This window comes from Eulemur rufifrons, chromosome 27, assembly GCF_041146395.1.
Source record: "Eulemur rufifrons isolate Redbay chromosome 27, OSU_ERuf_1, whole genome shotgun sequence".
Classification (NCBI taxonomy): Eukaryota; Metazoa; Chordata; class Mammalia; order Primates; family Lemuridae; genus Eulemur; species Eulemur rufifrons.
This window is the reverse complement of record NC_091009.1, coordinates 34128345-34250240: the sequence shown is the minus strand read 5'-3', so window position 1 is coordinate 34250240 and position 121896 is coordinate 34128345. Positions and strand designations below refer to the sequence as shown.

The window sequence follows — 121896 nt, the reverse complement described above, 5'->3', positions numbered from 1 at the left end:
GGTGGCAAACCCCGCCGTCCCGACCGCGGCGGCCCCCCAGCCGCCGCCAAAACCCGGAGTAACGGACTTGGGGCGTAGCTACGGTCTCCCAGGGAGCACGCAGAGCTCACAGAGCATGCGTGAAGAAGGTGCGCGCGCATGCGCACTGGTCCACACAGGGCCGCGCGCCGGTCGCGCCGGGCAGCTCGGAGGCTGCGCGCGCGGTTGACGTGTTCCGCGGCTGCGGAGGCGGCGGGGCTCCGGCAGGGGAAGGCGCGGAGGGGAGGGGGTGAGGTGGGGGGCCGAACCCGGAAGTGGGTAGGCGCTGAGGCGAGCGCGCCCGGAGCGGAGCTCGGCGGCTGCGAGCCAGCGGGGGAGCCCTGGGTTCGCGGTAATGGATGCGGGGGGCGTTTGCCCGGGGAGACTGTGTGGGAAGGGTGGCGGGTGCGCGGTTGGCAAGCGCGTTACCGCCTGGCCGGGGCCTGGGGCAGCCCCGCCGCTGCCTTCAGTCGTCCCTCTGGTTGACCCCGCTCGTGCTCCGCGCCCCTCCCGGGGCGTCTCTCCCGGGGCGGTTTTGGCCACGGGTCGCCCGGTCCCGCAGAGCTGTGCCGTGCCCGCCCTGGGAAGGCACGTTGACGGGGACACTCGGATTTCGCGGCCCGACGGCCTTATTGTCACCATCCCGGCGCCCCTAAACCACGACTGCAGCCCCCTCGGCCCGCACCATCCGCGGTCTTGGAGGAGTCTCCCCCTTTCTGCCCGATGATTTCCACCCCGTTCGTGAATCAGGCCCGGAAGGTGTGCTCTGGCTTCCTCCAAAATTATTCTTTTGTTGGCTGTCTTTTCTAACCCGGCCCTCCCTGCTCTCCGCCCTAAAATCTTAGCCGTGAGTGTAATCTACGAGTTTATCATAATTTAGTTGTCATTTAGAAAGAATTAGCGGACGAATGCCGTTACCTAATTTAGGGTCACTTTGCCGTGGAGTTATTTTACGTGGTTCTCACTCTTTTCGCAGACCATGAAACCCTGGGGCACGCCCCTCCGGAAGCTGTTATTCAGGACAATCTAGTTTTCCTTTGCAAATCTCTGAAGACACTTATGAAGTTTCTTGTTCTGAAATCGCTGTACTGCAATGAAGAAAAGGAGAAAGGTTACTTCAAATCTTGATGAGAAGATCCATCTAGGCTACCATAAAGATTCTTCAGGAGGAAATGTTGCAGTGGAGTGTGACCAAGTGACCTACACTCATGCTACAGAAAGGCCAACTCCTGAGGCTCTTCGCTGTTATCAGGAACTTCCTCCCTCTGCAGATCAGAGAAAGCTTTTGAGTTCTTTGCAGTATAATAAGAATTTGCTAAAATATTTAAACGATGACAGGCAGAAGCAACCATCTTTCTGTGATTTACTTATCATAGTAGAGGGGAAAGAATTTAGTGCACATAAGGTCGTCGTTGCTGTTGGCAGTAGTTATTTTCATGCATGTTTGAGCAAAAATCCAAGCACTGATGTTGTCACCCTGGATCACGTAACACATTCAGTTTTTCAGCATTTGCTTGAATTTCTTTACACATCAGAATTTTTTGTGTACAAATATGAAATACCTCTTGTTTTAGAGGCTGCAAAATTTTTGGACATTATAGATGCAGTGAAGCTGCTAAATAACGAAAATGTTGCCACTTTTCAGTCAGAGCTAACTGAAAAGTCATCACCAGAAGAAACACTGAATGAATTAACTGAAAGACTGTCACATAATCATCAGTGCAAATTCTGTAGTAGACATTTTTGTTATAAAAAGTCCTTAGAGAATCATTTGGCTAAAACTCATAGGTCCCTTTTGTTAGGGAAAAAACATGGGTTAAAAATGCTGGAGCGAAGTTTTTCCACAAGAAGATCAAAAAGGAATCGGAAGTGCCCTGTTAAGTTTGATGACACTAGCGATGATGAACAGGAAAGTGGTGATGGGTCAGACAATTTGAATCAAGAAAATTTTGATAAGGAAAAGTCAGATAGAAATGATTCTGAGGATCCTGGAAGTGAATATAATGCCGAAGAAGATGAGCTAGAGGAGGAAATGTCAGATGAATACTCTGACACTGAAGAGCAAAGTGAAAAAGATCATGACGCAGAAGAAGAACCTGAGGCTGGTGATTCTGTAGGAAATATTCATGAGGGGTTGACCCCAGTGGTCATTCAGAACAGTAACAAAAAAATATTGCAATGTCCTAAATGTGATAAAACATTTGACCGAATAGGTAAGAAAAGAAAGCTTTTCTCTCTTTGATGACTTACTTTTCATGGATATTTTAAAGTTGATAACTAAAAACTAAACTTTGAAAGTAACTTTTAAAAAGAGTGCTTAAGTAGGGAAGATACTTTGGTTTTCGATACATAGTTTTATCATGTTATTTTAAATTTTCTGTGATTCAAGAACTAATTTAAGTATTTGTATTGGCTTTTATTTTTTTGTTCATATCCCAACAGTGACAAATCATTAGATCATGTATTTGGCATGAAAGACTCCATAGTATCAATAATTATAGAGCTTAGGCTTATATGAAAATTTAATTTTTCAGAGATAAGTGCTATTTTTGAGTCATTAAAGAAAATTAGATTATATTGGATTTAATGATTTATATACTGTTTCCCCTTGTGTATGGCAATATACTCTTTGGTTATTATAATAATGATAAGTCAACTTTTTTCCTATTAGAAAAGAGTTTGTAGGAAATGTGTTCTCTAACCTTAAGTTTTATGTCCGTACATACTTAATTTCAAGATGTCTAATATTTGCTAGTAAAATAATTATACCAACTTATACGAACTGTTCTAAGTGAATTTTTAAATTTAAAAAATTAAGCTGTTTCCATGTAAATTGAAGTTATGAAATTGTAAAATGTATTCTACCACATGTGATAAAACAATACATAATTAGTGCATTCTGACCTGGTGAAATTACTTATACCATTTAATATATCCCTATATGTCTTGCAGTGTTGAGTTACTTATTTGTATAGGTGGAAATTGGTTTTAAAGGCACTGGTAATCATTTGCAATCAAAATATGTTACAGTATACACTGGCATAACAGTGATAACTTCTTTTTGCTTTTTATGATGACTTTCGAAATATTTTTCGCTTTGAATCAGAATACTTTTGACAATCCCCTTTAATAATAATTACTATTTTAACGATGAGGCTCTGTGCAAACATGAATAAAATAACTTTTCTTGTGTTAATAAATTGGAAGACCATGTGTATACAAGTAATTTGTTAAAGACGGGCTGGATAAATGCCGTTGTAGAGACACAAACAAATACTATAAGGGTATGTTTAGAGAGGAGAACAGCTTTTTTGGGTTGAGGTACGTACCTGAGAACATTCATGTTTCCAATAAACTTCTTAGGCTTTGTACTCTTAGCACATGCTTCCTGTATTCTGCCTTAATTGACCTAATTTGACTTGGAGATGAGTAAGCAGGGGTCGGTTCACAAATGGCATTGCAGGTCTAGCATGTAGGTCCCAAACTGTCCCACTGAACACTATGCCTGTGTAAGAGATGCTGTATAAAGAGAGGGAGGGGTTCTGTGTTCAGGTAAGATTGGATATAATTCACAATCTGTATTAACTCTACCAAATTCTCTAGTAAAGAAACCTGTTAATTTTGTTTAACTTAGCATTCCATCAAATCATTTTACCACGAGACACTTTGGGGGTACTTTTTTTTAATGTCCCAGGAAGCTAGAGTTTTCTGCCTGTAATTTGAGAAAACACTGCTCAGGATTAAGGAGCTGATTGGTATATCGAGAGGAAGACAAGGCATTTTGCAACTTTTTTTTTTTTTAACCAAGTTCAGACCAGATAATTGTGGGAGTCAATAGGTCACATTGTAGGCTTATTTTCCGCCCACCTTTCTGAATGTACTTTACATTACACCCTCTTTTGTTTAGCTGCATTAGGGCTGCTTACTTTTTACCTGCAGTTTCCTATCTCCGTTACATTAGCATATCTATGTCTATATCTTATTCTTACACCATGCCTGTTGAAAAGTATAAGTTATGGTGGTATCAAATTGCCTGGGTTTTTTGAATCCAGGGCTTGAATGAGTCACTTAAACTGTTTTTGTTTCCTCATAAGTAAAATGAGATGATGCTAATAGTACCTTCTCAAAGGGGAGGGAGTTATTATGAGAATTAAATGGGGTAGTTCTAGTGATCACTTAAAATGTTGCACAAAGTCTAGGTGTTCAAGGAATGCTAGTTACTTGTTATCTTTAATATATTTATTGTAATCTGTCAAACTCTGCTAAACAAATATGAAATGATGTGTTCTGTGTCCTCAAGAATCTTAGCGTTTAATGAGTATATGCAAAAACACAATCATATTACATTAAATATAATCTCATCAATGTAAGTACAAAGGACTAAGGGAGTCAGGTTAGGTTTCAGAGCAGGTAGTATTTGAGCTGAGACTTAAAGAATAGGGAAGAATTTACAAGGCAGAAGGACCAACATGTGCAAAGGCATTGAGGTGTATTGTGTTCTGGACATTGCTACGGTGTGGTGGTTTCAAGGTGGGCAAGGAGGCATGATGAAAATGACAGGAGATAAAGATGGGCAGGTTGTGAAGGTCAGATTTTGAATGGCTTGTCTGCTATACAGAGGAGTTGAGACTTTATCCAGTAGGTGATGGAAACTGTTGAAAAAAATGTGACAAAGGAAACAGCTGTGTAAGAGTTTTAGAAAGATCGTGCTGGCTTCAGTGTGGAGAAGGATATTGGAAAAGGGAAAGGAAGGGGTAAGAGCCAGAGAGATAGGAAGGATCACATAGCAAAGGACTAGGAAGAGAATGCAGCTTAGACTAGAGAGATGGGTGACATTGGGAATGGGATGTAGGATGAGGGTAGAGCAGAGAGTTACACGAATGTAGGCTAAGTGGGCTGGTGATTGGTGGAATGAAAAGGGTATGTAGAAGAAGATTCATGTAACTTAAATGTCCTCTCGTATCATCTCTATCAGAAGTCCTATTTATTAAAAAAAAAAATAGTTCAAGGTCCACCTTTTTCAATTATCTTCATATCATCCACATTCCTTTAATGGGATTTAAAGTTGGCAACCCAGATTTTTGGTTGTTTTTTATGTCTTATTAGATCATGAGCCTGAAGGTTATGTATTTTACTCTGGTTAGTATCTTTAGTATCTCAAGTCATTTCAAATAAGTTTTCAGTTAGCACTTGTTTGCTTGAACTAAGTTGGAAGGTTGGTGTCTGACTTGACTTTGGGCTTGTCAGAAGCCAGTTAGGCAGGCACCCTTTCCAAGCTTCTGACTTGGCTGCCTCAGAGTGTGTTTATGAGAGGTGGATAAGCTCTGAGACCTTCTGCTGGAACCATTAGCTCCACAATATGTAATCTACCAATTTGATTCCATTACTTTGGATCTTTTATCCTTTCTGATGTACTTAATAGTTGCTTGGAGTAAGACTCCTGATCCAGTTATATTTTTCCTTAGGCTACCAGCTGTCCTCTCCTCAGCGAATTGTGATGCAAATAAGTCCTTTGACCTTTCTCCTTACACCAAAAACCTAGTGGGTAAAAAGGCAAAAATAAGGAGTTGACAGATGGGGTGAGACAGAAAACTTGGATATTGTCTTTACAGAGAACTAAAATCTGTCCTTGGATTAAATTCACAATCTCTCCTAGAGGTAGAAAATGTTCTATACCTGTTTTTAAAAAATGTGACTCCCTTCCATCCTGACAGAAATTCCACTTGGCTCTTAGTAGAGAAGGGTTATAACTTAATTGCATATTCTTTAGGGTATGCCATATGATTATTTCAAGCTACATTTAAGATTTAGCAGTATAAGATATCTAATGAACTAATTTGGTGATGTTTCTCTTCATAAAAACTGCATACAAAAATCTGACTGGTAATTTTGCATGACCCTTATGAGGGAATAAATTCTTCACAGGGTCAAATTTGTTTATATGAAAATAGCTTTAGTTTATGACTCCTGATTTGAGACACAGTTCCTGTTGGGATTCAGTTCAGAAAAATACTGTGGATGAAATTTCTTAATGTTATGTATTTTCTGTTGGCAATCAAAAATGCTTGGGTGTAGTTTAATATTCTGTGAAGGAATACTGTTTTTTTATGGAAACTTTTATAAGTTTGAACATTTTGATTTATACATCATTATTGAATCCCCTGCCCCATAAAAGTGAAGAAACAGGTGTAGATGTTGACTTTCTTCTGAGGAATACCCTCCCTACACCACTACCAATTATTTAAACGTGAAATTTATTTGAAGATGAAAATTTATTTTCCCACTGGTCCCTGAAGATCTACCTAGCTCTTCTGGGTCCGGCATTTCCTCAGAAGTTACCTCTCCTGTTCTTGTTCAGAAATTCAAATCCATGGAGAGGACAATTCAAATCTTGCAATGCCTATGTACATAAAATTTGAATTAGTAACTTAAAAAATTCTTTAATTTATTTAACTTTCTATATTTTCATTGGTCTCTTTGCTGAATTTATTTAAAATGATTTTTAAAAAATCGTTAGGTTTACTGGGGGGGGTGGCAAGGGCAATATACGTAACCTAAACTTTTGTACCCCCATAATATGCTGAAATAAAAAAAATCATTAGGTTTACCTAATTTTGGCTATTTCAGTTTAAATTTCCAAACTTTCTTATTTCTGTTCACTTGGGAATAAAAACGAAGAGATTTAAGCATTTAGAAATTGATAAGTTACCTTTCAATCTTAAGAGTCTGTGCTAAACATGTATAGTTAATCCCTAGTTAAGAATGGACCTGTTCCAAAGATCACTTATAAGGTTAGTTATTTAAAAATCAGACTCTGTAGTCTTGATTTGTTTACTTTTTTTTTTTTTTTTTACCATGAGTGTGTATTACTTACATAATTTTAAAAGTGAGTTTTAAAAAAATGAAATGTGAAAACTTTCACAATCAAGGAAAACTTTTTTTTTTAAATTCCGTGTAGTGACCTTTATCTTTTCCTAGTATTATTAATAGATCTGATATCTTGAACCCAGCAGGGAAAGTGGTAGTGGTAGGCTATGTACGTGCATGTGTAAATAAGTGGTTGGCTATGCCTTAGCAGTGGCAGCGAGGAAACAGAGATAGTAGGCAATTTTAGCAGGGGCAAGGGGGAAAAAAGCAAAGTCCTTCCAATGTTCTCAGGAGGCTAAAATCACTGTTTGATCTGTTACAGTGGATATTGATAAATCAGACTTCCCCTTATGTATATTTGAGGTATACCTACATGTGCATATTGTGACTAATAACCTGTGTGATAATAATGGCTTATATTTTTTAGTGCTTACTATGTGCTGGGGTGTTTTAACTGTTCTATATATTCTGTTAACTCATTTACTTCTCATAACTCCATGAAATATTACTAACTCTGGTACGGAGAGGTTAAATTATTAGCTTAATTAAGATCACACAGTTAATTTAGAAGGTGCCCAAACACTGACTGAGTTTTCTGATATGTAAAATATACATAGACTATTAGTATGGTCTGTACCTAAATACCTGATAGATTTTTCATTCATACTTTTATTTTTCTTTGCCTGTGATTGATGTCCTTCCCCTTACCTTAAGGAAAATACTTTGGTTTCCTTTGTTCAGCTTTTTTAATGTGAGAAGTGTAATGTAATTAATTTTTAGATAATACAGTACGTATTACATATAATCATATAGATATGTCTAATAAATAGGTGAATCTATTTTATTTTATTAAGTAGATGAACAATTATTATCTCTTTTCCTCAATGGCCTTGGAATAGTTGAGATGTTTTTCTAATTTGCATGATATATATAGGATGTATCCTTTTTTTAAATGCCTGACTGAAATGCTATATTTTCACATTAGCTTCAGCCTGAAGAAAAATTATTTATACATTTATTGTGTAGGAGAGAGCAAAGCTAAGCTTTTAATTGAAAATTATTCTTCATATTGATGTTTTTTTCTTTTTATTGCCTTTTGCTTAGAAGTAGCCTCCACTGAAATTTCTACTTTAAGATACTATATGTGCACATTGACAGTACACAGATTACACAGTAATAATGGACATCATTAAGTCATAACTTGTATGTCAGATACTGTTCTCAGTGCTTTATGTGTATGTATTTGTTTGTTCTTACAACAGTCCTATAAAGTAAATAATATTATCCCAATTTTTCAGATGAGGAAAATTTAAAGACTAGAGAGGTTACTTGTCCAACGTCATATAGCCTGCTATTTCAAGAGCCAGGATTCAGGTCCAGGTGCATGCATCTAGGGATATACATAATGAAAGTAAAGTATGAAAATAATCTTACATGAAGAATAGATCTTTTGCTAAAGGTTAATTTTAAATTAAAAAAACACATTTAAAATTTTAAGTTCAGAGAATTTGCTAACAGTTTTCGGAAAATTTCCTAAACCTCATAGTTTCCAATATTTGTGAAAATGAATAATTGTTTTTTTAAATGACCCAAGTTTTTGAGGAAAAGCATACTTTGAGCAGCAAGTCCAAAGCAGTTTTTAAGGTTTATCAGTGGTAGAAATTTAGATAAACTTTTTGCTTGTTTTGTATGTGGATTTGGGTGTGCGTTTCAAATTTGCTAAGTCATAAGATTTTATTCCACTGTCAAATTTCAATCATAGTGTAGCGAATGTACTGAATTGAATTTCTCTTTTTTTACAGGGAAATATGAGAGCCACACCCGTGTTCACACAGGTGAGAAGCCCTTTGAGTGTGATATTTGTCACCAGCGATATTCGACAAAGTCTAACCTAACTGTCCACAGAAAGAAGCACAGTAATGAAACAGAATTTCATAAGAAGGAGCACAAGTGCCCTTACTGTAATAAACTTCATGCAAGCAAGAAGACTCTAGCCAAGCATGTTAAGAGGCAAGTATTATCTTGCTTCCATATTGTGCCTTCTAATTTAAAGACGGAGGAAGCTAAAAACATCTAGGAGTGCTTGTCTCCAATTCGTCCATTGCTTAACCTTTTGCAGAGACTACAAATTAATAAGAAAAGAGCAGGAAGTGTTAATTTGTTTATATTTTTTATACATGCTATCGAGGTGAAGTTTTTGATTGTTAAAACAAAAATATAGTCTATAAATAGTAGTTTAAGGTACAGCATTTTGATTATCCTGTTTTCGGGCTTGGGAATCGGCAAGGGTGTCTTCAGCGGTGAATGGTTTTAGAACTCTAGGAAATTTATTTCTCATGCTCAACGTGTCTTTAACGTGTAAAGGTTTGTGAGATAATGAATATTTAGTACAAGATTGTATATTTGACTCCAAAAAATTAAATTTATTGAAATCTGGACTTAAAGAAATCAGGTGAATTACCTTGTAGATTATCTGTAAATAGCTAGGTTCCCGAATGTATTTAAAAGATAATTAGACTTTTCTTTGACAATTTCTGCATAAATTCGGGTAGCCATATAAATTTATTAAAATCTTAATAATAATGATATCTTTATTCTTAAAGAGCTTACATATGCCTGTCTCCTTATGAAAGGAATCAGTACCTGATTCTTGTAATTACTATCAACAGATTCATATGGAATATTTATTTAAGTAATACAATCTTTTTCTAATAATCTTTTTATTTTTCTCTGATAGGTTTCATCCAGAAAATGCACAAGAATTTATTTCCATTAAGAAGACTAAGAGTGAAAGTTGGAAATGTGATGTAAGAGTTTTTAATTTGTATTAGAAAACCAAAGTAAATGGAATGTTGCCTTTTGGGAAAGTAAGATAATTAGGTTTTAAAGTAATGTAATTTAGTGTACCTCACTTTTAGAATCTTTCTTTTCGACAAAGCTATTCTAATATTTTTTGTAAATTAAGCATGGTAGTTTAGCTTTTAGATGATGGACCTAAGAAGTGGAAATCCTAGTTTTTACTGTAATCACTATGCCATGTATTTGTAGTTGTGAATATAAACTGTGACATTACTGTTGTAGAGAGTATAAAATATTAGAATTTCCCACTCCTTTCTGGGTATCTGTTGCTGCATAATAAACCACCTCAAAACTTAATGGCTTTAAACAATCATTTTGATGTCTCACCCTTTTGGGTGTCAGGAATCCAAATTTGGGGCAGTGATTTGCTAGGTCATTCTTCTGTTCCATATGGTGCCATCTGAAGTCACTCAGTTGTTTTCAGCTAGTAGATGGTCCGGTCTTGTCTGGGGTACTTCCGAAGTGGCTCCCTCGCACGCACGGCTGGTGGCGGGTTTTGGTTGATGGCTCAGGTCTCAGCAAGGACTGTGGACCAGGAACTTCAATTCTTCTGCACTGTGGTGTTTTCGTGAGGCTACTTGAGCTTCTTTTTAGCACAGCAGCTAGTTTGCAAGAGCGAGCGTGTGCTCCAAGAAGCCTAGGTAAAAACTACAAGACTTTTTATGGCCTGACCTCAGAAGTCCTGGAATATCATTTCCACCACATTTTCTTGGTCAAGGAAATCACTACAACCTGGGTAGATTTAAGGGAGAGGAATTAGACTCTGGTTTTCAGTGGGAGCAGTAGTAAAGAATTTGTGGACATCTTTATCCACTATACCTCTAAAATATTTTTTCAGTCTTTCAGGGAATATTGTTTAAAGGAGTCACCGGCTGTCATTTTTGCCTTCTTTACTCCAAGGATTCGATTTATATATACAGCAAAATTCTTGCCGTTTCTCTGATTTCAGCTTCTAGAAATGGTAGTTAGTTATTATTAACTACAGTGTTTGAATCTGTATAAGATGATGTCTTCTCCTTACTAAGTTTCATCATCCTCAGCTGTAAAATGATAATGATAATTTTATCTACCTCACAGGATTATTGTGAGAAATAAGGAAAATAATCTGTGAGTTCCTTAGCATCGTGCCTGGGATACGTGGTATTTGCTGTGGTGGTGTTAGTGTTGCAGTCTACCCCGCCTTTTTAAAAACATGATATATGTCAAATTTCTTTAAAAGTTGTATCTTCTGACCACTTCAGAGATAATTTTGAAATGATTTCTTGTGGTTTCTTATTCATATTCTTAAGTATATGGCAACGATAAAAAAGCCTTTTATTCCTGACATATAAGAGACTTAAGTATACACTTTATGGATTTGGAAATCCTGACTAGAATTACGGTAGTAAGATTATTCTGTAGCCTATTAGAAATGTAAAGAGTTGAAACTCAGCTAACTTTCTTACTAATTTAAAATATTTCCTCCAGGGCATTTTTTTCTGCACAATTAGAATTTAATTGTACTTTTTGTAAGTTTTCTATTGGGAGAAATTTCCCTTTACTTGAACTTATATATATTTTTTTCTCATTATGAGGTTTGTATTTTAAGTTTTAATTTAGGTTCTCTTACATTTTATCTGCATTTTTATTTAGATTTGTAAGAAATCTTTTACCCGAAGACCACACTTGGAGGAACATATGATTCTACATTCTCAAGATAAGCCCTTCAAGTGTACCTATTGTGAGGAGCATTTCAAATCACGGTTTGCACGGTTAAAACATCAAGAAAAGTTCCATCTGGGTAAGTAAGTTACTTTTTCTGAGAGCAGTCATAGCAGTTATTGATTATCACATCATGCTGGTGGAGCCTGCTACTGTTGAACCACGCTTTTTCTTTTAAAAGCCTTGTTTAGAGCAGTTTTATGTTCACAGCAACATTGGAAGAAGGTACAGATAGTTCCTGTGTGCTCCCTGCCTCTGCACATGCACAGCCTCCCCCCCATGCACAGCCTCCCCCCATGCACAGCCTCCCCCCATGCATAGCCTCCCCCCCATGCTCAGCCTCCCCCCATGCACAGCCTCCCCCCCATGCAGAGCCTCCCCCCCATGCAGAGCCTCCCCCCATGCATAGCCTCCCCCCCATGCACAGCCTCCCCCCCATGCACAGCCTCCCCCCATGCATAGCCTCCCCCACATGCACAGCCTCCCCCCATGCACAGCCTCCCCCCCATGCACAGCCTCCCCCCATGCACAGCCTCCCCCCCATGCACAGCCTCCCCCCATGCACAGCCTCCCCCCATGCATAGCCTCCCCCACATGCACAGCCTCCCCCCATGCACAGCCTCCCCCCATGCACAGCCTCCCCCCCATGCACAGCCTCCCCCCATGCACAGCCTCCCCCCATGCACAGCCTCCCCCCATGCATAGCCTCCCCCATATGCACAGCCTCCGCACATGCACAGCCTCCCCCCCATGCTCAGCCTCCCCCCCATGCACAGCCTCCACACATGCACAGCCTCCCCCCCATGCACAGCCTCCCCCCATGCACAGCCTCCCCCATATGCACAGCCTCCGCACATGCACAGCCTCCCCCCCATGCTCAGCCTCCCCCCCATGCACAGCCTCCACACAAGCACAGCCTCCCCCCCATGCACAGCCTCCGCACATGCACAGCCTCCCCCCATGCACAGCCTCCCCCCATGCACAGCCTCCCCCCATGCATAGCCTCCCCCCCATGCACAGCCTCCCCCCATGCACAGCCTCCCCCCATGCACAGCCTCCCCCCCATGCACAGCCTCCCCCCATGCACAGCCTCCCCCCATGCACAGCCTCCCCCCATGCATAGCCTCCCCCCCATGCACAGCCTCCCCCCATGCACAGCCTCCCCCCCATGCACAGCCTCCCCCATATGCACAGCCTCCCCCACATGCACAGCCTCCCCCACATGCACAGCCTCCCCCACATGCACAGCCTCCGCACATGCACAGCCTCCCCCCCATGCACAGCCTCCCCCACATGCACAGCCTCCCCCCCATGCACAGCCTCCCCCCCATGCACAGCCTCCCCCACATGCACAGCCTCCGCACATGCACAGCCTCCCCCCCATGCACAGCCTCCCCCCATGCACAGCCTCCCCCCATGCACAGCCTCCCCCCCATGCACAGCCTCCGCACATGCACAGCCTCCCCCCATGCACAGCCTCCCCCCATGCACAGCCTCCCCCCATGCACAGCCTCCCCCCATGCACAGCCTCCCCCCCATGCACAGCCTCCCCCCATGCACAGCCTCCCCCCCATGCACAGCCTCCCCCCATGCACAGCCTCCCCCCATGCACAGCCTCCCCCATATGCACAGCCTCCCCCACATGCACAGCCTCCCCCCACCATCAGCCTCCCCCACATGCACAGCCTCCCCCACATGCACAGCCTCCGCACATGCACAGCCTCCCCCCACCATCAGCCTCCCCCACATGCACAGCCTCCCCCCCATGCACAGCCTCCGCACATGCACAGCCTCCCCCACATGCACAGCCTCCCCCACATGCACAACCTCCCCCCCATGCACAGCCTCCGCACATGCACAGCCTCCCCCCACCATCAGCCTCCCCCACATGCACAGCCTCCCCCACATGCACAACCTCCCCCCCATGCACAGCCTCCCCCACATGCACAGCCTCCCCCACATGCACAGCCTCCCCCCCATGCACAGCCTCCGCACATGCACAACCTCCCCCCCATGCACAGCCTCCCCCACATGCACAGCCTCCCCCACATGCACAACCTCCCCCCCATGCACAGCCTCCGCACATGCACAGCCTCCCCCCACCATCAGCCTCCCCCACATGCACAGCCTCCCCCACATGCACAGCCTCCCCCACATGCACAACCTCCCCCCCATGCACAGCCTCCCCCACATGCACAGCCTCCCCCACATGCACAGCCTCCCCCCCATGCACAACCTCCCCCCCATGCACAGCCTCCCCCACATGCACAGCCTCCCCCACATGCACAACCTCCCCCCCATGCACAGCCTCCCCCACATGCACAGCCTCCCCCACATGCACAGCCTCCCCCCCACCATCAGCCTCCCCCCCATGCACAGCCTCCCCCCATGCACAGCCTCCCCCACCATCAGCCTCCCCCCCATGCACAGCCTCCCCCACATGCACAGCCTCCCCCACATGCACAGCCTCCGCACATGCACAACCTCCCCCCCATGCACAGCCTCCGCACATGCACAGCCTCCCCCCCACCATCAGCCTCCCCCACCATCAGCTCCCCCACCAGAGTGTGCGTTTGTTGCAGCTGGGGAACCTGCACTGACACATCATTGTCACCCAAAGTCCGTGGTTTACAGTAGGGTTCACTCTTAAGTCTTGGTGGTTGTAGACAAATCTATAGTGACATGTATCCATCATTATAGTATCATGCACAGTAGTGTCACTGCCCTAAAAGTTCTCTTTGCTCCCCCCATTCTCTCTCCTGGCACCAGCCCCTAGCAACCACTCACCTTTTTACTGTCTCCATAGTTTTGCTTTGTCCAGAATGCCATATAGTTGGAATCATACTCTATGTAGTTTTTTCAGATTGACTTCTTTCCCCTAGTATATTGCTGACTAATACAGCTGGCCCTCGGAATCCATGGGTTCTGCACTCATGGATTCCGCCAACTACGGATCAAAAATGTTTATAAAAAAAATACAACAATGAAAAATACAAATTAAAAATTTAGTATAAGAACTATTTATGTGGCGTTTATATTGTATCAGGTATTGTAAGTAATCTAGAGATGACTTAAAGTATATGGGAAGATAATGCACAGTTTGTATGCAAATACTACATCATCTTATCTAAAGGACTTGAGCATCTGAGAATTTGGGCATTTGTGGGGGAGTCCTGGAACCAGTCCCCTGTGGATACCTAGGGATGACTGTATTCTGTTGTCGGGCTACTCCACAGTGTATCCATTCACCTACTGAAGGATATCTTGGTTGCTTCCTAGTTTTGGCAATTATGAATAAAATTGCTATAAACATCTCTGTGGGGGTTTTTGTGTGGACAGAAATTTTCAACTTCTTTGGGTAAATACCTAAGAGCATGAAGGCTGGATCAGATGGTAAGTGTATATTTAGTTTGTAAGAAACTGCCGAACTGTCTTCCAAAAGGGCGGTACCATTTTGCATTCCCACTAGGAATGAATGAGAGTTTCTGTTGCTTCATGTTTTCACCAGCATTTGATGGTGTCAGTGAATTTTTGCTCCATTAATCCATTTGTCTATTTTTTCACTAATGCCATACTGTCTTGATTACTATAGTTTTATAAGCAAGTCTCGAAGTTGCATAGTGTCAGTCTTCCTACCTTATTCTTGAATGTTGTGTTGGCTATTCTGGATCTTTTGCCTTTCCATATAAATTTTAGAATTAGTTTTTCAATATCCATAAACTTGCGGGATTTTGATTGGGATTCCAGGGACTGTGTAGATGAAGTTGGGAAGAACTAGCATCTTGACAGTATTGAGTCTTTATGTCCATGAACATGGACTATCTCTCTTTTTATTTAGTTCTTCTTTGATTTCTTTCATCCAGGTTTTGTAGAGCTTGTGCATATTTTGTCAGCTTTATATCTAAGTATTTCATTTTTGCAGGTTGTTGAACCACTCTTGGAGAACTTTGAGTACTGGCTTAGGCAAAGGAAGTCATATAAATTGGGACGAGTACTGTATATGTTGCAGTTTCTGGAGATGAGTCAATATAATTTCCTTTTTTTTTTTTTTTTTTTGTTGGCAGATGTGTCAGGTCACTAGACATAAACTGTGCATTTATTTACAGTTGATTGTTGGATAGGTTTTTTTTAGTGCTTGGGATAAGGCATTTTTGTTTTGGAAATGACCCATTTTTCAAGGACTGGAATAAACTTAGTATATTTTGAATTCAATATTGTATTTGATGAATTCTCTTCCTAATGCTTATTACCATCTAGACATGTGGTCTAGAATTTCAGCGGTCCCCAACCTTTTTGGCTCCAGGGACCGATTTCATGGAAGACAATTTTTCCATGGATCAGGATGGGGATGGGGGATGGTTTTGGGATGATTCAAGTGCATAACATTTTGTCAGAACTTTCTGCTAATGATAATCTGTATTTGCAGCCGCTCCCCAGCACTAGCATCACCGCCTCAGCTCCACCTCAGATCATCAGGGATTAGATTCTCATAAGGAGCCACAACCTAGATCCCTCCCATGTGCAGTTTACAGTAGAGGTCGTGCTTCTGTGAGACTCCATTAATGATGCCACCACTGATCTGACAGGAGGCGGAGCTTATGGAGTGATGCAAGTCATGGCGAGTGGCTGCATGTACAGATGAAGCTTCACTTGTTTACCGGCCGCTCATCTCCTGTTGTAGCCCAGTTCCTAGCAGGCCACGGACTGGGGGTTGGGGGTCGCAGGTCTAGATGATAGTATCGTTTGGTAAATTTATGACAGTTAACCCCAATAATGAATGATTGTCATCCCAGGTAGACACTTTTTCCCTGTTCTATTCATTGCTTTTGTAACAACTTAGATAAAAACGTGTACTTCATGCTTATGAAATTTTTAGATGACATAAAGCTGTCAGGGGCATTTAATATACCAGAAAATGAAAATCTGAAAAAAAAATCTGTATGCTATACAGTAGGTCAAAACAAATTATGTTAAAATTTTTTTTTTTTTTTTTTTTTTTTGAGACAGAGTCTCACTCTGTTGCCCAGGCTAGAGTGAGTGCCGTGGTGTCAGCCTAGCTCACAGCAATTTCAAACTCCTGAGCTCAAGCGATCCTCCTGTCTCAGCCTCCCGAGTAGCTGGGACTACAGGCATGCGCCACCATGCCCGGCTAATTTTTTCTATATATATTTTTAGCTGTCGATATAATTTCTTTCTATTTTTAGTAGAGGTGGGGTCTCGCTCTTGCTCAGGCTGGTCTCGAACTCCTGAGCTCCAGCGATCCGCCCACCTCGGCCTCCCAGAGTGCTAGGATTACAGGCGTGAGCCACCACGCCCGGCCAAATTATGTTAAAATTAAGAATAAATACAAAGTTGTAAACTTACAGGAATGATCTGACTTTCAGTCATTGGGTCTTAAAGAACTATTAATATAAAATGGTACGTAATCCAAACTCCTCATTTTACAAATAGGCTTAATATTAGAGGCTTTTTAGATATAATATGAACCAATAATGTGATATGATTGACAAAAATCAATGTAGTTTTAAACTATATTAATAAAAGTGCATGTTTCAGAATTAGGGAAGTAATAGGCTTATTTTGAACTGATCTAGAAAATTGTGTAGAAATTTTCTGGATACCACATTTAAGATGGATATTGACAAATATATAGTTTAGAGGTGGGTAATTATGGTGATACAGAGTCTTAAAATCGTGTCATGTGAAAAATTTTGAAGGATCTTGAAATACTCTGTCTGGAAAAGGGAGATAGATCAGCTGTCTTTAAATACTTTCAGAGTTCTATTGTGCAACAAGGGATACTTAATCCTTATGATTCTAGTATATAAGACTAGTATAAGCTGGAAGATGATTATTTATCTTTTTAGCTTAACCCTCTCGGAATTGCCTTTACTAAGTTGTTCTTTTAGCGGGGCGCAGTGGCTCACGCCTGTAGTCCTAGCACTCTGGGAGGCTGAGGGGGGAGGATCGCTTGAGCTCAGGAGTTGGAGACCAGCCTGAGCAAGGGCGAGACCTGGTCTCTATAAAAAATGGAAAACTTAGCCATTGTGGTGGCCACGCCTGTAGTTGCAGCTACTCAGGAGGCTGAGGCACCTGAACCCAGGAGTTTGAAGTTGCAGTGAGCTGTGATGACACCACTGCACTCTAGCCAGGGTGACAGAGCGAGACTTTGTCTCACACACACACACACACACACACACACACACACAGTTGTTCTTTCATAGGATTCCACCTCAGCATTTCTAAGACACAGTCATATAAAAGAAGTTTTTACAAGTTACCAAAACTGTAGTTGGAGACAGGTTCATGATTGCATGTTTCATGTGAGAAATTTTTAGAGATTAGTTTCAGGAAAAAGAAGTTTTTATTGGTGAATTGATGGCCGCCTTTCTTTCTAAAATTAAAACTTTAGGTAATCATCTTTTTTTTTTTTTTTTTTTTGAGACAGAGTCTCGCTCTGTTGCCCGGGCTAGAGTGAGTGCCGTGGCATCAGCCTAGCTCACAGCAACCTCAAACTCCTGGGCTTAAGCGATGCTCCTGCCTCAGCCTCCCGAGTAGCTGGGACTACAGGCATGCACCACCATGCCCGGCTAATTTTTTTGTATATATATTTTAGTTGGCCAGATAATTTCTTTCTATTTTTAGTAGAGATGGGGTCTCGCTCTTGCTCAGGCTGGTCTCGAACTCCTGAGCTCCAGCGATCCGCCCGCCTCGGCCTCCCAGGGTGCTAGGATTACAGGCGTGAGCCACCACGCCCGGCCCGGTAATCATCTTGATCTTACCTTATAGAAATATCTTAACAAATTATAGTAATTTTTATGACTAACAAATTTGCTTCTACCTTTTTTTTCTGTTCCTGATTTTCTATTTCAACTTTTATTAAATATATCATTTAGTAAATAAATAAAGATTCTAATAAGATTGGGTAGAAATTCTAAGGTGTAAGTTTAGTTTCAATATAAATTTTTTTAAATGTTAAAACTTACAAATTAAAGTAAGTTGCCTTGCACAATGGTTACTTTCCCATTAGTGAAAGTATACAAACATACAACCACATGCCAAACTGATCAGCTGTTAAAGTTGGTGGAGAGGGCATTACTGAAAAGTGGTTGAACTGCAAGATTTTTCAGCGTATCAGTAATAAGAAGTGTTCCCGAAATGCTAGGCATTAAGGTTCAGCTAACCTGCTATTTCATGTTCCCTGAGGAAAATTTACCCAAGGGAAGTACATACTACATTCAAAGTAGTAAATATTTGTTGAACAACTGCTAACTATATGATTAGCTCTGGGTTAAGGTCTGGGGATACGGCTCCCGCCAAGTTAAATTGCAGTGCAGTGGGTAATCAAGCCAGTAAATAAATCATTACATTATAGTGCTGTGCATACACAGATATTTTGAAAATGACTACGTAATTCATATAATTTTTAATAAGAGTTGACATTTACTAGGTTAGATTGACATTTACTAGACGAAGAAGTTTAGTAGTTCTGGCACGATACAGAATTGTAAGTTGAACACTTCATAGCCAGGCTTGTTTTTTGAGTCTGACTTAGGTACTTAACATACAATCTGGAACACCCTCACAGATTTCCAGGTCCTCATTTGTGAAATGACGTTAATAATACCTACTTCATAGACATTGTTGTGAAGATTAAATGTAGTAATAATGTATAAAAAGTGCCAGATGGAGAGCCAGGCACAGTTTGCATTCTCTTTCTCTGAATGTTATCTTTTCTAGTATTATAATTATTAATATTTTCAGGACTTTTGAGAAATATGGCTTATGAAATAGTAGCTTTGCATTTGGGGCCATCATTATTTAAGGAAAAAAACCCAATAGAATATCGCTTTGAATATTTTATATCTCTGTGTATACATATGTATACACACGTATTTTTATATATATGTATGTATATATCTATACATATGTACACACACGTATAAAATACTCAAAGTAATATGCTACTTGTTTTTTCCTTAATGCTGTTCAAGAATATTTAATGATATATATGCATCCTTTTTTAAGCTTCTTTTGCATCACAACTCTATGCTGCTTTTCCTTTGAATTACTTTATGCTTCTGATAAATAGTTCATGAAGTTGGGTATGTATCATGATCAACTGGAGGGTTTATTAAAACACAGATTGCCCAGAGTATCTGATTCAAGGGGTGGGGAACCTGTGGCCTTCTGATTTCCAGATTGTTCTTTTATAAGCACCAAAGGAGGCAAGAAAAGTTTCGTTTTTCTCTGCTGCACCCCTTTTAATAAAAGGATTTGTTCTGTAAAATTTCAGTCAAAAGGCTGCACTTAAAGACTTGGAAGGCCACAAGTGGCCCATCCATGGCCTCAAAACACGCTTTGCTAGCAAGTTCCCGGGTGATGCTGGCACAGGTGACCCAGGTCTGCAATGAGAAACGGCTGCTTCCGAGTCCTCAAAGCCGTGCTCGTACTGTCTGTATTAAGATTATATATTCTGTTAAATCAGAGGGCAAGATATCTAAGTACTGTGATCTGGACAGGTAAGGGAGAATTTTTAATATATCTGTATTTATAAGTATAAAAGTTATAGTTTGGCTTTACAAAGTCAGATCTTATAATTCTATCCTACCTGAAGAATTGGCATGAAGATCTGCTTTAGTTTAAGTTCCCAGCTTGGCTCCATAAGTAAAAGTTCAAAGAAGTTCAGCTGCATGCAAAACTGGGTATCCAGCGTAGGGAAAAAAGGAGTTGTTATTTTCTTTGAAGAACCCTGGTAAGTAACTGAACATGAAAGGGAATGTTTCCTTTTTCTCTTTCCCAGCTGGAGCCTTCAGCCGCACATACAGTTATTACTTTAGAAGAAATTTTGCTAGTAGATATTTCACTTCACCCAACACACATTTCCCATAATGAGCACATCTTGGCTCTTTTATTTACTTTATCTATTTATTTCTGACTATACAAATACTGAGTCTCCTTTTCCCAGCTTCTTGGAGCCTTTTTTTTTTTTTTTTTTTGGTTGCAGGGTGGTGGAGAGGTTTTTTTAATAGTACTTAACACAGTGCATAACATGAATTAATAATCAATAAACACTTGTTGAGTGAGTTAATACATGACTAAAAATTCAGATCTCATGAAAAATGAAATATTAGAGATTTTAAATGAGAATATGTTAAAAGACACTAACACGATATACAGAGGTCATCTCTAATTTCTAATGTGCAAAATATGTTGAAATTTACCCAACGCTGTTGTGGCTACCAAGCAATTTTGCTTATCGATACATTTCTTAGTCCCGGTGTCCTAACTCCGTTTTTTCCCAGTGTACTATTATGTTTGATTTGTTAGAACTGTGGTCCCCAACCGCGGCCCGTTAGGGACCGGGCTGCAGAGCCCTGCTGCAAGTCCCCCTCACCATCCATGGAAAGATTGTCTTCCACAAAACCGGTCCCTGGTGCCAAAAAGGTTGGAAAAGATTGGGGACCGCTGCATTAGAATTTCTTCTTCATTTTGTCTTTCCAAATTCTGAGACATCTTTGAAATGTACAGCTTCCTTGAACTGTGTTTACTTCTTGTTCACACATCCTTTGTCTTTCTTTTAGTTTGTCATTCAGTAGGACACTGTTCTTTTCTCCAGTTGTTTATTTGGTGAAATCATGGTGAAATTTAGAATCCAACAAATGTCAATATTACTGTGAGAATTCTGGGCTTCATGTGGTAAGACTAAACAGAAATGTGCCACAGTATTTTCAGTCTACTCAACATTACTAAAAGCTTACTAGAAATTGTAGTGTATTTCCAAACCATGAACTCTCTTAGCTCTGGTTTTCATTCTTCCAAAGTTTATTATTACCTCCTTTTCCCAGAAATTTAGTATGTAGCATTTTCTACTTTGTTCCATTCTGATTTCACTAAGAGATGGAAATTTCCATTTATTGGTTTATTCATCATTTCTTATATGTCTGTCAGATGCCAAGCCCTACACTTGGCTCTAGGGATATAGAAATAATTGTAGCTTGTCTTCTAGGAATAAACAATGTAGAAGAGAGTACTATAAACAAATAATTGTAGTGTATTATGGCCTATGCAATAATAGTGGTAGGCATAAATTTATAGTGTACCTATTAAATTTAAATTAGTATCTACTCTTTAAACTTTAAATGCACACTATTTTTTCCTTTTTAGGTCCTTTTCCATGTGATATATGTGGTCGCCAGTTTAATGACACTGGAAATTTGAAACGCCATATAGAATGTACTCATGGTGGAAAGAGAAAATGGACTTGCTTTATCTGTGGAAAATCAGTCCGAGAAAGGTGAAGAAATATCCTCACACCCAAAAAACCGAGTACTCTGATGTAGAAAAAATCAATGACTATGGTTTATAAGGGTTAGAGTAGCATAAGGCACAAAATACCTGAATTATGCTTTAATTTGAAATATGAGGGAAAAATTATATGAAGTATCGTAGGTGAGACGGAGTCCAGATTTGCAGGTTTAGATGGTTGACTTATCATACATATGTTACCTTTTTCTGAAACCCCACTAAAAATACTTTGAAAGTTTTTGTTTATTTTTTAAAGACAGTAAGCTAAAAGACACGGAGAACAGAAAAGTGCCAAGAATGACACAGACTTGGAAGCTACAAAGCAAATGGATCAGTGGTAATGGACTTAATGGATCTGAGAAAGATATTAGTAATTCCAGAGTGGCAGTAGACAAGTATGAGAACCTAGTTTACGCGACAGAACCCACAGGAGGTACAGGGACTGGCAGTGTCAGGCACCCTGGGAGGGGGGTGAAGGAGAGGCAGAACAAGGAGCACGAGAGGAGGAACCTTGGAAGCTTTAGAAGTTAGATCATTGGCTTTTGATTGCATTGTACCACCCACACACGCGTTGCTACTGGGCACCTGTCCCTCCCCGGACAGTGTTGCCCAACTGGAACACGCCGTGTTACGCGAGTGGACACATTCGGGGTGCTGAAAGCTGTGAGTCCCAGGACCTATCCCTGCCGGTGTCTTGGCTTCTAGACTTTCCCCCCAGACAGCAGATTAGAAGACTGTTCCCTGAAAATCTGAGCAACATAAGGGCAAATATATTTCCTAACAAGTGTTATACCCAGATCACCTTCAGTGAAGGCAAAGTCATCAAGACCCGCCATGTTCTTTTTCCTTCTTACCTACTTTTTAGCCTTTCGCACTTAATTGTGAGCAGATAGTCAAGGATTATAAGATACAAGGAGGGGAACTTTACCATGGATGATAGAGTCCAACACAAATGGGAAAAAAAATGAACTTTAAGGGAACAGATTAGGAAGGAAGAAGAAAACTTTAAAAAAAGAAGTAAACCATTATTATTTTTTCCCCAGTTGAGGATACAGAATCCATTGGAGTGGATTTTATATAAGAGGATCACGCAAATAGTAATTCAGAACTGCCAGAAATTCAAAGCATGATGGGCAAAGTACAGACATGGGTGGGAGGGTTGCAGGACAAAGAGTAGAGCAAAACACAGAAATATAAAATAAGAAGTAGAACATGAGGACCAGGCAAGTGCAAAATCTGAATATTAAGAATTCTAGAAAGAGAGAACAGAGAAAATGGAGGGGGGGAAAATCATCATTGAAATAATCCAAGATGATTTCCAGAACTGAAAGGCATGAGTTGCCAGGTAGAAATGTTCCATCAAATGCTCACGTCATTGATGAGAGTAGACCTACACCAAGGCACATCACTGTGACATTTCAGAATATGAAAGGGAAAGGGAAATTTTTATATGCTTCTAGGGAGGGGAAAAAAGTCCCATGTATTGATTAGAATACTTGTACTTTTCTTAACAGCACCACTAAAAGTAGGACCATGTAGTAGTACCTTCAAAATTCTGAAAGAAAATAATCCCCAACCTAAAATTCTTTTTTTTTTTTTTTTTTTATGAGACAGGGTCTCACTCTGTCACCCTGGGTAGAGTGCAGTGGTGTCATCATTGCTCACAGCAGCCTCAAACCCTGGGGCTCAGGCCATCTTCCTGCCTCGGCCTCCTGGTAGCTGGGACTACAGGCGCCACCACACTCGGTTAATTTTTTCTATTTTTGGTAAAGGTGATCTTGCTTTTGCTCAGGCTGGTCTCAAACTCCTGAGCTCAAGCAATCCTCCTGCCTCGGCCTCCTAGAGTGCTAGGATTACAGGTGTGAGCCACCGCACCCGGCCCCCCCAACCTAGAATTCTAGCCTCAGTCAAATTAATCAAGTCTAAGGATAGAATAAAGACATTTTTATGGGTGTCAATTTGCCTTTAATGTACTTTTTCTCATAAAGCTACCAAAAGGTTTGCTCCCCCAAAATGAGAGAGTAAACCCATAAAAAGGAAGACAAGGGCCACAGGAAATAGGAATTCTAACACGGAGAGAAGTGAAGGAAGTTCACAGGGGGTGGTGAATGAAGATCCCAGTATGTCGGTTGTGCATCGTGTGTAATGGGTGGTCTGCGCTGCTGGTGGTGGGACTGGAGGCGTGACAAGGGTTGTCAAGGCCAGACCCTGCGTGCTTCCTCCTGTAACTAGGGAGCAGAATGTCAGAGTGGGTCCTACTTCCTGTCCGTACTCTGCCTTTGTCTGGGACCTCCCCGTGCTGAGGCTCCTACTCTTTGTTACCTTTTGCTTGATTTAACTGAGCTTACTCGTTTCATTTCACAGAAATGTTCTTTTTTGAGCTATCCATGAGCATTAGAGGCAGGTCATGGTGAGCTTAGAGGCATAACCTACAGAGCAGCCTACTCACTCTGACTGTATTTCTGCCGGGCTTTCGGTGCCTGATCTACTCTAGCTCTGTCAGATGCTCCAACTATGGTGAACCCTGTGTTTTCCAGTGTTTACTCATGATTTTTCCCACTGATGTTCCAGAAAGGACTCTGATTAACTCTTGGGGAGGATACACGTAAACTCCAATCCAGGGATCCTGTTCATACTAACTTCTGGGCCCTTTAATGGTGGCAATGTTGTTAGGTTTGTGCTTGCTACCCAGTTTTCGAAAAGCATATGATGTATTGTTTAATTATCTGTCTACCTATAGTTAAACAAAAAAAGGAAATGATTATTTCTGAGCGGGGGAGGGGGGTGAGGAGGATAAGATCAGGAAGGAGCATGTGGACGCATTCCGAGGTCCCAGTAATGTTCCAGTCATGTTCTGTAGCTTAACCTGCGTGTAGGTGCTCAGCACTATTCTTTAAATAGTATACATAAATTTTATGTATTCTTCAGTATATAAAAATTTCACAATTAAAAACATTAGAAATGCCATTTTCTTAAAATAACAGATATTATGGTTGAATAGGAAAATCAGTACGCTATATTTATATGAAAACATTTACAGATTGATAAATTATAAAATGTATTATATATTATAAATTCATTTTATAGCTTAAAGATCTTTCTATAAAAACAAAAGTCAAACAAGCCAAAAAAAAAAAAAAAAAAGAAAGAAACCAAAAGATAACCTTTCCATCCTTTTACTATGATACTTAATAGGTGAGGAATATTTGTAAGGTTATTTTTCACAAAGCTGGGCGTGTGGTGTTAGGGGGCCTGGTAGAAGGCACCATCTGCTGGCAAAGCTCTGCCTTTATTTCATACTCAGCTTTTAAACTCACTGGGGATGGGGTTGAAAGAAAAACCAAGCACAGTCACGCGTCGCGTCTCTTAGTGACTGGTGTATGTTCTGAGAAGTGTGTTGTTAGGTGACTTTGTCACTGTGTGAACATGGAGTGTATTACACAAACCCAGGCTATGTAGTGTATAGCCTGTTGCTTCTGGACTACAAACCTGTACAGCATATTGTACCGTAACACAATGGTGCGTATTTGTGTACCAAAACATATTTAAAGATAGAAAAGGCACAGTAAAAATGTGGTATAAAAGATTTAAAAACGGTACGCTTGCATAGGGCATTTATGATGAATGGAGCTTGCAGGACTGTGAGTTGTTCTGGGTGAGTCAGTGAGTGGTGAGTGAATGTGAGGGCCCCGGACTAACACTGCACACGTAGGCTACACTAAATTTATAAGAAATCTTTTTTCATCACTAGTAAATGAACCTTAGCTTACTATAACTTTTTTACTTAAATTTTAATTTTTTTTAATCTTAAATTTTTTTAACTTTTTTTGACTTTTTTACAGTGATACTTAGGTTAAAAAACAAACGCATTGTACAGTTATGTAAAAATAGTTTCTGTATGTTGTGTAAGTTTTTTTCTATTTAATTTTTTTTTTTACTTTTTAAACTTTTTTACTAAAAGCTGAGACACAAACACACCTTAGCCTGGGCCTGCACAGGGTCAGGATCGTCAGTGTCACCGTCTTCCTCCTCCACGTCTTGTCCCACTGAAGGTCTCCAGGGGCAACAAGATGCATGGAGCTGTCACCTCCTATGGTAACAATGCCTTCTTCTGGGCACCTCCTAAGGACCTGCCTGTGACTGTTTTGCAGTTAACTTTTTCTATAACTACAGGGAGTGTGCTCTGAGTGATAAGAAAATACTGTGTAGTAAATACAGACACTGGTAACATAGTCACTCACCACTGACGGTTATGTACTGTGTGTAATTGTATGTGCTGTGCTTACATAGGACTGGCAGTGCCATAGGTCGTTCACACCAGCATCCTCACAAGCACGTGAGTAGCGTGTTGTGCTGTGGTTTCCAGGCAACAGGAGCTTTTCAGCTTCGTTATGATCTTACGGGACCACCATCGTATGCACGGTCTGTCACTGAGCAAAACATCGTTAGCGGCGTGTGACTATAGTAGTGACAGGTAAAAGCCCGCAAAGTCAGTCACATTTGCCTTTCACTTTCTTTCCCCCCCAGAATGACTTTGCCCGTCTTTACTGAGCACTGCAGATCCGTGGGGAAGCTCTGAGTGTTGGAACTACGGGAATTGCTAGCGGTGTGCTCAGAGGAGCAGGGGTTTCACTGCAGCCCGTCCTCGGTCGGTGGGTGGCTGGAAGATTGAGGAACAGCAGTAATTACATCCTTTATATAAACTCCTTTTTTACATCAGCACCTGGAAGCTAGAAATACCTGTAGCATTTTCTTTGCCTTAAAACATTTTTTCAACAATTACAGAGCACGTGTTTGGAAGGAATAGTACTGATAAACTGGATTCCTTAAATATTATTAAACCTTCTCCATCAAAATTTACATCAGTTTAATTCAGTGGACAATTAACATTTTTTATTTATACTTCTTGTAAGTTTGTATAAGCTGTATAATTCTGAGCAAACCAATGACAAAAGAGGCCAGATTTTTTTTTTTTTTTTTTTTAAAGGAGAGAGACATACCAAGCATGTTTGTATACTGGTAAGAATTCAATCCAGTAAAGAACAAAAATATTGTAGGAGAAAGAGGGGAAAGTTGCCATAATATCTATTAGCTTAAATACCTTTCTAGCACGTTTTCTGGATATCTGTGTTTACTATATATATAAGCATTAAAAAGTCTTTAAATATATATTTTTAATACAGAACTACTTTGAAAGAACATTTGAGAATCCATAGTGGAGAAAAGCCTCATCTTTGTAGTATCTGTGGACAAAGTTTTCGTCATGGAAGCTCATACAGGTAAGTAATGCCATTTTTCCCTATATTAAGTAAGGTAAAATTACATATCCACTTTAATTCTATTTTCTTATCACTGCTTTAATAAGTTTGTTGAAGTAAATGTTTTTTAGTCCTTATGATATGCAAAGTTGTGCAAAAACTTTACTGAATAAATTTGTTTCTATAGCTTTTATTATCATTATTATTAAATATTTCGTCATCACCAGGTTTACTGAAAGCTTTCCTAAGTTATTTGAATACTTATTTCATTACTTTTCTTTGAAAATTCATTAAGATTCTGGTGTTCTAAACTTAGTGTATTTGTTTACTCTTCATTATGAAAGAATATTTTAGTATGAAAATATGGCAAAATTTAAAACTCTGGGATTCTCAATATTAGAAAGTCTTCTGTGCATTAATTGTGACTGTAACTCATTTAATTTTATTTACGGCTGAATCCCTGACCACATTTGCAGTTTATGAGAAGTTGGTTTTTTTCTAAATAAATATGCAACTACTGATGAAATGTGTTTACAGGCCAGGTGCGGTGGCTCACACCTGTAATTTTAGCACTCTGGGAGGCTGAGGTGGGAGAATCACTTGAGGCCAGGAGTTTGAGAACAGCCTGAGCAAGATTGAAACCCTGTCTTTACAAAAAAAAACCAAAAAACAAAAACAAAACCCGAAAATTATATGGGCATGATATGTCATCTATTGCCTAGGCAAGAGAGCTGCGAGACCCTGGCTGGGGAGGGGAAAAAAAATGGAAGAAGAAATATATGTATATGTACAGTTTTAATTTTTGTTAATATTCTTAAGAATTTTAATTGTAAAAAAAAAATTAGCCGGGCATGGTGGCGCATGCTTGTAGTCCCAGCTACTCGGGAGGCTGAGGCAGGAGTATCGCTTAAGCCCAGGAGTTTGAGGTTGCTGTGAGCTAGGCTGATGCCACGGCACTCACTCTAGCCCGGGCAACAAAGCAAGACTCTGTCTCAAAAAAAAAAAAAAAAAAAGGAATTTTAATTGTAAGACTTTAATATGTACACTTTCATTTTTAAAGCTTAAACAGAATGTTTCCCCTTTAGATATAGTCTGGTCAGTTTACCAATTTTAGTTTTGGTAGAATAAAGACCTGTTTTGGCAATTTGAGTAGGAAAGCTATTCCTTTCACTAGGGTATATATAGAGATAGACGATGGTGGGGATAAAATAATTCAAGTTAAATTAATCTTAATAGTATACACCTTTTGTTATCTGTCTTTGGGTAACTACAAAATGAGCCACATTTTGTTCCATTATTAGTGTGAAGAAAAGTAGTAAAATATAATTTTCATAAAATTGAGTTCTTATAAAGTATAGAAAATTCTCAACTATCCATTTGTAATTGGTAACAATTTTCCAGAATAGGATTAGTCCTCAGTTATTTGCTGTGTCACTTGCTGTCATCATCATAGGCCTCGTCACTTGTATATTTACCCACTTACCTGATTCTAATTCCTTCCTGATTTACTTCTACTTTTGATATCTCTGAGACTTGGTCAGTCAGATAACAGTCCTAGACATCTGGCAGATTCAGTGATGTGGATTAAGATCTAATGAGTCAGGAAGGAATATCGTTAGATACTGTGCAGTGTTGGAAGAGGTGAGCGGGGTCCCTGGGTCTGGTGCTCAGAGACCAGGAAGGACTGCGAACGTCTCAGACACAGAGCAAACAATACGTACAAGTGGTCGAGGAGACGGCTCAGTTTTCATTATTTAGTCAGCATTTATTCATTACCAAGCTTTTTCCTTCTGTGTCACCAGTTTCAATGGTCTTCAATCTTTTTTTTTCTTTATAGACTTCACTTACGAGTCCATCACGATGACAAAAGATACGAGTGTGATGAATGTGGAAAAACATTTATTCGTCATGACCACCTTACGAAGCACAAAAAGATACACTCAGGTAAGCTGTATTTTGTGATGCTATTTCCAAAATCCTTTTAAAAAGCACCTGAAAAGAACATTGTAGGCCATCATGTTTATGTTGGCTATAATTTTAATAATTTAGTTTATGTTGGTCACCTCTTTGTAATGCTGGTTCTAAAACTGTTTTTGAAAAAGCATCTGAAAAGGACATGATTTTATGACGTGTTCACTATAATTTTAATCATTTGGTCGCCCTTTGTGACTATAAAGTATATTTTGAAGTTTAATTGTAAATAAATTCTCAAACTTTGTGTTTTGCATATTACATGGATATATGTGCGGTAATTGCTATTGGCACCTCCCTAAAGGGAGAAGCCGTGATAATATTTCTCATTTTCATTGGATTTGGGAAGAAGTGGTGAAACTTAGATGTTTAAAGGAAAATGATTATAATTGGATGGTAAAAGTTCATGTTATATTGAAATTTGAAACCCTGTTTTTGAAAAAGGGTACCTAAATTATCCTGACCAATTTCAGATCTTTATACTGTATTTACGATTTTTATATTCTGGGGGTTTCTTTCATATTTTCCTCTCAGATTGATGTTCAGGAAGTGCTAAGAGAGCCACTCTGTGAGCACATAATGGGAAAGAGCCATCTCTGAGCACAGTAGAACAGGTGATTATTATCATTATTATTGTAATTTAAGTATAAAGTATGCAACAGATGGTCATTCTTTTAAAATGATCCCAGTGAAGTAGGTTGCAGTTGTTATCACCACTTATAAGAGATGCTAAAGGGCTGGTGACTTTTTTTATTGGAATTATGCATTTTCATTTTTTAGGAGGAGAATTCTAAATTCCTAATTCTAGAGGTCACATGCTTCAATTGCCCACTGGTGTTGAGAGAGTGATTTTTTAAAAACTAAGGCTTTGTAACTGAGTGTAAGAATAGGGATGAAAAATTGGATTCATATAGAATTTCTCATTATATTTGTATTTTGGCTCATGGCAAATGTAAGAAATCCCCACAGATGAGAAATCTTTTAAAAGTGAAGTACAAAGATCTGAAAATGTTCAGGTCCTTTTTGTAAACAGTAAAATAGCCTCATCTGGATGTAATGTATGTCCATGTGAGGTGTTGCTATCCAGACATACATATTCCTAAAAATAATTCATGAGTTTTGAAGTAATTTCATTTATCTTGCTCCGTTACATTGAAAGGTGGGATTTGAAGTCTACAGCAGAAGGCTACTGATAACTTTTCCAAGTGGAGAAAGGATTCACTTTAAAGTTTAAAGTTGCCTGGTGTATTTCCCATGATGTGATCTTACCATTTGGTATTTGTTTCTGGAGGGGAAAAACCTGAAATGCATATTATAATCAAAATATTTGGGTCTTTATTTTAAGGTGAAAAAGCTCATCAGTGTGAAGAATGTGGGAAATGTTTTGGTCGTAGGGATCATCTCACTGTTCATTACAAAAGTGTACACCTTGGAGAGAAAGTGTGGCAAAAGTAAGTGAAAAAGCAAAATTTCTCATAAGTACTACATTGGTTAAACTTGTTTGGCAGAAAGTTACAAGTTTTTTCATTCATTTTAAGTGGGGGGACAGGTTAACCAGCTGTGTTTCTCTAGCTTCTGCAGCATCTTTGCAGACCTGAAAGAATTGAGCAAAGCATATTTTTTCCTACTTGTTTTCAGTTAATTCAAAGGCAGGGAGGTGGTAGGCATGCCTGGATTTGTGGTGGATAAGTCTGAGACAAGTGTGTCAACCAGTTAGCTGTTTTGAGCTAGGAAAAGATGACAGGAGACTAAACTAGGGAGCAGCATCAGTGATGAACAGTGGAAGGTAGGTATTTGAAACTGTTTAGGCCCGTATTGGCAGTGTGTCATGGTTGGCTGTGGAGAGTGAGAGGCTGGAGCAGTCCTGGGTGATGGCGCTTGCGAGCCTGGGTGGAGGATTCCAGCCTGAGGTAAGAGACTGGAGCAGACAGAGTTAACTTACAGCAGGAGATGATTAATTGTTTGGTGTTTATTGACTCTGAGATGCTCAGTGCAAACTATCAACATAAAATTTGATAGATTAGAGTCTCAACCTCAGGAGTGAAGGCTGTGGGTACAGATGTAGGGTTGTGAGCGCATTAAAGCAGGTTATCCGGGGGACAGTGTGGAGAGCAGTGAAGATCAGCCCCCCTCTAACCCTATTTTCTAATCCTCCCTTCTAAGCTTTTTAAAATGTTGACTGCCTCAGTATCCCCTTCACTTGCTGTTCACTGTTGCAGCCTGACCTCTGATCTCACTGCTCCTCTCAAACTGTTGTCCGTGTGGCTTCCCTGTTGCCACATCCACTAGACATTTTAAGTCCTATCGTGTGCTTCATTTGGAATTGTTTCTCTGTCCTTCTTTGAAAATCCGTACTGTTTAGGAGTCCGTGTGAGAGTGAAGAGGTCTGTCCGTAAGAGCCTTACCCAGGCAGGGCCTCACGTCTTTATCCTAAGTCCACTGTGAGGCAGTTGAAGTGTTTTGTGCGTGTTTTGTTTAAAACATCCCTCTGTTCATGCTGCAGAGCAAGACTTCTCAGCCCCCAAACGTGCTGACATTTTGCGGTGGTTCTTGTCCTGGGCGTTGCGGACTGTTCTCGGCACCCCTGGCCGCTGCCCACTAGGTGTCAGCACCTGCTCTCCCACCGCCGGTTGTGGAACCAAAGCTGCCTTCAGGCATGGCCACATGTTCCTCGGGGAACAAAACTGCCCCCGCGGAGGACAGTGCCTCTTCCCCGTGTGTCTTTGTGACCCTGTATCTCTGTTTATATTTACCGTGGATATGAATGAATAAGACAAACCAAGCAAACCGGTTGGGAATCTTTTGCCAAGGTCATCATTGGCACACCTGAGTCACTAAATCCAAATAATCTTTTTAAATGTCTGTTTCATCAAGTAGAAGTAAGTTCCCAAGGACAGGGATTTGCATGGTGTCTTGTAAATGTTGGGTTGGGTGAATTGAAAAGTGTGAATGGCATTTGAAGCTCTAGTTGCACTATGATGCTATTTAATATTGGTAACGAACGTTCCAATAAAATTCAATGGATATGTTAGCAGACTGTCTTATAAAACTTTAAGTAGCAGAGGTTTGATTTAATTATTTTGCCTTGTATTCATTAGATATGAATTGCTTCGAAGGTGAGATGATACGGCTTTCCCAGTAACTGCCCCTTAAATACTAACCGTTTTACAAATGTCTTAATTCTCACAATTAAATTTTCAGTTTAGGATTAACTCAGAAACACTTACTAGTGACTATACTGTGCTGCTTACTATGTTAATTTTTGGTTAATTTACTATCTTTATTTTTGTCTATTTATCATAAAAATAAAGAACCAGCATTTCAGTCTTTTTTATTTAGGTGTAAAATTTATTTTTTTTATTTATAAGTTCAAATTTAATAATATTTATTTGTTAGGAAGTGAACCAGTGAGAATAGTGTGACCCTTTTGATAAATGCAGATTCTGAGACTTCTGCAGCTTCTTTTTAATCAGACTCAGCATCTATTTTTTAAGTTTAATTAAGGTATAATTTGCATAAGGTGAAATTTACTCTTTTTAGGGTAGAGTTCTGCAAGTCATGTAATTATCATCACATGTAAGATATAGAATAGTTTCATCATCACAAATTTCCCCCTTCTTTTTCCTCTTAGCCCACCATTGATCTGTTTCTGTTCCTACAGTTTTTTCAACTGCTTTAAAACTGAAAAAGCAGTTGAAAATCTAAAGGCCTCTTTTCATATTTATTTGTTGAATATAACTAAACTAGGGAGGATGAACCAGAGGCAAGCTCAATATTTAAGAAGTATTTCCTTATTTTTTTGGAGTTCTATGCTTTATTAATGTGAGAATTATATAAGTAGTTATAAATGTAACTTATTTTCATTATGTTATTTTTAAAAATTATATTAAAAACTGAAATCTTTTTATTTTCTTAGATATAAAGCAACATTTCATCAATGTGATGTTTGCAAGAAAATTTTTAAAGGCAAATCAAGTCTGGAAATGCATTTTCGGACGCATTCAGGTAAAACTTAATGGGTGGTTTATATCTTTTTGTGTGCATAATTGTTCATGAGTAAAATACAAACATTTAAACTTTGTTGTTTTTGGTTAAGTTTGGGGGATTTTCCCCATTTAGGTTTCCATTCATTTTATTGAAGTTCATATCATAAATGCACATATTCTGGTCTTCTATTCTCTATGATATAAGCTTCAATACTTTTAAATATCCTTTGTTAGAATTTGAGAAAAACATTTTTTATGAGAAATTCATTCTTCTTTTAGCTCTCATTTATAACCATTTATCATATAGTATGCTTTTTTATCTGGTTCTTTTCCCTCAGTATGATTGTGGATTCTTCTATGGCAGTAGTTTGTTTGTTTGTTTTCTTTTTTCATTTTCATTTCATTTCATTTTCATATCACTATTTATCCATTCTACTTTGATAGACACTTGCTTTATATTTACTTGGTTCTGTTGTGAATAAAGCTGCTGTGAACGTTCTTGTCCATATCTTTTCATACACCCATGCGCTCATTTCTCTGTATATGCCTGGTCCTAGGCTTTGTGGCTTGTAGGATATGCATATAGATACTACGAAACAGTGTTTCAGGGTAATTGTGTCTGTTTAGACTGCCCTCCGTGGTGTATGGGAATTCCAGTTGCTCTACGTTTTCACCAACATTTGACATTGTCTTGTCTTTGTGATCTATCGGATAGATATTTAGCACTATCTGAAAGGGGCTTTCATTTGCATTTCTGTGATGAGTAATGATGTGGAGCACCTTTCCTTAAGCTTATATTGGCCATTTGGATATCTACTTTTATGGAACACCACATTAATTGTTCTGATCATTTTCTTAAATTAGATTGTTTTTTCCTAATTGATTTGTAGATATTCTTTCTATATTCTGGGTATGAGTCCATTATTGGATATACATATATTACAGGTATCTTCTACTCTGTGACTAATCTTTTCACTCTAGTAATGGTATCTTTTAATAAACAAAGGTTTTGAATTTTAAAGAAGTCATGTATCATTGTTTTCTTTATAGTTCTTTTGTGTCTTCTTTAAGAAACTTTTCCCTATCCCAAAGTCATTAATATTTTTTTGCTGTTACCTTCTAGAAGATTTATTTTAACTTTCATTTTTGGATCCATGAAACTTCTGTAATGTATTTTTGTGTTTGTTAGTAGGTAAGGGTGAAAGGTTTGTCTGTTTTATTAACATGTGATCGTCTAGTTACTCTAGCACTATTTATCTGAAACACTGCCAGTTTTGTGCAGAATTGCTGTGTTGGTTTTTATCCTCATTGGGTGGGAGGAAATCGAATGTTTTGGCTTAACAAAACTTTCAGGCAGCTGTAGTGGAAATGAAAGTGAGCAATAATGAGAGCTCGTGTCTGTCAAGCTCTCACCTTGTGGCAGGTCAGTGCGAAGCTCTGTTACTGCAGTTCCCTACTCAGTCCGCTCTCCAGCTCTGTGAGCTCCGTACAGCTGTCGGTCCACACGACAGGTCAGGAAACGAGGCTCAGAAACCGGGTGGCTGGCTCAAGGTTTGACTAGTAAGTGGTGTAGCCGGAGTTCAAACCGAGATCTTTTCGATGTTTAAGCTCATTGTTTTTACCCATTTACTGTTTCCATTTTGTGGTAGCATGTAATATAAATGCTGCTATGAAGTTCTTGCAGTTATTCACTTGGAAAATTTGCTACTTAAAACCATTGTCTTATCAAGTGAGTGCATTTTACACGTCATTTCTTCTTGTTCATGCAGGTGAAAAACCATACAAATGTCAGATTTGCAGTCAGTCTTTTCGAATTAAGAAAACGTTAACAAAACACCTGGTTATTCATTCTGATGCCCGACCTTTCAACTGTCATCACTGCAACGCGACGTTTAAGCGGAAGGACAAGCTGAAATACCACATTGACCACGTGCATGAGATAAAGTCTCCTGACGACCCTCTCGGTGCTTCTGAGGAAAAGCTCGTGTCTTTGCCAGTGGAGTGCTCACCCGATGATAAACTCTTCCAGACAGACACAAAACAGTACATGGACCAGCCCAAAGTTTACCACTCGGAAGCCAAGGCCACGCTCCAGAACGTGTCTGCTGACGTCTGCGTCCCGGTGACGCTGGTCCCAGTGCCGATGCCTGACGCTCCCGGTGACCTGGTGCGTCACACGACCACACTCCCGCCGGCCTCCCACGAGCTCTTGTCACCACAGCCCCAGGCCACCGACTATCCCCGGGCAGCCGATTTGGCTTTTCTGGAAAAATACACTCTCACTCCTCAGCCTGCAAATATAATTCATCCAGTCCGACCTGAACAGATGCTGGACCCCAGAGAGCAGTCGTACCTCGGAACGCTGCTGGGCCTTGATGGCACTACTGGTGTGCAGAGCATCTCTGCCAGCGAGCATCATCCATGAGTGAATCTGAACATTCCGCAGACGGCTTCACGGTTGTGTGCTAACGGTAGCCAAGAGCTGACGGCTTTTTAATTAGTAGGGCTGCTATTTTTTCATTTTCTCTAGTTTCTCAAGTCCTTAGAACAATTTTAAATCAAGAAAACTATGTGTCTCTGTTTACTGAACATATGAATATTTGGACACACTGTCTGGCATAATATTTGAAGTGAACACTTTTGTGATTTTAAAAATTATTTAGTGCTAATTTTTAATGGATTATCAAACTTTTCAGAATTATTAGCTGCTGACATCATGGATTTTTTTTTTTTTTTTTTAAATCATCAGTGGACATGTTTGTTCTTCTTTAGTCTCATTCCTCTCTTTTCCCTTCCCCATCTTACAAACAAGGTTAAGGCCCGTGTAGCCTTTAAAAAGGAATTGCAAGAATGTACTGATGATTGCACCTGTCCTTATTCTACCTTTAGATTGTTATTTCGTCCAGGTTTTTAAATCAAAATTAGGAATCTGAATTTATAAGAAAGTCTTAGATATTTCTATGTTGTCTTTCCATCTGTCCGTAATCTTGGATCTCATTATCCTTTGGATTTTTGACAAACTCAAAGCCAGAAAGCTAACTAATGTAAGATTAGCTTGTTAAGTGTAGACTGATCTAGATCATTGGTTTTGGCCTATACTTCAATTTATATGAATAAGAAAGGCAAAAGGTCTAGACATTAAATCATAGAACTTGAAATGTGTTAAAAGAAAAATATGACAATTTTAACTAGATGTCTTTCAAGGTAAGTTTACCTTTTCTGCTTTGCTATTTCTTTCAGAAACAGTAACACTATTTCACAGCATATATCTTCATCTCACTAAGGAAGGGGCAATTAAAACTAATTAATGAAATTTAACTAAACATGCTACTTTTGGTTTCATTTACTTTGGATGATAGAAACTCTGGGAAACAGAGCCTAGATATTTCATGTATAATTGTTAGAAAAGGTGCCAAACAAATTATAAAATTTGTGTCTAATTTAACTCAATGCTGTTTAATCAGATGGAACCACTACTTGTACACAGATTTACATGTACTCTAGATCTTTATTTTTGCTTTCACATAAGACTAATGTGAGTAATTATCGATTTTTATTTTTGTACAGCAGTTGAGGACTTGGTGAAAGGAAATAGCAGTAACAGCAAAACCTCACTGATTACAATTAATTGAGGAAAAAGTCAGAATTATAAGATACCTTTGAAGACATGCACTTTCCATATTTTCAAGTCAATTTTAACTTAAACTAATATAATGTTTCCTAGTAGAGTTGCTTGAGGGTTAGATTAGGCAGGGTTCGTTTATTACTAGCATGTCATTTGTATATAGACTACTAGAAAACAGCAGTTTTAAAAGTTTTCCTTTTCAGTTTTGTTTACACTCCTAATTGCTTTAAGCACTTTTTTTGTGTAAACTGTAAAGTCTGGCCCATCCCTTGTGAAAAAAAAAAAAATCACAAATAAAATAATGAAGTTTTAATGAATAAAATTTAACCAGTTAGTAATGGGGGAAACCGTTTGCTGAAGCACTTAAGAAATGAAGGTACTTTACAGGAACGTTTGCAATACTAGCGAAGATAACACAAAGTGGAAAAATGCTGAGAATTGAGGCAGTAAACCAAAGTAGGTCATCTAAATAATAAAACCAACCTGAGTTTTGCCTCATCTATCAAGGTTTGGTTGTAATTATCTTAAAACCAGGAGACAGAATTGCTGTATTCTTCTTAAGGCATTCTTATTTACTGTGTGTGGAAGTGTTATACCTGGGTACTTACATGGTTGAGCTTGACCATATGAGGTACTGTTAGTCTGTTAGTCTTTCAGATTGACTTTTAAAAATGCATATCTTTATGATTTTTATCATATACTGACAAGATTATAACTAAAAATCTTAGTATAATGAAAAGAAATCATACCTAAAAATGTACCTTGCCTTATATATAAGCTAATGTAGAAAAGTCTGGACTTGTGAGAGGGCAAAGGGTAGATATATACATGTATGTATATGGTATATTATACATTTGGTGGCAGAAAAAGAGGATATTGCATTTTCACATTGAAAAGAATACTTTGCTTTTTGAAGGTATTTACTCTAAGGTTCTCTTAATAATAATGTCCTAACGCTTTAGATATATGATTTAATTGTAGGAGTTGGTTTACATAGAACTTTTCTGGAATACATCTCTTACGTAAAGTGAAGTATGATTATATAATTGTTTTTAGTTACTATTGTAGACAACTTAAACTCGAGTAGTGATTTACTGTTTTATAAAATGCTTTCACGTATGTTATCTCATTCAGACCTCATAACCAGCTCTGACATAGAAAGGACATGCTTATTGCCGTTTGAGAGAGAAAGAGTCTGAGGTTCAGGTACCAGGACTCGCTGGAGCTCATGTGGTCGACAGGCGGCAGAGCTGTTCGTGGGGAAGGAAGAAGCTGCATTAAGGAACGTTTGTTCTGTGCCGGGCCGGCACTCTCTCATTTCATCTTACCCCCGTCTGAGAAGTAGGTGATGTGATTCTTATGAAGAAATAGTCTCAGTGGGTGAACAAAAAAAGCAAAAACAAAACAAAACTAACCTGCTGCCTCTAATTCCCAAAAATAGAAGAAATTTTAAAATTGTGAAAACCTCGTGGATTTGGGCAAACTGAATGTATATAAGCTTTTGAAGTTGGCACAAAAAGTATCAAATGAGGCCTACTCTTTTCAGTTGATTTTTTATAATATTAATATTTGATTTAGAGTATTTTGGACAAATGCTCTGTAACTCTGAAATCCATTTATTTTGTGACTGTACTTAAAATTTTGAGTCTTGCAACTAAGTGTAGCCTCATTCAGAATTTTTTATTTTATGAGCATAATTTATTGTTTTAAATTAATTTTTTAGCAGATAGCAGTTAGCACTTAATCTATAAATTGAATAATTTATCAAGTGCAGAAATTTGTTGATCTAATCAGTTTTGACTTAAATGCACCAAAGATTTTTAGTAGGTATTAAATAGTTTAAAAGAATTTAAATTCTTTGTTGTATGAATAAATATTTGTCCAAAGAAGCACAGTTGAAGTCCTAGAATAATGGATTTTTTAAAAAAAATTGTTAGTTTGAATACTGAGATTAAGTATTAAGTGTTTGTGTTTATATGTATAAAAATAAGAGCAGAATACTCTGGGAATAGTCATTAAAAACCAGTTACAAGTAAGAATACTCAGTTTTCCTCAGTTTAGTTAATTAACATGTTTTTAGTGAACACTATTAAATGCTGAATAATAAGCTTATTTTTTACACTACACTGTCAAAATAATTTTTGCCTTAGATATTTTTTAAGTCAAGTTGAGATTATTTTTGTAAGAAACCCCACCTATTTTTTGCAGCCTAAAATGCCATTTAGGGTTTGGTCCTTATGCCAGCAAGATTTAACCAACAGCTGTAAGGGTAGTGGTCTTTGCATACATTTAAATAATTTCGACATTTATTGCTGGAAGAAGAAGAGTAGCAAAAATAGCGTTTTTAATTGGTGCTTTTATATTAAGTGACTTCTTTTTAAGTGACAGTAGGTCATGAGACAGGTACACTAATAATCTTCTATCAGTCTTAAAAAGCGTCAGAACATCTTTGTAGGATAACTATAAATTGTTAAGGGCTAATAAGTAATTATCATTTATTGCCTTTCACTCTATAATTGCAAACAAATTAAAAATACAGTTAAACTGGTACGCTTACAGGTTTGAGTTTTCTTCCAACCACATCACTCTAACATATCACTGATGAAAAGTCAGATTTGTCAGATTTTGAGCATTAGCTCTTTGACAGTGTCCTTTCATAGACACTCTGCTCTGAATCAAATGCTTTGTGCCTTTTCAGTGATTTTGCTGGCTAGATTATATTGGTTAATAATTTTTTTTTTTTTTTTTGGTTATGGGTCTTATGTTTGTGTGCCTGCTGGTTGGGCAACTTTTTTTTTAGTTTGCTTTATGTTTATATAGAGGCAAATTGGTGTACTAAGTACTAGTGTGAACATTTGTTTTTATTTATAATTTTTAAAATCTCTATTGTGGCCTTTATAGTTACTGTGAAGCCACTCCTGGGCCTGTCTCTAGATGATTAGAGGAATCTGACAAAATGAAATAAGAGTAGTGTATTTGCATCTCTGTCTCTGTCTGTCCCTCTCTCTCTCTCTCTTAAATAACCAGTTGTGTAACCGTAACCACACGGTTCTGCACTGAATGACTTCTTATTTCAGTTTGCCTAAAACTGAACAAGAGGTGATGGTTTGAGATGAGTTTCTCTTTAGGAGCAGCAACATCCCAACCAATGTATAACTTGAGTTGATGAACTCAGGAAAAATTAGGACTTTCAAACAAAGTTGTATTAGAATATTCTAAGATTCAGTGCCAAATTTAAAATAACTATGTATTCTTTAATAAGGAACAAGTAGCATTTCTAAAACTTTAAAGTAGTGTTATGGTAAATGTTACTTGCTGTTAGAGTGAATAATGGATAATGTAAGAATAATTTTCTTAACAATCTCTAGGAACTAGACAACACTTCCTTAGATCCTACCCTTTTGCACATTTCTCTCATGGTATAGTCTGTAGTGTTTTTTTTGGGGGGGGGTCCCCTCCTTATTTCATCTAAAATTATTTGACTTCAGATACTTTCTCCCTATGATATTAACATGTTTTCTACTCTTTCTCTTTGGAAGTAGCATTAGTATGATAGAAGTGATAGGATGCAGTTATGTGGAAGATGAGAGAAAGGTTTTGGTAGAGAGAGTGCTTATGTTTTGCTTACTCTTCATGCTCCAACTTGCTGTGTATGATTCTTGAAAAATCCCAAAACAACTTAAATTTACCCTGTGAAGCCAATTATATAAAGAGAAATTAAGGATTATATTCAGAGCTAGAGGTTATACAAAGAATATAACTTTTTTTTTTTCAAATTCTTAGGTAAAGAAAAGTAATATCAGTGCTTGCATTACTGTTGGAAATTATAAAACATTGCTTGAATAAAGAGCATGTACACAACTCATTGTTATTGCACCTCTTTGCTTGGTATTTCTGCTTGCATTAAAGTTGGACAATGTACTGTGGTATAATTATAACATTTTATTCCTTCCAACAATCAGACTCTTCTTATCCCTTTAGATAAACCTGTATTACAGTTGATGAGGGCGGCTGCCAAAAAATGGTACAAAGCTGGGCATTTAGCTCCTCCATGCTGTGTAGTAAATGTTCTGATTAAGGGGATTTATGAACTATGTTAGAGTAGAAATGCTTTTGAACTTGTTTTCAGTCTCAAATCATAATTTTGGTTTTTAATTAAGGATACTTTTTAAAACAGTTACAAAGAAAAATCTAAAATATCAAAATTCATTATTGTCAACTGTGTGTAAAGTATCTTGTGAGTTTTATAGATATTTTGGTTGTCTCATGTTTCTTAAATACAAATGTCTTTATAGAAAAATTCAGTTCTCTGTGAAGAATAGGAAGTGTATTGTATATTGAACTAGTTCTTTGTGTTATTTTGATATTTAAAATAAATATAAAGTTCTTTGGTCCTACTAGAGCCTGTCTAGGTTTTATTGAGTTACATTTTCACAGGATGGGAACATAGTCTGCGTTCCTCCATAAAAATCGAGTGCAAAGACGCTGAACAAATGGAAAACCAAGTAACTTGGGGCACATTTTTAAAAAATTCTTTGTATAAATATTGTTAAGGTAACAGCGTTCAGCTTTAGGACAAATTGGGTGTCATTGAATATAATATTTCTCATCTGTAAAATACAAATAGTGGTACCTCTGCCCTATGAGATACCTCATGGTGTTGAAGTGAAGGTAGAGATAAATACGTAGAGGGCTTAAAACATCCCTGTCATGTAATAATATGTAAGCTATAATCGTTATCATTAGGCACCTGCAATGAAAATAAAAGCCAAGATGTTATTTATCGCACGCATTGCCTGTCAGAACGATCAGTTATGAATTATTGGGAATTGCAGGTTGGTTGTTTGCCTAGTTTTGCTCCAGGATCCCGAGGTAAGAAACTGTGTAAATGTGCCGAGCCCCTGGCGTGGTGAGTCACGAAAAATAAGCACGTTCACACGAACTGTCAGTTGAATTTGCTTTACATTTCTCCCATTCAGCCGCGAAAGTAAAGCTAATTAATATAATTCTGGGCAGGGTATATTATGTGGGAAGTCACTAAACATCAGTTTTTGCTTACTTAGCAATGTTGCCTAAGGTGGTGCGGGGCAACCGCAATGATGACTACATTCTGTGGAAATGCTGTTATCTCTTCCCTTCCACACAACCTGCTCACAAAACCCAAACGCTGATTTCGTTTCTGTGCCACGAGTTTCAGGTGGTCGCCAGGGTCGCTCTACCGTTCGCGCCAAATCAGCCCGGAGTCCTCGGCAGCCCGATGCGATCATTTAAATAAGGCGCTGCCGTCTCATTGGCCAGGGGCTGCTGCTCATTGATTGGCCCCCCGGTGAGGTGGGCGGCGCCCGGGGGTGCCCATTGGTGGAGGCGGGAAGTTTAAACAGAGGCAAAGCGCCATACTTGTTTTGCCCCGTTCCGAGTCTGCGAGTTTGTCGGGCTCGGTTCCTTTTGCCTGGCGTGTTGGTTACCGGAGAAGGAAAGGGGGCGAATTCGCCCCCACAGCTTTCGCAGCCGCCCCTGAGGGAAGGCGGTCAGCCTGAGTCTGGGACTCCCCTCTCCGGAGCAGCCCCGGGGAGCAGCGGCGGGCGGAGCGGGCGGAGCTCGAAGCTGCCATGACGACGCGGCGAGCTGGGCGCAGCCGCTGGGAGCCGAACCCCGCCAAGCCGCGGCCGCCGGCGGGGCTGCGGGGCGCGGCGGCCGAGGGGGAGGCGGCTTCCCCGCCGGTCCTGTGCCTCAGCCACTTCTGCAGGTCCCCTTTCCTCTGCTTCGGAGACGTCCGCCTGGGGACCTCGCGGGCCCTGCCGCTGGCCCTGGACAACCCGAACGAGGAGGTGGCTGAGGTGACCATCTCCCGCCTCCCCGCCGCCGACCTGGGCTTCAGCGTGTCGCCGCGCCGCTTCGTGCTGCAGGTGGGTCTCGGCGGGGCGCGGCCCGGCGACGCTCCCCTCCCCTCTTTCCCTCAGCCTCCTCAGCGGGGAGGACACTCAGAGAGGAAAGCAGGAAAGACCCCCGGGCACAGCGGCGGTCCCCTTTCGTCGGTAACCGTGGTGGCCCCGGCCCGTGCACCTGCGTTCCCGCAGTCAGCGCCGCAGCCGCCGGGGCGGGGACAGCCGTCGGCCGCGCAGCTGCGGCGGGCGGAGGAGCGTGTGCCGCGGCCGCCTCTAGCTCGCTGGCAGCGCGGTTGGTGGCTCCGGGCGCGGAACGCTCCTGCGGTCCTCAATCAGATGGCTCTCGTCAAAACGTTGCTTGAGAAGGGGACGGGAGTAGGTGGGTCGGTCAGAGCAGCTCGTTTTGGTCGCTCCCCGCCAGCCGCCCTCACCGCGTCTGCGTCTCCGCGCGTCCGCAGTCCGAGCGACAGGCAGGCCTCCCGCCGGGACCGCGGGCTCGGCCGAGTGTCTGCAAAGCCCCAGGCCCCTCCGAGCCTTGTCCACATGCACGTGTGTGCGCTGGGCGTCCCTTGTCCCCTGCTGTCGGCGTAGGGTTGATGGTGCATCGAGTTTGATTTTATGAATGTTTCAAGAACCGCGCCCAAAGCTGTGAGCACCGCGGATCCCCACCCTGGAAAACCGCGGAATTTATGGTCTTACTTTGGCTGCTGCCGCCTTCTCATGGAGCAGCGAACCGTTAGCTGGGGGGTCTGCGAGTACGCGCTGCCCCCGGGTTAGAGGACACTCGGCCCCAGTGGCCTCCGTGTCACCGCGGTTCTTCTGCGCTTGGAGCTGCCCGCCCCGCCCTTGTTTTAGGGATCACCGCCGCTTGTCTTCCCTTGGAAAGGCAGATTTCTTTCCTATCTGCGTGATACTGTAACTTAGTCTTTTTTCTTTTTTTGAGACACTCTCACTCTGTTGCCCGGGCTAGAGTGTCGTGGCGTCAGCCTCGCTCACAGCAACCTCAAACTCCTGGGCTCGAGCGATCCTCCTGCCTCAGCCTCCCGAGTAGCTGGGACTACAAGCATGCGCCACCATGCCCGGCTAATTTTATATTTTATTAGTTGTCCCTATAATTTCTTTCAATTTTCTTTTTTTTAGTAGAGACCAGGTCTCGCTCTTGCTCAGGCTGGTCTCCAACTCCTGACCTCGAGGGATCCTCCCGCCTCGGCCTCCCCGAGTGCTGGGATGACAGGCGGGAGCCGCGCGCCCGGCCCGTCCTTTCGTTACAATGTGAAACTAAGTTGTGTTTTTAGAATGAATTCTGTTTTATAGAGTAAAAATTCACTGTTTTTATTTTTTAAAACCAGCTGTTTATGATGTTATGTGGTTTCTCCTTTAAAACAAAACGTGTTTCCCCTGAAAAGCGTCCGTGTGTTTTGTGATGTCAGGGTTGGCATTGGGCAGATTCTGTCTTCCCGCCGGGGTTCAGGGTGTAGATGTTCAAGTCTGCACTCCGGTCGGACGCCTGGGTCCTAAGAACCAGCTGTGTGACCTCGGCAAAGCTTTCTGGACCTCAGTGACTTCATCTGTAAAATGGGCACGATTACAGCGCCCGCTTCCCGGGGATGGGAGCGTTTAAATGAGTTACCTGCAACTGCACCTACGCCTGGAACACAATGACTGTTCGACAGGCGTCTGTGTGATGATGTGGGCTTCAGAGAAGTTTGTGGGGAAGGAGGGATTTAATGGACCATCTTTATATTTCTTTTTAAATAAAGTCTTCATAATACAGGATCATTATGTTTGAAAAGGAAATAGTGTACATATTGAAGAAGTAGAAATATGCAATTAAATTTTTTAAAACCACTCAAAATGATTTGGAGACCATCCGTCCCATTGCTTTCATACAATTAAGATTTTATTATAATTTTATTTTCTTGTGAACTCTGTTATTGCTAGTGAATTTTTTCTTATAATGAAATAAGCAGATAGAGTAGGAAAAATATATTTGACTTGTTAAATGTTTAGGGAATAGAGTATTGGTGACTAACAATTATTCTCTATTCTAAGATATATAATGTGTTTTGGTTATTATATTATTACTATTATAATTATTTAAGATTTATTCTTTTGATTATAGCCTAAAGAAAAAATTGTTATTTCTGTTAACTGGACACCATTCAAAGAAGGCCAAGTAAGAGAGATTGTGACATTTCTTGTAAATGATGTTCTGAAACACCAAGCTATATTACTAGGAAATGCAGAAGAGCAGAAAAAGAAAAAGGTAATGTTTGAACCATCCTGTGATTTACTCTAAGAAAATGTTTAATAATGTATAAAAATTATTTTGATAACAGACTTGAAGTAACATACATAATATTATTTATTTAAAGGTAATATTCAATAGCTATCAACTTAGTTGTTATATTTTGCTTATTTTTGCAGAGAAGTCTTTGGGATACCATTAAAAAGAAGAAAATTTCAGCCTCTTCAAGTCATAATAGAAAGGTTTCAAATATTCAAAATGTTAATAAAACATTTAATGTTTCCCCAAAAGTTGACAGAGTTAGGAGCCCCCTACAAGCTTGTGAAAATTTGGCTAGAAATGAAGGCTGTTCCCCAACAGAAAACAGTTCTTTAACACTTGAAGAACATGAATTACCTATATCACCTATTAGCCCTGCTTCCAAAGAATGCCACGGTGACACTTGCTTGCCACTTGCTATACGTCGATCTACTACCTACTCATCTCTCCACACTCCTGAAAATGGAGAATTATTGAAAGTGGAAGGTGCCAACATGTCAAAAGATTTTTATTTTAATGAGAAAGTCATAACTAAAACTTCCTTTAATTCTATAAATATTAATGGCCAAAGTGAAGAGAATAGTAAACTTATTCTTACCCCAGATTACTCTTTGACTTTAAACATTACACAAAGCCAAGGAAATTTTCTAAGTCCGGATTCTTTTGTCAAAAATACCCATGCAGCTAATACTGAACTAGAAATAGTGACATCAGATACATTTAGGAAAGATAATTTGAAGCCTGTGCATTTGGAATCAGAAACGGTACGTGAAATTTATCGGACAATTTTAAGTCCAGATTCTTTCATAAATGATAATTATGGACTAAATCAGGATCTAGAATCAGAGTCAATTAATCCCATTTTATCCCCAAATCAATTTGTAAAAGATAACATGGCATATGTGTGTACATCTCAACAAACATGTAAATTACCACTATTATCAAATGAAAATTCTCAGGTCCTACAATCTCAAGATTCGAGAAAAAGTGAAGTTTTGCCATGTATTACCGAATGTCAGGATTCAAAATCTCCCAAAGCTATTTTTGAAGAACTTGTAGAAAAGAAGTCAAATTACTGCAGTTTTACAAAACAAAATCATCCTAAATTTTCTGCAGTTCAAGATATTTCTGGTTACAGCCATGATAAGCAACCTAAGAGACGCCCAATACTTTCTGCTACTGTTACTAAAAGGAAGCCCACCCATGCCAGAGAAAACCAAACTGAGATTAATAAACCAAAAGCAAAAAGATGTCTCGACAGTGCAGTAGGTGAATGTGAAAAAGTAATAAATAATCAAGAAGAGAAAGAAGCTTTTCACTCTTATCTTCCAATTATAGATCCAGTATTAAGTAAACCTAAGAGTTATAAAAATGAAATAACTCCCTCTTTGATGACAGCGTCAGTTGCTCGTAAAAAAAAGAGTGACGGAAGCATAGAAGAAACAAATGTGAGAGTTCCAGTCACAGAACATACAGAGGTGCGAGGGATCAAAAGAATCCACTTTTCTCCCTCTGAGTCTAAAACATCAACTGCTAAAAAACCAAAAAAGGTGAAAACACCCATCTCAAAATGTATTAGCAGCAGAGAGAAATTAAACCCGAAGAAGAAAACTACTGGTGAGTCTTGTTTATAAAATCTACTGAAAGTACACCTATAAAAGACATATTCTGTTTCTTTTGGTGTAACTTGTACTTTTTATTTACTAATTTGCTTAGTGGAAAATGGGGCAAATATAATGTTGGGCTGAATTCTGAGATAGTTGCAGTCCTGCCCTTATTTAAGCTGTTGATATTTTATTCATCATGAATTTTCTGCATTAATTTTGATTTTTTAAAAATAGTTGCATTTAAATATTTATTCTAATTATTGAGTTTTTTGATACCCCTCTTAACTTACACACCCAAAGGAAGTACAGTGCTTCATGTGGCCTCACCATAGTGCAGGCCCTGATTGGAAGGCCCAGTGAAATGCCTGACCACCCCCACCCCACCCCAGTACCGCAGAAGGAATACAGAACAGACCTTTGCATGTTCTGTGCTCCTGGCGGGGTTACTTTCCCTCAGCCTCTCCCCAGTGTTAACTAGGAATGTGGGTAGGCCCAGAGTTCTGCACTCCTTTGGGACAAACCTCATTGTTCCTTCCCTAGTACTCACAGCTTCACCATCACTGTCTGCCTCATGATAGGACTAATTCCATCATGCCCTTTTGACCCAAATTACCTCATTTGATATTCAAGATCCAGGCAGGAAAACCACACAAGTTATTTTAACAGAATTTAAAAGAATCCTAGGACTCTTTGGAAATACACCACACATCTTATTTCTCTTTGAACATCCCCCAGTTGGAACCATTTCTTACATCCCTCTAGCTCTTCACACCCTTCTGTGTACCCTCTGGACTCATTGTCCTTCATCAGCACCTGTCCTTTCCAACATTTCTTCACTGTGTTACCCTGCTGAGCCTGGCTCTCCCCTGAGAACACTGCAATCCTCCCGCCTCAGCCTCCCGAGTAGCTGGGACTGCAGGCATGCACCACCATGCCCGGCTAATTTTTTGTATATATTTTTAGTTGTCCAGCTAATTTCTTTCTGTTTTTTTTTTTTTTTTTTAGTAGAGAAGGGGTCTCACTCTTGCTCAGGCTGGTTTCGAACTCCTGAGCGCAAACGATCCGCCCTCCTCGGCCTCCCAGAGTGGTAGGATTACAGGCGTGAGCCACCGCACCCGGCCTCTTCCATCCTCTTGTACACAATTTCTCACAAGTATTCTTTGTGCCATCCTTATTTCGGTTCTGTCAATAGACCATATTCCTCAGGGCTAATTTTCATTTCATGAGTTAGCTCAAGTGGATTCCTATCTGGGAAGACTCTTCTACCCTTTTTAAACTTCTTTCCTGGTAGACTGAGAACTACCTAAGGGCTGGGACTTTATCTTTCAAATCTACATATTCTCAGCTAGGTGGAGTCTAGAATATATGCACACAACAAATTGTAGCTGAATCTAGACTTTAGCTTCTATAGACACAAAATAGATTGTGGTTTATGGTCTGTACCTTCCAGGATTTGGTTTTGTAGATCAGAGTTCATAGCATTAGAGCCTGGAGCACAGGGGTTACTATTCACTAAATGAATATGACTGTGAGGAACCCAAACTTAAACTGTCGAATCAGCTACCTATTAAGGGAATTTATTTTATTTTTTTAGTGCTATCATTGGTTTCTAATTTATTTTAGATTCAGTAGTATTCAGAACTCCTATATCTAAAACAAACAAAAGGACAAAACCCATTGTTGCTGTGGCACAGTCCAATCTGACCTTCATAAAACCGTTGAAAACAGGTGAGTGTGTACTATGTTTAAACTCTCAAAGTGACATGGAATGAAGTATTAACTACATTTCGAATGGAGATGAATTGTTTTTTTGCTGTTGTTGAATAAAAGCCTTGAAGAATTGTTACAGTGTGTAATCAAATTACAATTAAGATATTCTATCAACTTCTGTTTGACACGAGAAAAATAAGACCTAGTATTTGATAGATCAGTAGAGTGACTATAGTTTACAATAATGTATTATACATTTCAAAATAGCTAGAAGAGAATAATTTGAATATTTCTAGCATAAAGAAAAGACAAATATTTAAGGTTATGAATATACCAAGTACACAATCTAATCTGTACAAATTATATGAATTATCACATGTATCCCAAAAACATGTAAATCTGTTATGCATCAATTAAAAAAAGGTATTATATCAATCAGCCTTTAATGAAATTGACTCATGGTGGTTTAGGATTTTTAAATAACCAGGAAGTATTGCTTTGTTTCTCCCCCTTTTGCTTTGATTGCATCTCATACCAAAAATGCTTTCAACTCTTTCCTGCATGTAGTGGAAAAGCAAATATTGTTCAGTGTTTTAAAGATGGGTTTACTAGTAAATATGGCCTTATGCTCTATATTGTATAATGATGTAAAGGGAATTTTCTTATGCAATAACTTAATTGTATTCTTAGATATTCCTAGACATCCAATGCCATTTGCTGCGAAAAACATGTTCTATGATGAACGCTGGAAGGAAAAGCAGGAGCAAGGATTCACTTGGTGGCTAAATTTTATATTAACTCCTGATGACTTCACTGTAAAAACAAATATTTCTGAAGGTAAACATTAAATGTTGAAATTTCGTAATACTCTTATTTTAACAGACTAAATTTTTAACATGATTTGTCACTAATTATACATACTTTATTATAGTTAATGATATGTTTCACTGGTGCATTGGCCTAAATATTAAAGGTTGTGTAGTTAAGAATTTTTACCTACATAGATCTACATATGTAAATTTTCTGTACCAAAAGTACTGAAATGTACTTTTTGTTCCTTATTTTTCTCATCAGCCGATGCAATCAGTCCTGTGTGGTTTGCTCATTTGGGGTTTACTGTCCCTGCTGTTAAGAACCTCAGTTTAAGAATGTATGTGGGAAAGCTATAGGATTATGAGCAATCTGAAAACCAATTCATTTGAGGAATTTCTAGAACTTCAAACACTTGAAAGGTTTTCTTCTGAAAGAGAAGAACTTAACTTTTGTGAGGTCTTGCACATAGGTTATAGGGATTAATTTCAGCTCAAGATAAAGAAAAATTCTGATAAACATTTAAACTGTTAAACCATCACATAAGCTATCTTTTAAAGTGGTTATTTTTCCATTGTTGCAGTGTTCAAACAGATACTGGTTTGTATGTGTCAGAGAAGCATGTATAGGATTTCTACACTAATCTACATGTGGATTAGAAGATCTCTAATATCATTTTTATTTTTCTCAAAAGGAAGCAAAGCCCAATTTTTAGGTCTTTTCTTAAGAGAAAATGTGTTTTATAAAAAATCAAATTACAGTTCAAAATTGATTTTTAAAAATCACATTCCTTAGAAGCTTGACTTAGTAATTTATAAAGAGGTGGAAACAAAGAAACCAATTAGAAGGCTGTTTCCTTAGTCTGGGTTGGAGATGACAATATTTGAACTTGTGTGATGGTGGAGGTGATAAGTAGTTAGAATTGGGATACGTTTTGCAGGTGGAGATAACAGGTTGCAATGACAGATTGGCCTAAGATACTTAGTGAACGATGATGCCTTTATTTTGAGATAACAAAGACTAAGAGGAGTAAGCTTGGAGGGGGTGAGCAGTAGGTTGTTTTTACTGTCTTAAGTAGAGATATTTAACCAGAAACATTCTTCCTTTTGTTTTTATCCAGTAAATGCTGCTACTCTTCTTTTGGGAGTGGAGAATCAACATAAAATAAGTGTTCCTAAAGCCCCTACGAAAGAGGAAATGTCTCTCAGAGCTTACACTGCCCGGTGCAGGTTGAATAGATTACGTCGCACAGCGTGCAATTTGTTTACTTCTGAAAAAATGGTTAAAGCTATTAAAAAACTTGAAATTGAAATCGAAGCTAGGCGGTTAATTGTTCGAAAAGATAGACACCTCTGGAAAGATGTGGGTAAGAAGATTGAAGAAATTTTGAGATTAATTCTTTAAAAACACGCTAGAGATTTTGTATTTCTTTTTGTTTCCAGCCTTATTGAGGTATAATGGATAAATAAAAATAGTACATTTTTAAGGCATGCAACATGATGTTGATATATGCATACATTGTGAAATGATCATCACACTCGAGTACATACCCATCTCCTCACAGTCACCTTTTTTTTTTTGCTGTGTTTGGTGAAAACATTTAGGATGTATTCTGTTAGCAAATTTCAAGCATACAATACACTGTTTAACTGTAGTCATCATACTTGACATTGGCTCTGCAGAATGTATTTATCCTACATAACTGAAACTTCATACCCTTTGACCGATGTGTCTCCAATCTCCCTAAATCCCAGCTCCTGTCAACCACCATTCTCTCTGCTTCCAGGAGTTTGACTTAGATTCCACATATAAGTGAGATCATACAGTATTGGTCTTTCTGTGCCCGGCTTATTTCACTTTGCATAATATCCTCCAGGTTCATCTGCATTGCCACAAATGACAGAATTTCCTTTATTTACCACATTTTCTTTATACATTTGTTGATGGACACTGTAGGCTGACTCCATGTCTTAGATATTACGAATAATGCTGAAATGAACGTGAGAATGCAAATATCTCCTCTAGATACTGATTTCATTTCCCTTGTGTATATATACCCAAGAGATTTTGTATTTCAAAGCTAAATATACGTGCTTTAGCTTTGCTGCCTAAAATCTCACATACTTAAATAATATGTATTTAAGAATAGAAGTACACTTCATTTAAATTATTTCATATAAGCAATTGTCCTTCTTTGCTCTGGTATACTCTCCAGAACATTGCGTTTACTGTCTCTGTTTGGTTAGCAGTTTAAGCTTCCTTCCTTCTGACATGCATTTTAGGAGAACGCCAGAAAGTCCTGAATTGGCTATTGTCATATAATCCTTTGTGGCTTCGAATTGGCCTAGAGGTAAGCATACGTTTCACGTTTTGAAAACAATATTTTTTTTATGATATACTTTTAGTAGAATAGACTCTTTAATAAAATGGGTTTTACTTATAAAAGTTATAAAGTCATTAGTTTAGCTTGATTCATCTTTCAGTATAAAATGTAGGTCCATTAGTAAATGCTCATTAGGTAAATAGGCCATGCTATTATATAGCGTTGCCTTATTGTTAAATATCAATTTATTGCATAGGCTCCTAAATATATATAATTTGGTGCTGGATGTAATGACAACTATCATAAGCTTATTTTTGAACATTTACAAATGAAAACACTAGGCTGTTTTAAATACATTTTCTAATTTAATCCTCTTTAAAACCCAGTGAGATTATGTATTATTATTTCCACTTCACTAACAAAAAGAAGCTTAGATGTTAAGTGATTTGTCATATGCCAATAATTGGTCAGGATTTGGACATCTACCAGTCTGATGCCAAAGCCCAACCTAATAGACCATTTTGATGGAGTACTACTCATAAAAATGTCATCAGGATTTGAGTTATTTACATAGGACTTTGCTCAATAATATCTAAAATGTTAAAACTAACAGAATTAGAAAGCTACTACTAGTCGTTAGTTGGCTGTTAAAAATAAGCTTTTATTAAAAAAAAAAACCCTCTGTGCTTCCCTTTCCTTTAGACTTTTACTAGTATGCTTTTACGTTTTTCTAGGTTTCTTACCTTCCTAATATGGGATCTCCAATTATTACTTCAATTTATTCCAAGTTTTAGAATAATTGAAGAGTCTTTGGGGCTGAGAGGGATATTTGCAATAATCTGGTTTGTATGTACCAATAAATTGAGGCCCAGAGACGACAAATAATAAGCTTACTGTGTTCACACAGCTTAATAGTGTCATTTCTTATTTCAATTTTGATATCCTTTCTCTTTCTGTAGTTAGCAAATAACGTATCAACTGGCTCTGCTTCACATGTCAAATAATTCTGGAACCTCAATTGAACTAGAGCCTCCATATTTTGGAACACAGCTTTTTTGTGGTGAAAGTTAAAAGCAAGAGCGTTAGGTAGAAACTTGCAGAGCCTTTTAAAACTTAGGTGTAGTGCGCATCACCTCCACCCGTATTCCATTGGTCAAAGCATATTATCTGGCCAAGCACAAACTAGGCAAGAATGCATCAACCTCCCGAAGAGTCGCAGCAAGTCTGTGGTATATGGTAGGGATGTATACTTTTTCTACAAGGAATGGAGGGGTGAATAATTGTGAACAATAAAACATTCTACCTCACCACCACACCTTAGGATTCTGTAAATGGACCTTTGAGAAGTTTAAGAAAGCTTCAAAGGCCAAAAAAAGTAAATAAAGATGGATTTCTCTATTTTGGTAGGTATTAATACTTTTCTATGCTGTCATTGCTATATTCAATGTAGGGTTGCAGAATATAATTTGATATGTTTTTGGTTTTTCCTAATTGCCTTAAAAATTAATAATCATGTCGATGTTAAACTAATTTTGTATTTACGTCATTGATTATAAACAGATCTGAACTTCCCGAATTATTGCCTTAGATGATTTGCAGATGATTTTCTACTTGTTAACTATTAGAAAATTTTGAATATTTAGGTTTCTGTCATATCTGCATGATATACTTAATGGGGCAGTTATAAGTCAATTTGAAAAACATGGCTATATTTGATAGTTCTTTAACTTAAATGAAAAAATTAACATGTAAATATGCTTGTCAGGTGACTAAGAATTTATCTTAGTGCTGAGATTTGTCTTTTTTCGTTATGAAGGATACTATATATGCTGATAAGTACATAGAGCCTATATGTGCAGTGTAAAGAGATTATTTAGCAAATAACCCTATCGCTTCCACGCTATTTAGGAAATGGAACATTGCCGGTTGCTGAGAAGGTCATTGTCTGCCCTTCCCCAATCACGTCCTTTTGCTTCTCAGACATAGCATAATCCTGACTTTGGCTTTAATTTCTTCTTTTTAGACAATTTATGGAGAACTCATACCTTTGGAAGACAACAGTGATGTCACAGGGTTGGCTGTGTTTATTCTGAATCGCTTACTTTGGAATCCTGTCATAGCAGCTGAGTACAGACACCCCACTGTCCCTCATCTGTATAGAGACGGTAAGTATTTCTGCCTGTACCCCATCTCTCCACACTCTACGTAAATGGCTTCTTGTCATTCACCTGATTTCTGTTTGCATTTTGCTTTCTCAAGAAAACCGATCTAGATAGGTCTCTGTTTCCACTGCTATCCCTTCCCTTCTCTGCCCTCATGATTCTCCATCATTTCCTTCATCACTATTTATGATTATTCTTTCCTGTGAGTTGTCTCTGCCTCTCCCCCAGTCGTCCTATGGGGACCGTATTTGCTGTAGTTCATTACTATACATCTGGCACCCAGGAAGCTCTTGCACACAGTAGGTGTTCATTAAATAGTTTTTGCGTGAGACCAGCTAAATCCCTTGATGCCTCTGTGCCTGTTTCCTCATCTATGAATTGGAAATATTAAATGGCACCTGTCCCACAGAGTTGTGAAGATTAAATAGATTCATACATGAAAAGCACTAAGAAAAGCACATCATATTTTATTTGTGCTTGCTAATTGCTTTTTCAATTAGCACATTATGATTATTGTCACATTTTAAGGTGAAACCTGCCTTTGATAGATGAACTTGTTATACTTTTTGCTTTATTTAAGGTCATGAAGAAGCTCTGTCCAAGTTTACATTGAAAAAGTTACTGTTGTTGGTCTGCTTCCTTGATTATGCTAAAATTTCCAGACTTATTGATCATGATCCTTGTCTCTTTTGTAAAGATGCTGAATTCAAGGTATAGTTTTCATTTTATGCTTTATATTTCATATTTTCCATTTAAGAATTTTGCTTGCTTTTATGGTATATTTTCATTTTAGAAAAAATATTAGTTTCCAAAAAACAATAATCTGGAGTAGCACAGGGATGCCCATCTAGCAAGTCCCATGAGTGATTTTAGCCGAGCCTGAGTTTTGTGGGTTTACCGTTCACCAGGGTTCACCTTTCATCATCCTCACCCTGAATGTTGACTTGAGAATGAACTAAACTATCCTTCTGGGAATTAATTTTCAGGGAAATTTCTTTACTAATTTTGATGTAGTATATTATCAAATTAATGCCAGTTTTTGTAGTTATAATTATGAGCAATTTTTAACAAGGTCTTAAATTGGAAATGTATGAAAGTTGCGTTATTACTGTATGGTGTGAAACCGACAATTTTTTAATACTACTATTAACTTTATTTCTTCAGGTACAAAATGATTTGAAGGATTTTTTATTATATCCAAAATTATGATATTAGAATATAATACCTGCAACTTGTTTCTTTACAGGCCAGTAAAGAAATTCTTCTGGCTTTTTCACGAGATTTCCTAAGTGGTGAAGGTGACCTTTCCCGTCACCTTAGCTTATTGGGATTACCTGTTAACCATGTTCAGACACCATTTGATGAATTTGATTTTGCTGTTACAAATCTTGCTGTAGACTTACAGTGTGGAGTGCGTCTAGTGTAAGTATAAAAGATAGAATTATTTTGCTTCATGGAATGGACTACAATTTTATGGAAAACACTCTTTTTTTTGTAATTATACAATCTTTCTTATTCTTTCATGTAACAGAATAAATTTAGGGTTAAAAAAATTGGGATTTCTTTTTCAGAAAAATGGTATGCCAGTTTTATGCCCAGAAACCTTGTCTCCTCTCCACACTTTTTTTCCTGCTGGCGTGTGACTACAATCTGGACAGAAACCACAATGTCTCAGAATAGAAGCTAAGAAGAGCTGGAAACTAATTAAAATTATCAAACATTTGTAATAACACTTTATGTCGACAGTGGTCTCCTGAGTTCCATATTATTCGAGACAGTTTTTAATAGTATTGACCTTGTTTTACATATGAGCAAAATAAGATGAAGTGGTAGAATAGATTGCCCAAGTTTTACACATTGGAATTGGGATGTAAACTCATGAAGTCTGACTTCATGTACAATATTTCCTCCATAACGAACTGGAGTGCTCAAAGTTGGCTTTGGTGTGAGTAGCAGGGTGCCAGTCTCTGAAAGGAGTGGCCTTCAGCGTGTTACTGTGGTTGGCCTCTTTAGGATATCTGGATATACTCATTTTGTTTCTAGGGAACTCTCCAATATATGGTATGTCCTTATCAAGGAAACACTTTTGGGGTCAAGGAAAGAGATTTCTTTAAAGCAAAGATAAGGTTTTTCTCTGTGTATTTAAGAAGTTGTTAAGCCTCAGAACAGCCAGTTAAATTGAAATATGGGAAGCCCAGAATTAGTGGCCCTTATAAAATGTCTTTGCTACAGTAAAGGTTACTGAACTCTTTACCTGGCCCTGGTACATTCTTGTCAGATTTTAAATTGTTTGTGTGGCAGCCAGAATATTGTAGACAATCTTCATGCTAAAATTCATGTTAAAAACTTACCTGAACAGGAAAGAAGTTATTTGGATGTGCTTATTAATTTCTTTGTTTTGACAAGAGATATCTTTAGGGTGTAAACTAAAAACCTTATATCCATGTGTCATGGAGACCAGTTGAGGGAACTATGAATATTTAAAGAAATATGATAGAAGAGAAAATTCTGTGACATAGATGTCTTCAGATATTTGAACAGCTAACTTATGTTAAAAGGTGATTAAATTTATTAATTACCAAGCAAAATAGCTGTGTATGAACAATGAATGTTTCAAAAAGATGAGTGTTAGGTTGATATAAAAACTTGCCAAATTCAGACACGTCTTTAGGAAGAAACCAGTTTACAGTGTTGGAAGTTTCAAGCAGAGGTCAGAGGACTGCTTGGCCAGAACGGAAGAATTCTTTAACATTTATGAGGAAGACATCCCCAGGGTTTTATGAATGTCCGGTTTTTCCAAAAACAACATAAATGTCACTTACTTCCTTCTAAGTTAAATTTCTGTGAACATCCTTTTTTCTTGACCCACTATACCCACAGGTTAACAGTCTTTGGAACATTACTGCAGCTTTCTCCAACTTGAGCAGTTTCCGTACAGGCTAAGATCATTTGCTGAAAATATGTCACATATTATTTTTATATTTGATTTGTTCATTTCATAAATTCAAGCCACCACATCTATTTTCTGACCAATAGGAATTCATCTTTTAAGACTTTTTCCTCTTTCCAGGAGAAATAGGGACTGGTTTAATGTTTAGTGCCATTTTTCTACCAAGAAACTTTTTTTTTTTTTTATGCTTTTACAAGAGTTGCTGAGGACTTAGCAATATTAGATATTGTTGTTATGTAGTTGGTTAGGAATTCTCAGTAGTTAAGAGATCTATCTTGCATACCAAATTTCTGTTTTGTTCAGTATCAGCAAAATGACTGTTCTACTGATCTTTGAGGTCATTTTGGAATACCTGGGGCTGGTTACTCTCTCTACTAATGCCATGAGCGATGAGCTGGTATACAGTTGTAGAAATGTGTCCAACATTGATAATTGTGTGGTTGGCCTAGAATGATCTTAAGTCTCTCTTTAACCTTTAAAAAGTATGGTTCCATACATGTTACTGTCTCTGCCAGCTTCTTTTAATTATATACAGTGATCAGTTAGGGCTTGCTTTGTCTGGGGAAATATCAGCTATTGTCTAGTGGATAAAACACTAGTAACCTAAATGATATTAGACGTTTGAATTCTACTTCTGGTATACATATCTTTTTTAGGTAAGCACTCAAATATTTTTATAGTAGTCTGCTGTGTATACACACACACACACACACACACACACACACACACGAGAATGCCTGTGGAAATTGATAGAACTGAATTTTAATTCTGTTATCAGTTCTGTCATTACTAGCTGTATGACCACGGGCAATTTACTCAACTTCTCTGAGACTTGGATTCTTCATGTGTAAAAAATGGACTAACAATACCAGATTGTGGGATTTACTATGATGACTAAAATAAAAAAAGAAAGCACTTGTTTGAGGTGTAGAATATAGAACATCTCAGTAAATGTTTCTCCTCTCTACTCCTCACTCCTCACTCCTCACTCCTCTCCTTTCTTTCCTTTCTTTTCCTTTTACCTTTGTAGAACCCTATTATTTCGTGTGCATTTGTGTGTGTAAGTCTCACTTTTTCTCTCTTATAGACTTCAACTCCTAGACTTAAAATGAGAAATAACTCTACTTGCTGACTTTGGAGGAATAGAGTTTTGAGATAGTTTTTTGGAGTTCTTCTGACCTCAAAGCCCTTAAACTCTTGGGATTTATGTGGGTAATAAATATATATAAATGAAGGTTATTTTTCATATATGTTTTTATATATATAGCAATTTTGTCTGAAAATTTCTTTACTGCTAGGCGAGCCATGGAACTTCTCACACAGAACTGGACTCTGTCAAAGAAACTCAGAATTCCTGCAATCAGTCGTCTTCAAAAGATGCACAATGTTGACATTGTTCTTCAGATTCTTAAGTCCCGAGGAATTCAATTAAGTGATGAGCATGGTAAACAACTCGGGAGAGAGAAAACTTACTCTGCTCAGTGAATATTGATATGTGCACATGTCGTGCTAATGGACTACCTTTTCCTTTGTAGGAAACACAATTCTATCTAAGGATATTGTGGATAGGCACAGAGAAAAAACTCTCGGGCTGCTTTGGAAAATAGCATTTGCTTTTCAGGTATCATATATTCGGTACATTTTGTACTTTTTATCAATTTGGAATACTGATTTATAAAAGCAATTTGAATCAAATAAAGACTACTAATACTATCATTTATTGGGGTTTATTCTATCCCAAGGGCTAAGATAATTGCTTTATAGATATTCCAATTTAATCTTCACCACACATCTACAAGGTAGGTGTTAAGTCTACCTCACAGATGAGGAAACTGAAACTAAGGTTTACATCCCTGGTAAGCAGGGGAGCCGAGATAGAACCCAGACTGGGGTGGCCCCAAATCCCCTGTCCTTAACCACTAATTCTGTCACTTTTATGTAGTTTGTGTTTGCCCGTTAGAAAAAAAAATACGGATTTTTGGGGGGCTAAAATATCCATTTTAGGCATTTTATTTTCTTAGAATTTTAAAATTTCTAATTAGGTTATTTTTTTTACTCTTTTATAGTTTGTCTAAATAGAAGATACTTTAATTACTGTGGGTTAAAAATAATACATAGGAAATATAAAGGTATTTACCTTTTTTGTGTCCTTCAGGTGGATATTTCTCTTAATTTAGACCAATTAAAGGAAGAAATTGACTTTCTAAAACACACACACAGTAGAAAGAAAACAATGTCTGCCCTATCATGCCATTCTGATACTGTTATTAGTAAGAAAAAGGACAAAGGGACTACTGGTTCCTTTGAGCAATATAGTGAAAACATAAAGTTATTGATGGATTGGGTAAATGCTGTTTGTGCCTTCTATAATAAAAAGGTAAGTTTCTTTGTTTTTGTTTTTAACCTAATATCTTTAAATAAATTTTGGTGGAAGTCAATTAAACTTAAAGCATAAAATCTTTTCTTGCATTTCTTTAATAATTTAGTTTATACGTGTATGCAAACTTTTCCTCAAAGGAGTAAATGTATTATCATATACTATATTTCATCTAATCTGTCTCCAATTGTACAATGCATGATAATTTTATTAATCACTAAGAAAGAAAAAGTGCCCTAGATGGGAGACTTAATAGAAGATGCTTCCATAGAACATGGGACATGAGAGGATCATATCCTTACTATAAAGGTCAATGCAAATAAACCCAACAGGCAAAAGGGACAACTGAGAAACTACCACTAGGTAGGAGGAAGAAAGCCTAAATCTAAGTTGTCTTTCTGTAATGATTTGTTAGGTTGATACTATATTTCTGTGTAAGGTATACTTCTAAGTATAAATACATGAAAAAATATTGCCGTAAACACCTGGATAAACTATCTGGTAACAAATATAAAACAGGACAACGATACAGAGTACATGTAACTAAATATGATAAACTGTTATACTTAAAATAGTTGTTAGTAGAAAAATTCTTAAATATATGGATAATTTTCTGTTTTAACTAAGTACTAGAGAGCCAAAGTTGGTCATCATTATTCATGGATTCCATATTTGGCATTTGAATACTAGCTAAAATTTATTTATAATAATAAATGCCGAAATTAATACTTGCAGCATTTTGTGGTCATTTGTTGACAGGTGCAAATGCCTAGGTGCTTATTCCCAGCGGAGGTCGAACAAGGTCACATTCTGCCTTCTTGTTGCAGCTCTTATATTGTAAACAGTGTCCTTTTTATGATCTATTTAGTGCTGTGGTATTGTGTGTTTTTTGTTGTTTTGTTTTGTTTGCATTATTGTACTTTTTTGGTGATTTCCCTGGTTAAATGGCTCTTAAGCGTCGTACTGAAGCATTGTCTAGTGTTCTATGGCTGTGATGCACCATATGTAGAAAGTATGTGTGTTAAATAAGCTTCACTCAGACATGAATCATGGTGCTTTTGGCTGTGGGTTTAATGTTACTGAACCAGAAACACATAGATCAAGGTTATGCATAGATTGGCTGAAAATGAAAATGTGACCAGAGGCTCACAGGACCCTAGCTCTGTATTTCCCCATGAATAATGGTTCAATATTCATAAATTCAGTGTTTACAAATAACAAGAATCCACTGTAATTGTTATAGTTTCCTAAGACTGTCATAGCAAATTACTACAAACTAGGTGGATTAAAATAGAAATTTAATATTCTGTTCAGGCTTGAAGTCTGAAATCATGTTTTGTCTGGGCCATGCTCTCACTTAAGGTTCCATTCCCTTAAGTTCTGGTGGTTGCCAGGCAACCTTGGTGTTCCTTGGCTTATAAATGTGCTATTCCAAACTTTGCCTTTGTCGTCACGTGGTATTCTGTCTGCGTCTCTCTCCTCATCTAATAAGGACACCATTCATATTGGGTTAAGAACCCACTCTATTCCAGTGTGACCTCATCTTAATTCATTAAATTTGTAATGACCCTATTGCCAAATAAGGTCACCGTTCTGATTTTCTGGGAAGGACATGAAGTTTTGAGGGACACTTTCTAACCCAGAACAATAATATTATAATCAAATCCTACTTTTAGAATGGTTAGTTAGTATTTTATAATTGAGAATTTGGCTATGCATCTGGCATTATTCTAGTTACTGGTAGTAATTAATGTGCTATTCTTAGCTATTAAGAGAAAGTAACAGACTACAAAACCATTATGTTACTATCTAAATGCAGTTAATTATTTTTCTGGTATTTCCAATCAGGTGGAGAATTTTACAGTGTCTTTCTCAGATGGCCGTGTGCTGTGTTACCTGATCCACCACTATCACCCGTGCTATGTGCCTTTCGACGCTGTGTGTCAGCGTACTACTCAGACTGTGGAATGCACACAGACTGGCTCAGTGGTGTTAAATACATCATCTGAATCCGATGACAGTTCTCTGGATATGTCTCTTAAAGCATCTGATCATGGTTAGTCCCTTTTTGTTAATTAACTTTTCCAATTCTTTGCCATGTCTGATTTTTGGCTACCACAGTCTAATTTCTCTTTTTCACTTGCATAATAGAAAATACTTCAGAACTATACAAAGAACTCCTAGAAAATGAAAAGAAAAATTTTCATTTGGTTAGCTCTGCAGTTACAGATCTTGGTGGAATACCTGCTATGATTAATCATTCAGATATGTCAAATACAATTCCAGACGAAAAGGTAAGTAAAAGAAGGTTTCTTAATTAATACCTCAACAATAGGAGTCTCAGAAGATGACAGTAAGTTGTATATTCTCTGTTGATTGGTTTTCATCGTTGTGTTTTCTTTTAGGTGGTTATCACCTATTTGTCATTTCTTTGTGCAAGGCTTTTGGATCTTCGTAAAGAAATAAGAGCTGCTCGACTTATACAGACAACATGGAGAAAATATAAATTAAAAACAGATCTCAAACGCCATCAGGTACTCCTAGAAAATGAAAACACTATAGTGTGAATTATAAGTAATGAATTATTATAATTAATTATAATTAATTTCATTGTTCAGTAGTGAATTTAGTGTAAGATACCACTTGATTGATTTTTATGATTTTTATATTAATATTTTACTGATGCATGATGTTATTATGATAAATTTAATAATCTGTGTTTTGGGTTGGGGAGGTATTATTTCTCCTTATTGGCTGATATTTCATTCATATGATATAGCTTCCAGTCTCTGTCCACCCTTTTACTTAATCTGTTCTCGGGGAAGAGGAATAACTTATCTGCTTGGTAAATTTATGAAGAATACTCTAGAGATGTTTAACTCAGGTTTTCCCTTTCTTCCTATTACTAAATAGAATCTAACCTCCTTCCAGAAAACAGGAGTTTTCCATTAATTTTTTCATGCTATGCTCTGTTAGGCTTGACCTCATCTAGTGCTGCTTGGGCCTGGGCATTAAATGTCTGATTTTATTGTTTAATTAGCTCATTTTGTTTGCCGTGAAACTGTTTTCCAGTTTACCCTTTATTAGTTTTAAACGTGGTATTTTGATTTCCAATATTTTATTTTTCAGAATGCCTAGGATCTGAGCACAGGGATGGAGATATTATTTATTGATCCCCTTTATAATCCCAAAATACAAAAATTTGTATTAACATAAAATATTTTTTTCTTAAGTTCTGAGAAAATTGCCATTTTGTGAAAGTTTAAGAAATAATTTCTTTGGTCAAGTTAAATAAACTATTTTAATCCTTTCATCTCCCTACCCCCTCTACCAATTAACATTATATTTATATTTATTTAATTTGGAAAAATTGAAGAAAATAAAACAAGCAGCCATGACTAATAAAATTTATCATAGATGTTTTAAAAATTACTTCTACCCAATATTATTTCTCAATTTTGAATTATAATGCATTATGATAAAGTTTATGGTAGCTGTCTGAAAGAGCTAAATTTTGGCAACTCTTAAAGATAACGTATGTTTTCTTATACCGTGTGAGGCTTGGAAATAACACTAATTGAAATAATTTGCCCTGGCTCCACTCCAAGTCTTTGTAGTAACTTTAGGGAACAGGTAGGGTCCTACTCTTACTGCTGGTCATTTCTGCTGCTCTGCATGCTCTGTGCCCTATATTGCCCCTTAATCTGCCTTCTTGCCCACAGGTCATTTGGAGGATAACTGTACTGTTGAAAGCTTCTAGGAGAATTGCTTAGGAAAGTTTTCGGGGAAGACTCTCTCATGGCCAGTCCTCAAGTTGTTTGATTTATTCTTTTTAGATGACATTAATAATAAGAGTTTTATTTTATTTTATGTTTTTTTTGAAACAGAGTCTCACTCTGTCACCTGAACTAGAGTGCCGTGGCGTCAGCCTAGCTCACAGCAACCTCAAACTCCTGGGCTCAAGCAATCCTCCTGCCTCAGCCTCCTGAGTAGCTGGGACTGCAGACATGCGCCACCATGCCCAGCTAATTTTTTTCTATATATTTTTAGTTGTCCAGCTAATTTCTTTCTATTTTTTTGGTAGAGACAGGGTCGCACTGTTGCTCAGACTGGTCTCGAACTCCTTAGCTCAAACAGTCCTCCTGCCTCAGCCTCCCAGAGTGTTAGGATTACAGACATGAGCCACCGCGCCTGCCCTAAATAAGAGTTTTAGACTTAAAAGAAAGAGATATCAATTAGAATATATATTAATATGTGTATGCTTTATTTTTTGTTCAAGATAGCCTTGTATTGATCAGATAATAATTTAGGATTTTCATAGCTTTTTGCTGGTAAGATCCTTTTTCTTGATTTATTTCTCTAGTGCAAATAAAAATTTTACTGTTTTTTGAAAGTCTAAATTAAAAGAAATTTCTCTACCTTTGGTTAAACTTACCATGCTGCACTTCAAACTGCCCGTATCTTGATTACTGTGGATCAATGATAGATCAAACATGTCTTATGATCTTTCTCTTAGACTATTTTTAAAAATCTTTGTTTCATCATGCAAATATATCTGCAAGCCCACCTTTCAGCTGTTTCTACATGCCCAGAGGTGTAGTATCAATATTCATTCCAAAGATGAGCACAAGGAGCCTGGGGGGTGTTTTATTTCAGGATCAATTTGATTAACGTTTCACAGATGATTATCTTACAAAGGATAATTTAAGGTCTTAAATTACTGTTTAATTCACATTTGCTAATTTTCTTTAAGGAGCAAGACAAAGCTGCAAGAATTATTCAATCAGCTATAATCAATTTTCTAACTAAACAACGACTGAAGAAAGAGGTTAATGCAGCACTGGTCATTCAGAAATATTGGCGAAGACTCTTAGCACAGAGAAAATTATTAATGCTAAAAAGGGAAAAACTGGAAAAAATTCAATATAAATCAGCATCAATTATTCAGGTATAGTATTCTGGACTAATTTTTTAATTTAAAGCATTTTAACGACTTTTTTAAAGGAAGATGGTAAAATGTGATAAAATTTTTAATGATTATATTTTAGGATTCTTTAATACTTAATGAATATTAAACACCTCTTTATTATCTGCAAAACTCTTTGGTGTGTTTAGCATAAGGCTGAAATATAATTGAAATGCTATTGTACAATTATTAGACTACAGTGTAGTATAAATATAACTTTTATATGTACTGGGAAACAAAAAATTTGTGTGACTGACTTTATTGTGATATTTGCTTTATTGCGATGGTCTGGAAGCAAACTCATAGTATCTCCGAGGTATGCCTGTATATATTTCAACTTTCGTAGACCTGCCCAAGTGTTTTTGAAAGTACTTATAGAAATTTAAAACCCACCAGGTGCTTATGATAGCATATGTGACATCATGTCTATGTCAACGTTTGAAAATTATTTAATTTTAGCCGTTCTGGTGGTGTGCAATAGTATTCAGAGTATTTTTAATTTACATTTTCTTATTAATTAATGGTGTTGAACACTTTTTCATTTTTGAAATCTTTGGTAAAGTGTTATTTCAAGTATCTTTTTTAAATTTTTTTTCAATTTGTTTGTCTTCTTGTGGATTTATAAGAGATCTTTATATATTCTGGTTATTAGACCTTAGTTGTAGATGCATATTGTAAGTATATTCTCCCAGACTATTTACTGTTCTATGTCTTACTAATGGAATTTCTTAACTTTTTTTTTTATGGTTAGTGTTTTTTGTGTACCATTTAAAGAGTGTTTCCTTATCCTAAGGCCTTGTACATATTCTCCTATATTCTACAAGTATTAATGTTTTATATTTCAGGTTTATATCCCATCTCAAATTAATTTTATCATGTAACTTGTTTTAGGGACCATTTTTTCTTTTTTTATATGTGAATATTCAATTGTTTCAGCATGATTTACTAAAATAACCATCCTTGCACCCTTGCAGTGCTACCTTTAGTATGCATCAAATATTCTTATGTGTGGTTCTGTTTCTGCTATTTTTTCTATTCCATTGTTTGTTTGTTTGTTTGTTTGTTTTTTTGTCTATCTTTGCGCCTTGCACTGTAGCTTTATGTGAAATTTAGACATCTAGTAGGTAGCTCTTCTTTGTTAGTGATTTGCAAATAATTTCTCTCAATCTATATCTTCTCTTTTTATTCTCTTAATAGAGTTTTTGCATAGCAAAAGTATTTCATTTTGATGAAATCAAATTATCGCTTTTTTTCTTCTATGGATTGTGCTTTTAGTGTCCTATCGAAGTACTCTGGAAGTTTTATAATTTTGACCTATGATGTATTTTGGGTTAATTTTTGTCTAAGTTATGAGAATTAGATCAAGGTATACTTTTTTCGCATTATAGATGTCCAATTGTTCCAACACCATTTATTGAAAAGACCATTAAAATATTTTTGAATCTTTGTCATAAATTAATTGGCCATATTTGGGTTGATCTCCTGATTTTATTCTGTTACATTAATGTATGTGTTTCCTTTGCCAATACCACAGTACTTCGATTACTGTAACTTTATAGTAAACCTTAAAATTGGGTATTGTGATTCTTCCAACTTTATTCTTTTTTCCAAATGGGTTTGGGGTGTTCTAGTTTCTTTGTCTTTCCATGTAGGTTTTAGATTCAACTTTTCTGTATCTTAAAGAAATCCTGCCAAATGTTGATTGAAATTGTGTTACATCCACAGATATTTGGAGGATAATTAACACTTTCACTAAGTATTTCAGTCCATACAGATGGTATATCTTTCCATTTATTTAGATCTTTGATTTTTCATAGCTTTTTGTTAGAGTTGTACCTAAGTATTTTATTTATTTTGTAAGTGTTATTATAAATGGTATTAATTTTTAATTTCATTTCCCAGTTCGTATTTGGTGGACATATTCATTCATCTTATGTGTTAACCCTGTATTTTATAACATTGTCAATTAAACTCAGTTCTATGAAGTTTTCTTCTGTTTTAGATTCTTTCAGATTTTCTACATGGACAGTCATGTTGTCTGCCTTCCTTTCTTTCCAATCTATATATTCTTTTTATTTCTTTCTCTTCCCTTTATTTCATTAGCTAAGAATTCCAGTGTGATGTTGAAGAGGAGTGGTAGGGGTTGAAATCCTTTCCTTGTCCTCAATCTAGCATTCACATGATATAAAGGTGTAGTTTCTATTTCCTAGTTTACTAAGAGTTTTATTATGTATGGATTTGAGTTTCATCACATACTTTTTCTGCATCACTGGATATGTTAACATTTATTGATTTTCAAATCTTGAAGTGAACTTGCATTCCTAGGATAAAGTTCACATGTTAGTGATATATTTTTCTTTTTATATATTGCTTGATTCCATTTGCTAAATATATTGATTGAAGAGTTTTACATCTATGTTCATGAGTATTGGCCTTTTTTCTTGTACTCTCGTGTCTGATTTTGGAACTAGGGTAATAATAGCTTCATTAAATGAGTTGGGAAGTTTTCCCTTTCTTTTGTATTTTCTGGAAGAGATTGTTTAAAATTGGCATATTTTCTTTAAAGGTTTAGAGCTCACCAGTGATAGCATCTTGGAGTGGACACCACTTTTTTTTTTCCTCTCTTCTTTTTTTCTTAATTGAGAGATAATAATTGCACATATTCATGGGGTACATAGTGATGTTTAAATACATGCAATGTATAGTGATCAGATCCGGGTAATTATAATAGCTTATCCATCATCTCAAACATTTATCATTTCTTTTTGTTGAGAGTATTCAATATCCTCCCTCTAGCTATTGGAAACTGCATATTATTGTTAACTGTAGTCATCCTACAGTGGTAATAAAACATAAACCCTATCTAGCTGTAATTTTGTGCCTCATTTTTGATCATTTATATTTCAAGTATTAGTATCTATATGATGGTTTATAACTATGAATTCTATTTTTTCAAATTAGAATGGGAGTATTTAATGTTTTAGTTTTGGTAGTTTGTAGTTTTCAAAGAATTGATCACTTTCATCTAAGTTGTCAACTTTATGTGTGTATAGTTATTCATAGTATATCTTTATTATCCCTTTAATGTCTGAGGAGTCTATACTGATATTACCTCTTTCATTCCTGATATTGCTGATTTGTATCCTCTCTTTTTTCTTTGTCAGTCTTGCTAGAGTTTTAGTAATTCTCTTGGTCTTTTCAATGGACAAGGCTTTGGCTTCATTCATTTCTGCTTGTATCTTTATTTCTTTACTTGTTTTGATTTATTTTGCTTTTTTTTATAGTTTCTGTAAGCAGAAGCTTAGGTAACTGATTTGAGTCCTTCCTCTTGTAATATAATCCATTAATAGCATAAATTTCCTTCTAAGTACAGGTTTAGCCACATATCACAGATTTTTGATATGGTGTATTTTCATTTTCATTCAGTTCAAAACATTTTTAATTCCCATTGAGACTGCTTCTATGATCCAGGTAGTATTTAAGAATGTTATTTATTTCTCAAGTGTTTGGAGATTTTCCTGTTATCTTTCTGTTAATGATTTTTAGTTCTATTCCATTATGACCAGAGAACAAATTCTCTTTGATTTCAATTCTTTTTTGTTTGATAAGGTTTATTTTATGACCCAGAATATGGCAAATCTGCAGGCCAACTTTAGACTACCAGGTGTTTTTATAAATGCAATTTTTTAGAACACAGCCACACCCATTTGTTTACGTGTTATTCATGGGCTGCTTTATTACTACAGTAGCAGAATTGAGATGTTGGGACAGAATTGGTTCTCAAGGCTGAGGATATTTGCCATCTGGCCTTTTATAGAAAAAGATTGCCGACCCCTGATCCTGGTGAATGTTCTATGTGTACTGAAAAAGAATATGTATTTTGCTGTTGTTGGGTGGAGTGTTCCATAAATGTCGATTAGATTCACTTGGTTACATTGTTCAGTTCTTTTATATCCTTCCTGATTTTCTTTCTATTCCTTCTGTTACTGAGAGACAGGTGTGTCTCCAACACAGAGATGTGTCTTTCTCTTTTCAGTTCTTTCAGTTTTTCCTTCACATATTTTGAAGCTCTGTCATTAGGTACATACACATTTGGGATTGTTATGTCTTTTTGGTGAATTGACCCTTCTAACGTTACATAATGTCCCTTTTTATCCCTGGTAACTTTCCTTGCTCAAAAGACTGTTTTGGTTGATATTAATACAATCATTCCAGCTTTCCCTTGATTATCATTTGGAAGGTAGATATATTTTTTCCTTTTCCTTTTTACTTATCTATATCATTGTATATGAGGTGAATTTTTAATAGCATACAGTTTTTACTTTCAAAATCCTTTTTAATTGGTGCGTTAGGCCATTTATATTTTAAGTATTAGTATTTATTGATATGTTTGAATTTAGTAGGTCTATCATTTTATTATTTGTTTTCTGACTGTTCCCTCTCCTTCATTCTTCTTTCCTGTTTTTTCAATTATTTAAATGCTTTTAAAAATTTTCTTTATTCGATTGATTGATTGATTGAGGCAGGGTCTCGTTCTGTTGCCCGGGCTAGAGTGCAGGAGCTCAAGTGCTCCTCCTGCCGCAGCCTCCCAAGCAGCTGGGACTACAGGTGCGCACCTGATGCCCGAATAATTTTTCCATTTCTTGTAGAGGTGGGGGGGTGTCCCTCAGGCTGGTCTCGAACTCCTGACCTCAGGCAATCCTCCCACCCACCTTGGGCTCCCAAGTGCTAGGATTACAGGCATAAGCCACTGTGCCTGGCCTAAATGCTTTTTAGTATTCCATTTTAGTGTATTTTCTTTTTGACTGTATCTCTTTATATAGGTTATTTTAGTGATTAGGAGTCACGGTATACGTATCTTTTTATCCATTTAGAATTCATATTTTATCACTTAAAAAATTTTTTTTAAATACAGTGTCTCTCTCTTGCCCAGGCTGGAGTGCAGTGGCACAGTCATAGGCCACAGTAGCCTCGAACTCCTGGGCTTAAGCGATCCTAATGCCTCAGCCTCCCGAGTAGCTGGGACTGCAGTCGCACGCCACAACGTCCAGCTAAGTTTTTTACTTTTTTGTAGAGATAGGATCTTGCTAGTTGGTCTTGAACTCCTGGCCTCAAGTGATCCTCCCGCCTAGGCTTCCCAAACTGCTGGGATTACAACAGGCGTAAACCACCATGCTCAGCTGTGTATTTTATCACTTTAAATGCAATGTAGAAAACTTAGAACTATCTAGGTTCCTTTATATCCCGCACATCCTCTTTATGTTGTAGTTCTCATTTATTACATCTATGTACATTAAAAATCATACCAGGCAATGTTAAATTTTTGCTTTCAACCATAATAAATACTTTAAATAGCACATCGGAATATTCTATTTATGCAGATATCTATCATTTCTGTTGCATTGTTTTCATTCCTGATGTTCTAGGTTCCCTTAGTTTGCCTTCATTCAAGAATGTGTTTATTTCACATTCATTCCTGGAAGATATTTTTTGCTAGTTCAGTTATTTTCTTTCACCACTTAAAAAATGGTTGGTCAGTGTTTTCTGGCCTGGATGGTTTTTGATGAAACCAAGTCATTTGAATCATTAGTTCTCTGTAGGTAACGTGTCATTTCTCTCTGACTATTTTTTGAGTGTTTTTCTTTGTCATTAGTTTTCAGTGGCTTGATTATGTTATGTCTGGCCATGGATTTTCTTGAGTTTATCTTGTTTCAGGTTAATTGAACTTTCTGAATATATAATTTTATATCATAGCATTTAGGAAGATTTAAACCATTATTTCCTCAAAAATATTTTTGCATTGCATTCTTTCTTCTCTGTCTCTAGGATTTTGATGACAGAATTGTTAGAGCATTTGAGTTTGCCCCACAGATCTCTGGGACTCTGTCTCTGTTTTTTTTTTTTTTTTTTTTTATTTTGGTAATAGTTTTTTTTAACAAATTATGAACCAATATCAATACACTATTATAAACTGAAGTTTGTGGTTTACAGTAGGTTTCACTCTTTGTCTTGTATAGTTCTGTGGATTTGACAAAGGCATGTTATGTATCTACCATTACATTATCATACAGAATAGTTTTACTACCCTAAAGTCCTCTGTGCTCCATCTATTTATCTCTCCTCCTTCCCCACCCCTCCAACCCCTGGCAACCACTGGTCTTTTTACTTTCTCTATAGTTTTGCCTTTTCCAAAATGTCTTATAGTTTGAATCATACAGTATACAGCCTTTTCAGATTGGCAGCTTTACTTAGCAACATACATTTGGGGTTGCTTCATGTTTTTCCTTGGTAATTTATTTCTTTTTATCAGTGAATGATACTCTGTTATATGGTTCTACTATAGGTTTTTATCTATTTACCTGTTAAAGGATATCTCAGTTTCTTCTAATTTTTGGCAATTATGAATAAAGCCACTATAAACATTTGTGTGTAGGTATTTGCAGGTACAGAACTTTTCAGCTCCCTTGGGCAGGTACCTGGGAGTGTGATTGTTGAATCATATGGAAAGACTATGTTTAGCTTTCTAAGAAACTGCCAAACTGTCTTCCAAAGTGGCTGTACCATTTTGTGTTTCTACTAGAAATGAAAAGTTTCTCTTGCTCCACATCCTTACCAGCATGTGGTGTTGTCAATGCTTTGGATTTTAGCCATTCTAATAGGTTTGTAATGGTATCACAATTGTTGTTTCAGTTGCAGCTCCCTGATGGCATATGATGTTGAGCATCTTTTCATATACCTATTGTGTACTTAACTATATGTCTTCTTGGGTAAAGTATCGGTTCAAATCTTTTGACCATTTTTAAATTAGGTTGCTTGATTTCTTATTGTTGAATTTTGAGAGTTGTTTGTATATTTGGATACAAATCCTTTATCAGATATGTATTTTGTAAATATTTTCTTCCAGTCTGTGGCTTGCCTTTTCACTCTTTCAACAGAATTTTTACAGAGCCAAATTTTTTTAATTTTAATAAAGTCTAGCTGATTACTTTTCTCTTTCATGAATATAACACTTTCGGTGTTGTATCTAGAAAGTCATTTGCAAACCCAAAGACACTTAGATTTTGTACTGTTACCTTTTAAAAGTTTTATAGTTTTGTTTTACATTTTACATTTAGATCTGTGATCCAATTTAGTTCATTGTTGCAAAAGATAAAGAACCAGTGTGTTCAGGTTCATTTTTTCATGTGGATGTACACTTGTTTTAGCACCTTTTGTTAAAAATAGCTATTCTGTATCAGTTCAGTGGCCTTTGTTCCATTGTCAAAGGTCAGTTGAATATGTTGTATGGGTCTCTTGCTGGGTTTTCTCTCTTGTTTCACTTATTTATTCTTTTGCCAGTTCCATGCTGTCTTTATTACTGTAGTTTTATAATAAGTCTTGAAATTGGGTAATGTTAGTCCTCTAATTTTGTTCTTCTTCAACATCGTGTTGGCTATTATGGGTTGTTTGCCTCTCCATATAATGTTAGAATCAGTTTGCTGATATCCAAAGTGACTAGGTGGGATTTTGATTTTGATTGGGATTGCAATGAATCTGTAGATCAAATTAGAAAGAACTGACATCTTAACAGTATTAAATCTTCCTATCCATAAACATGGCCTATGTCTCTGTTTAGGTCTAAGTCTCTGGTTTCTTTCATCAGAGTATTGAATTTTTGCTCTTAGAGATCTTATATGTATTTTGTTAGATATAAACCTGAGTACTTGATCTGTTTGCTGCTAATGTAAATGGCATTGTAGCCTACAAATTTGCTATATTTGATTATTAGTTCCAGGATTTTTTTTCTTTTTTTGTTGATTCTTTGGGATTTCCTAGATAGATAATCATGTTATCTGTGAGCAGTTTCATTTTTTCCTTCTCAATCTGTATACTTTTTCTTTTCTTTTCTCTTCTTTTATTGCATTTGCCTGCACTTCCAGTATGATGTTGAGTAGGAGTAGGGAGAGTGCACAACCTTGCTTTGTTCCAGATCTTGGAAAGCATCTAGTTTCTCACCAATAAGTTGATGCTAGCTGTAGGTTTGTATAGATGTTTTTAATCGAATTGTGGAAGATCCCCCTCTATTCCTGGTATTTGTTTCCAACAGTTTTTCTTTTTCTTGTTTAGCATGGATAATTTGTATTGATCTTCAAGTTAAATTGTCTGTTGTCTCCATTCTGCTATTGTGCCATTCCTGTGAATTTTTATTTTAGTTATTGTGTTTTTCAGTTCTACTTTTCTCATTTGCTTATTTATCTTTTATGTCTTTATTGAGACTTTCAGTTTTTGGGTTAGTTCAACTTATTGGAGCATTTTTACTTTAGGTGCTTTAAAGTCTATGTCAAGTAACTTCAACATCTGTGTCATCTCACCATTGACGTCTATTGATTGTCTTTGCTGTGTGAGTTGAAATTGTCCTGTTAGGTATTATATCGAGTAATTTTTAATTTCATTCTGAATATTTTAAATGTTATGTTAGCAGTCTCTGTTTTGTTTAAATCCTATGGAGAGTGTTGATATTTTAGTTTAAGCAGGTAATTCACGTGGTTGGGTTCAGGCCACAAGTTCTCATCAGCCTTCTGTGGGTATAACTTCAACGTCGGTTCCTTGTCCAAAGCCCTTACAGTGATACCTGTATGATGTAAACTTGCTTATGTTTCTTATGACTCTAGAATACAAATGAAGTATATAAATATACTTAGGATTCAGATGGACTTTTGAATTAGCTGCAGCTATGTCAATGTTAAAACTAAACTACAAACAAAAGAGATAAGTATCTAGCAAAAACAGATTCGTTTTCTACTTTAATATGTTTATTTTTAAGCAGTTGTTAGAAAAATTAGTATTTTCAAGTGTTAAGTACAGAAAGCTATGTCTATTTTACTTTATGTCCTTTCTTACCTTTTTCAGGGTTATTGGAGAAGATATTCCAGTAGAAAAAGATTTTTGAAATTGAAATATTATTCAATCATCCTGCAATCTAGGATAAGAATGATATTGGCTGTTAAATCTTATAAACAATCTCTTTGGGCTATAGTTACCATTCAGAGGCATTGGCGTGCTTGTTTAAGAAGGAAACAAGATCAACAAAGATATGAAAAGCTAAAATCATCATCCCTTATAATCCAGTGTATGTTCAGAAGATGGAGACGACGTAAGATACAACTACAAATAAAAGCTGCAATAATAGTGCAAAGAGCTTTTAGAGAATGGCGTTCAAGGAAGCAAGCTAAAGAAGAAAGGTCTGCCGTGGTCATACAATCATGGTATAGAATGCACAGAGAATTGCAGAGATATATTTATATTAGATCTTGTGTTGTTATCATTCAGAGAAGATTTCGGTGCTTTCAAGCCCAAAGGTTATATCAAAGGAAAAGACAGTCCATCCTGACCATCCAGAAGTACTACAAAGCCTATCGGAAAGGAAGGATCGAGCGCACCAACTATCTGCAGAAACGAGCTGCAGCCCTTCGACTCCAGGCTGCTTTTAGGAGAATGAAAGCTCGTAATTTACGTAGACACATCAGAGCTGCTTGTGTTATTCAGTCATACTGGAGAATGAGACGAGACAAAGTGCGATTTTTAAACCTTAAAGAGATTATTATCAAATTGCAGGCACACATAAGAAAACATCAACAATTACAGAAATATAAAAAGATGAAGAAAGCAGCCCTTATTATTCAGACTCATTTCCGAGCTTACATTTCAGCCAGGAAAGTTCTAACATCTTATCAGAAAACACGCTCTGCTGTCATTGTTCTGCAGTCTGCATACAGAGGGATGCAAGCCAGGAAAATGTTTATTCACATCCTCACATCTGTTATAAAGATTCAGTCATGTTATCGTGCTTATATTTATCAAAAGAAATTTTTGAGCCTGAAAAATGCTACAATAAAATTGCAGTCAATTGTCAAGATGAAGCAAGCACGTAAACAATATTTACATTTAAGAGCAGCTGCACTGTTTATCCAGAAACGTTACCGTTCCAAAAAACTGGCTGCACAGAAGAGGGAAGAGTATGTGCAGATGAGGGCATCCTGTACCAAGCTGCAAGCTTTTGTTAGAGGGCACCTCGTGAGAAAACAGATGAGGTTGCAAAGAAACGCTGCGATTTTACTCCAGTCTTACTTCAGAATGAGAAAGATGCGGCAGTACTACCTGAAAATTCATAAAGCAATTGTTGCCATTCAGAATTACTATCGTGCATACAAAGCACAGGTCAATCAGAGGAAAAACTTCTTACGAGTCAAAAGAGCAGCTACTTGCCTGCAAGCGGCATACAGAGGTTATAAAGTACGCCAACTAATCAAACAGCAATCTGTGGCTGCTCTTAAAATTCAAACTGCTTTTAGAGGCTATTGTCAAAGAGTGAAATACCAATCTGTGCAGCAGTCTGTTGTGAAGATTCAGAGGTGGTACAGAGCTTACAAGACTGTTTGTGACACAAGAACACATTTCTTACAGACGAGGGCAGCTGTGATTTCCCTCCAGCGTGCTTACCGCGGCTGGAAAGTTCGGAAGCAGATCAGAAGGGAGTGTCAAGCTGCAGTGAAGATTCAGTCTGCTTTTAGAATGGCCAAGGCCCAGAAGCAGTTTAGATCGTTAAAAGTAGCGGCAGTGGTCGTCCAGCAGCACCTGAGAGCGTGGACTGCAGGGAAGCAGCAGCGGGTGGAGTATATTGAACTGCGTCACGCGGCCCTGACGCTCCAGTCTGCCTGGAGGGGAAAAGCGGTGAGAAGACGGATTCACAGGCAGCACAGATGCGCTGTCGTCATACAGGCGTACTACAGAATGCATGTGCAACAGAGGAAGTGGAAAGTCATGAGAGAAGCCGCTCTTGTGATTCAAAAGTGTTACAGGGCTTACAGTATTGGAAGGGAGCAGCACTGTTTATATCTGAAAACAAAGGCAGCTATAGTGATTTTACAGTCAGCTTACCGTGGTATGAAAGTGAGAAGAAGAATAAAGGATTGCAACAGAGCCGCAGTCACTATTCAGTCCAATTACAGAGCTTACAAAACCAGAAGGAAATATGCAACCTATCGAGCTTCAGCTATTACAATTCAGAGATGGTATCGAGATATTAAAATTGCAAACCATCAACATCAGGACTATCTGAACTTAAGAAGGGCAGCAGTTAAAGTCCAAGCTGTTTATAGAGGTATTAGAGTCAGAAGACATATTCAACACATGCACATGGCAGCCACTTCTATTAAAGCCATGTTTAAAATGCATCGGTCAAGAATAAGATACCATACAATGAGATCAGCAGCTATTGTAATTCAAGTAAGATATAGAGCATATTATCAAGGTAAAATTCAGCGTGAAAAGTACCTGACAATTTTGAAAGCTATTAATGTTCTTCAGGCAGGTTTTAGAGGACTGAGAGTTAGACAGACTCTAAAAAAGATGCAGCTTGCAGCAACACTCATTCAATCATGCTATAGAAGATACAGACAGCAAACATATTTTAATAAGTTAAAGAAGGTAACAAAAACAGTCCAGCAGAGATACCGGGCAGTGAAGACAAGAAACATTCAATTTCAAAGGTACAACAGATTGAGGCATTCCATAATATGCATTCAGGCTGCTTTTAGGGGGATGAAAGCTAGAAGACATTTAAAAGTTATGCATGTAGCTGCAACCCTTATTCAGAGAAGATTTAGAACTCTAATGATGAGAAGAAGATTCCTCACTCTCAAGAAAACTGTTGTTTGGATTCAGAGAAAATATCGGGCCCATCTTTGTGCAAAGCATCACTCACAGTTCCTTCGGTCACAAAAGGCAGCTGTTAGAATCCAGTCGTCGTACAGAAGGTGGGTGGTGAGGAAGAAGATGCAGGAGATGCACAGGGGTGCCGCTGTCATCCAGGCTGCTTTCCGAGTGCACACAGCACACGTGCGAGTCCAGGCTTTGGAGCAGGCCTCCGCCGCGATCCAGCAGCAGTCCCAAGCCGACAGAGCAGCGAGGCTGCAGGGGCAGCATTGTCTCATGCAGAGACATTCCGCTGTGGTCCTGCAGGCTGCATTCAGGGGTATGAAAGCTAGGAGACATTTGAAAAGTATGCATTCCTCTGCAACCCTTATTCAGAGTAGGTTTAGATCGTTAGTGGTAAGGAGAAGATTCATTTCCCTCAAAAAAGCTGCTATTTTTGTTCAGAGGAAATATCGAGCCACCATTTGTGCCAAGCATACATTGCACCAGTTCTTGCAGTTACGAAAGGCAGCTATTACCATACAGTCATCGTACAGAAGACTGACAGTAAAGAAGAAGCTACAAGAAATGCACAAGGCTGCAGTTCTCATTCAGGCTACTTTCCGAATGCACAGAACATATGTTACATTTCAGACTTGGAAACATGCCTCGATTTTAATTCAGCAACATTATCGAACATACAGAGCTGCAAAACTGCAAAGAGAAAATCGTGGGCGACAGTGGCACTCTGCTGTCGTCATTCAGGCCGCATGTCAAGGAATGACAGCAAGACAGCTTTTAAGGGAAAAGCACCAAGCCGCTATCATAATACAAAGCACATATAGAATGTACAGGCAATGTTATTCCTACCAAAAGCTTCAGTGGGCTACAAAAGTAATACAAGAAAAATATAGAGCAAATAAAGAGAGACAGAAATCTGTTCAACACAATGCGCTTAAGGAAGCAGAGACTTGTATTCAGACAAGTTTTCAGGACATGAACACAAGGAAACAAATTCAGAAACAGCATCAGGCTGCCATTATTATTCAGAAGCATTTTAGAGCCTTTAAGATAAGGAGGCATTATCTCCACCTCAGAGCAACAGTGGTCTCTGTTCAGAGGAGATACAGAGCACTAACTGCAGCACGTGCCCGCGCAGCTCCTCGTACACAGGCTTCTTACAGAGGCTTTGAGGTACAAAGGGAGATCCAGCACATGCACCTGGCTGCCACCCGGATCCAGTCTTTCTACCGGATGCACAGGGCCAAAGTCGATTATCAAGCAAAGAAAACTGCAATTGTTGCCATACAAAATTATTATAGGTCATATGTTAGAGTAAAAATGGAAAGGAAAAAGTTTTTAGCAGTTCAGAAATCTGTAAGAACTATTCAGGCTGCCTTTAGAGGCATGAAAATTAGACAGAAATTGAAAAACATATCTGAAGAAAAGAGGTCAGCCACTGCTAGCCCATCTGCACTCTGCCGCTATGGAGCTGAGACTCAGCGTGGAGCTGTCCAGGGCGGGGACGCTGGGACTCAGGAGAGGGGTACAGCCTCTCCGCTGGCTTGTTTTCCGGAAGCAGAGTATCATTCTCAGAGTCGGGCTGCAGAACCAATTCAACAAGTCTCCCATAAAACGTTCACAAGAAAACTGGAAATGCAGAAATGTGCTGCCTTGCGAATTCAGTCCTTCCTTCGGATGGCTGTGTGTCGAAGGAGGTTTGTTCGGCAGAAGAGAGCTGCCGTCACCTTGCAGCGGTGTTTCAGGACCAGGCAAACCAGAAGACAGTTTTTACTGTGCAGAAAAGCAGCAGTGGTTTTGCAAAGTCGCCACAGAGCCCTTTTGTCCGCAAAACGTCAGAGACAAGTTTACTTGCAAATCAGGAGCAGTGTGATCGTTATTCAAGCTAGAACAAGAGGATTTATGCAGAAACGGAAGTTTCAGAAAATTAAAAATAGCACCATAAAAATCCAGGTATTTCTATATTTAATATAAAACTTTCAGTCTTTCTTTTGAGCAATATTTGTTAGGATCTATAAAATGAGCTTAAGCAGATCATAAAGAAATAACACTTAGTTTCAGTGACCGTTTCACTTATCTTTCAAAATGGAACATTTCTGAGAGTTGACATAGGGCACCAGTGACAATTCAACTAAGACAGCCCAAAACTGGGCTTGTCCTGGCCGTGGTCACCCTGTGCTTGGTGCATTTCAGGAGGTGTTAATTGTAGCGCTCCTGAAAGAACTTTAAGGAAATGGGAGTTCTCTATTTGGCAAAGTTACTTTTTTAAGTGGAAAATTTAAGCTAAGGTGAAGTATTATTTAATGTAATTTAGGCCAAATAGGGTAACTTTATTCCTCTGCTAATCTGTTAACCAGAGCTACTCGGGCCAGCAGACATTCACAGTGTCTAGTACTTCTGGCTTCCGAAGCACTTTTATATTATTTTGTTTGATCTATTCTTCAAATGTGTGAGGAATTTTCTCTCTTCTGTAATTAAATATGAGAGAACTGAGAAAGGTTAACTTGCCAGTGTTGCACAAAGAGAAGCAGAATCAGGAATTAAATCTAGGTCCTTTAGCTATTTCTGTTTTTCCTACAATAACCTGGACTTTGAACCCAACTATGATATGCTGATATCTTGCTGGGTTGCTGTTCATCTTAGAAGTCATGTTTTATTCGACAGATACCAAGTACTGGCAATACTGGGTGTTAGGAATAGACAGTAAAATATACTTATTAATATTGGCTGTCCTCCATGAACTTAATTGAGCAAAAAAAGTAATTATATTAATAGCATAACATGAGAAGTGTATGTTGCTGGAAACAGAGAGAAGGGGAAACTAAGCTAGTCTCGTGGTCAGAGGCGGCTTCCCAGAGCAAGTGACATTTAAGTTATTTAACTTGAAATGTTAAGCTGAAGTATGAATTGGAAGTAACCAAGTAAAAGATATGGCAGGAGTGTTCCAGTTCCAGGAGATAACATGGAAAAATCCAAACACTAGAGAGAGCAATAAAAAATGATCTGAGACTAGGTTGGCAATAGACGGAGTAAGACCATGGATAGATTTATTATATAAGACACAGAAAAAAATTTAGTCTTTATCCCACAGACTAAAAGAAGTTCTAGAGGAGTTTAAGCAGGAGAAGGCTAGAATCATTTTTTTTATTTTAAAAAACTTACTCTGGCAGGAATGTGGAAGATGGGCTGGAAAGGGAACAAGTCTGAAAGGCAGGAGACCAGGCTGTTAGCAGTAGCCCAGACGAAAGGTTAGGGACGATGGGATTGTGTGCGTTAGTTTGATTGGAAGGATAGAAGTGGCATTACATAGGACATCAAAAAGGAAACAGGCACGTTTACAGCGTAAGTAACTCTGAAGAGCTACTTTCCCATACACTGCCGCAGGGAACAACAGAGAGGAGCGGGTTTATAGACTGATGATGAATTCAGTTTGGAGTCCGTGACGTCAGAAGTACCTGGCGCATGTTCCCCTGGAGATGTCTCATAAGGCCGTGGAGCATGTTTGTCTGGAGTTCGGGAGGGTAGTGTGAATTTTAGAATTTGACTGGTACGTTATTGGCATACACAGCTACTGGGGGGTGACCGAGTCCCTCAGGGAGAATGTACAGAGTGGGACCTGAGCCCTGAGGGACATCAACATTCATGGACATTAGCAAGGTACGCCAACGTGATGTTAAGAGAGAAAGAGGAAAACGAAGGCATTACGGTATCAAGAAGCCAAGGGCTGAGGGAGGAAGGAAGGAGTGCTCAGATTCCAAACGCTGCCAACAAGTTCAGAATCGAAAATTGTTAATTGGACATATTAAGGTTATATTCAGCTGAAATGATTGAAAAGCCAAAATAACAGTCTTATGAAAATTTGACTTTTTTCTTTTACGCAATTACGTTATAAAATTGTATTTTACACATGCAGTTTTTAGCGTGTACCGGTGGTCTCAAACTTTAATGCACATTGGAATCACCTGGAATCTTTAAAAACACTGATCTCTGACTCCTGTCTCCAGTCATTCCGATTTACCTGGGACGGGGAGCATCACGGGCACGGGGATTTGTAAAAGCTACCCAAGGTGATTCTGATGAGCAGCGAAGTTTGGGAGCCCTTGTAATACACTGTGCATTGCTGAATAGCCATATGTATACACACATGCAAGTGTATCCTGTGTATATAATGTATTCAGGTTTACATAAAAGTATGTGTATAATATATAAATACATATAGTTTATATATAAATCTATTCAGATTTATGTAAAAACAATACATAATACACTCTGAGTGAGTTAAGGTCATCAAGAGTATTTTTGAACATACATAATTCTTTTTTGAGACAGAGTCTCCCTCTTGTTGCCTGGGCTACAGTGCCGTGGTGTCAGCCCAGCTCACAGCAACCTCAAACTCCTGGGCTCAAGCGATCCTCCTGCCTCAGCCTCCCAAGTAGCTGGGACTACAGGCATGCGCCACCATGCTCGGCTAATTTTTTCTATATGTATTTTTAGCTGTCCATATAATTTCTTTCTATTTTTAATAGAGACGGGGTCTTGCTCTTGCTCAGGCTGGTCTCCAACTCCTGACCTCAAGTGATCCTCCTGCCTCAGCCTCCCAGAGTGCTGGGATTGCAGGTGTGAGCCACCGCGCCCGGCTATAATTCTTGCCTTATCAACTGAATCTAGAACCTAATCCTGGGATAAACTGGGGCTGCAGTATTTGTTGTGGGGATATTGGAGTCAAGTAGACTTGGATTCAAATCCCAACTATCTGGTAACAAGTCTTTCTCAATCTCAATTTCTGCGTTTTTATATAATAGAGATTTCAATAAACATTCCACAAGATAGTTCTAAATATTAAATAAGATAGCTCTGCCACCTACTAACCTATGGAACATCAACAAGCTACTCAATGTCTCTGGGTCTTGATTTCCTCCTCTCTAAATTAGAAATAATATCACCTGACTATATTGTTATTAATATAAGGACTGATAGTCTTTAGTGCTTAGTTCAGTAAGTTATAGCTGTCACTTAAATTTTTAGTCTCAGCCACAAGGTGCCCAAAATTATAAAATCTGACCGTCCCATCATAGATAGGAGCTCCCAGTATTGTGCTGCAGACAGACATAAACCCCAAAGAATGGGGAGGATTCCTCTTTCTCTTCTCCCCAGGAGGTGGAGTAGGTCAGCGTGTTCGTTTTCTATCGGTTCTGCAGAATGCACTGAGGTGGTGAGGACAATGCACACATTCTGGCTTTTCAGACGTGCGTATCTTCCAAGTTTTAAATATTGGTTAGGATTTTGTTAGACTGGGCTGGCCCAGGGTAGGTGTCATAAATTACATAGGAGGTGGTCACAGTAGTGGGCACCACTGTTCTCAGAGGGTTCGCTATGTACCAGAGTCTGTGTCGTGATATGACTGTATTTCTGCAATTTATTTTTGCTGGCATTAACCTTATGTTAACTGCTTTTAATACTAATCCTTCCAATTTACAAAAAAATTGGACAGCTCATCGCATACCTTTTATATTTATGTATTCAATAGGCTATGTGGAGGAGATACAAAGCCAAGAAATATTTATGTGAAGTAAAAGCTGCCTGCAGGATTCAAGCCTGGTATAGGTGTTGGAGAGCACGCAGAGAGTATGTAGCTGTATTAAAAGCTGTCAAAATTATTCAAGGTTGCTTCCATACCAAACTGGAGAGAACACGGTAATGTATCGAGATTCCGTGGAAGAGTGGGAGAGTATTTGTGTGTAGGAGCTAAGTTTTTATATACAATAAATAACACTGCTTATTGATTTTTCTTTTAAATGTTTGTTGTGCCTAAGTTATCTGGTTGGATTTGTTAGTATTTTCTCCGTCAAGGAAACAAAATGTATCTTTTGGACTGTCTTGCTTTTTTCAGAGTGTAGCCTTGATAATATAATTAGTGAAAAATATTTCCTTATACCTGATTAATTCTCACAGAGATGAGGGTAAGAACAGAGGGCTGGTAAGTGAATAAATAACCTAGTTAAGTCTTGGTTTCCTTATTAGTACTTTGGCCCATTTTATTTGATAACTTAGCTTCTGACAAAATTTGTTTTATTAATTTTTTGAGCTTTATATTATTCTCCATATTCTTTGTCGTTAATGATGAAGACCCTAACTACCAGCCTGTCTATGTTAATTGCATTTCCCTAGTCCTAGTTCATTTCTTATACACACATTTTCAGAAGCTGTTAACAGATCATCTTATTTTTATTTCACAGTATAACAATTTTTCTTCAATTACCAGAATTGATGAATTGTTGCATCAAGCGATGGTTTTAAAGATCATTTTAGGAGAGCGCATTAGTGTTAGAGGAATTCCTGGATCAATTCTATGGGTGGAAGAAGGGTTTAACATAAAAGTTGAACTCACAGTGATAGAGACTAGAATGATGGTTACCAGAGGCCAGTGTGGGTTGTGGGGAGGGAGGGACAGAGAGGGATCCGCTAATGGGGACAAAAGCACGGTTAGACAGACTGCGTAAGATCTAGTGTTAGGTAGCACAATGAGGTGACTATAATTAGCAATACTTTGTTATATATTTCAAAACAACTAGAAGAGTGGAATTGGAAGTTTCCTAACACAAAGAAATGATACATGTTGACAGATACCCAATTCCCCTATTTGAGTATTACTCATTGTATTCTTGTGTCAAAATATATGCACTCCATAAATATGTACAAGTATTAATAAAAGTTAAAAATAAAGAAACATAAGATCCTGTTGCTACTATCAGCTATTAAGGACCAGTATGTAATTTTCCTGTATCAGATACTGAATATTTCTATTGACAGCCTTATTTTCTAAGAAACGTGGCAACAAAACAAGCTAATCTTTCTACTTTTTCTGCCTGACCAAAACAGATCAAAGAGTCTGTCCATTCTCAGGTTTCATCTGTTACTCCTAAAATTTAATCTCTAACACTTACATTTTTTTTTTTATTTTTCTACAATTCTGTTTACAGAGTGTCTTATTCAGATACTCTGATGATGCCTGTCTTCCTTTCAAATCAATATCCCTTTCTTATTTGCCGCAAGTTCTCTTCCTGACCACTTCCTGTCTGCTCAAAGACTCACGGAGTACAAACTCAAATTTTATACTTTACCATTATTTCTACCATCATTCCCTTTATCTAGGTTTTATCTAGATCTGGATAATCATACTTTCTTTTGGTCTTGTTCAAAATTCTGCAACATATTAGAATCATAGAACTTCATATTTCTTACCCACTGGACTGTTACTAATTATAAAATTCTGATTGCTAGAATTTAAGTATGAATTATACTTTTCTTTTCCACTGTTTTTTTTTCTGTCATTGCGTTTCTTATATTTTATTCTCCTCTAGTATAATATTTAAAAGGGGAGGCAAGAAATATTTATTGAATAAATTAATTTTATATTACTTTCCTATAACTGTTTTAGGTTTTTGAACATGAGAACATCAGCAATTACCATTCAGAGGAAATGGAGAGCTATACTTTCTGCAAGAATAGCTCGTGAGCACTTCTTAATGATAAAAGTAGGTATAAAAAAATTCATTTGCTAAGAACTACATTAGGAAACAGAAAACAAAAAGAATGTCTCTGAGACCTAGCTATGCATTTATTTCACACACACCTATTATAGTCAGTGTAAAATTATATTCACCCATAAACCTACACTTTGCTAGTATTTTTGTGGTTATATCTGTACAGCCATACCTTGTTTTATTGCACTTCACTTTATTGTGCTTTGCAGATAATTGTGTTTTTTACAGATTGAAGGTTTGCAGCAACCCTGTGTTGAGCAAGTCTGGTTGGTCCATTTTTTCCAGCAGCGTGTGCTCACTTCCCGTCTCAGTCACTTGTCACGTTTCGGCAGATCTCACAGGATGCTGTGTGATGAGTAATCGCAGTGGCTGTTGGTCTGCCGTGTGTCCCGAAGCTATAGCAGCTTCCCTCAGAGCTGTTTGTAATGGTCATTATGTTCTCCATATCATAGCTAGCATTTTTGGTAAATGAGCTTGTTCTGTCATGTTGGTCTTTTTCCCCCTCACCATGGAAAGAATCAAGAGGATGAGAGGGAACGAGCACCAGGTGTCTGTTGATCCTGGGTCACACCTTCATTTTTGGCTGCAGACCTTGTGATTTTAGAAATAATGCTTCATCACCTTTCATATACATGGCACATGGCATTCTTAAACTATAAGTGTAAAGACAATCATCATTATATGAGCTCATTTTACATTGAGAAACTCAAGAACCTCTAGTGGGTTGAAAATCTTTTTATTTCTATCTATTAATGTCACTTGCAAATTTTTCCTTATAGAGACATCGAGCTGCTTGTGTGATCCAAGCACATTTTAGAGGATATAAAGGAAGGCAGATCTTTCTTCAGCAGAAGTCTGCTGCTCTGATCATACAGAGATATGTCCGAGCTAGGGAGGCTGGAAAGTGTGAAAGAGCAAAATATATTGAATTAAAAAAATCTACAGTTATTCTACAAGCACTGGTGCGTGGTTGGTTAGTAAGAAAAAGAGTAAGTATTTTTAAGTAGAATATCTCATTCTTATAAAATGAAAGTATTTGATGTCAAATAGTGTTAAGAAATTTTTGGAGAATAATTTCAGAACTAACATGACCATTAACTTGAATTCATTCAGCTGAGGGAGAACCATATAACAAGAGCACTGGTTGTCACAGATTTTTGTTTCACGATCTGACTATTTCCCACAAATGCTCACCGTCAAAGATGCAAAATAAAATCTCTATTACGTAATTAGCCTTAACAAAGGAACTGGAAGAAGTATGAGTGAAAAGCTCCGAATGTGAATGAGATCAATTGTTCTTCAAGTAACTTTTTGCTGCCCATGAGCAACTTCTGAGATGTTGCAGCTCCTGTTGCTACGATAGCTTCCACTGCATCTTCAGCAGACAGAATCCTTTTTGGGGAACTCGTGACATTTGGGTTTCTAATGTGTGAACTACTGGCATAGACAAAATAGTTAGATTTGAAGTTTCAAAGGAGAAGTCTTTTGTGTTTTGTTCATTAAATATAAATTGGAAGCCCAAAGGCCAGTGTGGAAAGCTTATGCCACAAGTCATGAGCTGGGCCTGCACTACACTGTCTAGTGCTGGAGAGATTAATTCATCCAATTTTGTCTGATTCAATATTACCATCTCCAACAGTTCTGCTTGGAATACTGTAACTTTTTTTGAGTGTAATATTTATACCCTTCTCTAATTATAAGTACATTACAAAACCTCAACGAGCTGTTATTGGGTAGTCCAGTTAAATTAAGTGCTATTATGATTTAGTGAAGTACCCAACATAATTTTGCTTTCTATACCCCGAGTTATGAGTTACATTATTGGAAATATTATATAGTAAAGGATTATAATCTCTTTGAATTATAATATAAATGTAATAATTAAAAGTTAATTTCCGTTTGCTAGTTTATATATTTTAATGTTGAGGTTCTACAAAAAGAAACACTGATTATTTTGGGAGTCAGATACTTAGTTACTAATACTCTTTGTTTCTTCCCTTTAGATTTTAGAACAGAAAGGCAAAATTCGGCTTCTCCACTTTACTGCAGCCGCATGTTACCACCTATCTGCTCTTAGAATTCAAAGAGCGTATAGACAGCACGTGGCTGTGAAGAATGCCAGCCAGCAGGTTTGTGCAGCCATCTGCATTCAGGCTAGCTTCTCCTGTGCAGTGAAATTGTATGATTTTCTCTTAGAAATTTTTGACATATAAGAAACAGTTTCCAAATGCCTTACGGCAAGCTCATATAATACTTAGCTTTTCACCGTAGAGCTTTTAGAATGATTTGAGGGTAGAAATAGATTGATGTTTTATGGCACAGAAATAAAGTTGTGAATTAGTCTCTGATACAATTGTCCTTGTTCCCACTCCTGCGAGCACAGGGTACCTGTTTCTCTACGTCCTCGCCCACACAGACCATCAAAAAACTTTCTGATTCTCGCCATTCTAATGAACAGGAAATGCCATCTCATTTTTATTTTAGATTTACTTGATTGCTAACAATTCTAAAATTTTTTTCATGTGTGTTTGTTATTTAAGTTCTTATCTGTGTATTCTGTGCTTTTTTTATGTTCTTTTTTTCATGCATTTTGCCTATTCTGTTGGATGTTCTTTATTATGATTTATAGGAATTCTTTATATAATCTGGGGAAGAATCGTATTTGTATACATTAACATACAGTTACGTATAAAATATTTAGTGAAAAAACAAATTGCAGAATGATGCGTACAGTTTGATAGATTGTAAAGTGAAGGCAGTCTCGTGCAGGGTTAAATACACGCACACGCACACGCACACGCACCCTGCACATGGACTGGAAGGGTTTGCGCCAAGTGGGGCCGGTACTTAATGCTGCTGCAGAGAGTTGAAAGATATTTCAATATACTGTTCTGTTTCTTTCGTGTATGCATATAAGTGTGTATATGTGTATTTTTTAAAAAACCTGAAGTAAAAATGGAAAAAAAAATCTTTATTTTAAACAGAGATGGTTTCAAGGAAGATTACAACAAAAGAGGCTCATTCAGGAATGTCATAGCATCATAAAAACTGAGCATGAAGTTCAAGAAGGTCTGAGCCAGCAACACAGGGCTGCGTCGGTCATACAGAAAGCAGTTCGCCATTTCCTCCTGCGTAAAAAACAGGAAAAGTTGACTAGTGGAATCACTAAAATTCAGGTAACTGAAACTTGCATGGTTTTAGTTCACAACTTTAGTTTTATCATCTGTATGATATCTGATACATTAAAAACATAGTCATATACATTTTAAAAAGCTGAGAGGGCCGGGCGCGGTGGCTCACGCCTATAATCCTAGCACTCTGGGAGGCCAAGGAGGGAGGATCGCTTGAGGTCAGGAGTTCGAGACCAGCCTGAGCAAGAGCGAGACCCCATCTCTACTAAAAATAGAAAGAAATTATATGGACAGCTAAAAATATATAGAGAAAAAATTAGCCGGGCATGGTGGTACATGCCTGTAGTCCCAGCTACTCGGGAGGCTGAGACAGGAGGATCCCTTGAGCTCAGGAGTTTGAGGTTGCTGTGAGCTAGGCTGACGCCACGGCACTCTAGCCTGGGCAACAGAGTGACACTCTGTCTCAAAAAAAAAAAAAAAGCTAAGAGACTAACCAGTAGAATAATTCATAAACACTATGCTACCATAATTTCATTGCTAAACTCTCTCTTTTCAAATTCCCTAGAGGAGGTTTATGATCAAGAAATGAAAACATGTTTTAACATTTTGAATAGATTTCAATGTCCTTGGTCAATGAATGATGTGTAGTTTACATATAGGAATATTATATGTATTTGTTTTTCATAAAATTGATTTTGCTATTTATTAGAATCTGAATTGAGATTTTAATTGAAATGTATCTGATCATATAAATTTACTGAAAATATTTACATTGCAGAAATAGATATAGATATAAGTTCAAAACATTGTTGACTAATCTTAAAATTACTCTGTTTTATCTCTTTAAGGCATTATGGAGAGGCTATTCTTGGAGGAAGAAAAATGATTGTAAAAAAATTAAAGCTATACGACTAAGTCTTCAGGTTGTTAATAGGGAGATTCGGGAAGAAAACAAACTCTACAAAAGAACTGCTCTTGCACTTCATTATCTATTGACATACAAGCACTTTCCTGCCATTCTCGAGGCTTTACAGCACCTAGGTTGGTTTGTTTTAACAATATTTTGTGTAAAATTAGGAATGTATTTTTACTTTTGAATGTTTAAAAATATTATAATAGTACATTACAAGCTAAAACTTCATTTTTTTGCTGTAAATTTACTTGTGTTTTTTTCCCCCTTTCAGACGTAGTTACTAGGTTGTCTCCGCTTTGCTGTGAGAACATGGCCCAGAGTGCTGCAATTTCTAAAATATTTGTCTTGATGCGAAGTTGTAATCGCAGTGTTCCCTGCATGGAAGTCATCAGACACGCTGTACAAGTCTTGCTTAATGTAGCCAAGGTAGTTTTCCGTTTTCATAACGGAACAGTCACTGGTCAACAAGTGTGATCCTGCATGTTGAGTTTATGCTTATTTATCACTAGAACCTAACTAAGTTAGAACCACTTACATACAGGAGTCTTGGGGGAAAGATGTTTAATCTGTTAACATAACTATGGATAAAAACACTAATTTTTTATGATTTTATTTCCTTTGCCTTTATAATATTAATAACAATGATGACTATCATTTATTAAGTACTTAGTACATGCTAGTATTTTTCATGCATTGTTTAATCCTTATAGTAATCCTCTAAAGTAGTTCATATTGTTATTCCTATTTTATAGAAAAGATATAATAATAATTATAGAAATTAGGTTCCTCTCCCAAGAACCTGAGTGTGATAAGTGGTGTAGCTGAATTTGGATCCATTTCTGTCTGCCTCTAGAGCTGGTGTTGCTGTCTACTGCATAGTATCAAAACATTATTACCTCATTATAATCACGTTTAGCAAAACATAAGACAGAAAAATACTGCTAAAACTTAGTTACCCTGTAACTGTTACTCTGTGTATCAGCCTTTAAGTCTTTTGGCCTTGCACTGGTGGCTAATATCTATATTAAACTATGTTGCAAGCCATCAAAGGTATTAAGATAAAAGATCTTCTCTGACCAACCCCTCAATCACAGCTTTACCTGATTTTCATATCGAGAGGTAGTGGTTAATAACATAGACTGAAGTCAAACTACCTGGGTTTTAAATCCCAGCTCTGCAGCTTATTATCGGTTACTTAGCTTCTCTGGGCTTCACTTTCCTCAACGTACAGTACCCACCTCAAATTGTTATTGTGAGGATTAAATGAGTTAGTGTATATATAAAGTGCTTGATACATAAACATGCCATATACATGTTAGCTATTAATGTTTTGTTATAATTTTTATCTTTGTATCATTATTTGTTACCATGCAAATTTCAGTATGAATCTAATGATACAGTTAGATAAATGAAGCATGAAAAATATATCCTAGCTTTATTAGTATCAAATTTATTTTGTTGTATAATATTTTAAAGCAGGCTCACCTTCCTCTCAAGGGCATGTGATAGGGTAACTAATCAGATCTTGCCTTTATCATTATCTTACCCTATGATTAACTATCACCGATAAGTTATTTTTTTCCTGAGACATTCTTGAGACTAAAATGGTCTTTTCTTTAAAAGCTTGCCTTTTTGGTCTTCAATTTTGTGTTCATTTTCTGGGATTTTAGATTCGATTCATTTTATGTGGAACTTTTACAAGTAGTTGGGAAAGAAAAAGATTAAAATGCAAATATACATATAACTTTTAATTTCATTCTGTCCTCTTTAAGTATGAAAAAACTACTTCAGCAGTTTATGATGAAGAACATTGTGTAGATACGCTATTGGAGCTTTTGCAGATGTACCGGGAAAAGCCTGGTGACAAAGTTGCAGACAAGGGTGGAAGCATTTTCACAAAAACTTGTTGTTTGTTGGCTATTTTATTGAAAACAACAAATCGAGCCTCTGTAAGTATTAATCAGTTACCTTTCTTTAAGGTTATTTTTCTATGTTCTTAAGTCTCTGACTTTTATACTTTTCCTTTAGTAATTATCAATCTAAAATAGAGTTTTGTATGTGTTAAAACCTGCTTTTTGCACTGATAAAATGAATTCAGGATATATACGTGAGTTGCTTCTTTCTGACGTAGTAAAGAAACTGAATTCTGAAAATAGAATTTATTATGGTCCCATAGGGAACAAGAACTATTTCCCATTTACTAGAGAGAATAACAAATTATCCTAGCAAGACAGAAAACCAGATATGTAAAACTTCTTATCCTCCTATTTGTGACCATAAATATATTCCAAGCTCGTCTGTGGTGAGACCTCGGAGTGAGTCTTTCTCCGTGTCGGAATGAACACGGAACCCACAGGCCACGACTGGATTATGACCTTTCGCCTGACAACAGTGGAAGCCACTGAAGGCTTTTAAGCAAGGGGGTGATGTTTTTCAATTTAAAGTTTAACATCACTCTGGCTGCTGATTTAAAAAAGAATTTGGGAGAGCATGTGGGGGGGTAGGGAGACCATCAAGGAAGGAGGCAAGTGTAGATCCATAGTGATGTAGGCAATAGACTGTGCTTGACCCAGGGTTGTGTGGGTGACTTGGAGACTCGGAAGGGGTAGCTTTGCAAGACTTGGTAACCGGATATGGTAGGTGCCTTCACTATAATATCTCCCTTTTGTGTTCAGTGTGGAGTTGTGTCCAACTTTTCCATATTTTCTTTATTATTGCCTTGCAAACTAGTTCATTATTTAAATCAATCTACCTGCTTAACCTGGAGAGCTTTGTTCTTAATTATTAAAAGCTCAAAAGTTTATTAGAGTGTTTATTTGTTATGATTGACTTTGCTAGTTTAGAAGAGATAAAAATTTAATTCTTACTAGTTTTTAATAACTATACTTTTATTTTTTAGGATGTACGAAGTAGGTCCAAAGTTGTTGACCGTATTTATAGTCTCTACAAACTTACAGCCCGTAAACATAAAATGCATAATGAAAGAATGCTTTATAAACAAAAGACGAATTCTTCCGTAAGCATTCCCTTTTTTCCAGCAACCCCCATAAGGACCAGAATGGTTTCAAGGTAAGCAGATAAATGCACTTTATAATTATGTGTCACCATTCATTCATTTAACAAATATTTATGGAGCACTTACCATAAGCACAATATTATGCTTGACAATGTAGAAACAAAATATGAGCAAGAATAGAATATTTGGTAAATGTAAAGGATGCAGTCTCAGTTAATAATGTACTGTAGCGTTGGGTATTTAATAGTCAACAAATTCCTTATATTAAATAGTTAAGAATTTAAGGCTAAGAAACTTATCATAAGTTCTACCTTTTTTTATCCCCTGCATGAAAGACAAGCTACTCTGTTTAAGAGCTGCCAAAAGTCCTTCTTGGTCCACATGCCAACCTCCAATCCTCCCATAATCTCTCTGATTCTTGAAATTTTTCTTGGAGAACTTCTTTTTGAGACCTTGTATTAATTTCTGAGGGCAGTTGTAACAAATGACCACAAACTTGGTGGCTTTAAACAACAAAAGCTTATTCTCTTACATTTCCGAAAGCCAGAAGTTTAAAATCAAGGTGCTCGTTGTCAGGGCCGTGTGGTCCCTCGGGAGGCTCGAGGGTACGATCCTGCCTTGACTCTCCCGGCTCCTGTTGGCTGTAAGTGTCCGTGGCTTGGGCTGTGGAAGTCCAGCCTCTGCCTCAGTCTTCACGTGGCCTTCTCCTCCTCCTCCCTCCATGTTTCTTACAAGCACATTCGTCATTGGATTTAGGGCCATCCCAAATAATCCAGGATAATCTTCTTGGGATCTTTTACTTAAGAACATTGGCAAAACTCCTCTTTTTCAAATAAGATAACAGCCTCAGGTTCTGGGGATTAGGTCGTGGATATGTCTTTTCGTGGGACAGCGTAGAGTTCAGGAAAACGACAACGAATAAACAAATAAGTGGTTAAGTAATAAAGATGGTGGCAACTGCTGAGGTAGTAACTTGAAGCTCCTGCTGGAGGAGGACGGCTGGGACGTGGTCTGTGGCCGGTGGTGTTCAGCTGAGTCCTGCAGGATGAGAAGTAGCAGCAGGCGTTGAGGAGAGGGTAGGGTAGAGTGGGGAGGGGTGTTGATCATGGGGTTTGTTTTAGGTAAGCCTGAGAAACCTATGATATCAATAAGAGGAAAATACAAATAAGCCATTGGAAAAATTAGAATCATTTGGTTCTGGGCAGAAGAACCAGGCTAGAGATATAAATTTGGGGTATATTAGTTTCAGGATATATTCCAGGTAGCACGTAAGGCCAAGAGATGAATGTGACCACGTGGAGGAAAGAGAATATATAGAAAAGAAAGTCCCAAACTGAACCCCAAGTAACCCTGATTATTCCAGAAGTCAGGTAGAGAAAGAGCTAGCCAAGAGCTCTGAAATGGAATTGCTAACCAGACAGAAAACATTCCAAGGAGGGCGTTGTAACAGTCAACTATGTAAAATGCTGCTGAGAGGTCAAGTTGGTTGAAGGCGAAAAATGGCCGTTGGATCTGGCGAGACAGAGGTCGTTGGGGATGACAGGCCAGATGAGGAATGAGAACAAATGGAACACACCAATGTATAGACATTTGGATTTTTAACAAGGAAGAATAAGAAGATGAGAATTCATATGGTCAGGATTTACGTGAGAAGATGCACAAACTCCCTCTGATGAATACTGTTTTCTCAATGAAGTATAGATTATAAACTCAACAATTCAGAAACGGCTCAGAGGGTATGGAGAGGGCATTTGAAAAGTGGAAAGGAATAAAATAGTCATCTTGGAGGGAAAGGGAGCATACTAGGCAATTTCAAATCCCCTTTTTAGATTTGTATTATTGGCATAAAATAAAATAGCAGCCTGGTTGTGTAAATTTTTTTAGCAATATTCAGCTGTACAGGAATGGAGAAGTCAGATACTTTGATTCAATGTGGAATCAAAATAGGATTTTTCAGATGAGCTCAATAGGAAAGAGAGAGAGAACAGAATGAACTGCCTTTGCAAATGGCATGGTTATATTTTTGCACCTGAGCTAGGTAAGAAGCAGAGTGGGAAGAGCATCTGATGGACGGCGGGTACATGCGACGTCAGATGAGCTGGCGGCCTGCGTGAGGTGGGAAAATTGGCTCAGTGCCCGTGTTAAAGCAGATGAATGATGGATGAACCAGAAGTCATGGTCAGAGAACGGCAGTCTCCACATTGAGATGTCATTGGTGGCACACTTCCTGAAGATGGCAAAGTAATGTGTGACCATGTGACAAGGATGGGTTGAGGTAGAACAGAAAGAAAGCAGGACAAACTGACCAGCTTGTTGGCTTTTTGGCCACATGGATGTTGGTGTTGCTAAGAATGGTGACAGGAGTTAAGAGAAGAACCAGGTTTACAAGGAACAAGACACTGGGAGTTTGGTCAATGGCTAACAGGGAGTGATGAAGCCAACTACATGGCAGAAGCTTCAAGAAGCCAGCATCGTTTTTTCGGAAGCATGGAGACAAATACTCTGGAACTAATACTGGGCAATATATGAAGTTCTCCCACCTTTTTGATAGGGTTGTAAGGGAAATGGTGTATTCAGAAATAGCCACATTTAGTTAAGACCAAAAGAGTGAAGGTAACTCTTAAAAGAAGAACTTTATTAATGCCAGATTTTTTTTTTTTTTTAACAGACTTAAGCCAGACTGGGTTTTGAGAAGAGATAGCATGGAAGAAATCACAGACCCCCTGCAAGCTATTCAGATGGTGATGGACACGCTTGGCATTCCTTACTAGTAAACGCAAACATTTTCAGTGTATAGTATCAAGAAATATCAAAGCTAATTATGAATATGTAGTGCTTTTTGCTGTCTATGTACAACTTTTAAAATCTGACTTTATATTAAAATAAATTGAGGCATTTAAGAATTTTAAACCTAATTTGTCTGAAATTGTCTGCTTATAATTTGGTTAGGATAGACCTACGTATATTGGTGTGTTAAAGGATATATGAAAATTAACTGTGGAGATATTTTTATTTTCTTTCTTTGTCCATAAAAGTGTTTTAGGAGCTCTTGGGACTCTATTTTCCAAAAAATGTATTTTTGGTTGACTCTTCCATTGCTTTGTTTTTCTCCTTCATTTACAGAATTTTAGTATAAATAAATAATCTATTTACTTTGGTAAGTTATACTGCTAGGAAATAATTGACCAGGGTAAAAATGTTGGTATTAATTTCCTCTAAGATGAGTATAACCAGTTAGTAGCTGTATAAGAAATATTTAGATGAAGTTATATTAAGTCTGTTCTCTTGATCTTTGTTTTCTATTCATCTCATCTGTTCTTCCCCCTGCCCCTTTTTTTTGTTTTTTTCTGACCTTTTTGGATTAACAGGGTTTTTTTAAAATTTTTTTATTTCAGGAAATTATGGGGGTACAAACATTTTTGTTACATGATATGACTTTGCCACATCCCAACCATCTTTTGAGATGTGCTGTCCCCCTACAACACTCACCATGTCCATTAGTTGTGAGTTTACCCACCCCCAACCCCCCGACACCCAAAGAATATTACTACCGTGTGAGCACCTAGTGTTGGTCAGTCAGTGCCCGTCTGATGGCCAGTACATGTGGAGCCTGTTCTTCCACTGCTGGGACACCTCGCTGCGGAGGACGGGCTCCAGCTCTATCCAGGAGAATGTAAGAGGTGCTAGATCACCATTGTTTCTTATAATTGAGTAATATTCCATTATATACATATAACATTTTATTAATCCACTCATGAACTGACGAGCGCTTGGGTTGTTTTCACATCCTTGCAATAGTGAATTGTGCTGCTGTAAACATTCGGGTGCAGATGTCTTTATTATAGAGTGACTTTTGTTCCTTTGGGCAGATGCCTAATAGTGGGATTGCTGGATCAAATGGTAGCTCTACTTGGAGCTCTTTGCGATGTCTCCAAATGCTTTTCCACAAAAGATACAGAGCACTTCACAAATCTGTGTGTCATCCTTGCGCAGGGGCCACGCTAATCTTCCAATTCTAGTATACGTGCTGCTGAAGGGAGCATGATCAGATAGATTGTGGTGAGTTAAAAACTATCTGTGATATCATACAAATTCCTGTATCGTATAAGAACCTTGTAATATACGTTTCTCCCTTCCCTGCCTTTATGCTATTGTTGTCAATATTTTACTTCTAGTGTGTTATAAACCCCACAATAAATTGTTATATTCATCTTTTTTCCTTTAAATAACCAATTAATTTTTAGAGATTTAAATAATTTTTAAAATCTTTGTATTTACTCATGTAGGTGCTATTGTTGGTGCTCTTCAGTCTTGGTGTAGATCCAGATTTATGTCTGACTTCTTTCTGCCTGAAGGACTGCCATTAATATTACTCACAGTGCGGGTTGGCTGGTGAAGAAGTTTTTCAGCTTATGCATGTCTGAATTTTTTTTTTAAGTTCTCTTGGCCTTCATATTTGAAAAATATTATTACTGGGCTTAGAATTGTGAGTTGGCAGCTTTTGGGTTCTTTGGTTTTGTTTTGTTTTATGAAACTTGACTTAGGATTTTGTCCCTAAAGCCATTTTTAGTAGTAGTCTTTTAGGGATCATCAAACTGTGGAGTAGTAAATTATTCTGAACAGTATTCCTATAGCATGCTTTGAGGTAGATACTATCTGTACCTTTGTTTTCAAGATAAAGAGATGTAGGTATAAAAAAACTTGTCCTTTTCCAACTTTACAGCCTGGATATTGAGATTATAAGTCAGACTCCAAAGTCTTTACTCCAAACCAGTGCTACATTAACAGTAAGGAAACAAACAAAACTAGACAGGAAATTTTTGAAAAAGAAGACTAAAGTGTGAAGACTAGACTTACCAGATACGTATATTCTAGAGTGAGGGTAGTTAAAAGTATGGTAATAAAAAACATAACTAGGGTAAACAATGAAACAAAATATAAAAATTGACCTAAGTATATATGCAGGAATTTAGCACCTGGTAAAGATAGGAATTCAGATCAGTGACAGAAAAGGTGAAATATTTGATAAATAATTGGAACAGATTGGCAAGTCTGAGGAAGAAAGGCACTTATCTGACACCATTCACAAAAATTTATTTTATATTCATTGATTATAAATGAAACCAAAGAGGTACTATAAGACAATGGTGATTTTTTGAAAACAATATTGTAATGATTCTAATTATGACACAAATCCCAAAAGTCTTGAAGAAAAATTGATTAATTAACTTACAATATTTGCCATAATAAATTCAAAAGAATAAGGAGTATGCCAGGAAAAGTACATTCCACCTAAAATCACAGAGAGGTTCCATTTTCCTTAATATGTAAAGAGTTCATCCAAATCCATAAGGAAAAGGCCAACAGTTCAGTAGAACAAGAGCAAAGAATAAGAACAGGCAGTTCCCAGAAAAAATTTTCAAAAAGCTTTGAAATGTATATAAAGTGTTTATTTTCAATCTCTACAAAAGAGAATGTAAATTGGACTGTGATTATATTTTCTCTTATATTGCAAACATGAAATGTTTAATAACACTGTTGGTGTTGTGGGAGAACATCGTCTCATACATCGTTGCTGGAAGAAGAGTTATTGGCATAACTTAATTAGAAAAATTTAGCAATATTTATATTCCAAATGCACATTTCACTTCTGGAGGTTTATCGTATATATTTATATACATGCAAAATGGCAGGGGTAGTACTAAGATTTCAGGAATTTTCCAATAATAAAATATTGGCAACAATTTTATTACTGAACAAATGAGGTTTAAATTATACAAATTATATAATTATATTGATATAATTATATTTACATATAAATTATACTAGAAGACGACTCATCAAAAAACATGAGGAATCAATTTATACATGAATGATCTCCAATATGTACTATTAAGTGAAAGGTAGGTAACCTTTGTATATATATATTTCCTTTGTGTATGCAGAGTGTATTTAAGAAAACACAAAGATATGGAGAGCATTATTTGCCATCTAGACAGTGGAGCTGGGTGGCTGAAACACAGGTGTGGAATGGAGACTTTTCACTGTGTACACTTTGAAGTTTGTACCCTGTAAATATATTGACTTTTAAGAAAATTTTAAAATTATGTTGTCTAAGGCTTCCGGTCAACAGTAGCACATTAACAGTTAAGTTTTTGGGAAGTCAGTAGTTACAAGAAGAGTTTTGACCACACAGGGGTCAGTCCCCCTAATCCCCCAGCCCCTCACATTATTCAAGGGTCAACTTTATGAACAAAAAAATGGCATGTTATACAGCCTTAAAAAAGAAGAAAATCCTGCCATTTACAGCAACAGGGATGGGCCTGGAGGACGTTAAAAGCAGTGAGACGGCCAGACACACACGGGCAAGCACCCGCCCTCACTCGCTGGGGATCCACAGCGGACGGACACGGATGCAGGGCGGAGAGCTTGCCAGGAGCTGGGGGAGGGGCAGCGCAGAGGGTTGGTTAAAGGACACGAAGTTTCAGTGATGCAAAATAAATAAGCTCTCGAGATCTAATATGAAAAATTAATTGAAGCATATAAAAATTAATAGGAAAACTTTAGTAAATTGTTAATAGTAGAATCCAGGCAGAGGTTTTGTCTGAAAATTTTCAAATTAAGAAATCTTTGAAAAAAGCAGACGCTATATTGTTTTCCTAAATTTTAAATTACTCAAATTTTCATGAACAGTAGAGTAGAATGGATAGATAATTTGTGGCATAGTCACAGAATGGAATACTATATAGAAAAGGCTCTCTGTACTACATACCAAAATATGGATAAATCTCAAAAGCAAAATGTTAAACAAAAGGAGCCAGACATACATAATATATATGACATGATTCCATTTTTGTAGTGTAAAACCAGGCAAGACTGATTTGTACTGTTAGAAGTTAAGACAGTGTTTAGCATCGGGGTGAGGGTAGGCGGTGACTTGCAGGGGGATTTGAGTTGCTAGCATAGTCTGTTTCTCGTTCTGGGTTCTGGGTTCATGCGTGTGTTCAGTTTGTGAGAATTCTTATGGTATGTGTACTTTTCTGTTACTAATCTTCTAATAAAAAGTTACAGAATTAAAATAATAGCTCCTACCTCACGGTGTTATTTTGTACTTTAAATTAAAACTCGTTAACATATAAGCTTCACGAGGGCAACAATTTTAATTTTTTTTTTTTTACTGCTAAATACCCCAAGTCTCTGACATGGCCTGCCATATGGTGGATATTGAAAATGTTTTCCATAAATGGATGATAATATAGCACAGTACTTACCTCACTGCCCGCCACAGATACAAACTCTCTAAATGTTAGACATTACTCCTGTTAGTAATACTGTTCTGTCATTTCTTGAGACAATTAAAGCCATTTATCTCTTTAAGGAGTGCAATCTAGGCAATAGCATATTTTAACATCTGGTTTCCTTTAGCTCATGTTCCTAAGTTCATCTCTTCACATAATCAATATTAGTAAAGATCAATGGCCACAAATGAACTTTACTCTGTGAACTTACAATCGGGAGTTAAAGTTCAAAATTTACCGTTTTTTAAATGTAGTTTGTGTTAATTATTTATTCTGTTGCTATTGTTGCTCTTATTGGTTATCATGTTCTTACTGGATTCTGACATGAACAGTAATGTCAGTTAATATAGTTGTGCTATTTTAACACTATTTGAAAATATTTTAAGTGAAATATAAGGCTTCTTACAAAGGGACTTAGACATATGCTGTAAATTATTAACTTTTTTTTCCAAGAGAAGTATTATGTACTTAATGACGAGTCCCTAGTGCTTTAGAATTGTTAAAAACTTTATGAAGCACACCACTGAAGATGAGGTTGAAAAACTTGGCTTTTATCATCATATTAATAATCCCAGGAGAACTCTACGCAGAAGGTAAAATTAATTCCTAATATCCTTTATTCTCTAAAAATATAAATGGAGATTCAAACATTTATACAACTTGAGTTTTAATATACCTTTTCATTTTGATACATCAGTTTTATCATGCATACTTTTTATAAACATTATTTGTTATAATATTTAGACAGACCTTATCCTTTGAGCAAAACTGGTAAACTATTCTTTTAGTAGCATAACTTAGAAAAACAGAACAGAATGCAAACCCTTTGTATCTCTGTTTTGAGGCATAGGAGATTAGGATGTAAATACTTTAAAAGATTTTCAGTCTAACAACATAGCCATTCATATGTTAACCTTAATTCTAGTTTCATTCCTAACACTGACAAAACTTGTACAATTTAAATTCTCTTTTCTTAAGGAGAGAGTTTAATGTGGGAAATTTGAAAAAGAAATAAACATAAATCATCGGCAAGATTTTCTACTCTTGATATTTTGATTTTTATCCCAGTGATTTATTCATTGGTTGGAGTCATTAAGTAGTGATCAGGAGGAGGACTATATAAATGATTATACAAAACAGGACACTTTTGAGAGTAAAATGGGTGCTCTCTTAATAATCACGTTTGGACAACAGGTGTAAATTAGGACTGTCCAGACAAATCAATACCTATGGACTCCCAAGCTATTAGAGATCTGTAAAACCCGACTGTCCAGTGTATAAGATTAGTGTGAGAGTGAAAGGTAGGCCGTGCGGATGTGTGTTATTTGGGTACAATTATCAGTATTTGGCTGTAGGGTTAAATATCCAGGGAGCTGATTTAGCATGAGCCAGAGTGAATATACAAATTAGGAAACCACAGCAATAATGCTTTTCTGAAATAAACATTTTAGAGAATTTGTTAAGGGAAAATATATAAGTTATAATTGCCTTTTACTTGAATGCTTTACTACAAATTTTCTAAGGTCTGTAATTAAAATTATGGAAGTGAAATAGAAATCAGCTTTATTCGATGCTTTTGATTCTATAATAGGAAAATTTCTGCTTGAATAGTTTCCTTTGGTTTATTTCTGTGTCTAAGTAGGGAAATGCCAGCTAATATAATTGTCTATTATCTATACCATGAAGACATTGTAATATTCCAGCTAATTTTCTAATTACGGTTACAGTCTTGTTTCAAACAAACAAGAAAGTCTAAGTTGCTTGAAGACAGAGACCATGATCTCATGTCACATGCTTTCTCCAACCCCCACTGGGAACCTCCGGGGCAAGAATTGAGTTAATTGCACCTTTAGTTTCATGGTATTCAATCATTATTGGCCTAGGAATGGATTCACTCTTGCTTTATTTATACGTTTTCTACCCTTATCCCTGATCATGTGTCCAATTTCTCCTGGGGCACAGTATCATGTTTTGATGTGTTCTTAAATACATGAATACTTTTATAAAATATGTCTTGTTTTGAGTATGTGTTTTACATTCACATAAATGGAAACTTGCTGTAGGGTTTATCTTCTTATTGTTTTATTGTATTTGATACTGTTTATATTTCCGTGTTGTTGACACTATTTTGCTTCTAGCTGCGGCCTGGAGTTTCATGTATCCGCTCTTCCAATGATGGACACATAGTTACGCCAATTTTCTCTTAACCAAAAATAACTCGGAAATGAATAATATAACACAATCACCTTATCTCTCTATAGAATTTCTTTAGCCTGCGTTCACTCACAGGTGGGATTATTGAGTTAATTTTTGCATTTAATTTCTGTGCGTAGTGACGTCCTACTTTTGCAGAATGGCTACTTCAAAGTATAAAGTCTCCAAGAGAGGATGTGGCTTGTTGCATCCGTTACCCTCACTCACCAACATTTCGTATTATCCATTTTTGTACTATTTGTGCCAAGCTGTCATTTAGAAAGGGATATGCCATTTTTATTTATTTGCCATTCTCTGATTCCTAGTATGTTTATACATGTCTTCATATACTTTTTTAGATATTTAAACTCCTGTGATTTATAGCTGATTAGCATTTTCCTTTGCTTTTTGCCTTTTTATAGCTGATTTGTGGAAATTCTTTGTAGACTATAAATTTTAACTTCTTGCCAATTTGCATTGCAAATTCCTTCTTCTAAAACATTACTATGTATGTGCTTTATTGCCAATGACTTTCATTAAAAGATATCCATAATTTTTGTTTGTTTGTTTTTGAGACAGTCTTGCTCTGTCGCCCTGGCTAGAGTGCAGCGGCGTGAGCAGCAGCTCACAGCAACCTCAAACTCCTGGGCTCAAGTGATCCTCCTGCCTCAGGCTCCCGAGTAGCTGGGACTACAGGTGCACACCACCATGCCCAGCTAAGTTTTCTATTTTTTGTGGAGACGGGGTCTTGCTCCTTCCCAGGCTGGTCTCGAACTCCAGAGCTCAAATGATCCTATTAGAAATTTTTAAATTATACATATGACTTGCATTATACATCTATTAGAAAGTGCTGTTCTTACAAAGTTAGGGAAAGCTTCCCTGAGGAAGTGGCCTGCCCAGTTTTATTCCAATTGATATTTGTTTACAGTCATTTTATGATTGAAAAAGAAAAGGAGTACTTGGATTCTCACAAAAGCACCTTAAAAATTTAAGTACTAGTTGAAGTGTCTGCAAAAACTTTTAATGTAAAAAAGTATTGTCACTTGATCACACATTTTATGCTCTTAGATGTTTTTCCATTTTCAGCCTGACGTTTACTCATTTCAGAGAAACCCTGTGGTTTTCCTCATGTGGAAAATGGAAGGATTGCCCAATATTACTATCCTTTTAAAAGTTTTTACTTTCCAATGGACATAGACAAAAAATTGTCATTTTTCTGCTTGGCTGGTTATACAACTGAAAGTGGGAAACAAGAAGAGCGAACCACATGTACAGCAGCAGGCTGGGCTCCAGCCCCAAAGTGCTTCAGTAAGTCAGCGGGACGTGTCAAACCATGGTTGCAATACGCAAATACAGTAGTTTATAAAAACAGGAGTCCAATAAAATATAGAAAGTGGTTAAACCTTTTTAGTAGAGGAGGACAAAATTACTGGTAAACTGTCTTTTTACAAAACAAAGGCATACTTTGAAATTCTGTAAATAATGCTTTGACATTAAAATGTTATTTTCTTCGTTTGTTTTTAATACCCAAAACTGCAATTTTTATTTATTACATTGCAAGGGACTTAGATGTAAGTTATTTACGTTAAAGAATGAGGAACTTACATGGATACATATGCATAGGAAGTCAGAAAAATGCTCAGGACGCTGGCCTCAGGAAGGACAAGATCGCTGCTCTAGAGCTTTATCCTTTGCAAGACTCATCTTTCCTTTGTGTGCCAGCTTCTTTCATCATAGCCATTGAAAAATGTGTTTATCTGTATTTTGAGTTCAAATTTGTGAGAAGGTAATCTGATTGGTTCATCACATTATTTTATGTCAGGCTGTACTCTTGTCAGGCTACCGATTGGCTTCCCCTGGGTCAGGTGACCTTGTATCCTAAGCTCTGTTTTCCAGAGTGAGGGGCTTCGGTTGCCTCAGTTTCATTCAGAAGAGGAAGTTGGGTACATTGGTCGCTGTGGGTGAAATAGCTGGTAAACATGTCTAAAAGTAGATGTGGTAGGAGTAACCATAATGATTAAAATTAGTAAATGCCAAGAAAGTCAATGTCAAATTCATTTTCAAAAAAAACTTTATGCAGATATTTCCAAAATTAAATTAAATCAAGAAATTGTGGAATGAAAATTATTTCTCTCTCTCTCTCTCTCTCTCCCTCCTTCCTATTCCAGCTAAGAATAGTATACTGTTATCTTAATTTTACAACTTAGTAAAGGACAAGCTTAATTTTATCATTAAGTTAAGCAAATAAATATTTTTTCCCCATAGAAAAATGCACAAAGCCTGACCTGAAAAATGGTTACTTCTCTGATGTAAAAGTGTTGTACAAAATTCAAGAGGACATGCGCTACGGCTGTGCCTCAGGATACAAAACCGCCGGCGGGAAGGATGAAGAAGTGGTTCAATGTCTCGCTGACGGGTGGTCGACTCCACCAGCCTGTAGGCAGGAACATGGTATGAGCCTAAGAATCTTGTCCTAAAACTGAAGATAAGATCTTAGGAGGCTAGTACTTTCTCATATTGATAGGTATTTTTATTTAACATAATTTATTTTTCATGATGTCTGCAAATGCAGGAAGTCGATATTACCTTGCGTTTCTCAAATGCTAAGTGTTTTCTTAATCCAGGGGTTCTCAATGCCTACAACACACCTACTCCAGTAGTTCCTACTTTGTACTAGTACTAATAAAAAAGAACTGGAGGACGGGCGCAGTGGCTCACACCTGTAATCCTAGCACTCTGGGAGGCCGAGGCAGGAGGATCGTTTGAGCTCAGGAGTTCAAGACCGGCCTGAGCAAGAGCGAGACCCCATCTCTACTAAAACATATAGAAGGAAATCATCTGGACAGCTAAAAATAAATATAGAAAAATTAGCTAGGCATGGTGGCGCATGCCTGTAGTCCCAGCTACTGGGGAGGCTGAGGCAAGAGGATCCCTGGAGCCTGGGAGTTTGAGGTTGCTGTGAGCTAGGCTGATGCCACGGCACTCTAGCCCGGGCAACAGAGCAAGACTCTGCCTCAAAAAAAAAAAAGAAGAATTGAAATGTAATAAAATCAAAGAACTTTAATAAACCTTTCTCTGCAACATCTATAAATCACTATTTCCTTGATTACAGAAGAATTCGAGATCATGCACATTATTTTATTATATATTGTAAACCAGTGTCAGCTGTACTTAAGTATAATTCAATAGTTTGACTATATATACTTCATTAATATGTTGTATACTGTTTAAATTGTACAACTCCATAAAGAGCACATATTCAAAAAATTACTACTGCACAAGCCCTCAGGTGGACGGTGGCCTTGGGGACGTGCTGAAGACTAGGGTTTTAAGAACAGACGACAGGCAGAGCCAGGTCTCAAGGTGCCTCTGTTTCAAGTTTGCCAAGTGTTGATTCTGCCATATAGTTTTAAGATTGAGTTCAAATATATTTTGAGATTTCTTTTTAATATTCTAGGACATTAACAATTTTATGAGCTCATAAAATAAATAACTTTAATATTTTTAGACACATGTTTGGCCCCTGAGTTATATAATGGAAATTATTCCACAACACAGAAAACATTCAAAGTGCAGGACAGAGTTCGCTACCAATGTGCCGCCGGCTACTACACAGCCGGAGGGAAGACGACGGAGGAGGCCGAGTGTCACACGCACGGATGGTCTGTCACCCCGCAGTGCAGCAGTAGGTTCTCGTCCTGCATGAAACCTCCTTTCGCTCTGAAAACTTTCTCATACAGAAGTGTGTATAAGCTGTCATGCTAATTATGTTCTATGTTTCATAGATTTTTTTTGCTTCTGGTTTTAATTATGTTGATAATAGTCTTTGATTATTTAAAGCTCTCGAGTTGGAAAAATTCATTTTAGCTCACAGAATTAAATTAGAATAAGCCTAATGATATTTAATATATAAAGCGAATTCATAACCTTTTATTATTTAAAACAAATATGGCAAATTTATTAATTTCTACTCTAGATATGGCATATAAGTACTAAGTAAATTTTGTTCCAGCAGAAAAAATAATTGTCTTTACATTTTTATTCATTCTTTCATTTTTAGAATTAAAGTGTTCTTCTTTAAGATTAATAGAAAATGGTTATTTTCATCCTGTAAAACAAACCTATGAAGAAGGAGATGTAGTTCAGTTTTTCTGCCATGAAAATTATCATCTAAGCGGATCTGATCTAATTCAGTGCTATAATTTTGGTTGGTACCCAGAATCTCCTGTATGTGAAGGTAAATGTTTAAATTTCATACTCGCAAATACAATACCATGTCTTTGTCAGCTTTAATCTCTAAGCTCTGGAAATAACTAGACCCAGTTACCCTAATCTGGTGGTTGGGAGGATACTTTCCCTGAATTGGCCACGTTTCCTGATGTGAGAATTTTATCTCTAAAACGTTGTCATGGAGAGCAGAAAAAGCAGAGGAATATTACCCATAAGTGAAGATGGAAAATGAGGTCATCTAGTAAAAGCTACCCAAAAATGTAATAGCTATAGTCCCATTTCCATCACGGGGTGTATTCAAGCAGGTGGTGTGATTACTCGTTGGAAGACACCAACTCAATACTTATTTAAACACGCCAACAGCGTAGTATGAAGAAGGTCCTAGTCTACAGAGGAAACAGATAAGAAAAAGCAACGGCCATGACGTGGCAGGTGGTTTAATAAAATCAGGTGCTGAGTGCTTGAATAGACATTAGAGATTCTGATTGGTGAGTTGTGTAATAACATTCACGGAAGTGATGGGTCATATTTGAACTGGACCTTGAGGATGGGGAGGGCTGGGGAGAGGCAAAGGGCTTGGTAGCCTCTGTTTTACGTATAACATGGGACATAAGGTCGGTATTGACAGGCAGGAGAAAGACACGAAGGCAGAACGCGGAAGGGGGCGGCGAAGCCGTGGAGCAGCTGCCAGAGCCAGAAGCAGGGAGCCGGCCGGGCCGTGCAGGGAGAGGACCGCCCCGGACTCTCCGAGCTCCCGAAATGCGCTGAACCAACCTCACCGGCTCTGTGGTTTTCCAGTCGTGCTCAGCAGCCTGGGGACCACAGTACAGAGGAAGATTGTTAGCCTATTTTCTGTACCATATGGTCTCAAAAATAAGCGGCAGACCTGTTCCACACCCCCTTCCCTCCGAGTCAGTCCACACGCTGACAGGCCCGTCACCTTCTCCAGCAGACAGTCGTCGTCCGCAGGGTCAGCGGTGTGATCAGCAGAGCAGCGGTTCCGCTTCCCCCAGAGGACCCACATCCTGGTCCCTGGAATCAGTGACTGTCACCTTGCGTGGCCGAAGGAGCTTGGCAGTCAAAGGCTGAGAGCAGGGCTGCTGTCTGGGGTCGCGCCCGGAACACTGTGACCGCAGAGGGGGTAGAAGGGACGATGGGGGCGACAGGCTGCAGCGACGGCAGGACGGGTCGCCGGCCCGGGGACACGGGGGGGCTCGAAAAGGCCGAGCTGCCGATGCTGCTCCGGAGCCCCCGAAGGGAGCGCAGCCCCCCGACACCCCGGTTTCAGCCGGTGACACTGACTTTGACTTCTGGGCTGGGGAAGAGGATAAATCCGTGTTGTTTGAAGCCGCTACATCGCGGTGATCTGTCACCGCAGCAGGAGGGGACACAGCCGGTGTCTCAGGAGGTTTAACTCGGGGAGACGCGGGTGCAGGAGCGGGTCCCCACCTGCCACCCATTCGTGTCCCACATTCCGGTTTCCTCGTCTGTGACGAGCGAGGAATGGTGGTTCCTGCTCAGTGAAGTCATTTTAGGACCAAATGGCTCGTGAGATAATGAATGTAAAGTACCCGCTGCTTCCGTTGTCTGTCGGTGCGTGACGATGTCGCCGCAGACTCGGCAGCTTGAACAGCCCGAATGTGTCATTTCCCAGCTCTCGCAGGTCGGGAGTCTGGGCTTGGTATGATGACTCCTCTGCATCGGTGTCTAACAAAACTGCCACCAAAGTGTCACCGGAGGCTTATGAGTGGCCACAATCTTCTTCCCAGCTCATCGCGGTTGTTGGCAGCACTCGGGACTTTGCGGCTGCTGGACTGAGCCTCAGTTTCCCCCAGCTGCTGGCTAGAGGCAGCCTGGGCCCCTGGCCGGTGGCCTCCCCGGGTGGCCGGTGGCAGGGTGGCCGGTCCCCTGCCAAACCACCAGGGAGGGACGGTCGCTCGGCAGGACAGGCGTCGCACGGTTGTGTGCCATGATCGTGCACACACTCACTGCTCATCCGTCATCTGTGCCGTGTCCCGTGGCCAAGGCAAGTCACAGGTCCCGCTCACGGACAGGGGACACTCCGGCACGTGGCCGTCAGGAGCTGGGGACCGCAGCGGTGCCCCTAGAGTCTGTCCGCCGCCCCTTCCACGGTGCTCGGCACGGTGAACACTCCTATCCAAGCTTTATTGTTTTTTATAATCATATGACTGTATATGCTGACATTTTTCCTTAAGGAAGAAGAAATCGATGTCCTCCTCCACCTCTGCCCCTAAACTCCAAAATGCGAACATACTCCACGACTTACCGTCACGGAGAGGCAGTCCGGGTGGAATGTGAGCTACACTTCGCGGTCCAGGGGTCTGGAGAGATGCGCTGTGAGAACGGCAAGTGGACGCAGCCTCCCCGGTGCATCGGTGAGTCCCCGCGGTCCCTCCCCTCCCGCACCTGCGCGTGGGGCCGGCGGTCCCTCCCCGCCCGCACCTCCGCGTGGGGCCGGCGGTCCCTTCCCCTCCCGCACCTGCGCGTGGGGCCGGCGGTCCCTCCCCTCCCGCACCTGCGCGTGGGGCCGGCGGTCCCTCCCCTCCCGCACCTGCGCGTGGGGCCGGCGGTCCCTCCCCTCCCGCACCTGCGCGTGGGGCCGGCGGTCCCTCCCCTCCCGCACCTGCGCGTGGGGCCGGCGGTCCCTCCCCTCCCGCACCTGCGCGTGGGGCCGGCGGTCCCTCCCCTCCCGCACCTGCGCGTGGGGCCGGCGGTCCCTTCCCCGCCCGCACCTGCGCGTGGGGCCGGCGGTCCCTTCCCCGCCCGCACCTGCGCGTGGGGCCGGCGGTCCCTCCCCTCCCGCACCTGCGCGTGGGGCCGGCGGTCCCTCCCTCCCGCACCTGCGCGTGGGGCCGGCGGTCCCTCCCTCCCACTGTCCCTTTCCAGAAGGGCAGGACAGGACGGCCTGCGAGGCGCCCCCCGCCATCCGGAACGGCGCGGCGAGAAACCTGCGCGCGGAGGCTTATTCCCACGGGGACACAGTGACGTACGGCTGTGACCCTGGCCACTATCTGCGTGGGTCAGACCAGATAACTTGTCATCGTGGAAAGTGGACCCCCGCGCCTGAGTGTGTCGGTACGTGTGCCTCGTTTAGCGCCGGGAGCCGAGCCCAGGATGCCAGACTTCCCTTCTGGTTGTTGAATGACACCCGTGGCGAGAGGCCTCGGCCGGGAGAGCGGGCAGCGCACGTGCAGCTGCTCTGCCGCTCGGCCGCGCGTTCCGAGTCACCGTAGAGTCTAAGCCAATGTAGAGAATGTGGGAATTAAAAAAGCCTATTTGAATGGTTAGTGCGAGGCACGGTTGTCTGGCCTGTGTGACCTCGTGGCCGGCCAGCTTTAAAGGACAGCACCTGGGTAAGGATGCGCGTCGTCCGGGCAGAGAAGCATGTTGGACGGAGTGACCGGCCCTGAGTGCCATCTGTTAATACTCCTCTCCCTCTGTGTCCCACGGAGTCAGGGCACCGCCCCGGCCCGACTTTGGGGACGTCCTGCCGACACCGCGCAGCTGGCGGTTGTGAAGCTTGTGCCCCCTGAGACGTCCCCGCTCCCTCACTTCCCTGAAGAGACCACCCGCTGCGCAGTCGCGCCAGGGCTGCCCCCCGCCTGCCCTTTCTCCGTGGGGTCCCACAGTGACTCACGAATGGGTTTATCCGGGATACTCATTGCACAAGGCAAAAGCTGGGAAGGATGCTAAAGAAAGTAGCCGAGAAAGAGAAAGATATTAGAGAGAGAGAGAGAGAAAAAAAAAAAAAACACGGATATTTCATCCATGGGTTGATTGAGATCTGAGAGGAGGAGGAAGGAGAAGGAAGAAAATAAAAGTGGTTAATGCCATAGGGGAGTTTTAGACTTGACCATAATCTCTAGGTTGAAGAACTCAGTTTCCTTTTCTATAGATTTTAAGAATATCTGTTAATAGATTATAATTCCTTCACAATCAAGAAAAGAGAAAGCATATGCATAACTTGTCCTTAGGCAAAACATTTGCTGTTTATTCTTGCTTAGCAATTTCTAAAACATTTAAGCTGAATAACGGTTCTCTCATTTCTGATCAATTTAGAAATCAATGGTCCTAAATTATACAGTACGAATAGTGAGATACTATAGTATGTAGGACTATATTCTATCACTATACTGGTACGAGCTCCTATTAATTTTAAAACAACCTCTTTTCCTAGAGAACGACGAGAACTGCAAGCCCCCGCCTTCTGTGGTGAACGGAGCCGTGGTGGGTGGGCTGGGGGCGAGCTACGCGCCGGGCTCCTCGGTGGAGTTCAGATGCGCCGAGTACCACCTGCTCCGGGGGGCCACAGTGTCGCGCTGTGAGCGCGGAAGCTGGTCGCCGCCGCCGCCGGTTTGCCTGGGTAGGGACTGAAGCGGAACTTCCAGATCATGAGATTTAGAATTTTAATTGTTTTCCTATTAATTGTAAAATTGTCTATCAGAGTTTATTCTGGTTTATAACCCTACCATAAATAGATTAAAGTAGTAGTTGTCTTAATCTTTGTCAACTTTAAATACTTTAACGTTGACATTTTTTATTGATTCAGTAAGCATTTATTTGATTTATTTAAGCATTAGTTAATCGTGCGTTTTCAATTTTCTAGTGGCCACAGTTTATTCATGAGTTGATTGTTCATAGTTTAGTCATTTTTCATATTCATAAGATCTATATCTGTCAAAAGTATACACTTCAGAATCATGTATGTTGTAACTATTTTTTTAGTTTCTTTTTCTTTTTATTTAGGATGTTTTTAAGTATATATGAGTTTGAAAGTTTGAAAGAGCTCAAGTTTTCAATCTTGAGCTCTTTCAGCCTTTCGTTTGTGGTTTCTGCAGGGAAGTGAATGCTGTCCCCGCCCTAACTCAGATACATCTGCACCCGCACATTTTCTATTGCTCTCGCATTTTCATGTGTTTGACAGTAAGGTTTTGGTGATGTGATTGATACTGCATTGAATGGCAATATAGGAATCTCTGAGGATAGAGACTGGATTAAAATGTTAATGGAAAAGCTAGTAATGAAACAGCTTCATAAGGAATAACAAGGTTTAAAGAAATATTTTATTCTGTATCTAGAGTGATTGTCTCGAGATAGTTAGGCCCAGCGCTAAAGAATCGAAGCAAATACCAAGTGAAGATCAGTCACTGTTCTCAGGACAAGAGGAAAGAGCCTTGTGCATCTTGCTTATCCATTGAAATCTGAAGAACAAATCTGGACAACAGTGTGATACGGAATAGAATTTTTTTTTCTTTTCTTTTTTTTTTTTTTTGAGACAGGGTCTCACTCTGTTGCCCAGGCTAGAGTGCCGTGGCGTCAGCCTAGCTCACAGCAACCTCAAACTCCTGGGCTTGAGTGATCCTCCTGCCTCAGCCTCCTGAGTAGCTGGGACTATAGGTATGCGCCACCATGTCCAGCTAATTTTTCCTATATATTTTTAGTTGTCCAGTTAATTTCTTTCTATTTTTTTTTAGTAGAGATGGGGTCTTGCTCTTGCTCAGGCTGGTCTCGAACTCCTGAGTTCAAGCGATCCTCCTGCCTCGGCCTCCCAGAGTGCTAGGATTATAGGCACAAGCCATGGTGCCCAGCCCACTCCTTTTTTCATCGAATTTATCTTATGCTGTAGTTTAAAGATGGCCACGAGTTATAAAATTCATGTATTTATTATATTAATTATTTACTGTGGTGTTTCTCCCAGTTAGAAGGTAAGCTCCGTGAGGACAAGTGTCTTTGTTTTGTTAATTATTGTATATTGAGTGGCAGGTTTTCTATGCACAATAAATATATTTTCTAATTCAAAGTTTTTATTTTATGGAAAGAAAATCATTACTTTAACGGATAGTGGCCTTAAACAATATTTTTAATGTTTCAAAATAAGCGGTTTTAAATTATGACACACTGAAGACCACGAGAAATGTATAAAGTAGTAAAGCATATATTTTCTTACATATGTGAGGAGCTTTAATAATGATAAATGTCAAATGTAAAATGTTGCTTTTGATGTCTGTCATAATTTTTATTTTAAAAATATATCACTTTTATGTTTGTTGGATGAGTAAAGAATTTAAAATAGCATTTTGTTTTCAGAGCCCTGCACTGTGACTGAGGAGTACATGAACAGAAACAACATAGAGTTGAAGTGGAAATACGAAGGGCAAGTCTTGCACGGAGATTTGATAGATTTTGCCTGCAAGCAGGGCTACGCCTTGTCCCCGTCCACCCCGCCGTCAGAGTTATCCGTGCAGTGCAATAGAGGAGAAGTGAAATACCCTTTGTGTCTTAGAAAAGGTAAAACACTGGTGCTTTCTGATAATTTCTTACTCGATCGATGCCTGCCACCTGGGTTGAAAGTTTATATACCTGGATAGAATGACTATGCTGACATCTTTTAGTTACAATAAGTCAATTTTATGAAAGGAACAAAATCAAGAGGTTTTATAAATGCCACCAGACCATCAGAGAATTGATCACGCTCATGTGAGCACTCAACGGCGTTGTAAAACATCGCTTTACTTAGGGTTGCTGGGGACCCTTGTCTCAGAAAAGGGCTTGATGCACAGTGTGAGAGACTTTTTGTACTGCCTGGATTTAGGAACTTGAGACAGTCTCACTCTGCTGCACTGAGTAGAGTGCAGACACATCATCACAGCTCACAGCAACCTCCAACTCCTGGGCTCCAGTGATCCTCCTGCCCCAGCCTCCCGAGTAGCTGGGACAATAGGCACACGCCACGAGGCCCGGCTGATGTTCTTATTTTTGATAGAGATGGGGTCTCACTCGTGCTCAGGCTGATCTCGAACTCCTGAGCTCAAGCAGTCCTCCTGCCTTGGCCTCCCAGAGTGCTAGGATTACAGGTGTAATAAGAAAAAAAGGAAGACAATACATACAGAAAGCATGGCTTCAAGAGAAATCTCATGCACTTTCACTTTCGGCTAGATAAAAAGGGAAAAATAAAATGATAATTTTTAATACTTTGATAGTTTTAAATAAGTATTTGAATATTGGAACATTTGATTCTAATTGTAACAATAAATTTTATGATATGATATTATTGCAAAAATATTTTCAATATCTGAAAATTATTTGAGAACTGCCTAAAAAACGCCTTTGCATAAACTAGCTCATTTTATCTCTGTAGCAATTATAAAAGCACTGCATGCTCATTATAGCAATTCATTGTAGGCTTTAAAACTTATTTTTGCAGAATCTAAAGGAAGGTGTGCATCTCCTCCACTCATTAAAAATGGAGTCATAATTAGTTCCATAGTCGAAGCCTACGAAAACGGTTCCTCGGTAGAATACAAATGTTTTGATCACCATTTCCTACAAGGGTCCAGGGAGGCCTATTGTTTGGAGGGAGTGTGGACTACACCACCGTCGTGCTTAGGTATGTACCGCTAAATATGACTCTATCTAATAAAGTGAGACTATGTATTTTTGATCTCTGTCATTTTTGAATTAACTTAACACTAATATAATGCTTAATTCACTGCATTTGTGCTATTTTATTAGTGTGCCTATTTAATCGTTGGTTTCTATTCTTTCTTTTAGATCATAAATAACTATAGTTCAGTTTGCTGTCATTAGTATTTACTAAGTGCAAATCATGTCTCAGGTACTCGTTTGGTAGGGCCTATAAGATGAAAAAACCACAGTGATGTAGGGAAACGTGTTAACAGTTTTTATTTAATGTGGTTGGCACTACAACAGGAAACATCAGTGCAATGGGGGAACGAAGACAGAAATGGCCACCTGAATACGGAAAGATGAAGCAAGTTAACACCTCTATAGTAAGGCTTCCTAACGCCAGTAGCAACACTTAACAGGCCCTCAGAAGTGTACAATAGCATATCTAGAAATAATAAGAAAGCATTTCTTTGTTTCCAGTTCTGACTTTTCTTTATTTTTCTTATTTCACTGGCTAGGACAATGTTGATTGAAAGAGGTAGTGGATATCTTTGTTGCCCAATCTCATAAGTAAAACTTTAAATAATTCATCTCTAAGTGCAGTGTTAGACTTTGGTAATTTTCTTCCAGTTTAGTAATTCTCTCTTTAGATGTGTTCAATCTGCTTTAAACTCATCTATTGAGTTCTCAATTTCAGCTATTATTTTTGCATTTCTAGAATTTCCACTTCATATTTTTTTCTTTTTTGTAGATTTGTCTGATGAAAGACTGCATCTTAACACTGGTTTCTTGACCGTAGTAATCACACTTATCATTAAGTCCTGTCTGTAAACTCCAACATCCCTGGATCATCCTGTAGGCCTATTTCTGTTTTCTAACATCATTTCTTGCTATTTCTGTGAACAGTTGATTGAATATCAAATAGTATGTATGAAAAAATTCAGGAGCTTGGAATGATGTCATCTTACACCAAAGAATACTCATCCCATCCTCTGGCTGAAAGTTAGCATAAGAGCAGTGGGTGTCAATCCAATTCGAAATGCAGCTTTCTCGAAGTTTATTTTCAGAGCTTCGTTTGCCCTGAGCCATAGCAAGTAAACTCCAGGGTTCTTTGCTGAGTTTGCCGTGTGCCAAAGCTCCCCCCAGACGGGCTCTGAGGTCCCCGGGAGTCCGCCAGACGCCCAGTGCAGCTTTTCATTCATTTTCTGCTGGATCTTCATCCTCTCCCTCTGCACAAGTCAAGAACAGGCAACTACCTCAGGGGAAAAGCCAGTGCAGGGGGTCCAGCTCATTTCTCCACGCCTCCCATCCCCCTGAGTTCCTTATTTCTCAAGTCCTGGCTGTCCTGGCCAGAGCCAAACTCCCTGTCCCCGTCCTCACCCTGTGAGTCTCGGCAGCTCTCCTGGCTCGGCCTGTCGATGCCCAATCTCCGTGTGGCCTCTCGCTCAGGCTGAGCATCAGCAAATACCCAAGAGGAAAGTGGCACGTTGGATATTGAATTCACCTGAGTAAACTCCTTCCAGAACCTTAGTTCCTCGACTGCCTCGGAGGTTCTCTGATATTTTAAAATACTTGCTTTTTTGTCTGTTTTTCAGATTTTCTAGTTCTTAGTAGAAATGCTGGTCTGAGATAAGCTACTCTGCTATAGCCGAAAGCATAAGGTCTATGAATCAATTTTTGAATTTGTTTTAATAAAAATCCCATGTTTTGTAGAACAGTGGCATTCTAAATTGTAGCACTATTTGTACTCATTTTCAAAACTATTTTCCGGTGACTTTAGAGATTGTAAGGAGTCTTTCTAATAATTCTTGTTCATTTCTATTGTCTGTAGCAATTCTAGCATAACATTTTATGCTTGGGCATTTAATAAATACTTGAAAAATGACTTAATGAAGTAGTCCCCTCTTATCTGTAGTTTTACTTCCTGTGGTTTCAGTTACTCATTGTCAACTGCAGTCTGAAAATATTAAATGGAAAATTTCAGGGATAAACAACTCATAAGTTTTAAGTTGTGTGCCGTTCTGTATAGCGTAATGAAATCTGTCGCCATCTTCTCCTTCCCACCCCAGAGGTGCCAAAAAGAAGCCACAAAAGCACTTTCTTTAAGTCAAAAGGTGAAAGTTCTAGACTTACTAGGATAAGAAAAATAAGCCTATTCTGAGGTTGCTAAGATCCACGTAAGAATGAATGTTCTCTCCGTGAAATTATAAAGAAGGAAATAGAAATTCATGCTGGTTCTGTTGTCACACCTCAAACTGCACAGTCATGATAAATGCTTAGTTAGGATGGAAGAGGCATTAAAGTTATGGGCAGAAGACTTGATAATTTAAAAAATCAGTATTTTTATCATGGGAAAAAATCAAAGAGGTTTGTTGGGTACCCTAATGCATATTTTAAGTTTTTGTTTTGTTTGTATTAATCCACGTGAGAATGGACACAATAATACTGTCCATGCTTACAATTTAAAACATCCCAATCCAATCTTGATATTTCTTCATTAGAAATGTAGAAGACAAGAAACTGAACCTCTTTGTACGGCATGAGTTTATGGAGTTTGGTTCACTGTCAAGCATCTGGCTTGTGTCTGTACTTCCGTAAAATATTATCTATCCAGCAATTAATGGTTTGTCTTGTGAGTATTTTATTTGAACTTCATGAAGAAGAAAAAAGGAAAAGAACGTTGTTTCAATGGCCATGAGTAACTGCCAATGCTCCTGAAAAACACCGTTAGTTTTGTTTGCTATCTTTGAAAAACCTAATGGCATAAAACTAAGTGACAGACAGGACATACCCTTTCTCCAGGTCCAGCACCACAGAGACAAATGGTGCAGTTTTCTGTGAGGTTTGAACATATTTTCTGACTCAAATGTTGGTTCTAACTAACTTGCTTGCCATTCACATGCCTGGGAGTTTTGAATTCATCACGATTCCTGTCAGGACCAAGATGTATCAAGATACTTTTCCTCTCTTTTTTTTTCCCTCCCTCCAGAGCCTTGCACGTTATCTTTGGTTGAAATGGAAAAGAATAATTTACTCCTGAAATGGGATTTTGACAACAGACCACATATTCTCCACGGGGAGTACGTTGAGTTTCTCTGTAAGAGAGATACTTACATAGCGATGCCATATATTACTGAATCTGAACTTAGAGTGCAGTGTGACAGAGGGCAGCTAAAATATCCACCATGTGTTCCAAGAGAAAGGTGAGAAGAGGCTTTCAACTAAAGCTATTTATCTTTGTCAGATTGTTATCGAGAATCATTATGCTCTAAATTTCAGAAATGTTATGTTCTACAACACCCCTACTTTATGGCCATTGGAAAGGAAAAAGAATAATATTTTTCTTCATTTTTTTTTAAATAAAGCACAATCTAAGAAGTATTAATTAATTCGACAAGTTTTCTGTGTTGTCTTCAGTCAAAGCAGTGCTTGCCATTATCAAATGCCATTATCAAATTCATGACACTTTGGCAATTGGAAAAATATATCAATTTTTATGTGTAATATTTAAATGGGCAAAAATTAACCTGTATGTTCTGAGATAAGAAAAAAAATTACATTTTCTCCTACTTCTTATTATAAGGTCATGCATAACTAATAAAAGTTTGAAAACACAGTTGTATGAACCATTCTACTAAGACTAGAGCATATTAATAATAATTATTAAAATTATAGTATTTATTTTCAGGACCACATTTGTATATAACCATTCGGAATCACTGAAGTGTTTCCTCATATGACGATTTAAAAAATATATTTTCTAGTACTTATGGAACATAATCTTGTTCTTTTCTTAGAAGAATATTAAAAGGGTACAATAAAATGATGTAACCGTTTTATAGGATCAGAATTTTGACACTTTTGCAGATATTATATAAAATGGAAATTATATTTTGTGTTCAAGCAAGAATATTAAAATAATAACTAATGGCAAAATGCATGTGGTCCTATTCTAGTAATTGCAAACAATAAACTATATGAACTACGTAAGTGCAACTTTTTAGATACTTTGAACACTCTAGAAAAAAAATTCATAAGACACACTAGTGAAAAAAATTTTATTTTTATTTTTACTTGTGGTAAAATCAGGGTGGAAAAATTTTATTGCTATTTAAATGTTTTAGTGTAGCATGGATTTTCATTTTCAAGAGAAAAAGGAGTAAATAACCTAGAAAAAAAAAAAGTTAAAAATGGTGTTAGTGTAGTAAATGATACTGAGTCTTTAAAAGGAAATTGGTGGTATTATCCACCAAGCAGGGTTACTTGCTCTTATTAGTACTTAATTAAAAAAATGACTCATTATAAGAAATGTTGAAGGGCTAAGATTGTAATAAATACTTGACCAGAATTGATGCTTATTTAAAAAATCTTTCTCTCTATCTTTCTCATCAAGGATTCTGTCTTATCAAGAACCCTTAAGGACATAGAAATGAATGGCTGAAAGAACGTTGGTATTTCAACATATCATAAAATCCCATATAAAACATAATTTTTAGAAGAAATATGTTGAGTTAAAAACCTTTAAGTTTTTACTTGCTTGAGTATATGAATCTGAATTGTTTGGGCTGAACATTTTCTTTATTTATAAATAAAAGTTAGAAAGAGTTGCTTAATTGCTATGGAAATTTCTATGGATGATTTAACATATAACTAAATCTCTATTGTATGTCTTCCATCTGTTAAAAATTAATCCATACATCAAAATATTTCCATTTCTAATGCCTATTGACTGGACTATCATTGTCTATATGCTGTATGTGCAAAAATTTCACATTCACATTTGTTATCACCTACATTAATATTAAAGTTTTTGTTGCTTTTAATTCAGTGATCATGTCTATTAAAGAACCAAACACACTCAAGATAAGAAACTGTTATGTTAGATGATTTACTTTATTAAATGCAGAAGAGACTACCCTTCAGACTTGCTAAATGTAAGGAACTTTTAAAATTAACTGTAATATTTGCTACAATTGCTGTACTTGTTTGTGGTAACTACTCACATGTTCAAATATTGTTAAAGCAACACAATTAAAGAAAGAATGACCTTCTTTGGAAAGTGCATTTTACACTTCCCAAGTAGTGGTTTTTAGATCAGATAATCGCTGGACTTGTGCAGATTATGGTCTGACATCGGTGGGTCCCACTGGCACCAGAGAATGACGGTGTTAGTATTGCCAAGGTCTGTTGGAAACGGAAACAGCAACTTTGTCACTTTTCCCTTTGAAGTGATGGCTAGACTTCTAATTGTCATTTTAGCTTACTCATAAATGCACGTGACAGCACTGTCTGGTGACCAGATACTAGGACCCTGATTAGGACTGGTTGGTGGTGCGAGAACATCAAATTTTCCTCTCTAGGATCTATCCAGTTCATATCATCAAGATCTTAGTGTCTCTTTATGACGACATCCTTCAAACCCCTAAATTACCACACAATTCTCTCCTGCTGGGATATGAAATAGTTTCTTCTGGGAATGAAGCTACAGCTGGACCTAACTCTGTGGATTAAATGTTAATTCATACAATATTCAACATGCATATTTTAGAACCGTCCTTGAGTTCATATTTCTCATTTTAATTAATCTCTTATAGTAGGTTTCCACAGTGGATCCCACATGACTGAAATTTGATTGAAATTAAGCATCAATAGGAAAGTCTTACGTCTTTTAAATCAATTTATCAATCAATTAAAAAACATTATTGAGCACCTGCTGTATCCCAGAAAACATGCTAGTGCCGAATTCGGAGACGATTCAATTCACCTCATTATCTCAGGGACCCCCCAAACGAGGAACTATGCGGTTTGGCAGAGGGGACGAACCCGTGTCGGGGCTGCAAACGCAGTGCGAGGGCGGCGCCTGCGGTTTACCCGCCGGTATTCTGGGGACCTGGCGACGCCGCGCGCGGTGTCACACGGCCGCTGCTCGGCTCGGCGGAGGGCTGTCCTGTGGGGATCCGCGCCCACTTTCCCGCACCTTCTGATTTATTAACTGTGAACCCTGGCGGGTCCCGCGTTGCAGGGAGAGAAAGCGTTCTGCGGGCAGCGTGGCGCCAAGTTGGCCGGTTCGCAAACTGCAAATGCTCCAGACGCGAAGCAGGAGACGCCCAGCACCGCGGCACGCGACGCGGGTGGCGGTGAGGTGGTTCGGCGCGGGCAGGGTAGAGGCGTCCTGGACGAGGGGTAAGCGGGTCTGAGAGTAAGACTGGGAAAGTCGCTCCACGCAGCGCGAACAGCACAGGCGGCGCCAGAGCTTCAGCTGCGACCACGCGCGGGGCCCCGCGGGCGAGAGGGGAACGACACGCGCCCTGCGGGCGAGACGAGGAGCGACGCCCCGCGGACGAGACGGGGAACGACACGCGCCCTGCGGACGAGACGGGGAACGACACGCGCCCTGCGGACGAGACGGGGAGCGACGCCCCGCGGGGAGGAAGACTCGAGCACATCCTCACGGGACGCGCCGTGCCCGGACAGACACTGTTTCGTCGGGGACAGCACCAGATGCGGCAGCCGGGGCTCGGGTGTTCCGGGAAGTCTCCGGTGAGGAAGCGGCGCGGGGCGGAGAGGGAGACCCGAGCTCAGGGCGGGGAGAACAGGCGGGAAACGGCGAAGACCGTGGCGGCTCCAAGCAGCGCGTAACGATCCAACACGGGCTGAGTGGAAAAGCAGGACGGAAAGAAAGAAGTGAAACCCGACGGTGACGGCCCCTGCGGGCCAAAGTGAAGAGTTTGGAAGTCACTGGATGGAATGAGACGCTTGTAAGTGAATTTTAGAAAGATGCGACTAGGCTGGCAGCAGTAGCTCACACCAGGGACTTTGGGAGCCGAGGCGGGAGGATCCCTTGAGGCCAGGAGTTCGAGACCAGCCTGAGCAAGAGCCAGACCCCGTCTCTACTAAAAAACAGAAAGAAAGAAAGATAGACTAGCCGGGCGTGGTGGCGCATGCCTGTAGTCCCAGCGACTCGGGAGGCTGAGGCAGGAGGATCGCTCGAGCCCAGGAGTCGGAGGTTGCTGTGAGCGAGGCTGACGCCACGACAGTCTAGCCGGGGCAGCAGAGCAAGACCCTGTTCCTAAAACAAAACAAAACGACACCACTGGCCGTAGCCTGGAGAGACTGGTCTGAGGGGAAAGCGTGGGCGTAGGGAACCCACCGAGGAGAACGACGCGGCCACCCACGCGCCAGTGGCGGCGGCGGCAGCGATGGTGCAAACGAGGCTGAAGCAAGAGAGATTCAGGAAGCGAGAACTTGGCGTTGGAAACTGATTAGACGTGGGCGGAAGTGAGCAGAGCGGAGAGTTCAGGGCGTCAGGGTTTGGCCGTGACGGCCACCGGCGTGTGGCGGGAAAACGCGGAGGAGACGCAGTGTGAAGAAGCGGGGACTCCATGAGGAGTGCAGTTCTGGAAGCGTCTTTCTGAGGGGTGCGTGAGGCCAGGGAAGACGCCGAGTCCGCGGCTGTCCTCGCGGTCGCGGCTGTGACGGAGTCCCCAGGTCGCCTCCGGGATGAGAGGCTGCTCCTCGGCTGCCGGGACTCTCGCCAGCGCCCGGAGGGGCCGCTTAGGCCACGCTCCTTCTTGGGGCGGCCCGCGCCGAGGCCGGGTCGCCGGGGTCCTGAGGAGCAGGCCCCTCACCTGGACTCGCGACAGCTCCAGGGGCCGTCCCAGCTGCCGCGTCCCCACTGGCTTGGCCTGTGGCCGAGGCGACACGGCAGCCCCGCTCCCCCGTCCTGCCTCCTTCCTGTCCTTCCCGCGGGGGAGGACCCCGAGTCCGCCCCAAACATCCCCTCGGCTGTTAGTTTCCACCGCAGAACCCGCTTCTCTGGGAGCCGGACCCTGAGGTCACGGGAGACCGGGTGGCAGAGCCCTGGGGCAGTGCGGAGCCCGGCGGCAAATGCTGACTGAAACGCAGGTCACGGACGGGCTCTTCGGGGTGAAGCCTCATGGAGGCCTCTCAGCTCTGCGGGGCTCCCGCGGTCAGTGGTCGGGTCTGGGAGCAGAGGGCGCCGATGTTTGGGTGAAAACCGGAGGACACGGGCCTAAAAATGCCGTCTGGGTGTCACTGACCACCTTGGAAGAAACTGCGTCACATATGAAATTGCGACGGGAGCAGGGCGAGGAGCAAACGCAAAGTACAGAAAACAGAGCCGGGAACGGAGTGCGCTTGTCAGCAAGCGAGACGGTGGATGGGGACGGAGGAATGCAGGAGTCGTTGTTAATAAAAATGGGAGAAATTTGAATATGGTCAGATTAGATGGAAACGGGTCAGTAAAAGAGCAGGTGGAAGATGCTGGGAAAACATTGCTTCACACGTTGCAGAGGATTCCCGAAAATGTGGGAAGAGACGGACCGAAGGCACAGGTGAGGGATGGCCCTTGGCTGGGAGGAGGGACCGAATCGGTGGCCAGAGTGAGGTCACTCATGTCACGTGCTGTTTATTTCCCCCGTGAAGGAGGAGACGTCACCTGCTAAGAATGTGGAGGGGTGCGGGGACAGGCTGCGGAGTCGTGCGGGGACAGGCTGCGGAGTCGTGTGGAGCGTGAGACGACGGCGTAATGTGCTTCTCAAATGCAAACAGAAAACCAGTTATTAGACAATATAGAAGGTTTCAATTTGATAGACATTTTAATTTGTTTTTATGTATTTTTAAAATAATATGAGAAAATAAAAACTCAGTTAAAATAGTTACTTAGCATCAAGTAATTTATGCTGTGACTAGATATTTTAAGAATTAACAATTTGAAAATAATTTATTATTTCTGTCAAATATAACAGTAACTCTTTGACACTGTAAAACAAATTGAAACCATACAAATATAAATAGAATAAAGAATGAAATTCCCCTTATTCTCTCCAATACTCTAGATCTACTTCCTCCGTCCAAAGATGAGCGCTGTAAAGGTTTAAGATTTTGCTCTGGGTCTTCCCAGATGTAAATATGCAAACTTAAATGCGCTCAACAAAATATTAGTAAAAGACATAGAAGATTCTAACAATCAATACTATATATCTTATGGATATATATCAACTCTGTACCTGTATCTGACTCTTGTTCCCTGCTTGTTTCTCTTTCTCTCTTAATTTCTGTTTGTCAAAGGCTTCTAAATAGCCTCTTGGAAGCCCTTCTGATTAGACTTGAGTGAATGGGGAATGGCGCTCTACCCATCTCCCGCCACCTGGTGGTTGTTGGTGCTCACAGCACCTTACAGCTACCTAAAAAGTAGCGTTTTCTGGAATTTCCAACCTTACTCCTTTTTGCTTTTTCTGACTTCCTTTACATCTTAGAGGGAAGTAGTAAACTAAGGGTTGCAGACCTTATCAACAAGCCCTATATTGTTACTCAAGCAACAATTTGGAATATGTGTCACAAAATAGCTTGAGGAAATTAGAAAGAAATTCTCAGAATTCATATTGCACTCTGAATAAAACCATTTTTGTGTATTTTGTTCTTCTAAAACTTTGAGGTAATATTTGTCTTTCAGGATTTCCCCCTCAGAATTGAGAAGGAGAAATAACATTTTTACCTGCCTTCCTCCTAGACAGGAACCCGGCTCCTGTCAATAGATAGCTAATGTGAGTCACAAGTTCTTAATTTTTTATTCAACCCCAGAAAAATTTTTTCTAAATTCTGATACTAACCTTAATTTTGAATCTTTTTTTGTTTTTTAAAATTTCCATTCTATCCTTCTCATTATTTTTAAACATTGGCCGCTTTTATTGTAATAGCTTTATTGAGATATAGTTTACGTATCATACAATTCACCCATTTAAAGTATACAATTCATTTTTTTAGTGTAATCACAGAGTTTACAATCAACTTTAGAACACTGATCACCTGAGAAAGAAACCTTGTACACTTCAGCTATCAGCTTCTAACCCCCTCTCCCCCACCCCATCCCTAAGCAACCACAGATCTACTTTCTGTCTCTGTATCTACTTATTCTGGAAATGCCATATAAATGGAATCATAATATGTGGTCTTTGATGCCTAACTTCTTTTACTTAGCATAATGTTTTCAAGGTTCATCTATGTTGTAGCATGTGTCAGTACTTCATTCCCTTTTTATACCCAAATAATATTTCATTTTTTAGATATACCAAAATATTTCAACTAAGAAGTGCTGTTTGAAACTCAGAAACATCCAAAGTGTTTCTAATACTTCCTGTATTTCCCCAAGCTACGGTACATCAAAAAATAATGAAGTTGTTGCATGAAATCAGCATCATGATCAACAGTGTCTTTACACCTTCATCTTTTATTGTCTTTGTCATTGGTCACAATTTTGATAACACTCTTCTGAATATGCAAGTAGTATATATTCAAAATGAAAAATTATAAAATACAGAAAAACATGAAGAATTGGAAAATATTCTAATTTTTTAAACCTATTAACCTCAATCACATAGAATTATAGCCATCATTTTTATTTCTCTCAATCTTTCTTCTAGAACCATTTATACATATCTAGATGTATAATTTTTCTTCTAGAACCATTTATACATAATTTTTCTAGAACCATTTACACATAATTTCTTCTAGAACCATTTACACATAATTTTTCGTCTAGAACCATTTACACATATCTAGATGTATAAATCTAATCCTAAATATAAATTCTATATATGCAATTTTGTAACCTAATAATTTTTTATTTTTTGTACGTGTCTATCACCCCTTGCCAGGGTGGTGGTGCTGGCACAGGGAGGTTTGCACAGTGACTGAGACGCGCTTGGGGGACCCGGGACCATTTTGCCCCCAACCCTCCGTCCGTGGAAGGACTGTGAA

The 121896-nt window shown here is 38.7% G+C and overlaps 3 protein-coding genes and 1 pseudogene across 5 annotated transcripts; 3 read left to right on the top strand and 1 right to left on the bottom strand.

Annotated features, from left to right (window-relative positions):
* The first annotated feature begins 999 nt into the window (after window positions 1–999).
* On the top strand, window positions 1000–35580 carry ZBTB41 (zinc finger and BTB domain containing 41). Its single transcript, XM_069459614.1, has 10 exons — window positions 1000–2231; window positions 8688–8895; window positions 9623–9692; window positions 11377–11524; window positions 21613–21742; window positions 26937–27032; window positions 28849–28955; window positions 30328–30433; window positions 32899–32987; window positions 34738–35580. Exons 1-10 carry the CDS (start codon window positions 1112–1114, stop codon window positions 35391–35393), a joined length of 2730 nt encoding a protein of 909 aa, XP_069315715.1. The 5' UTR covers window positions 1000–1111; the 3' UTR covers window positions 35394–35580.
* A 6622-nt stretch (window positions 35581–42202) lies between these two features.
* On the top strand, window positions 42203–92770 carry ASPM (assembly factor for spindle microtubules). 2 transcript variants are annotated; one of them, XM_069459611.1, is made up of 28 exons: window positions 42203–42499; window positions 44601–44744; window positions 44906–46382; window positions 47996–48100; window positions 48773–48919; window positions 50013–50258; window positions 51175–51242; window positions 53239–53380; window positions 53958–54088; window positions 54624–54799; window positions 57626–57771; window positions 57863–57948; window positions 58483–58704; window positions 60553–60760; window positions 60856–60998; window positions 61110–61238; window positions 63458–63652; window positions 72560–77317; window positions 80892–81058; window positions 82803–82899; window positions 83688–83897; window positions 84912–85061; window positions 85893–86084; window positions 86888–87080; window positions 87224–87378; window positions 88725–88901; window positions 89852–90021; window positions 92637–92770. In XM_069459611.1, the coding sequence occupies exons 1-28, from the start codon at window positions 42203–42205 to the stop codon at window positions 92737–92739; spliced, it is 10434 nt and encodes a 3477-aa protein (XP_069315712.1). In that variant the 3' UTR covers window positions 92740–92770. The 2 variants fall into 2 exon arrangements, with proteins under 2 accessions (XP_069315712.1, XP_069315713.1); XM_069459612.1 differs by lacking the exon at window positions 72560–77317.
* A 1146-nt stretch (window positions 92771–93916) lies between these two features.
* Window positions 93917–94011, bottom strand: LOC138375881 (U6 spliceosomal RNA; annotated as a pseudogene).
* Window positions 94012–97751: 3740 nt separating this feature from the next.
* F13B (coagulation factor XIII B chain) lies at window positions 97752–115919 on the top strand. Of its 2 annotated transcripts, XM_069459615.1 has the most exons (12): window positions 97752–97859; window positions 100567–100767; window positions 101725–101910; window positions 102968–103144; window positions 103520–103696; window positions 105906–106085; window positions 106597–106785; window positions 107888–108073; window positions 109798–109998; window positions 110915–111097; window positions 114107–114320; window positions 115511–115919. In XM_069459615.1, exons 1-12 carry the CDS (start codon window positions 97796–97798, stop codon window positions 115542–115544), a joined length of 1992 nt encoding a protein of 663 aa, XP_069315716.1. In that variant the 5' UTR covers window positions 97752–97795; the 3' UTR covers window positions 115545–115919. The 2 variants fall into 2 exon arrangements, with proteins under 2 accessions (XP_069315716.1, XP_069315717.1); XM_069459616.1 differs by lacking the exon at window positions 102968–103144.
* Window positions 115920–121896: the final 5977 nt, after the last annotated feature.

Excerpts from the sequence above, each read along its gene's own strand:
- ZBTB41 (XM_069459614.1), top strand. The coding sequence starts at position 1,112 with ATGAAGAAAAGGAGAAAGGTTACTTCAAATCTTGATGAGAAGATCCAT. Across the intron at positions 9,693-11,376 it reads GTGAAAGTTGGAAATGTGAT|ATTTGTAAGAAATCTTTTAC; the intron begins GTAAGAGTTTTT and ends ATTTTTATTTAG. Across the intron at positions 27,033-28,848 it reads CGTCATGGAAGCTCATACAG|ACTTCACTTACGAGTCCATC; the intron begins GTAAGTAATGCC and ends TTTTCTTTATAG.
- ASPM (XM_069459611.1), top strand. The coding sequence starts at position 42,203 with ATGACGACGCGGCGAGCTGGGCGCAGCCGCTGGGAGCCGAACCCCGCC. Across the intron at positions 42,500-44,600 it reads CGCGCCGCTTCGTGCTGCAG|CCTAAAGAAAAAATTGTTAT; the intron begins GTGGGTCTCGGC and ends TTTTGATTATAG. Across the intron at positions 48,920-50,012 it reads AAAAACAAATATTTCTGAAG|TAAATGCTGCTACTCTTCTT; the intron begins GTAAACATTAAA and ends GTTTTTATCCAG.
- F13B (XM_069459615.1), top strand. The coding sequence starts at position 97,796 with ATGAGGTTGAAAAACTTGGCTTTTATCATCATATTAATAATCCCAGGA. Across the intron at positions 103,145-103,519 it reads TGTCACCCCGCAGTGCAGCA|AATTAAAGTGTTCTTCTTTA; the intron begins GTAGGTTCTCGT and ends TTTCATTTTTAG. Across the intron at positions 106,786-107,887 it reads CCCCGCGCCTGAGTGTGTCG|AGAACGACGAGAACTGCAAG; the intron begins GTACGTGTGCCT and ends CTCTTTTCCTAG.